At 41.9% G+C, this 144,179-nt stretch overlaps 1 protein-coding gene across 1 annotated transcript; it reads left to right on the plus strand.

Moving 5' to 3' along the window:
* Positions 1-14,576: 14,576 nt before the first annotated feature.
* LOC115624845 (spondin-1) lies at positions 14,577-72,003 on the plus strand. The gene is made up of 7 exons (XM_030519689.1): positions 14,577-14,748; positions 14,799-15,190; positions 36,366-36,578; positions 36,641-36,895; positions 36,959-37,124; positions 37,182-38,162; positions 71,891-72,003. Exons 1-7 carry the CDS (start codon positions 14,577-14,579, stop codon positions 72,001-72,003), a joined length of 2,292 nt encoding a protein of 763 aa, XP_030375549.1.
* The last annotated feature ends 72,176 nt before the right edge of the window (positions 72,004-144,179 follow it).

Below are 144,179 nucleotides of genomic sequence, written 5' to 3' on the forward strand. Positions count from 1 at the left end.
GCGGTTCTGAGAGAGAGAGTGAGTGGTATTCGCGCATGAGTCGTTCACACAGTTGCGCCGTCGGCTTGTGCCAAACATACCGACGCAGCACTTATGTATGTCTTTTGTGCGCTTGAATTATGAATATGCATTGTTGCAATATTGTTGCCATAAAACGTTATCATATGTTTCATGTAGGTACAGTGCGTACTCCATATGCACGCATACCACTCAGGGTATAAAAAGGCAGAGGGGTCTCATAAAAATGCCAAATATTATATATTAAAATGTTACTTAGTTTGGCCATTGGCCTATTTGGACCGAAAAAACAACTTGCGTCTTATATATGTATGTATACCCCATGTCCACTGAATTCTCTTAAAAATAGTGGGGAAATTGTGGAGTTCCACTCTCTTTTAACAGGAATACCACGAATTTTCACCCCAAGCGTATTTGTTGCAGAAATGCAATATAAACTAAAAATTTAAAACATAATAAGTAAATAAAAGAAAGTGTTTTTATACTCTGTACATGAAATGTAGAGAAGTATATTAGGTTTGCGGGAGCTGAAAAATGTAACAGGCAGAAGGAGGCGTGGCAGACCCCACAAAGTATATATATTCTTGATCAGCATGACGAGACGAGTCGATCTAGCCCTGTCTGTCTGTCTGTCCGTCTGTCCGTCCGTATGAACACCTGGATCTCAGAGAATATAAGAGATAGAGACACCAAATTTTCCATAAAGATGCCTTATGTGTGTATTCTATACGAGTTTGTTTTATTTTTTTGATTTCCCCCCCCCCCCCCCCCCCCCCCACTTTCCCCCTATGGGGGTTTCCCGATTTTCCATTCGTATAATCGCCTATATCTCGGAGACTATAAGACCTAGGAACACCAAATTTTAGTCCCAGATGCCTTATGTGAATACGCAGAAAATGTATATTTTGGAATTTCCCTCCCTCCCCCCTCTACCCCTCAAATCGTAACTCCCGTAATTCTTGGAATTTCGAACTAAAATTTGGAAATACCCCAAGTTGGTTATTATGTGTCCGTATGCCAAGTTTCACTATGATAGACCGATTTAACGAGAAGTTATAGCCATAAATATATTTGCTGCTGCAGCGCTGCTCAAGCGCTGCCCACGGCTGTGGTTGATGTTGCTGTTTGGTTGACTGCGAAAATGCTTACACAGACACGAATAGGTGCGCATAGGCATACACTCACACAGACGCAATTGTTATGTAAATTATAAACCCTTTACATGAGTTCGAATACCGAGAGAGGTAAAATCGATCAAAATTTTATTTTTATTTTCTTAACTTTAGCTTTCTTACTTGTTTCTTATTTTCACTTTTCTATTAAACTATTATCTCTACAGGTGTATTGACAATGCTGGGGATTGTTATATCCAATTGATATTATGTTTTTATGTCATTTAGATTTTCTCGCAATTTACTTAAGATTTTGGTTACCTGAGTCAAGTGATTGCTTGTTAACTTGCTTCTATACTCATGAACTAGTTGTCGTGTTTCGTTAAAACATTCTACTTGTCTGTTTGCATGTTTATAAACTGTACTAGCTCGGATATGCTGATTTTGGGACAAGCATTTGTATGACTTGTCAAATTTGCTCCTAATATATTTGATTTCTGCATATATCTTATATCTGCCCACTCCATAACAGATAAAGACAGCGAAATTCGTTTTCATCTCAATTCAGTTATTAAAAGTGCATTTAATTATTCATAAAAAAAAGTTATTGGTTACGTTATACTTTTTTGTTATCCTATATCATATTTTGTCCAGGTCATTTGCCTTGCTCATATATTTTTTCTTTAGACATTTGTTATGTGCCATTTTATCAGGCACATGAAGAACATATTAATTAACATAAGTATTACAATAATTATCAAAAGTATAGTTATAATCTTTAGATCTGGCCTGTCTAACTCAATCTTAATTATAACAAAGGCTCCAGCTTGAGGTTACTTCTAAATTATATACCAATTTTTCCTTTTCATCTATTTTTATACCATGTACCCGTAGGGTAAAAAGGGTATATTAGGTTTGTGCAAAGTATGTAACATGCAGAAGGAAGCATCTCCGACCCCATAAAGTATATATATTCTTGATCAGCATGACGAGAGAAATCGATCTAGACATGTCCGTCCGTCTAGAATAACCAAACTTGGTATACAGATTCTCCTGAGACCGAGAAAGGACGAGTTTGTTCATTTTTTCTGATCCACCCCCCCCCCCCCCCCCCCCCCCCCCCCCCCCTCTATTAACGATTTTCTATAACTCCCGTAATTCTTGGAATTTTGAACTAAAATTTGGTAGTCACATTAGGTTAGTAATTATATATCCGTATACCAAGTTTCATTATGATAGAATGATCGAAAAGAAAGTTATAGTAGTTATAGTACAGGGTATTTAAGAGTTGAGCCTGCTCGACTTTAGCATTCCTTTCTTGTTTTTTATTTACATTTATTACTACCTAGTTTTATATATCATTACGAGCCATTTGCAGGGGCAGCTCGTAATTACAATGTTTCTTACAATTTTTCTTATAATAAAGAAGTGTACCTATATATTTGTTAACTAAATTATGCACTACAAATTGTGCATTACAAATTTTTATTTTTTCGGCGGTGCCGGTGCTAGTCATCGCACAAGCTTGGCCATCTTGGAACGGTTGGCGGTGCCGGTGCTGGTCATCGCACAAGCTTGGCCATCTTGGAACGGTTGGCGGTGCCGGTGCTGGTCATCGCACAAGCTTGGCCACCTTGGAACGGTTCGCGGTGCCGGTGCTAGTCATCAATATCTGCTGGAACGGGTTGTAATCACTGCGTGTGCTTGCATGTGCTCTCGCAAGCTGCTGTGAACAGTGGTCTCTCGCAGACCGTTGGGCATAGTTTGTACATTCTGTACGTTTCTGTACATAAAATGTACAAGAGTATATTAGGTTTGCGGGAGCTGAAAAATGTAACAGGCAGAAGGAGGCGTGGCAGACCCCACAAAGTATATATATTCTTGATCAGCATGACAAGCCGAGTCGATATAGCCATGTCCGTCTGTCCGTCTGTCTGTCTGTATGAACGCATCCTCCGAAAGTATAAGAGCTAGAATAACCAAACTTGGTATACAGATTCTCCTGAGCTCGAGAAAGGACGAGTTTGTTCATTTTTCCCGATGCATTCCTTTCTTGTTCATAATATATTTTCACTGGCACATCACTAGCACTCTACTCACTCTGGTTTTTATCCCGTTGCATGTTGTTTCCCAAGCTCCTTTGGTATAATATATACAATATAGGCTATCCAGATCCTTAGTCCAGATCCTTACGTCCGGATCTTTATGTCCAGATCCTTATGTTACGGTCGCCATGTAGTAGGTCCAGTATCCCCACGTAAAACAACCCGCCAGTTGCTATTTTCAATAATATATATTTATAAATCCTCTGTGTAGATTACACGTCAGAGGTCACCTTAAGACTAGCTTAAGCCTAATGACTTAATGTAAAATATAGCCTCGGTCTCCAAAAAGCTCCATGACCTTCAATGACATTATTGACCTGGAGTATTATGCCTTCGATGACTTTGGCTCAGCCTCTCCAGAAAGCTTGGTGGCGTGATCTTTGCTGACGTTGGTAGTATGCATTTACATAGCTTTGGTAGATAACATTATGATAACAAAATGCTATTACATATGCTATTGTTACATTATGTTAAGCTGCTGATTATGTTACTCCGGCAGCGGCGCGATATATTACTTATATATTTACTTATGCACCTAACACTGAGAGCGGTTCTGAGAGAGAGAGTGAGTGGTATTCGCGCATGAGTCGTTCACACAGTTGCGCCGTCGGCTTGTGCCAAACATACCGACGCAGCACTTATGTATGTCTTTTGTGCGCTTGAATTATGAATATGCATTGTTGCAATATTGTTGCCATAAAACGTTATCATATGTTTCATGTAGGTACAGTGCGTACTCCATATGCACGCATACCACTCAGGGTATAAAAAGGCAGAGGGGTCTCATAAAAATGCCAAATATTATATATTAAAATGTTACTTAGTTTGGCCATTGGCCTATTTGGACCGAAAAAACAACTTGCGTCTTATATATGTATGTATACCCCATGTCCACTGAATTCTCTTAAAAATAGTGGGGAAATTGTGGAGTTCCACTCTCTTTTAACAGGAATACCACGAATTTTCACCCCAAGCGTATTTGTTGCAGAAATGCAATATAAACTAAAAATTTAAAACATAATAAGTAAATAAAAGAAAGTGTTTTTATACTCTGTACATGAAATGTAGAGAAGTATATTAGGTTTGCGGGAGCTGAAAAATGTAACAGGCAGAAGGAGGCGTGGCAGACCCCACAAAGTATATATATTCTTGATCAGCATGACGAGACGAGTCGATCTAGCCCTGTCTGTCTGTCTGTCCGTCTGTCCGTCCGTATGAACACCTGGATCTCAGAGAATATAAGAGATAGAGACACCAAATTTTCCATAAAGATGCCTTATGTGTGTATTCTATACGAGTTTGTTTTATTTTTTTGATTCCCCCCCCCCCCCCCACTTTCCCCCTATGGGGGTTTCCCGATTTTCCATTCGTATAATCGCCTATATCTCGGAGACTATAAGACCTAGGAACACCAAATTTTAGTCCCAGATGCCTTATGTGAATACGCAGAAAATGTATATTTTGGAATTTCCCTCCCTCCCCCCTCTACCCCTCAAATCGTAACTCCCGTAATTCTTGGAATTTCGAACTAAAATTTGGAAATACCCCAAGTTGGTTATTATGTGTCCGTATGCCAAGTTTCACTATGATAGACCGATTTAACGGGAAGTTATAGCCATAAATATATTTGCTGCTGCAGCGCTGCTCAAGCGCTGCCCACGGCTGTGGTTGATGTTGCTGTTTGGTTGACTGCGAAAATGCTTACACAGACACGAATAGGTGCGCATAGGCATACACTCACACAGACGCAATTGTTATGTAAATTATAAACCCTTTACATGAGTTCGAATACCGAGAGAGGTAAAATCGATCAAAATTTTATTTTTATTTTCTTAACTTTAGCTTTCTTACTTGTTTCTTATTTTCACTTTTCTATTAAACTATTATCTCTACAGGTGTATTGACAATGCTGGGGATTGTTATATCCAATTGATATTATGTTTTTATGTCATTTAGATTTTCTCGCAATTTACTTAAGATTTTGGTTACCTGAGTCAAGTGATTGCTTGTTAACTTGCTTCTATACTCATGAACTAGTTGTCGTGTTTCGTTAAAACATTCTACTTGTCTGTTTGCATGTTTATAAACTGTACTAGCTCGGATATGCTGATTTTGGGACAAGCATTTGTATGACTTGTCAAATTTGCTCCTAATATATTTGATTTCTGCATATATCTTATATCTGCCCACTCCATAACAGATAAAGACAGCGAAATTCGTTTTCATCTCAATTCAGTTATTAAAAGTGCATTTAATTATTCATAAAAAAAAGTTATTGGTTACGTTATACTTTTTTGTTATCCTATATCATATTTTGTCCAGGTCATTTGCCTTGCTCATATATTTTTTCTTTAGACATTTGTTATGTGCCATTTTATCAGGCACATGAAGAACATATTAATTAACATAAGTATTACAATAATTATCAAAAGTATAGTTATAATCTTTAGATCTGGCCTGTCTAACTCAATCTTAATTATAACAAAGGCTCCAGCTTGAGGTTACTTCTAAATTATATACCAATTTTTCCTTTTCATCTATTTTTATACCATGTACCCGTAGGGTAAAAAGGGTATATTAGGTTTGTGCAAAGTATGTAACATGCAGAAGGAAGCATCTCCGACCCCATAAAGTATATATATTCTTGATCAGCATGACGAGAGAAATCGATCTAGACATGTCCGTCCGTCTAGAATAACCAAACTTGGTATACAGATTCTCCTGAGACCGAGAAAGGACGAGTTTGTTCATTTTTTCTGATCCACCCCCCCCCCCCCCCCCCCCCCCCTCTATTAACGATTTTCTATAACTCCCGTAATTCTTGGAATTTTGAACTAAAATTTGGTAGTCACATTAGGTTAGTAATTATATATCCGTATACCAAGTTTCATTATGATAGAATGATCGAAAAGAAAGTTATAGTAGTTATAGTACAGGGTATTTAAGAGTTGAGCCTGCTCGACTTTAGCATTCCTTTCTTGTTTTTTATTTACATTTATTACTACCTAGTTTTATATATCATTACGAGCCATTTGCAGGGGCAGCTCGTAATTACAATGTTTCTTACAATTTTTCTTATAATAAAGAAGTGTACCTATATATTTGTTAACTAAATTATGCACTACAAATTGTGCATTACAAATTTTTATTTTTTCGGCGGTGCCGGTGCTAGTCATCGCACAAGCTTGGCCATCTTGGAACGGTTGGCGGTGCCGGTGCTGGTCATCGCACAAGCTTGGCCATCTTGGAACGGTTGGCGGTGCCGGTGCTGGTCATCGCACAAGCTTGGCCACCTTGGAACGGTTCGCGGTGCCGGTGCTAGTCATCAATATCTGCTGGAACGGGTTGTAATCACTGCGTGTGCTTGCATGTGCTCTCGCAAGCTGCTGTGAACAGTGGTCTCTCGCAGACCGTTGGGCATAGTTTGTACATTCTGTACGTTTCTGTACATAAAATGTACAAGAGTATATTAGGTTTGCGGGAGCTGAAAAATGTAACAGGCAGAAGGAGGCGTGGCAGACCCCACAAAGTATATATATTCTTGATCAGCATGACAAGCCGAGTCGATATAGCCATGTCCGTCTGTCCGTCTGTCTGTCTGTATGAACGCATCCTCCGAAAGTATAAGAGCTAGAATAACCAAACTTGGTATACAGATTCTCCTGAGCTCGAGAAAGGACGAGTTTGTTCATTTTTCCCGATGCATTCCTTTCTTGTTCATAATATATTTTCACTGGCACATCACTAGCACTCTACTCACTCTGGTTTTTATCCCGTTGCATGTTGTTTCCCAAGCTCCTTTGGTATAATATATACAATATAGGCTATCCAGATCCTTAGTCCAGATCCTTACGTCCGGATCTTTATGTCCAGATCCTTATGTTACGGTCGCCATGTAGTAGGTCCAGTATCCCCACGTAAAACAACCCGCCAGTTGCTATTTTCAATAATATATATTTATAAATCCTCTGTGTAGATTACACGTCAGAGGTCACCTTAAGACTAGCTTAAGCCTAATGACTTAATGTAAAATATAGCCTCGGTCTCCAAAAAGCTCCATGACCTTCAATGACATTATTGACCTGGAGTATTATGCCTTCGATGACTTTGGCTCAGCCTCTCCAGAAAGCTTGGTGGCGTGATCTTTGCTGACGTTGGTAGTATGCATTTACATAGCTTTGGTAGATAACATTATGATAACAAAATGCTATTACATATGCTATTGTTACATTATGTTAAGCTGCTGATTATGTTACTCCGGCAGCGGCGCGATATATTACTTATATATTTACTTATGCACCTAACACTGAGAGCGGTTCTGAGAGAGAGAGTGAGTGGTATTCGCGCATGAGTCGTTCACACAGTTGCGCCGTCGGCTTGTGCCAAACATACCGACGCAGCACTTATGTATGTCTTTTGTGCGCTTGAATTATGAATATGCATTGTTGCAATATTGTTGCCATAAAACGTTATCATATGTTTCATGTAGGTACAGTGCGTACTCCATATGCACGCATACCACTCAGGGTATAAAAAGGCAGAGGGGTCTCATAAAAATGCCAAATATTATATATTAAAATGTTACTTAGTTTGGCCATTGGCCTATTTGGACCGAAAAAACAACTTGCGTCTTATATATGTATGTATACCCCATGTCCACTGAATTCTCTTAAAAATAGTGGGGAAATTGTGGAGTTCCACTCTCTTTTAACAGGAATACCACGAATTTTCACCCCAAGCGTATTTGTTGCAGAAATGCAATATAAACTAAAAATTTAAAACATAATAAGTAAATAAAAGAAAGTGTTTTTATACTCTGTACATGAAATGTAGAGAAGTATATTAGGTTTGCGGGAGCTGAAAAATGTAACAGGCAGAAGGAGGCGTGGCAGACCCCACAAAGTATATATATTCTTGATCAGCATGACGAGACGAGTCGATCTAGCCCTGTCTGTCTGTCTGTCCGTCTGTCCGTCCGTATGAACACCTGGATCTCAGAGAATATAAGAGATAGAGACACCAAATTTTCCATAAAGATGCCTTATGTGTGTATTCTATACGAGTTTGTTTTATTTTTTTGATTCCCCCCCCCCCCCACTTTCCCCCTATGGGGGTTTCCCGATTTTCCATTCGTATAATCGCCTATATCTCGGAGACTATAAGACCTAGGAACACCAAATTTTAGTCCCAGATGCCTTATGTGAATACGCAGAAAATGTATATTTTGGAATTTCCCTCCCTCCCCCCTCTACCCCTCAAATCGTAACTCCCGTAATTCTTGGAATTTCGAACTAAAATTTGGAAATACCCCAAGTTGGTTATTATGTGTCCGTATGCCAAGTTTCACTATGATAGACCGATTTAACGAGAAGTTATAGCCATAAATATATTTGCTGCTGCAGCGCTGCTCAAGCGCTGCCCACGGCTGTGGTTGATGTTGCTGTTTGGTTGACTGCGAAAATGCTTACACAGACACGAATAGGTGCGCATAGGCATACACTCACACAGACGCAATTGTTATGTAAATTATAAACCCTTTACATGAGTTCGAATACCGAGAGAGGTAAAATCGATCAAAATTTTATTTTTATTTTCTTAACTTTAGCTTTCTTACTTGTTTCTTATTTTCACTTTTCTATTAAACTAGCGTCCTGCCCCTGCTTCGCTCTGGTATTTTTCAAAAAAATTATAATTATACATTTTATAATACACACAACACACATATCCCCTTCTTTTTGCTATGAATTACAAAGGAGTAAAATTTATTTTGGATAATATTATTTTAATGATTGGTGGTGGCAAAATAAATTGATTTTCAGGAGCTCCGACCCGTGATAAGGTCCACATACAGTAAAACATTGCTTTTGTATGTCGATCCCTTCGAATTAGTAGAATTCGAAGGGTTGGCCTTGGGACTACCGGAAATTGAAGCCATATAAATGATCAAATGGGATCATCGCTATCCTCGTTATATGAGCCAGTTGCAGGGCCGTTGAAATAGTTGCTACACTTAAATTGTACTGCAATTCCTTAATAAGCAGCCTCACACATGCTTGGAAGGCATTAATTGCTCAGCATTTTACCGTCAATTCATGTGGCGGCAGTCCAGAAGGGTATAGTGAATTTAAATGTCTTCTTTGATTACCCCCCCCCCCCCCCCCCCCCCCCCCCCCCCCCCCCTTTTTTTTTGAATAATATTGCCTTAAGTGACAATGTTTCGAGGATGATTATGAACTAACAGCATACTATTCTGGAGTCTTTTAAGGTACTTTTTTTTTACACCTTTGGACACATTTTTGGCGTTTTAGTAAGGATTCCATTACTTTTTTCAAATATAATATAGCCCATGCTAACCATCGATAATGTAGCTTCCCGAGCCTTTTCAATTCAAACAAACAAACAAACAAACAATCAAACAAACAATCAAATCTTTCCTCTTTATAATATTAGTATATATAAACCAAAAATCAATCAAATCGGAGATTGTGCCAAACGAAGGGATATGTATATATGTACATACTAGCAGGTCTTGCCCATCTTTGCTGGGCTAAGTAAAATGTGCTTATAATTATAAGTTTATTTACTATATGATATTCTTCTTTCGACGCTCTCTAAAGTTTTTTCAAGAATTCATTTCCCAAATAGCAAATATAGTACAATAAGTACTATGTATGGTATACGTACATACATACATATGTACATATCTTCGTTACGCACCGGGCGGACTGCCAGTCCTGACTTAACTGTGTGCTTTCTCAGCATGTTGTACGCACGATCGAGTTATCCCCGAAAAGTCCGACGCTGGACATTTAATTTTGATTTATAAATCGGGACGTCCCGCCAAAATTGGAGAATTCGGCAACGATGATATGTACATACATTTAAATTTTTCATGCAGGCGTTATCCGCCTCTATACATACATCTCTATATATAAATCAGTTTGTCCTGAATGACTGACTGACTGACTGATTGGCAATCAACGCACAGCCCAAACGGTAAGACCTAGGAAGCTGAAATTTGGACACAAGATCCCTCTTATAGTGAAAGTGAGCACTAAGAAAATTTTTGGAAAATTCGAACGCCAAAGGGGGGAAAACGGGCTCCAACGTTTGTATGAAAAATCTACAATTTTCATCCAATTAACTTCAAACTTAGAAAAGAATACAAGAAAAACTGTATACTTGGTTTTTCACCATTTTTCCTGGGGCATGAAAAAGGGGGGGTTTTCCGTGGAAAAATTGAAACACAATAAACACCCCACAGCCCAAACGGTAAAAGATAGGATGCTGAAATTTGGGCTCAAGTATCCTATCATGGTGTAGATGCGCACTAAGCTCCAAAGTTTGTTTGAAAAATCCGCATTTTTTAGCCGATCGACATAAAACTTGGTTTCTGAACTCGGTTTTTTAAATTTTTTGATGGAGCTTGAATTATTGGGGGTTTCTTGGGGCACAAAAGGAAACCACGTCAACAGCCCACAGCCCAAACGGTAAGAGCTAGAAGCTCAAGTATCCTATCATAGTGTACATGTGCATTAAGAAGGGCTTTTGGAAAATTCGAATACAAACAAAACTGCATACTTAGATTTTCGAAATTTGTGTTGGAGCTTGAATTATTGGGGTTTTAATATTTATTCACTATTTCAAATGAAAAGTTTGTGTTATAAATTTAGTCCGATCGATTTAAAATTTGGGTAATGTAATCTACGTAACTAAATCTACAACTTTGATTTCAAGGATTTTCAAAATATGCATTTTACAAAAGCAGGCAGAACAAACAATACAAAATATCAATCAGTTGGGGACAACTAAGTATACATACACACACACACACACGCATTGTGCATGCACCCCGAGACGTTCGCCGCTTTCTTTGGAAATTGCATCAGAGAAGGAATATTCCCAGATTTCTGGAAGGTTCAGAACCTAGTCCTGCTGCCAAAACCTGGCAAGCCATCTGAAGACCCCTCGTCGTATAGGCCGATTTGTCTCCTGGACTCAATCGGTAGGGGCTGGAGAGATTGCTGTGCGTGAGGCTCGAGGCAGCCATCGGCCTATCTCCAAACCAATTCGGGTTCAGGAAATCGAGGTCCACGATTGACGCAATCAGCAAAGTGGTGGACATCGCATCTAAGGCGATATCAGACAACAGGTGGAAAGGTGGATCAAAGGAGTACTGCCTTGTGGTGACCCTCGACGTCAAAAACGAGTTCAACTCGGTAGATTGGGGATGCATCCTCAACGCACTTGCAGCTCAGGGGTTTCCTAAGCAATCGCTTACTTAGATACCATACCTCATCAGGCACCAAAACCGTTAATGTCGTCGCTGGAGTTCCACAGGGGTCGGTCTTAGGGCCGCTGCTTTGGAACGTCATGTACGACGGAATTCTCCGCCTTCAGCTATCGCCTGGCACGGAACTAGTGGGTTACGCAGACGACATAGCGATTGTAGTCGTTGCTAAAGAGATCAGGGCTGAGGAAGATGCATGCGATCGCTGCATCGAAACCATTATGAGTTGGCTGTCCACGGTTGGCCTCGATCTCAATAAATAATTAGATTTTATTATTTAAATATTCTGCTTATTGCATTCAAACTTCGATATTTTGATGGTATCGGTGGCTTCAACTATCGAAAGTTTTACTCTAGCAAATTGAGATGAGAATTGTCCGTGCTTTTTGATCGTGGCTCATCGCTGCACGGCATTGACACGAGTGCCCTGTTTTATATTCCGAGTTTGTGCGTGACCGTATTGACTCAATATGGCACGAAAAGTCTCAAATGTGAATTTAAAATTAGGATATACCCTTATAATTATTCCCCTTTTTTGCACATAGTCTATCTTAAAACGTTGCGTTATCCCTATATATAAAACAGTTTGTCCTAACTAATTGGTGATCAACGCACAGCCCAAACGGTAAAAGATGAAATTGGACTCAAGTATCCTTTCATAGTATCCTTCATAGTGTAGGAGCACACTAAGAAAGACTTTTGGAAAATTCTAGCTCCAAAGGGGGGAAAACGAGCTTTAAAAAATATTAGTTATAGTGGTGTGTTCGTTTAACGAAATAGTTTGGCAAGAACAAAAATGTAACGGACTACTGAAAAATTTTTTGTCAAAAACAGAAAATGTTCATTTAAATACCTTAAATGCCTTCCTACTGGTAACTTATAAGGTGAAAACATATGAGTAGGTTATGCACACACAAAATAAATACAATTGGAAACATTATATTGAGCCGGGCTAAGACGAGCAATACCTACAAGTAGATTATAAAAATCAAATTTAAAGTTGATCGGTTCAGAAATGCAGAATTTTCAAACAAAGTGGAGTGGGCACCTACACTATGAAAGGATACTTAAGTCCAAATTTCAGCTTCCTAGCTTTTACCGTTTGGGCTGTACGTTGATCACCAATCAGTCACTCAGGACAAACTGTTTTATATATATAGAGATGTGTGTATGCTCATTTAAATGTTGTGCAGTTGTATAAGTTGACCAAATAACTTTTCCAAATTGTACAGCTTTTAATTCTAGAAATTACTTGATTTACATAATCTCATAGCTCTCGAATAGTACTAAAAAAAAAATTTTAGATCGTTTTTACCTCTCTCGGTATTCGAACTCACGTAAAGAGCTTATAATTGCACATTTACATAGCAATTGCGTCTGTGTGAGTGTATGTATGCCTATGCGCATCTATGTGTCTGTGTAAACATGAGTGCAGTCAACCAAAGCACCAGCATCAACAACAGCCGTGGGCAGCGCTTGAGCAGCGCTGCAGCAGCAAATATATTTATGGCTATAACTTCCCGTTAAATCGGTCTATCATAGTGAAACTTGGCATACGGACACATAATAACCACCTTGGGGTATTTCCAAATTTTAGTTCGAAATTCCAAGAATTACGGGAGTTACGATTTGAGGGGTAGAGGGGGGAGGGAGGGAAATTCCAAAATATACATTTTCTGCGTATTCACATAAGGCATCTTGGACTAAAATGTGGTGTTCCTAGGTCTTATAGTCTCCGAGATATAGGCGATTATACGAATGGAAAATCGGGAAAACCCCCATAGGGGGGAAGTGGGGGGGAAAATCAAAAAAATAAAACATACTCGTATAGAATACACACATAAGGCATCTTTGTGCAAAATTTGTTGTCTCTATCTCTTATAGTCTCTCAGATCTAGGTGATCATACGGACGGACGGACAGACGGACAGACAGGGCTAAATCGACTCGTCTCGTCTCGTCATGCTGATCAAGAATATATATACTTTGTGGGGTCTGCCACGCCTCCTTCTGCCTGTTACATTTTTCAGCTCGCGCAACCTAATATAAAATCGGGAAAACCCCCATAGGGGGGAAGTGGGGGGGGGGGGAAATAAAAAAAATAAAACAAACTCGTATAGCGTACACACATAAGGCATCTTTGTGCAAAATTTGGTGCCTCTAGCTCTTATAGTCTCTGAGATCCAGGTGTTCATACGAACGGACAGACTGACAGACTGACAGACAGGGCTAGATCGACTTGTCTTGTCACTCTAATCTATAATATATATACTTTGTGGGGTCTGCCACGCCTCCTTCTGCCTGTTACATTTTTCACTTCCCGTAAACCAAATATACTCTTGTACATTTCATGTACAGAGTATAATTATTTCTGTATCAAACGCAAAAATCCAGGGATATATAGCAACTCACTATGATAGACCGATTTAACAGGAAGTTATAGATATAAGTATATTTTCTGCCCAAGCGCTGCCCGCAGCTGTGGTTGATGTTGGTGCTTAAATTGACTGCAAACATGCTCACACAGACACGAATAGACGCACATAGACATTCATACACTCACATAGACGCAATTGCTTTGTATATGTTAAATCATATATACTTTACGTGAGTTCGAATAAAGGTAAAATGGATCAAAATTTTTTTTAATTTTTATATTATTCTAAACATATGTATAGAGTATTTCAAAGTCGGGACACACGACTTTAGCTATTTTACTTATTCTTTTTATGTTTATATGCGTGATGAAGCAACGACAGATGAATTTGTTGACATAAGCACAAGAACACTTTAATTCATATGATGTAAGTATTTAAATTGAATTGTGACTCTTTAAGTGAAAATGCAAAGAACACTCAATTAAAGACTCTTTTTGATGGCGTCGGTGTCATTTGACAGTCTGAGACACAATAAAAGATATCATTCGACATCAATGATTAAATAGAATATAAATCACTCAATTTCGGCAACAAAGCGATACAAATTTCATAGAAAATTTTAATTGTTTTTCGGTCGCTTAAGTGACAAGACGTAGATTACTTATTCTGGAAAAATGTGGCCAATGTTCACAATTATTGTGATTTGCTTGCTACCGAATAACGTGCTAGGTAGTTGCAATCGCATTCCAGTGCATGCCAGCGGTGAGCGCTCTTCGGTAGATGACAACTTTAAAATACTTATAGATGGAAATCCTACAACATACATTCCCGATCATAAATATAATGGTAAGATTGAGCAACATTTTACACCAAAATACACCACCCCTTTTTTTTAGTATCACTCTCCTGTCCACACAACCTTAAATTCATCAGTTTTACCTTAGTTGTGGAGATCGAAGACGATGTATTACACGAAAGTGATTTAGACAGGACAGGACATTTTGAACTCTTTAACGATGCCGATACTAAATTCAGCCTGGGTTGCGACAATATGGTCGAAAATACTAACTCGAATCCAAAGAATCGTATTCAGGTATCCTGGGTGGCACCCAAGTTAACAGAGAGCGGTTGCGTTCTGATCAAGGCTGCCGTATTACAACATCGTGATGTCTGGTTTATTGACGATGGCTTCTTAACAAAGCGAATCTGTCCGGAAGAAATTGACGAGCTAAACTCCTCGACGCCGCCGCTGAAATATTGTTGTGTCTGCGATGAAGCGAAATATGAGGTAAGTAAGTAATGGGCATACCGAAAATCCCAAAATAATTGGCGAACATGTTTCCCCTATTTTTGCTTCGTAGCTCTATAATAGTTTTTTTGTGCTTTACTTCAACTGCTGGTATTCACTTCTGTTACTTCAGTAACATCACTAGTTAAAGTTGGTCCTTTTTACAGTGCCGCCAAAGTTATCAGAGACTATAAGAGCTAAAGATAGATATTGCTAGCAATTTTGCCAACAAATGCCTTTTATATATCCGCTGTGGAGGTATATATTTTTTATACTCATGACATAAAATGAACAAGAGTATATTAGGTTTGCGGGAGCTGAAAAATGTAACAGGCAGAAGGAGGCGTGGCAGACTAGCCCTGTCTGTCTGTCCGCCTGTCAGTCTGTCCGTATGAACACCTGGATCTCCGAGACTATAAGAGGCTAGAGACACCAAATTTTGCACAAAGATGCCTTATGTGTGTACGCTGTGCAAGTTTGTTTTATTTTTTTTTTATTTCCCCCCCCCCCCCCCCCACTTCACCCTATGGGGGTTTTCCCGATTTTCCATTCGCATAATCGCCTATATCTCGGAGACTATAAGACCTACGGAAACCAAATTTATGTCTTATGTAAATACGCAGAAAATGTGTATTTTGGAATTTCCCTCCCACCAAAGTAAAAAGTAAAAAAGCTAAAGTCGGGTGTCCCGCCTTTGAAATAATCTGTACATATGTTTACAATAATTATAGAAAATAAACAAGAAAGGAATGCTAAAGTCGAGCAGGCTCAACTATTAAATAACCTGTACCAAATTAATTAACTAAATTAATTTAATTAATTAACTAAATATTAACTAATTAAATATAAAATATTCCATGCATGAATACATACATTTACATCAGAATCGTCCCTTATGCGTGTTTGTGTACTTGTACATATGTATGTATGTGTGCATTGGGCCTGGTTATATGGCTATAATTTTCTTTCCGATCATTCTATCATAATGAATAATGGTATACGGTTATATAATTACTAACCTAATGTGACTACCAAATTTTAGTGCAAAATTCCAAGAATTACGGGAGTTATAGAAAATCGTTAATAGGGGGGGAGTGGGGGGTGGATCAGAAAAAATGAACAAACTCGTCCTTTCTAGGTCTCAGGAGAATCTGTATACCAAGTTTGGTTATTCTAGCTCTTATACTTTCGGAGGATGCGTTCATACAGACAGACAGACGGACAGACGGACATGGCTGTATCGACTCGGCCTGTCATGCTGATCAAGAATATATATACTTTGTGGGGTCTACCAAGCCTCCTTCTGTGTGTTCCATGTGCACTCGCACAAAACTAATATACCCTTTTACCCTTTGGGTACAGGGTATAAAAAAATTGAGAAAATTAAAAAAAAATTTTTTTATCGATATCGGTATTCGAACTCACGTAAATGGTGTATAATTGCACATATACAAAACACTTGCGTCTATGTGAGTGTATGTATGTATATGCTCGTATATTCGTGTCTGTGTAAGCATGTTCGCAGTCAACCAAAGCACCAGCATCAACAACAGCCGCAGGCAGCGCTGCAGCAGTCAATATTTTTATGGCTTGTTAAATCGGTCTATCATGATGAATCTTGGCATACGGACTCCTAATTACTAACTGGGGGTACTTGCAAAATTGTAGTTCAAAATTCTAAGAATTACGGGAGAGAAAATCGCGATTTGCATGGGAGAGGGGGGTGATAATTCGAATCGAAAATCGGGGGGGGGGGGGGGGGGGGTAAATCAAAAAAAAATAAAACAAACTCGTATAGAATACACACATAAGGCATCTTTGTGCAACATTTGGTGTCTCTATCTCTTATAGTCTCTCAGATCCATGTGTTCATACGGACGGGCAGGGCTAGATCGACTCGTCTCGTCATGCTGATCAAGAATATATATACTTTGTGGGGTCTGCCACGCCTCCACACCCCCCACTCCCCCGTATTTTTTCTTATAACTTCCGTAATTCTCGGAATTTAAAAATCAATTTTGGTAGGTACATCCAGTTAGTACTAATGTGTCAGTGTGCCAAATTTCATCATGATAGGTCAATTCTGAAGAAAGTTATAGCCATAAGTAAAATCGCTGCTCATGCGCTGCCTGCAGCTCTGTCGGCAGCGCTGCCTGCAGCTGTTGTTGTTGTTGCTGCTTTGGTTTAACTTTGTGCTGCATACATACACGCATATAAGCACGCATAGGTACGTGATGTAAATGTATGCTGTTTAAACTGAACATAAACATGTATTCTAATTTAGTTTAATTAATTATTTTAATTAATTAATTCATTCATTTTTTTTAATAATTTAATTTTTTTTTTTTTTTTAATTTTTCCTTTTTGTGGAGAGTACAGGCTATTTTACTGTCGGGCTTGCTCGACTGTAGCGTTCTCTTGTCTTGTTTAAAGCTCGTTTTCCCCCCTTTGGAGCTAGAATTTTCCAAAAGCCATTCTTAGTGTGCTCCTACACTATGAAGGATACTATGAAAGGATACTTGAGTCCAAATTTCATCTTTTACCGTTTGGGCTGTGCGTTGATCACCAATTAGTCAGGACAAGCTGTTTTATATATAGAGATAACGCAACGTTTTAAGATAGACTATGTGCAAAAAAGGGGAATAATTATAAGGGTATATCCTAATTTTAAATTCACATTTGAGACTTTTCGTGCCATATTGAGTCAATACGGTCACGCACAAACTCGGAATATGAAACAGGGCACTCGTGTCAATGCCGTGCAGCGATGAGCCACGATCAAAAAGCACTGACAATTCTCATCTCAATTTGCTAGAGTAAAACTTTCGATAGTTGAAGCCACCGATACCATCAAAATATCGAAGTTTGAATGCAATAAGCAGAATATTTAAATAATAAAATCTAATTATTTATTGAGATCAATAAGAACAAATCATATACATACATACATCTGCCCGCAATGCGAAGCAGAATATGCGTAGCTCCGTTATTCAGTTTCTGCTTTACTATCGCTTACGCAGTCGTTGCCTAGCGACGGTAACTGTAAACTTTTGGCGTTTAGCCTTTGCAATTAACAATAAATGGTCAAAACGAAAGAAGAAGAGCGAGCCAATGACTTGCAGTTGTTGTTGTTTTTAGAGCAATTTTTTTTTTACAATCAAACAACTGTGTTCGATTGCCCAATGTATACATTAATACGAATGTACGTACATGCTATATTCATACACAGGCATACATACATACATATATATGTATGTTTTTCTTTATTTTTTCAACCGTACGTAGAGAACCGCACACATAGACACGAACTGTTGCTTGTTGTGTGTGTGAGTGTGTGTATGTGATGTCCCCAACTATTTGATATTTGTTGTTGCTGCATAAAGTTATTAATGAAAACCCTAATGCCAAATGCACTAAACAAAGAAAAAATTACTTTTAAAAATGTTATTTAATTTTCAATTAATTAACATTTCTTGCTCTGTCAGTGCAAGACGAATGTACATACATACATATGTAGATACATATGTACATACATAGATGTACACATATGTATGGACATTCACACATTAGTGTCTCACATTTTGCTTTGGCTATTTCAATCGTTTGCACGCAACTACACGAACAGCTGTTTGTATGTGTGTGTATGTATACTTAGTTGTCCCCAACTGTTTGATATTTTGTATTGTTTGTTCTGCCTGCTTTTGTAAAATGCATATTTTGAAAATCCTTGAATGCAAAGTTGTAGCTAAATCTACACGTAGATTACATTACCCAAATTTTAAATCGATTGGACTAAATTTATAACACAAACTTTTCATTTAAAATAGTGAATAAATATTAAAACCCCAATAATTCAAGCTTTAACACAAAGCATGCCCAAAATCTAAGTATGCAGTTTTGTTTGTATTCTTTAATTGATTGATTGAAACTAAGTTTTAAGTCGATCGGTTGAAAAATGCGGATTTTTCAAACAAACTTTGGAGCTACTTTTCCTCCCTTTGGAGCTAGAATTTTCCAAAATCCCTTCTTAGTGCGCATCTACACCCTGATAGGATACTTAAGCCCAAATTTCACCTTTCTAGCTTTTACCGTGTGGGCTGTGGGCTGTTGACGCGGTTTCCTTTTGTGCCCCAAGAAAACCCCAATAATTCAAGCTCCAACAAAAAATTTAAAAAACCGAGTATGCAGTTTTGTTTGTATTCTTTAATTGATTTTAGAAACTAAGTTTTAAGTCGATTGGTTGAAAAATGCGGATTTTTCAAACAAACTTTGGAGCTACTTTTCCCCCCTTTGGAGCTCGAATTTTCCAAAATCCCTTCTTTTCAAAAAGAATACAAGAAAAATTGTATACTTGGTTTTTCACCATTTTTCCTGGGGCATGAAAAAGGGGGGGTTTTCCGTGGAAAAATTGAAACACAATCAACACCCCACAGCCCAAACGGTAAAAGCTAAGAAACTGAAATTTGGGCTCAAGTATCCTATCATGGTGTAGATGCGCACTAAGAAGGAATTTTGAAAAATTCGAGCTCCAAAGAGGGGAAAAGTAGCTCCAAAGTTTGTTTGAAAATTCTGCATTTCTGAATCGATCAACTTTAAATTTGGTTTTTATCTATAATAGAATACAAACAAAACTGCATACTCGGTTTTTCAAAATTTGTGTTGGAGCTTGAATTATGGGGTTTTAATATTTATTCATTTTTTCAAATGAAAAGTTTGTGTTATAAATTTTGTCAGATCGATTTCAATTTTGGGTAATATAATCTACGTAACTAAAATTACAACTTTGCATTTAACGATTTTTAAAATATGCATTTTACAAATGCAGGCAGAACAAACAATACAAAATATCAAACAGTTGGGGACAACTAAGTATACATACACACACACAAACATACATACAAGCAGCTGTTCGTGTAGTTGCGTGCAAACGGTTGAAGTAGCCAAAGCAAAATGTGAGACACTAATGTGTGAATGTTAATTTGTACACATGTATGTACATACATACATACATATGTATGTACAAAAGTACATTCGTCTTGCACTGACAGGGCAAGAAATGTTAATTAATTAAAAATTATTAACATTATAACATAAACATTTTTATGTTATTTTTTCTTTGTTTAGTACATTTGGCATAAGGGGTTTTTAGGACAACGGACTACAAGGGCGTACGCAGGTTGGGCAGGGGGGACATTGCTCCCCTTAGAAAGAATTTCGCATTATGAATTACACCAGCACCATATGTATTACATACGTTCATACATATGTACATACGTCTGTATGTATATTATGTACATATGTACATCAATAAGTATGTATGTACATACATTCTTAAATACATATGTATATAGGTTTGTGTGTATGCAGTGGGCCATCGAACACTGTTGTTTAATTGTAATAAATAGTGTTCTATGTTTTCAAATCAAAATTTTTAGAACAACAACAACAACAAGTTATTGGCTCGCAAATCTTCTTTCGTTTTGATCATTTACGGCTGTTAATTGCATACGCAAAATGCCAAAAGTTTACAGTTACCGTACACATACAAATACATTTGTATGTATGTATGTATGTGTACAGTGAACAATCGAATACAGTATTATAATCAATAACTCTCAAACGATGTTTTTCGATGTATTTGTATTCGACATGTATTACGATATATCAACACAAGTATCGATATTTTCGATATATCGCATTTAATTTTATTATTGGGGTTTTTATATTTATTCACTTTTTCAAATGAATAGTTTGTGTTATAAATTTTGTCCGATCGATTTCAAATTTGGGTAATGTAATCAACATAACTATATCAACAAATTGGCATTCAACGATTAAAATATAGCAATATGTTTTTTACTTGCCATATACTTATCAAATATCAAATAGTTGGGGACATCACATACACATACTCACACATACATACAACAAGCAACAGTTCGTGTCTATGTGTGCCCATGCATACATACATATGTACTATACAAGCATATGTATGTATGCCTGTATATGTATGTAGCATGTACATACAAAACAACAACAACAACTGCAAGTCATTGGCTCGCTCTTCTTCTTTCGTTGTGACCATTTAATGTTAATTGCAAAGGCAAAACGCCAAAAGTTAACAGTTACCGTCGCTAGGCAACGACTGCGTAAGCGATAGTAAAGCAGAAACTGAATAACGGAGCTACGCATATTCTGCTTCGCATTGCGGGCAGATGTATGTATGTATATGATTTGTTCTTATTGATGTCAATAAATAATTAGATTTTGTTATTTAAATATTCTGCTTATTGCATTCAAACTTCGATATTTTGATGGTATCGGTGGCTTCAACTATCGAAAGTTTTACTCTAGCAAATTGAGATGAGAATTGTCAGTGCTTTTTGATCGTGGCTCATCGCTGCACGGCATTGACACGAGTGCCGTGTTTCATATTCCGAGTTTGTGCGTGACCGTATTGACTCAATATGGCACGAAAAGGCTCAAATGTGCATTTAAAATTAGGATATACCCTTATAATTATTCTCCCTTTTTCGCAAATCGTCTATCTTAAAACGTTGCGTTATCTCTATATATAAAACAGCTTGTCCTGACTAATTGGTGATCAACGCACAGCCCAAACGGTAAAAGATGAAATTTGGACTCAAGTATCCTTTCATAGTATCCATCATAGTGTAGGAACACACTAAGAAAGGCTTTTGGAAAATTCTAGCTCCAAAGGGGGGAAAACGAGCTTTAAAAAATATTAGTTATAGTGGTCATGTTCGTTTAACGAAATAGTTTGGCAAGAACAAAAATGTAACGGACTACTGAACAATTTTTTGTCAAGAACAGAAAATGTTCATTTAAATACCTTAAATGCCTTCCTACTGGTAACTTATAAGGTGAAAACATATGGGTAGGTTATGCACGAACAAAATAAATACAATTGGAAACATTATATTGAGCCGGGTTAAGACGGGCAATACCTGCTAGTATTCCAATAAAATACAACTTTAATATTACATTTGGGTACTAAACCTATCGGTAATCTTACATTTGCGGGCTCAACCGTTCGAACTCGTGATTGGAAACGCGGAGCACAGTAGACGGGCAGCATAAAGCAGGTCCTAAAATTAAATTAACGGACACAATCGAACGAACTCGTGATTAAAACAGAGCAGTAAAGAGACCTTGAAATATAACGGGTCCAGAAGCAATTAGCAATTAATCAAACGCGCAATAGAAAGAGGCACATTCGTCACGGATCTCTCCACGATTTGTTTAATGTGGCGTGTACCACAACAAAGGGTTTACTACCACAACACTAAAGTCAGACAAGTGTGCATACACACTGCATACACAGTGTGTATGTACACAAGACCGACTATAGTGCACGGGTTTTGGTACGATGCGCCAAACCAGTCGCCCCAGCTAACAACCACCAGCAAATACGGTGGGAGCTTCGCCAGTACCAATTCGGGATGCATGTTTGTCGGACATGTATCCCCCCCTTGGATCAGGAGCGAAGTGTATCTAGGCACCTCTGCTGCTCTCAGGGTCGCAGCGCCCGGTTGGAAAACGCAACTCCACGCAAAATAAAGGCCGAAGCCAATACTCTACCCGCGATGTAGGTGACAACCACAGCCACTACGATCCTGCCACTAGGGCGCCAACCTCAATCCAGTACTCTAAGTACTGGAACCCGTAGTACCGAAACTTAAACCCATACCAAAGTATGAGTAGGACTCGGTAGGCCCTGGCCCTTTTGCCCGACAGCACGGATGGGTTAACCAAAAGTGTCTACGTTAGTCGCCTCATACGACAAGTGTTGACATACTGAGATGGTATTCTAAGCCCCGCCATCACACAGGGGGTAAAACTACCTACGGCTAGGAGCCATTTTGCGCAATGCGTGGTCATTACGCGAAACGGCGCCCCCTAATCAGTTTCTACCTATTGTTCACCCTTTTCAGAAGTGCGCCATAAATGGGGCACTTCTCTGACATCATGTAATGGTCCGATGGGAGCTTCCTAACGCGGCAGTTGCGGCAGTCCGGCAGTGCATTACTGCACTTGGATGCGACGTGTCCTGTTTTGCCTCACTGGCGGCACACCTCCGATTGGAAGCGACATTGCGACACCTTATGGTCGAAACTAACGCACCGATGGCACGCATAGGTGCGTACCAATCGGCGGCATCGGTAATACATCCATTTCACCATTATTCCTCCTTGTCTATCAAAAATGGCAGCAGTTTTCTCATCTACTTCTAGTGTCACATTTATCTTAGGCTTGGTTTGTTGGTGCCACCCAACAGCCTTCGTCACATGTACAGCCCTTGTAAATTCCTCCCATGTCATCTCTTCCTTAAAATTCAGCTCGTACATCTCCTTAAAGAACTCCTCTATTGTAACATATGTGTCTACATCGTAGACAACTACCTCGGGAGCCTCTCTTCTTGTCGACTGGGCCGGATTGACTACTTTTTCGTTCCGCTCGTTCTCTACGACTTTTTCATCTACAGGTGCTACCTTCTTTTTCTTCCTATTGGCAACTTCCTTAAATGGCTCGCTAGTGTCCTCCGCTTTCGTCACCACTTCCGCCCACGACTCAGCTGGAATGCTGGGCCGTGGTGGAGCAGCAGGGGCGGCCTGAGGAGCAACAGGGGTAAGTACTACAGGTGCCTGTACCACAGGGGCCTGTACTATGGGGGCCTGCACCACAGGGGCGGATACAACAGGTTGAATTGGGTGCACCGGTGATGCGCCCAACTCACTCTCAAGCACCGCATTCCTAACTACCAAGTATGCAACTAGTTCATCGTACCTACTTATCGCATCAAATATGCCTACAGAGGCATTAGGCGTCATGCCAGCGCACAAAATAGTCTTCCTAACGGCTGACTGGATGTTCGACAATTCTGCTATTACGGCAGAACTGCCACCAGCCACGATACTCTCAGCGGAGCATCGCGGAACAACTGGGGCAGCAGTAACTTCAACAGAGTCTGGAGCATCAGGAATATTCTCCACTGGATCTACAGAAATGGCATCAGGCATGGCAACCGGATCGGAATCTGGATCGGGATCCAGATCCGAGTCGGTGGCCTGCGCATCTAAAGGGACATCGGTTGAATCAGCGGCATCGTCAGCAGGGGGATCAAAGCCCCACTCCCGACGCAACTCCGCCTTACCCGCATCATCAACTCTTACATACTTTTTTAAACTCCTTGATATTCCATCATCTATTATTTTAGCAACATCCTCCTCGCACACGTCAGATTCCTTGGGTACACGGTACATCTCAGCACCATAAAGGCGGCGCATCACACGCCTATTTTCCTCATCAATGTCTAGATACATCCGAAGGCCATCCCTTATGTACTTCTTCATAAACTCCTCATCACCCATTTCAGTCAACCAAATTTCAACAATATATCAGCAACTGTTTACTCACCGGGCGAGAAACGCCGTCTCTTGTATCGAAACTTCGTTTGGCTTTGTTTTAACAAAGCTTTCGAAGTTCCGAAAAGCGCCACCTAGCGGGTCAAGTGCGCAGCCTGGCTTGGTTTGTGTCACTGCTATGGCATAGACAGTGCTCAAACCTCGCGTAATGACGTCAAAATGACGTCACTGGGCAGCTGCTGGCTTCCTTTTGTGACGTAGTATACGTCCACTTCACCAGTCTATTATTAGGCCACAGTTGTCTCTCACTATTGCTAGCGATCTTATAACCGTCTTTAGCAGCAACTGTTTATTCTCACAGTGGAAAATTCCACTCAGTACACATGCACTCGCACAACGCGTAAACAACTTGTTTACGAGTTGCGGCACCGTTCACCGCTACTTGCTTATCAGCAGTATGACGTCACTTGTTTACAAGTAAACAACTTGTTTACTACTTTTCGGCACCGTTTACTGCTATTCGCTTATCAGCGAATATTTCTAGCGACTATGCGCGCACTCAGTAAGCACAACCTTTCGCGACGACCGTCAAAACGCAACTGAGAAAGAGGCACAGTTGGCAACAAGCAGAAAAGCTATCGAGCGTCTCTCTGGTACGCCACAGATGCATACAAAATTCATGCAGTTAAAAAGAACAACAGCCGGCAGTGAAGAGATCTAAAAGAGAAGCGATAAAAGTTGTAACGGCGAAACCGAACACTCTTGCAGCACTTAAGTTCGACAGATGAATGAAGAGTAACATACACGAAGCCGAACAAGCGATCAAGCAAAGTAACGAGAAGCCGCCACTCGTTTCAGAGTTGCAAAAGGAAATAGATGCTACGTCAACGAGTGTACGAGAAAATCCGAAAAGAAACGAAGAGTGGAATAGCAGATAACAATACAACGTTGCAACAACTCGTGCAGCTGTTGACGCTTAAAATCCAAGTCGATGAGAAAAATCAGAGCGATTGCCGAATTGTTGCCGATAATTTGACTAAAATCATTCCGGATTTTGATGGCGGGAGCATACCTGTGCAGCATTGGTTTGCCAACTTCGAAATGAATGCCGATGCTTACGGCCTTAACGAGAAACAAAAATATGTACAGGCGCGCTCCAAAATGACACGTAGAGCTCAATTTTTTTTTGAATCGGCAACAGTCTGCGACTATAAAGAACTTTATGAATTGTTGGTCGATGAATTTGGAAAACAATATGTGTGCAGTGCCGATATACCCAAGGAGCTCCAAAGTCACTGCATCTTGACTTTGGAGCTCCTTGGGTATATCGGCACTGCACACATATTGTTTTCCAAATTCATCGACCAACAATTCATAAAGTTCTTTATAGTCGCAGACTGGCACACAATGATCGAGAGCTACAAACCAGCCGAACACAATGTGACTGCTACCGATGTCATGCTGAAAATCGTTCCAGATGAAAACATCATGCCGATTCACCACTCCCCAAGTCGTATTGCATTTGCTGAAGCTGAAGCAGTAAAAAACAAATTGATGAGTGGCTCAAGCCAGAAATCATACGCCCTTCTTCTTCCGGGTGGTGCTGAAGGACTGTTTTCCGGTTCCCATCATTGATGACGTTTTGGAAAAGCTGCAGAAGGCTCGGTCCTTCACCACAATGAATTTAGAGAACGATTTCTTCCACGTCTTGGGCGAGGAAAACAGCAAGAAGTATACCGCATTTGTAACTAAGGATGGACTTTATCAATTCAACAGAGCACTTTTAGCTTTTGTAATTCACCAGCTGTTTTTATACGATTTGTACACCACGTATTCCAAGGTTTAACCAAACGAAGATGTGCTGGATTTATATATGGACGACATAATAATACATGCAGAATCGCCGGAGGAGTGTCTCAGCAAGATTCAATGAGTATTTGACAATGCAGCTGCACACGCTCTACAAATAAATTGCAGGCCGTTTTCTGCAAACATCAATTCTCAATTTCTTGGGACACACAGTTGAAGAGGGACGACTTAATCCGGGCAAGGACGAGACAGATGCCGTCAGCAAGTTTCCAGTTCCGAAACATATCAGAGGAGTACAATCATTCCTTGGTCTGACAGGGTTTATTCGTAGATTCATACAGAAGTACTCACAGATAGCAAAGCCGCTCACAGATTTGTTGCGAAAAAATGTATATTTCAAAATGGGACCTGACGAGTTGCTGGCTTTTCGTAACTTAAAGCAGGCGCTCACAGAAGAACCCGTACTGCAACTGTACAACAGAGAGGCAAAAACGGAATTGCATACCGGCGCATCGAAGGACGGTTTTGCAACGGTTTTAATGCAATGGTTTGATGGTCAATTGCACCCTGTTTCGTTCTGGAGTAAGAAGTCATCGGATGCCGAGTCTCGCAAGCATAGCTACTTACAGGAGGCGAAGTAAATATTTCTAGCAGTTAAGAAATATCGCCATTATTTATTTGGCGTGCCTTTAAAGCTGGTTACGGACTGCGCTGCATTTAAGCAGACCCTTAACAAAAATGATGTGCTCAATGGGTCATGTATTTGCACAATTTCCAATGCAACGTAGAACACCATGCAGGATAGCGTCTGAAGCATGTACAGTGTCTTAGCCGCTACCCACTGCAAGTTATGATGGTATCTTCGGAGCTAACAGCCCGCAAAAGGGCTTCCCAACAAAAGGATCCTATGGTCAAGGCGATCTTTGACATTCTCTCCATCTGTCCTTATGAGGACTTCAAAATAAAAGTCAGTTTGTTATTTAAAGTAGCGAATGGAGTAGATTTGCTGGTGGTGCCAAAGCTTATGGAAAAGGAGATTATACTGAACGGGCATAACATTCCCCACCTAGTGAACAAAGTTATGCATGTCATAAATAATTGTGTGCAGTGCATTGTGTACAACAAAAAGGTTGGCAAGAAAGAAGGTTTCCTGCATGTAATCGAAAAAGGCGTACTTCCGGTGCACACACTGCACTTGGATCATCTCGGCCCATTGGACTCCACTGCGAAGCAGTACAAGTATATATTTGCCTAGTGGATGATTTCACCAAATTCGTATGGTTGTACCCGACCAAGTATTTGTAAATCCAATCAGTATTGCCAGTGATTGTAGCACAGCTTTCATAGCAGACGCATTTAAGCAGTATGCTGAGTCAAATAATATCGACCACGTACCACTCCTGTGGTACGAGTTCCCCGCGGAAACGGTTAGATAGAGCGAGTAAGCCGTTCTGTGCTTACATAGTGACAAGCGGAGTCGATATGGTCATGTCCGTCCGTCTGTTCGTCTCACCGTCCGTCTAGACGAGCGCAAGGATCTCAGAAGGTACAAGAGCTAGAATTACCAAACTGGGTATCCAGGTTCCCCTGAGCCCTAGGCGGGTCAAGTTTACTCTTTTATTCTGATGCACCCCCCCACTCCCCCGCAATTCATGTTTTTCATAACTCCCGTAATTCTTGGACTTTTGAACTCCAATTTTGCATAAACATCCAGTTTGTGATTATGTATCCATGCTATCATGATAGGTCAATTCTCAAGAAAGTTATAGCCATATCCATCGCGGATATTCCTATTACCGCTGCCTGTTCTGCGGCGGTTCCCATCGCTGCTGCTCCAAGACGCCCGACTTCATTTTCTGCTCTTCACGATCCTGGTACTACTCGTGCCTTGTATCCCGGCAAAACATGATGTTTCAGAGTTGATGGCATCCTCACTGTACATTTTCCAAAACGTTCCTTCTTACTTAGCTGATGATGTATTGGTTTCGAAATTCATGTTTAAGTATAAGCGTAACATTTCTTCTTTCAAAATTTCTGTTCCTGACAATATATTTAAAATAATCGTTGACCCTGCTTTTTGGCCAAAGCATATGTTTATCACAAATTCACCAAAAACGCAATAATGCAAATACCAACTATTTTTCCACAGCTCCGCCTCCTCCAAAAAACTAAATCGATCCTCTTCCCTGATATTTCATTATCAGAATATGCGGGGATTGCTCACTAAACATCAAAAGCTTTACTCAAACAGTACATCATTCGTAGGAAAAGTTATCATATTTACTGAAAATCCATTTTCAATAGAATTTATATGCGTAAAGCTTGTATTTGCGGGTTGTGCAAAGTATGTAACATGCAGAAGGAAGCATCTCTGACCCAATAAAGTATATATATTCTGAAACTGCAAACTGCAGCAAAAAGTTCGCTCTTCTTTTTTCTCTTTTTGCTGCTGCTATGGGTGCATATAACTCAGTGACGGAAGTTTACCTGGGTACAGGGTAGTACACTGTCGGGCTTGCTCGACTGTAGCGTTCTCTCTTGTTCTATATTTGTCACTTGTTCTTACATTCCACCAGCATTCGATAATAAAACTTACCTTCTTCACTGTTCTGCAATACAACGCATATGCAGTATGCTTAAAGGTAGATTATACTATATATGACCGTTTTTGGTGATTTTGACTTGCCTGACGTATCAGTATTAGATGATGCATATTTCCTAACTCCTTCTTCTGTCTGTCAATTTGTAGATGGCATGCTTTATATACCTCCTTTTCAAGTTAATGCTGTGTTAAGCTCGACAAAGAAACTTCTACACCTTGTGTTCATAAATGATGTGTCAAATATGGGTTTAAACACTGCCGTTATTCCTTCCCGAAGATGTTCATCATCCAACATAGAGTTGGTTGTTAATATTGAAATGTGCTCCACCGTGCCTCGTATCCAAAACACGCGGGTATGATGCTTTAAAAAAGCTAATTTTATGAAATTGAATTATATTTTAGCACTGTTAGACTGGTCTCATTTATATGCGTGTAACGATATGGACGTATTCATTCATACATTTTATGGTGCTCCTAACTGTGCGCTTGACGCTTGCTTTCCTATTTGTACTCTACGGCCATCGCGTAGTGTGCCTATTAAGTCCAGGTTATATAAGCGTTTTAAAAACTTTAGGTCCAACTCCGATTTTTACAAATTCGTTCTCAGTTTCTAATATAAAATAATCAATGTTATGCCAAGTACTTAACACGATGCAGACTTAATTTTACTCAAGACCCAAAGCAATTTTTGTTAACTCTAAAAAAAATGATGACCCCCCAGTTACAACATCATTGCAGGTCCATAATTTCCTCGTTCCAACATGGATTTATGAAACGCCGCTCTACCTCAACGAATCTCCTCGAGTTCTCATCGTTTGTATTGAATGGGTTTTTAGCTAAGTGCCAGACGGATGTTGTCTACATTGACTTTAGCAAAGCTTTTGATTCTGTCAATCATGAGCTATTGATCCACAAGTTGGGGCGTTTGGAATTTCCCAAAAATCTTATTGTATGGACATCTATTTATTTTTTGGCAGAACACAGCGTGTAATTTTTAACCGCGTACTATCAAAAGGTGGTCCCACAGTCATTTAGGTCCTCTGCTGCTTACTCTTTTTATAAATGATCTTCCATCATCCTTAAATCACTCTCGTGTCCTCGTGTTCAGTTTCATGATCATTTACAGTTTGATCTCAATGCCCTCCAATTGTGGTGTTCCCGGAATCTGTTGAACTTTAATTTTGTTAAATGTAAGTTTTAGAATGGATTTACAGTGTTAGCGACTTAGGTGTACTGTTTGATGCTAAACTTTGTTCAAACGATCACATCTCCACCATTGTTAATAAAGCAAAAGTCACTCTAGGCTTGGGCCCGCAATATGCAATTCATAAAGATCGCATTGAATCTGTTCAAAAGAAATTTCTTTTGTTTGCCTTACGTGGTCTTGGATGGAGTAGAACTGACCCTCTACCCCCATTTTCTCACAGGCTACAATTGTTAGGTCTTCCATCGCCGGATCTCATTAGGTGTTGTTTTTATACATACATTAATTTCTGGCGAAGATGAAGTGGTAACATAAAGTGGTGTGCCTAACACATAATTGGAGAACTAGCAGCTTGTCTTTGGAGTGGCAATGAGGAGTCCGTTCTTCGGAATCCGGTCGGCATAAAGAGCTTGAAGTCGCCACCGTATCAAATAATACAGCACTTATAATTAGTCCAGCAGAAGGATTTTCCTAGCACGATGGATTGGCACAACCAAAAGTTCGATTTTAACCAAACTTGATATCCATGTTTTTTTTCTGATGCACCCCCCCCCCCCCCCCCCCAATTCGTGTTTTCCCATAACTCCCCTATTTCTTAGAATTTTGTACTCAAATTTGGCAAATACATCCATATAGTGGTTATGTGTCTGTATGCCATTACGATAGGTCATTTATAAAGAAAGTTATAGCCATTAATACAATCTCTGCCCAAGTTCTGACCAAGCTCTGCATGCAGCAGCTGCTGTTGTTGATGCTTTGGCATATACTGCATACCAGCACGCATAGACGCGATTCTGATGAAAATGGATGCTGTTAAAATTGTACATAAACACTTATGTGTGTTTGCATGTATTGAATATTTCATATTTAATTTTATTAATTAATTAACGATTGTGGTCCTGACGAGTTAAGCTGAAGAACGCTTGTTGTCCTTCTGTTGATCAAGGCGGGATCCCAGTGGTCCGGTTTGATATATGGGTGGACACTCGTGGTCCGTTTCATTAAAGGCACTTGCGGCCCTGCTGCTTCAGTGGACCCTCGTGGTCCAGTAGGTGCGAGTAGCACCGGGTGTTCTGGTTGCGCTTGAGTGAAACGACGCAGGACGTTTGCAGTGACCAAGGATACCGGAAATCCTTGGGAGCATGTAGTTCAACGTGGTGGTCGGCGTGATAAAGATCAGCGGCTCCCGTATTGACCGAAAGTAACAGTATTCTTACAAATCATGGCTTATATAGCCATGCTTAAAACTAGCTTATGATTATGTACATTTACTATTTATATGTGTTGGCGGTTTCACAATCCAAGCATATATTATGAGCTTAAGTATGCTGGTGCCAGCCAAATTTGGCTCATAAGCTATGACTTGATTGTTGGTCTTATGCTATTGCTTATGTTGGCTGGCTAGTGTCAATGCACCTGTAATTCGTGCAGACTATGGTGCCAATATTATCTATCTATATATTATCTTTGAGAACAGTTGCATGTGTCGATTTGTGGCGACCGGTAGTGCCGTTTAAGCAATATTTCTACTGGCCAAGTGCGTTGCTGACCTTCCAATATCACGATAGCAATTAGTATGCATGCGTACATCGCAAGTGCTATCGCTATATGTATGCATTTTGAGAGTGTTGCGTCAGTATTTAGCCGGCGGTTGGTGTTGTGCATTGACTTACCTATTCCAGAAGAAAATTCTTTGAAGCTTGTTCTTCTACTAATTCTTGTGAGTGTTTGGGGAAAGTAAGCTGGTATGTATGTATAGGTGTCATTGTGTTAAATCTTTGATTACTTATATTAATTCCGATAGCTGATGCGGATTGTTTGTTTTCTCGGTCTGGAACGTGATACCGATTTCATGGTTGCGGTGTAGGCCAGATTGGAGGCGGTATTGGTATTGCTCAGTGGCTGATGTCGGAGCCACAACTTGATCGAGATGATCAGGCTTACGTAGGTGCCAATGGTGGCGATGACTGATACTAAGTGGAACTGGCTTTATGTCTTCAAGTAGTGTATTTGCCAGAATGGTGAGTTGTGCTTGCTGCATCAACATGGTAACTTGGTCTGTACTTTGCGTTATTCGTTGTGACTGCTTACTAAACCTCGATTGCCTTTTAGGTTCTTCTTTGTCGATGGATACACAGGTCGGATATGCTTCTAGTACTTGCGACGTAAATGTAGGGTGCTCCGGTAGGAAGTAATGTGAACTGGTTAGTGACAATGCAGGGTCAATGGGGGTGATAGATGTTGTCTTCAAGTTTATGAACTGCCAGTCAAACGCCTTGTAGTCAGCTTCTCCGTTGCTGATTTCATTTACCTGCGTCCGAATTGCTTCTAGCCATGCATTGCTGTCAATTTCGTTCTGTTGTGCAATGTTCAGCGTGCTGTCTTGAATCAAGGCTTGCCTTCAGTCCGCGTCTTTCATGTGATTTTTCTACAGCATAATCTGGATGATGGGCTTAGCCATGGGTACCGTATACATTGTGTCCCGCTCTTCAAATAGCCCGGTGGTAATTTTTCCATCGATCTCTTGTTCGGATCTGCGTTGCCTGCCTCCTTTTATAGGTGCCTTCTTGTGCCGGAGGGCATCCATTTCATGTGGGTGGAGTACGAGAAGCGACTTACATAAGTGGCATTTGTGCGAAGTGTCCTTACATAACCGCTGTAACATTTCAATGCCTTGCATGGCAATCTTCATGTCTTGCCATAACGGTTACAGTTCATAGCAGCTAACGAATTTCCATTGGGACACTGCTGTGGCCGTTCTTGACAATAAAGTCCAGGGGCATTTGGAAGCTGAGTATCGTTGACGCTGGGATGCTTGGCTGACGCAGTAGTATAAAGGCTACCAACAGCATTACGTTGATCCATCTTATGGGTGATAAACTGATTGATGCGGTCAGTCTGACTCTCATGTTGTCATCCTTTGCAGGTTCATTATTGGTCGATTTCGGTCTTGATTTGCGACGGCTCCTGGTAGAGCGATCCACGTTATTTAGGATGCGTGGCTCATAGATTCGGTTAGGGATGGTTAGTGGAGATATCATTCATTCTGTAGTACTGCTCTGAATGTTCTGCTACTGTGACATCCTGTCCTGATTGACCCTTTGTAACAGCCCCAACGCAGACTGTCTTGGATGGTTCCCGCACATTTACTGGTCCCAACACAATCCATCCGAGCGCAATACTTTGTAATATGGGTTGGCCAATTCCTAGTGGTATCTGATGAGGGTGCATCAGACGGTGGTAAAATTCGGCTTCAATCAACAAGTCAATTTCAGTGGACCGGTAGAACTCAGGATCAGCTAACTCTATACCCATCGGAATTTATACTTCATCTCTGGTGATCGTCGTCGACGGTTGGTCTGGCACAATTGTGTTTAGAACCAGAGCTTTTACTTGCATGTCATGCTTGCAGTTTGCCTAAGACACCTGCAGACATACCTGCCCTCTTGTCTGTGTCGGTCGTACCAACCACTCCTGCACCAGGAGCTAAAACGCTCTCAACTTATGTTGAGGTAGCAGAATAATATGTGTCTTATTCTTGCTTATTACTATTGCTTATATTGGCTGGCTAGTGTCAATGCACCTGTAATTCGTGCAGACTATGGTGCCAATATTATCTATGCTAAAACAATATGGGTGTACATGTTTATGTGTACTTATGATATGTGTTGCCAAGCTATTTTATTGAATGCTTGTTTGCGTCGCGCTGATGAGATGTCATATACTCATTCGCGTCGCAACATCAATAACTATCTATATAGTTGTATATAATATATATTTATATCATAAAATGGCAAAATGTTGAAAGCACCGTTAAGTTTTGGTTGGAAGTAAAATCATATATGGACTCAGCAGGCAATTATAAATTTTTATACATAAAATGTACAGAAGTATATTAGGTTTGCGGGAGCTGAAAAATGTAACAGGCAGAAGGAGGCGTGGCAGACCCCACAAAGTATATATATTCTTGATCAGCATGACAAGACGAGTCGATCTAGGCCTGTATGTCTGTCTGTCCGTCTGTCCGTATGAACACCTGGATCTCAGAAACTATAAGAGCTAGAGACACCAAATTTTGCACAAAGATGCATGTACGCGGTTTGTTTTACTTTATTGATTTTCCCCCCCACTTCCCCCCTATGGGAGTTTTCCCGATTTTCTATTCGTATAATCGCCTATATCTAAGAGACTATAAGACCTAGGGACACCAAATTTTAGTTCAAGATGCCTTATGTGAATACGCAGAAAATATGTATTTTGGAATTTTCCTCCCTCCCCCCTCTCCAACGCAAATCGCGTTTGGAAATACCCCCAGTTAGTAATTATGTGTCCGTACGCCAAGTTTCATCATGATAGACCGATTTAACAAGAAATTATAGCCATAAAAATATTTGCTGCTGAAGCGCTGCTCAAGCGCTGCCCAAGCGCTGCCCGCTGCTGTTGTTGATGTTGCTGTTTGGTTGACTGCGAAAATGCTTACACAGACACGAATAGACGCGCATAAACATACATACACTCACATAGCCGCAATTGCTTTGCATATGTGCAATTATACGTTTACGTGAGTTCGAATACCAAAAGAGGTAAAATCGATCAATTTTTTTTTTTATTTCTCTTACTTTTTTAATTTCTATAATTATTCTAAACATATGTACAGAGTATTTCAAAGTCGGGACACCCGACTTTAGCTTTTTTTTTACAAAGAATTGGCATTCTTTGTTGTCATTACCTTGATCAAATGCCGAAGTTAAGCATGTGCTCAGCCAAATGTGGACGTTGAATGCAATCTTGTCCATCAGGTAACATTTAGATATTACTACATACTTGTATAAGTAGATATGTATTTAATTAATTATAACCATTTACTACATTCGGGTTACGTGCATTCAATACGTATAAACTTTCAGAAAAATATCTTAAAATGATAGGCCCAAATGCGTGAAACGACAATGACGCAGACGTCAATAATTGACGAATTAATAATAATAATAATTAATTTCTAATTAATTAATAATTTCTAACGACAAGAAAAGGCAAAATTAATATGAAACAAGGTAGAACGCTACAGTCGAGCAAGCCCGACAGTAAAATACCCTGTACTCTCCATCAAAGCTGCAGGCAGCGCATGAGCAGCGATTTTACTTTCTTCAGAATTGACCTATCATGATTTGGCACATGGACATATAAGCACTAACTGGATGTAACTACCAAAATTGATTTCAAAATTCCAAGAATTACGGAAGTTATAAGAAAAAACACGAATTTCGGGGGAGTGGGGGGGTGTATCAAAATAAAATAAAATAAAAAATAAAATAAAAAAAACAAACTTGACCTGCCTAGGGCTTAGAGGAACCTGGATGCCAAGTTTGGTAATTCTAGCTCTTGTGCCTTCTGAGATCCTTGCGCTCATACAGACGGACGGACGGACAGACGGACGGACGGACATGGCTATATCGACTCGGCTTGTCACCCTGATCAATAATATATATACTTTGTGGGGTCTGCCACGCCTCCTTCTGTGTGTTACATACATGCGCACAAAACTAGTATAGCCTTTCACCCTTTGGGTACAGGCTATAAAAATTAGCTGTCCTGTTTTTCTGTCCTTTTTAAATTTTTCTATCCCTTTTTTCCACTTTTTTATATTTGTCGTTATTTTGTGGTGAGGTGCTGGCCACACTGGAGTGAGTACATGGTATTTCACTGTCGGGCTTGACCGACTGTAGCGTTCTCTCTTGTTTTAATTTAATTTATTTACTTTTAAGACTAACATGGTCACAGTTCCTATGCAAATGTGCAGGTATACACCCTTTAGGTGAGTTTGAATACCAAATAAGGTAAAAATTTGTGTCTTTATTTTTAAAATGTCTATCATTTTTCTACACATATGTATAGAGAATTTCAAATTCGGTACACTTGACTTCAACTTTTCCACTTGTTTATTTTTAAATAAAATTTATTAAATTAAATAGTCATGCGTGCATACATATAACGGATCTGTGTGCCACATTTCGTGTCTTTAGCTCATATCGGAGTCTCGGAGATCTATAAGTATGATGGACCAACGGAAAGTCAGTAATAGCGGTGGAGTAGTAAGGAGAGGGAAAATAATCATCCCCTTACTGTTCTTATAGTTGTTATATGAATGCGCTTCCATTAAATATGTTTTCGCAGATTATACTGGAGCGCAAGTGGGCACGTAACACCCACGCCAAACATTTTCCCGGTGAATCCTTACACGCACGGTTGGGTGTGATGATTGGTGCTTCTCACAGCTTTAATTATCGCTATTGGACGTATGGAGGACGAGCCAGCCAAGGTCTCCGAGCATTAGCCGAGCACGGAGCGACACGTGCCCTTGAGCAAGAAATACGAGCAAAAGCGCAGGTTAATATACATAAATTGCATTATATATAAAATTGGAGTATACATGCTGAAGGTATTTGCAGAATGGTCATGTACGGACCATTATTAAAGCACCAGGAGTCTCGAATCGCTTGAGCACAGGTATAACGCTTGCAAATGCGCGAGTTGACTCCCAGCATCATCAAATATCAGTGGTATCTAAAATTGATCCATCTCCGGATTGGATAATAGGCGTAGCTGGTCTTGAACTATGTCTAAGTAACTGTACCTGGGTGGAACGCAAGGAATTGAACTTATATCCCTGGGATATAGGCACGGATTCGGGTCCTAGCTATGTGGTGTGTAGCAGAGCCTACCCTCTCTTAACCTTGAGTAATAAAAACTTGCACCTTATTTTTTAGTCTGCTGATCAGCCACAGGTACCACCTGATGTCATACGACGCATCACATCATCCCATCCAAATGACTATCGGTCGCCTTTTTTTGACGAAACCGGTGCACCAATGAAACCGCTTGCCAGGCTCTACTTGATTCGTAAAAAGTTGTACACTAAAGAATGCAATTTTGGTAAGTTTTTTCAATGTGTAATAAGACTCACCTTAGAAACTTAGTCCGAATTTTCAGTGTCACCTGGAAAACCATTAGAGTGCGCTACACATCCATGGAGTGCATGGAGTAATTGCAGCATGCTCTGCGGACCAGGTTTCACGAGGCGAGTACGAAGTTACAAGAGCCCTGCACTGGCTGCCAATTACAACTGCACAGATGTTACCTTAGAAGAAGTACATCAGTGCCAAGGCAATAACTGCGGTAAGAAGTTTGAAGATGTGGACTATGATAGAATCGAAGGTGTGGCTGCTGAATGCGAGTTAACAATTTGGAGTAACTGGTCATCCTGCTCCAAGTCATGTGGAAAGGGCTTCACTACGCGCACGCGAGACTTTCGGAATGCACACGCCCGGGCCAATTGTTTGGTGGGTGTGACCCTCCCATTAATGGAAAAAATGGAATGCACCGGTACTAAATGTGGAGGAACTATACCGGGCAACTTCTATGTCCCCGACTATATGAATAACCTCCCTGAGCAACAACTATTTGAAAAGGCTATAGAGGCAGGATATGAGGGCATTGAAAGTACGAATAAATACAATACAAATTTGGAGAGACCGCAATTTGAAACACATAGTAGTTCTCAAGCGAAGCCATTTGCCGGCAATTTACCAAAGCACACAAGTTATAATGATTTTGACCTTGTTGCGCCGAGCCAATATCCGCCGACCAGTACAATACCAGAACTTGTTGATGAGTTTAAAGGACTTACTGTCAGTGGTGTTGATGCCACTCCATACAATATAGTACAAGACTATTGCTTCGCGAAACCATTCGCTGCCACAAGACCCTGTATGGCGGATCCATTGATTGTACGAAACTACTGGTTTTACGATCACGAAGATCATGAATGTAAAATCTTCACAACTGATAATTGCGATGAAAATCAAAATCGTTTTCGAACTGTGGAGGCATGTGAGGGTACATGTCTATACCCACTAACAAACCGGGAACTGGTTGAGGATGCATCCCTGACTGCGAAAGATAGGTTCAACCGCCATTTAATTAAATCAAAATTTAATTAAAAAATATAAAATTCTAAAAATTCTTAATTCTTCTAATTCTAAATAAACTAAAAATTAATATTCTTATAATTTTTAATATTTTTTTATGATTTTTTTCGAGATCAACCGAAAAATGCACATTTTAAATTTGGTCATCAGGTTAGCACACATCATTTGTTTTTAATTTTGATAACCGTTTCTAATAAGAACTTATTTTTAAACTCGTATATGTACCAAGATAATTTAACTATTCAAAAAAACGTCGTTATGAACTGAAATGTATTTAACTCAAAAACTCAATTTTAACATAAGCACCGAATACATTTCTGTTTTGTCTAATAAACTTTGTATAAATGTTTCTCTTCCTCTTATAAATATTTTATTTATTATAGTAATTTAAAACAAGAAAGGAATGCAATAGTCGAGCGGGCTCACTATTAAATACCCTAACATTTTTGTTAAACATCGATTTGTTTTTGGAGAGTAGATTAATCGTATAAAGTTAAATGCATACCTGAATTAATACATTATTACTTGAAACTGTCGCTGATTACGTCTTATTGCAAACGACAAAAAAATGTATTTTTCAGCTGTACGAATAGTTTAGGAGGCCACGCTTTTGGGAGGTTTCTAATCTCATTTGTTTTTTCAGAAGATTTGATTAAAAACACTCACAAAGACATTTTTCCAAATATAAATAATCATTGGAATTTCATTGGAAACCTTATAGTTTTTGTAAACAATCTTCATCAAAAATATTTTGCATATCCTATGTAAATATTAATAAATCAGCAAATTACTAAATGTATACTTAAAACACCACCATTCACACACAGCATCCAAAACAACCCCACCATAGTGATGCCCCATTGGCCCAAATAGAACATTACATTTTTCGAATATCACATTTTGCTGATTTTCTTGTGATTTAAACGAAAGTTAAAAATCTCTATATATATAAAACAGTTTGTCCTGACTGACTGACTGACTGACTGATTGGCAATCAACGCACAGCCCAAACGGTAAGAGCTAGGAAGCTGAAAATTGGACACATGTTGTCTTCAGTGGTGTAGGTGAGCACTAAGAAGCGGTTTTGGAAAATTCGAACGCCAAAGGGGGGAAAACGGGCTCCAACGTTTGTATGAAAAATCTACAATTTTCATCCAATTAACTTCAAACTTAGTTTGTATACTCTCAAAAAGAATACAAGAAAAACTGTATACTTGGGTTTTCACCATTTTTCCTGGGCATGAAAAAAGTGGGGTTTTCCGGGGAAAAATTGAAACACAATCAACACCCCACAGCCCAAACGGTAAAAGCTAGGAAACTGAAATTTGGGCTCAAGTATCCTATTATGGTGTAGATGCGCACTAAGAAGGGATTTTGGAAAATTCGAGCTCCAAAGGGGGGAAAAGTAGCTCCAAAGTTTGTTTGAAAATTTTGAATTTTTGCATTTTTGAATTGATCAACTTTAAATTTAGGTTTTATAATCTATAAAAGAATACAAACAAAACTGCATACTCGGTTTTTCAAAATTTGTGTTGGAGCTTGAATTATTGGGGTTTTAATATTTATTCATTTTTTCAAATGAAAAGTTTGTGTTATAAATTTTGTCAGATCGATTTCAAATTTGGGTAATATAATCTACGTAACTAAAATTACAACTTTGCATTTAACGATTTTTAAAATATGCATTTTACAAATGCAGGTAGAACAAACAATACAAAATATCAAACAGTTGGGGACAACTAAGTATACATACACACACACACACATACATACATACAAGCAGCTGTTCGTGTAGTTACGTGTAAACGGTTGAAGTAGCCAAAGCAAAATGTGAGACACTAATGTGTGAATGTTCATTTGTACACATGTATGTACATACATACATACATATGTATGTACAAAAGTACATTCGTCTTGCACTGACAGGGCAAGAAATGTTAATTAATTAAAAATTATTAACATTATAACATAAACATTTTTATGCTATTTTTTCTTTGTTTAGTACATTTGGCATAAGGGGTTTTTAGGACAATGGACTACAAGGGCGTACGCAGGTTGGGCAGGGGGGACATTTCTCCCCTTAGAAAGAATTTCGCATTATGAATTACGCCAGCACCATATGTATTACATACGTACATACGTCTGTATGTATAGCATGTACATATGTATGTATATACATCAATAAGTATGTATGTACGTTCATACATTCCTATATACATATATAGGTTTGTATGTACAAGTATGCAGTGGGCTATCGAACACTGTTGTTTAATTGTAATAAATAGTTTTCTATGGTTTCAAATCAAAATTTTTAAAACAACAACAACAACTTCAAGTTATTGGCTCGCAAATCTTCTTTCGTTTTGATCATTTACGCCTGTTCATTACATACGCAAAATGCCAAAAGTTTACAGTTACAGTACACATACAAATAAATTTGTATGTATGTATGTGTACAGTGTACATTCGAATACAGTATTATAATCAATAACTCTCAAACGATGTTTTTCGATGTATTTGTATTCGACATGTATTACGATATATCAACACAAGTATCGATATTTTCGATATATCGCATTTAATTTTATTATTGGGGTTTTAATATTTATTCACTTTTTCAAATGAATAGTTTGTGTTATATATTTTGTCCGATCGGTTTCAAATTTGGGTAATGTAATCAACATAACTATATCAACAAATTGGCATTCAACGATTAAAATATAGCAATATGTTTTTTACTTGCCATATATCAAATATCAAATAGTTGGGAACAGTTCGTGTCTATGTGTGCCCATGCATACATACATATGTACAAGCATATGTATCTATGCCTGTATATGTATGAAGCATGTAAATACAAAACAACAACAACAACTTCAAGTTGTTGGCTCGCTCATCTTCTTTCGTTTTGACCATTTAATGTTAATTGCAAAGGCAAAACGTCAAAAGTTTACAGTTACCGTCGCTAAGCAACGACTGCGTATGCGATAGTAAAGCAGAAACCGAATAACGGAGCTACGCATATTCTGCTTCGCATTGCGGGCAGATTTATGTATGTATATGATTTGTTCTTATCGATCTCAATAAATAATTAGATTTTATTATTTAAATATTCTGCTTATTGCATTCAAACTTCGATATTTTGATGGTATCGGTGGCTTCAACTATCGAAAGTTTTACTCTAGCAAATTGAGATGAGAATTGTCAGTGCTTTTTGATCGTGGCTCATCGCTGCACGGCATTGACACGAGTGCCGTGTTTCATATTCCGAGTTTGTGCGTGACCGTATTGACTCAAATGTGAATTTAAAATTAGGATATACCCTTATAATTATTCCCCTTTTTTGCACATAGTCTATCTTAAAACGTTGCGTTATCTCTATATATAAAACAGTTTGTCCTGACTAATTGGTGATCAACGCACAGCCCAAATGGTAAAAGATGAAATTTGGACTCAAGTATCCTTTCATAGTATCCATCATAGTGTAGGAGCACACTAAGAAGGGCTTTTGGAAAATTCTAGCTCCAAAGGGGGGAAAACGAGCTTTAAAAAATATTAGTTATAATGGTCATGTTCGTTTAAAGAAATAGTTTGGCAAGAACAAAAATGTAACGGACTACTGAACAATTTTTTGTCAAGAACAGAAAATGTTCATTTAAATACCTTAAATGCCTTCCTACTGGTAACTTATAAGGTGAAAACATATCGGTAGGTTATGCACACACAAAATAAATACAATTGGAAACATTATATTGAGCCGGGTTAAGACGGGCAATACCTGCTAGTCTATATATATAAAACAGTTTGTCCTGACTGACTGATTGGTGATCAACGCACAGCCCAAACGGTAAAGGCTAGGAAGCTGAAATTTGGACTCAAGTATCCTTTCATAGTCTAGGTTCCCACTAAGAAGGGATTTTGGAAAACTCGAGCTCCAAAGGGGGGAAAACACGCTCCAACGTTTGTATGAAAAATCTACAGTTTTCATCTGATTAACTTCAAACTTAGTTCATATACTCTCAGAACAATTCCAAGAAAAACTGTATACTTGATTTTTGAAATTTTTTTTGGAGCCTGAAATATGGGAGTTTTCCTGTACAAAAAATGGGGCACAAAAGGAAACCGCGTCAACAGCCCTCAGCCCAAACGGTAAGAGCTAGAAAGCTGAAATTTTGGCTCAAGTATCATGGTGTAGATGCGCACTAAGAAGGGATTTTGGAAAATTCGAGCTCCAGAGGGGGGAAAACGAGCTTCAAAGTTTGTTCGAAAAATCCGCATTTTTTAGCCGATCGACATAAAACTTGGTTTCTGAAATCAATAAAAGAATACAAAAAAAAAAAAGTAATTTTTTCTTTGTTTAGTGCATTTGGCATTAGGGTTTTCATTAATAACTTTATGAGGCAACAACAAATATCATTTAGTTGGGGACATCACATACACACACTCACACACACAACAAGCAACAGTTCGTGTCTATACATACATATGTATGTATGTATGTATGCCTGTGTATGAATATAGCATGTATGTACATTCGTATTAATGTATACATTGGGCAATCGAACACAGTTGTTTGATTGTAAAAAAAATAATGCTCTAAAAACAACAACAACTGCAAGTCATTGGCTCGCTCTTCTTCTTTCGTTTTGACCATTTAATGTTAATTGCAAAGGCAAAACGCCAAATGTTTACAGTCGCCGTCGTTACCGTCGCTAGGTAACGACTGCGTAAGCGAGAGTAAAGCAGAAACCGAATAACGGAGCTACGCATATTCTGCTTCGCATTGCGGGCAGATGTATATATGTATATGATTTGTTCTTATTGATCTCAATAAATAATTAGATTTTATTATTTAAATATTCTGCTTATTGCATTCAAACTTCGATATTTTGATGGTATCGGTGGCTTCAACTATCGAAAGTTTTACTCGAGCAAATTGAGATGAGAATTGTCAGTGCTTTTTGATCGTGGCTCATCGCTGCACGGCATTGACACGAGTGCCGTGTTTCATATTCCGAGTTTGTGCGTGACCGTATTGACTGACAATACCTGACAATACCTGCTAGTAAAATATATAATTGACGCAATTCTTGTTTCAAATAAGTACCACATAACTGTGTATTAATTAAACAAACTTGGCGAAAATTGTGTGTCGCTGATTGGGCAAGTCTGCTTGTTAGCGAAAATGTGAATGATTATAAACTGCCATTTGAATATACAATACGGACCAGGGAAACAAAATGTAAGTACACTTTTGTTATTTATGAATTCAATGTCAAATGCTAATTTTTGCAAAACATAGATCGACACAACAGGGCGCAATTTTCGTCACATTTATGGAAATACACCCCGTAATTGCGAAAACATCTAAATTATATTATAGAATATGTAAAATTAATTTAATTTTTAATAAGCAATATTCTTTTGTGGGATCAGATGCGCTTCTTAAACAATTGTGTTGTATTTTTTCAACAATTAATTGGCTTTTCCGCAAATTCTCGCGGGCTAATATTAATGCAAATGGCATATTTGTTTTTTATTTAACTTAGTATGTTACAGAATTTAAGCACAATTAGTCAGTCAAATGTACTCGTCGACAGTCAGCTGTTGCTGACAGCTGAGTGCGTTACAGGATTTTTACAGAATTAGTCAGTCAAATGTGAGCGTCGACAGTCAGCTGTTGCGAAAAGGAGAACACCAAGTTTGCTTACATTTGAGATTGTATTGTTAGGTTCATGCACGCATCGTCATACCACAGCTGATTTTGGTTTACATACATTGAAAGAATTTTATGAAAATTGGAATTTAACCGCCTTATTGTTTGCCATTATTAATTTGTTAAATTGGGTCACACTGAAGTTAAAATATGACCAGCTAGAATTTAAGTTTGTCATTGTCTTTGTAATTGCCGAAACGAACAGACACGAAAGAAATACAAAATTGAAACGACAATAAGAACTCGTCTTATTTTTAATGAAAAGGTTCACTCCCTAAGGCGCGGAGGTTTTAAGCTATTTTTCACAGATGGATCGGTCACCGTAAATCACTCCAGCTCAGCCTTCTTACATGAGGAGTCAGGGCACATTGAAAGTTTTTTCACGGACGAAATCCTGTCGTCACTCTCTGCCGAACTTATAGATATCGATAAGGCACTAGATTACGCTATTTCACTGGGTATACCACGGGTGGCAGTCTTAACAGATAGAGGCAGTGCTCAAATACTGACTAAACCATCGCAGAATACTTACATAGCTCACAATATAAAGAATAAAATTAATAATTCCAGGATAATGGCGGTAGAAGTGCACTACATACCGGGTCACGTAGGGCTAGAACAAAACAGCATAGTGGATTCGGCAGCAAAGAAAGCAGCAAGCAGAAGGTACGTTCATGACGGTGAAATGGAGCCTGAAGGACACGGTGTGTACTATATACAGGAGGATTCATCAGGACTGGGAGAGGGAGTACTCCAGCTTTGCTGCAGAAAAGGACAGAAAATACTGCGCACTTTTCCCGGCAGCCGTGAACAAGCCTTGGTTTCAGAACGAAAATTGCAAATTAAATCCAAATAATATCAAATTAATGAACAGACTTCCATGTAAAAACTCCTTCGACAAAGTCACTCTCTCGAAAATGCACGTTATAAACGATAACTTATGCAACAGCTGTAACGTCCCTGACAGCGCAACACATGTTATTTTCGAATGCACAAAGCATAACACAACACGTCAACGTTACACATCACTAGCAAAATACAACAATGTGCACACTTTTTTCAAGCAAGCGGCCACAGCTGAGTACAATTCACTGGTCAACTTTATAAAATAAATCAATGTAAAATTTTAAAGACAAGCAAACACTACGAAATAACCCGCGTGGCAATTTCCACTTTACCAATAAGTGGGCGGCCAAATAATTCCACAATACCTAAGGGTATAGTGGTAACTTAAAACAAAAAAAAAAACAAAAAAATGAAACGAATTTATAATAGGAAACGAAAAGTGATTTATTGCCGCCGCATTACATTTACAATTGTTTCGTTCTAAATTTTTAATCGCAATCTGTTCGTCGTTTTTATACCCTGTACCCGTAGGGTAAAAAGGGTATATTAGGTTTGTGCAAAGTATGTAACATACAGAAGGAAGCATCTCCGACCCCATAAAGTATATATATTCTTGATCAGCATGACGAGAGAAATCGATCTAGACATGTCCGTCCGTCTGTCCGTCCGTCTGTCCGTCCGTCTGGATGAACGCAAGGATCTCAGAAACTATAAAAGCTAGAAAAACCAAAGTTGGCATCCAGTTTCTCCTTGGTCCGAGTAAGGACGAGTTTATTTTTTTTTTTAATTTTCCCCCCCTTCCCTCGCTACAGAATTTTGTCAATAGCGTCCACATTTCAATTGCTACCTAAACCAAACTTTGCACACATAATTTATAAATAATTATCTGCTGTTGTTTAAAATTTTATTCAATTTGGTCAATTTGGTTCAAAGAAAAGTTGTTAGCGAAACAAATTCTCGCCAGTACAACCCCCACAAACTGCAGCAACAAGTTCGCTCTTCTTCTTCCTCTTTTTGCTGCTGCTATGGGCGCATATAACTCAGTGACGGAAGTTTACCTGGGTACAGGGTATTACACTGTCGGGCTTGCTCGACTGTAGCGTTCTCTCTTGTTAGTTGTGAAATAGTTATGCATATGCATATGTACAGTTTGTAGCCAACTGATGTATGTATGTACATATGTATGTATACAGGAACCGCCTAAAAGTTTGCCATTGAATATAATTGGTAGTCAACCAATATCTACATATATATAACAGTTTGTCCTGCCTGGCTGACTGATTGGTGATCAACGCACAGCCCAAACTGTAAAAGCTAGGAAGCTGAAATCTGGACTCAAGTATCCTTTCATAGTGTAAATTAAATTATTAAAAACAAGATAGAACGCTACAGTCGAGCAAGCCCGACAGTAAAATAGCCTGTACTCTCCACAAAAAAGAAAAATTAAAAAAAAAAAAAATTTTTTTTTTTTAAATTAAATTATTAAAAAAAATGAATGAATTAATTAATTAAAATTAATTAATTTAATTAAATTAGAATACATGTTTATGTTCAGTTTTAACAGCATATATTTACATCACGTACCTATGCGTGTTTATATGCATGTATGTATGCAGCACAAAGTTGAACCAAAACAGCAACAACAACAACAGCTGCGGGCAGCGCTGCCGACAGAGCTGCAGGCAGCGCATGAGCAGCGATTTCTTTCTTCAGAATTGACCTATCATAATGAAATTTGGCACACGGACACATTAGTACTAACAGGATGTACCTACCAAAATTGATTTTAAAATTCCGAGAATTACGGAAAATATAAGAAAAAACACGAATTGCGGGGGAGTGGGGGGGGGGGGGGGGGGGGGGTGCATCGAAAAAAATCTCAAACTCGTACTTTCTCGGTCTTAGGAGAATATGGAAACCAAGATTGGTTATTCTAGCTCTTATACTTTCTGAGATCCTTGCGTTCATACGGACAGACGGACAGGCAGACGGACAGACAGACGGACAGACGGACGGACGGACAAGGCTATATCCACTCGGCTTCTCATCCTGATCAAGAATATATATACTTTGTGGGGTCTGCCACGCCTCCTTCTGTGTGTTACACACATGCGCACAAAACTAGTATAGCCTTTCACCCTTTGGGTACAGGCTATAAAAATGTTGGGGTCACAAAAGGAAACCGCGTCAAAAGCCTACAGCCCAAACGGTAAAAGCTAGGAAGCTGAAATTTGGGTTCAAGTATCTTATTATAGTGGTTATAATGTTGTCCGATCAAATTTGGTATCCGTAATCCACATAACTATGTCTACAAATTGGAACTCAACGATTTTCGAAATATAGAAATATGTTTATAATCTGCACATGAAATGTACAGAAGTATATTAGGTTTGCGGGAGCTGAAAAATGTAACAGGCAGAAGGAGGCGTGGCAGACCCCACAAAGTATATATATTCTTCATCAGCATGACGAGACGAGTCGATCTAGCCCTGTCTGTCTGTCTGTCCGTCCGTCCGTATGATCACCTAGATCTGAGACACTATAAGAGATAGAGACACCAAATTTTGCACAAAGATGCCTTATGTGTGTATTCTATACGAGTTTGTTTTATTTTTTGGATTTTCCCACCCACTTCCCCCCCTATGGGGGTTTTCCCGATTTTCCATTCGTATAATCGCCTATATCTCGGAGACTATAAAACCTAGGAACACCAAATTTTAGTTCCAGATGCCTTATGTGAATACGCAGAAAATGTATATTTTGGAATTTCCCTCCCTCCCCCCTCTCCCCCGCAAATCGCGATTTTCTCTAACTCCCGTAATTCTTGAAATTTCCCAGTTAGTTATTATGTGTCCGTATGCCATATTCACTAGACCGATTTAACAAGAAGTTATACATATATTTGCTGCTGCAGAGCTGTTCAAGGCTGTTGTTGATGTTGCTGTTTGGTTGACTGCTAACATGTTTACACAGACACGAATAGATGCGCATAGGCATACATACACTCACACAGACGCAATTGCTATGTAAATGTGCAATTATACACCCTTTACGTGAGTTCGAATACCGAGAAAGGTAAAATAGAACTAAAATTTTTTTTTTTAATTTATTTATTTTTTTGTTTTCTATAATTATTGTAAACATATGTACAGAGTATTTCAAAGTCAGGACACCCGACTTTAGCTTTTTTACTTTTTACTTTGGTGGGAGGGAAATTCCAAAATACACATTTTCTGCGTATTCACATAAGACATAAATTTGGTTTCCGTAGGGGGGGGATCCAGAGTCTGCAATCCAAAAGGCAGAGTGCTGTGCAGGCAGGTTCTGTTCCGCAATCTCAAATGCCATGGGACTGGCACACCGACCTACTGGCCACCGATCCTGCAAAAATCCCAGATGTTCTGGACATTGCCATCTCCGGTGGCTTGGATTCTGCAAGGATTCTAGCCAAAGAGGTCGAGGATCTCCTTTCGGACCACAGCGCCATAGCTATTTCCGTGTACGCTTCAGCCATGCTGCGAACCGCCCGTAAAAAGCTGATATACAAAACCTCAGACATCAGCAGATAGCATCACTGGCTGAACTCCATGAACCCGAACCCACCACTGGACACTCCCGAAGATATCGAGACTGCCGTCGAGAATCTCACCACGCAAATTAAGGAGGCAGCGGCACGTGCGGCACCAAGGCTCTCAAACCAGCTAAGAGTCACCAGCAGGGACTTTTGGAATCCCCAAGTAATCGAGCTGAAGACCGAGAAACGGCGTCTCCGACGATTATGGTTCCTCTCAAGAAATCCTAGAGACAAGACCGCTCTTAACAGAGCCACAAAGGAGCTTAAGGAGGCTTTGGCAAACCTGAGGAAGGAGGCCCTTGACAGCTTCGTAGGGCAGCTTGCGCCTGGTGACCCTCACCACAATTTGTGGAATGTCACCAAGCACATTAAGCGGCCGCTCAAGAGGATTCCGCCCATTAAGAAACCAGAAGGTGCAGAACAGAGGCGGAGAGGGCCAACGCATTCGCCGAGCACCTGGAGGGAGTCTTCACACCAATTCTTCGATGCTCTCCCTATGACGCAACGGAAACGGCCAGACTCCTGGATGAACCTCTCGCAGACTCTGAGCCGATTCCCCAAGTTACGGAAGAGGAGACTGCCGAGCTAATAGCTGCAAAGCAAAACAACAAGGCCCCAGGCTATGATGGCATCAATGCAATCGCATTAAAACTTCTCCCACCCACAAGCAAGAAACTCATAACGCTCATATTTAACAAATGCTTGCAAATGGGGCACTTTCCATCATCATGGAAACGTGCAGAGATAGTTAAGATACCTAAGCCTAGAAAACCTGAAGCTAATCTTGCCTCCTATCGGCCGATCAGCTTACTGCCAGTACTCTCAAAGACACTCGAAAGAGTATTCTTAAATAGAGTATTGCCGATAATGGACGAGGCTGATCTGATCCCCGATCACCAGTTTGGATTTGGGCGATGCCACGGGACCCCAGAGCAATGCCATCGAGTGGTTCAATATATCTTGGACGCTTTTGAAAACAAGAAATATTGCGTAGCGGTCATGCTGGACGTCAAGCAAGCCTTCGATCGGGTCTGGCACCCTGGACTCCTCCTGAAGATTAAATCCGGCCTGCCCCAGCCCTACTTCAAGTTCCTGAAGTCATTCCTGGAAGGCCGAAGGTTCGCCATCAAATGTGGAGAAGCCCGCTCAGGTCTCAAAGACGGCCGACCTCCCGGTGCTACTGAGCCCCAACATTATGGTAGCCACATATTCCGACGACACGGCCTTCCTCACCGTAGCAGACACCCCAGCCGAGGCCTCCCAGGTAATGCAAGAGCAACTCCATCTGCTTAACTCGTGGCACAAGAAGTGGAATATCTCTGTTAACAGCGATAAGTCCACCCAAACCACCTTCTCCACCCGCTCCGGCAACTGGCCACCAGTTAGCCTCAATGATATTACAATCCCAGAAGAAGACACTCCCAAATATCTTGGCATCACCCTCGACAGGAGGCTAACGTGGAAACCGCACCTGCAGAAGAAGCGCCGCCAGGCAGAAGACCGCATTAAAGCGTTCTACTGGCTGATGGGTAGCAGATCCAAGCTACCGACGTCATCAAAGCTTCTTGTATACAAGGCGATCATCAGGCCAATCTGGACATATGGTATCAAATTGTGGAGCACCGCCTGTAAGACTAATGTCCGAATTATACAGACATTCGAGAAAAAAGCTCTCCGCATCGCCACCAGCGCTCATCCTCTGCACGACAGCGACACCATTCATGAAGTCCTCAGCTTCCCTTGGGTGAAGGACGAAGTTAAGAAAATCAACAAGCGGTACATGCAGAGGCTACATGACCACCCCAAAAACTTGGCGATGAACTTGCTGGACAACAGCGAACGGACCAGGAGGCTGCTCAGGACCCATCCTCTGGACCTCCCCAGGGACTAGCCGGATACTACAACCACATTCTAAATGAAATAATAAACTGTGAAGTTTATCTTTATCCAATTTAATGATTGTCCATGATGGACAGTTTTATTTACAATAATTATAGAAAACAAAAAAATAAGAAAATTTAAAAAAAAAATTGATCGATTTTACCTTTCTCGGTATTCGAACTCACGTAAAGGGTATATAATTTCATATTTACATAGCAATTTCGTCTATGTGAGTGTATGTATTTGTGTCTGTGTAAGCATTTTCGCAGTCAACCAAACAGCAACATTAACAACAGCCGCGGGCAGCGCTTGAGCAGCGCTGCAGCAGCAAATATATTTATGGATATAACTTCTTGTTAAATCGGTCTATCTTAGTGAAACTTGGCATAGTTTGGCATAGTTTGCATGCCCAAACAGTAGTTTTGCTGCAACAAACGCAATTTTACAGAAAACGTGCTAATTGGGACGAAGTTTTTTAGTAATTCCATAATAGACATACATTAGTTAGTATTTCCACATTTATATCTTTTTGCAACTCTTTACCATTCAAAAGTACTATTCCACGGAACAAAGCGCAATTTATAAAGGATAATTTAAAAAAAACACATGAACAACACATGGCACAATTACACGAACACTTCATCGCTTAAAAACAGTTTTGGATTATAATTTTACATACCTTGATTAACGTTTTCCATTATATAACTTCACTTTTGTAGGTTATTTTCTTAATTCTGCAAGCTCTGAAAATTGCTGCCAAAATCACAAATACATGTGTTTCACACAATCAGGTAACTGCGCGCCAAGAAAATGGTGTTGCTATATCAGCAGGAATTAATTTAATTTTCGCTTTATTAAACAATTTATAATAAATTAAAAATAAAATTTTTTATATTTGGAGCAAATTTTTTTTGGACTTTCTGCCAAAAAAACGGGGGAAAAAACCATAGTGCATTGGAAGAAGAAGAAAAAGTGCGGAAAGTGCTCGATGCGGGTGCTGGGGAAAATAACACCAGGTAGAGTGCGTCTGTGAAGTAATAAACTGGAACGGTGCGTCATATCATAACCCAATAACGAGTTGGATGACAAGTTAAGAAGTAAAATAGAAAATATTCATGCATAAGGTATCTGTGTGTCAAATTCTCCTTTTATGGTCTCTAAGGTCTAGGTGTTTATACCGCTTAATGAAATAAGAATGAGCATTGAGCCTGCTCGATTCTCTTAAATAAATTACGGGAGTTATAGAAGGTCACATAAAGCGGAAGAGGACATGGCTATATCGACTCATCTTGTCCTACTGTGTGGTGCTGCCTTGCCTTCCTTCTACCTATTACATTTTTCTCTTTGTACAACCTATGTCATATACTTTTGTACATTTCAGATACAGAGTATAAAAAGACTATGTAGATATCATATACAGTATGTTAAGTAAGTGCGTGTGGTGCGTAATTCGAAAATTCGAAAACGCTTTTTTTTTAATTTTTGTTCACATAATCTTAATAATTGTGCTCAGGAGCAATACGCGTTTGCATTAATATTGATACGTCATCTGCGAGGCATGATTTCCACCAAATTTTCAGCATATTCTATTGGAAGCGACTTAAAATTTGTCGAATTTGGCGCTACAGTTGCTGAAGAGTTAATAGTCGTTTTCCCGGAAGCTTATGTTCTTTTAATGTTTAAAAGTTTTCAATTGCCCATCCGGGACGTTTTTTTTTACGCATTGGTTTTTCATTGTGCCTCGCCATTAAAAGATTCCTGGATAGTAACGTGAGATGCAGTGGTGGAAAAAATAATAGAAACGACATTCCACTTTTCACTAAAAACTCCAGTCCTCAATATCTGGGCAAGTTATATGGGTTTCTTCTACTAAGCACAATAATTGCTTAAAGGTACTTCATTGTGATTTCGTGTTAATACGTATTCTGGCAGAAATATTTGCTGTGTGCTCTGATTTGTTAGGGGACTACGTTTTTGGGTTGGAAAAAAAAATATAAACGCATTTACTTTTTGAAATAATATTGCATTGTACAGCGCCCATTACACTTATTTCGGTAATATTTTGAAATTATGAGTAATGCGTAAGTTCAAAATAACAATTGTTGTAAAATTTTCCTCTTAATAGTGGTATAAAGATAAGAATAGCACGGGGAAATCATTTCACAGCTACGAAAAAGGATATCATAATTAAGCTTAACAAGTAAAAAAGCTAAAGTCGGGTGTCCCGACTTTGAAATACTCTGTACATATGTTTACAACAATTATAGAAATTTAAAAAAATAAGAGAATTACAAAAAAAAATTATTGATCGATTTTACGTCTTTTGGTATTCGAACGCACGTAAAGGGTGTATAATTGCACATATACAAAGCAATTGCGTCTATGTGAGTGTATGTATGTTTATGCGCGTCTATTCGTGTCTGGGTAAGCATGTTCGCAGTCAACCAAAACACCAGCATCAACAACAGATGCGGGCAGCGCTTGAGCAGCGCTGCAGCAGCAAATATATTTATGGCTATAATTTCTTGTTAAATCGGTCTATCATGATGAATCTTGGCATACGGACATATAATTACTAACTGGGGGTATTTGCAAAAATTTTGCATGGGAAAGGGAGGGAAATTCCAAAACACAAATTTTCTGCATATTCACAAAAGGCATCTGGGACTAAAATTTGGTGTCCCTAGGTCTTATAGTCTCTGAGATATAGACGATTATACGAATGGAAAATCGGGAAAACCCCCATAGTGGTGAAGTGGGGGGGGAAGGGGGGGAAATCAAAAAAATAAAACAAACTTGCACAGCGTACATACATAACGCATCTTTGTGCAAAGTTTGGTGTCTCTACCTCTTATAGTCTCTGAGATCCAGGTGTTCATACGGACGAACAGACGGACAGACAGACAGACTAGATCGACTCGTCTCGTCATGCTGATCAAGAATATATATACTTTGTGGGGTCTGCCACGCCTACTTCTGCCTGTTACATTTCAGCTCCCGCAAACCTAATATACTCTTGTACATTTTATGTACAGAATATAAACATCAAATATCTTTTACAGAGATCCTCTGACCAAATAGGGAATAATAAACAAGAAAAGAATCCTAAAGTCGAGCGAGCTCACCTCTTAAATACCCTGTACCTCCCACCAAAAAGGAAAAAATTAAATAAAAATGTTTCAATTAATTTAAAACAAGATATAACGCTACAGTCGAGCAAGCCCGACTGGAAAATACCCTGTCCTCTCCACAAAAAAAGGAAAAATAAAAAAAATGATTTAAAAAGTTAATACATTTAATTAATTAATTAAATTATATATAAAATATTCCACATATAGTAAATTTACATCAGAATCGTGTCTCTGTGTGTTTATATGCATGTGAGTATGCAGCACAAAGTTGAATCGAAGCAGCAACAACAACAGCTGCGGCAGAGCATGGGCAGCGATTTTATTTATGGCTATAACTTTCTTCATGATTGACCTATCGTGATGATGGTATACGAATATATAATCACTAACTGGGTGTGACTACCAAATTTTAGGTCAAAATTCCAAGAATTACGGGAGTTATTATTAGTTAGTTAGAATAGGGGGGAGCGAGGAGGTGCATCAGAAAAAACGAACAAACTTGTCCTTTCTTTGGCTTAGGAGAATATGGATACCAAGTTTGGTAATTCTACCTCTTATACTTTCTGAGATCATTGTGTTCATACAGACAGACACACGGATATGAACTAAAATTTGGTAGTCACATCCAATGTAAATGATGTAAATGTAAATGTATGTATGAAATATTTTTTATTTAATTTAATTAATTCATTAAATTATTAAATCAAATTTTTTTAATAAATCTTTTTTTGTGGTGGTACAGGGTATTTAAGAATTGAGCCTGCTCTGTCCGCAGCTTTTGTTGTTGTTGCTGCTTATAAACGCACGCATATAAACACGCAGAGACACGATTCTGATGTAAATATATGCTGTTGAAACTGTACATGAGCATTTAATTAAATAAAATAATTAATATAATTTATTTTAATTAATTAAAATTTTTTTCTTATAATTTTTCCTTTTTGGTGGGAGGTGCAGGGTATTTAAGAATTGAGCTCGCTCGACTTTAACATTCTTTTCTTGTTTTTAGTAACTCATAGCAAAAAGAAGGGTGTATGTGTGTTTAGTGTTTTTTTTGGAAATTTTTGGAAAAGCACCCGTGTGAAGCAGGGACAGGACTAGTAACATATATGTATGTACATACATACATACATAAACATGTATCTACATAAAATACATACTAGCTAGTAGTTTCTAGAATTAAGCACTGTTTAATTTAACAACGACATACATACAGTCCTTATTTATAAGTGCAACTCGTTCGAAATTCCTCAGCACGGGATAGCGCCTGGACATTTAATTTTGATTTAAAAATCGGTACGTCTGGCAACGCAGATATGCACATATTTTTTGATGCAGACGCTATCTATCCTCATATGCATGTACATACATATATATACATATAAGTGTATGTATTCAATTGTGTTTGCAAATTCTATAAACGAAACGAAAAAAAAATGCAGCTATCCGTTTTACATTAAACCACTCATTTGTACAGTGGCGCAAGATATGACAACATTGACTTCTATTACAAACTTAAGCTTAAATGAAAAATTCAATTTTACTTCTATTAACTTAATGACAACAAACAATTCAATCTTAAATGACTAACAATTCAATTTCAACCACTTCATAAATGACAACTTAAATATAAAACAAGTAAAAAAGCTAAAGTCGGGTGTCCCGACTTTGAAATACTCTGTACATATGTTTACAATAATTATAGAAAATAAAAAAAAAATAAATAAAAAAAAAATTGGATCGATTTTACCTCTCTCGGTATTCGAACTCACGTAAAGGGTATATAATTGCACATTTACATAGCAATTGCGTCTGTGTGAGTGTATGTATGCCTATGCGCATCTATTCGTGTCTGTGTAAGCATTTTCGCAGTCAACCAAACAGCAGCATCAACAACAGCCGCGGGCAGCGCTTGAGCAGCGCTTGAGCAGCGCTGCAGCAGCGCTGCAGCAGCAAATATATTTATGGCTATAACTTCTTGGTAAATTGGTCTATCATAGTGAAACTTGGCATACGGACACATAATTACTAACTGGGGGTATTTGCAAAATTTTAGTTCGAAATTCCAAGAATTACGGGAGTTAGAGAAAATCGCATTTGCGGGGGAGAGGGGGGAGGGAGGGAAATTCCAAAATATACATTTTCTGCGAATTCACACAAGGCATCTTGGACTAAAATTTGGTGTGCCTAGGTCTTATAGTCTCCGAGATATAGGCGATTATACGAATGGAAAATCGGGAAAACCCTCATAGGGGGGAAGTGAGGGGGAAAATCAAAAAAATAAAACAAACTCGTATAGAATACACACATAACGCATCTTCGTGCAAAATTTGGTGTCTCTATCTCTTATAGTCTCTGAGATCCAGGTGTTCATACGGACGGACAGACAGACAGACAGGGCTAGATCGACTCGTCTTGTCACGCTGATCAATAATATATATACTTTGTGGGGTCTGCCACGCCTCCTTCTGCCTGTTACATTTTTCAGCTCCCGCAAACCTAATATACTCTTGTACATTTCATGTACAGAGTATAAATACAAAATATAATAATGTAAATCAACATGCCGGAAGGGCCATGCATTGGACCTTCAAAATATAGGAAGAATGGCTAGCTTGTGGATGGGCCGTTTAAGTTCGCCCATGGCCGTTTTTACGGTTGCTACCCGCACTTGGCCGTCTGCTCCTGTTGCAGCGCTAGTTATCCGTTATACGATCCAACGCTGCGGTGGTGTGTTGACCTCGTGGACGATTACCAGGGCGCCGATATCTACATTGGGTTGAGGACTCTGCGACTTGGTGCACAGCTGAAGGCTGTGTACGTAGTCCTTAGACCACACTTGCCAGAACCGCTGTCAGTGATAGCAGCTGCCACCTGCGCGTATATGTTAGCGGTCTGTCTGTCTTGTCCGGCTCGAATCCTTGCGGCAGCGAACGAAGCGGCTAACCGATCAGCAGATGACCCAGTGTAAGGGCGCCACCGTCGTTGGAATCTGCACTTAACGTAGTTAACTGTCGCGAGTTCAAAATTGTCTTTACGTCCGCCAAGTGGCCTCTGACCTCGCTCTCCACCAACGACGCGTTTGCGATTTGTCGTATGAGGAGGTGCTTTGCCGACTTGACTGCCGCTTCCCAAAGGCCTCAGAAGTGAGGCGCTCGAGGTTGAATGAAGCACTACTCCATCCCTTGTTCGGCTGCAAACAACTGCAGACTGCATTGTTGCTTACTGAACTCCGCCTGAAGCTCCTTCAGCAGGTTATTGGTTCCCGCGAAGTTGGTCGCGTTGTCCGAGTATAGGCGTTGAGGAAAGCCACGTCTCGCGATGAAGCTTTTAAGGGTTGAAATAAATGAATTAGTCGATAGGTCAGCTACGAGTTCAAGATGAACGGCTTTTGAAGCAAATCACACAAACACTGCTATATACATTTTAACTTGAGGTCGTCCTCTTATGCGGAGGGATACATTAATGGGACCTCACAAGTCAACGCCGCAAACAAAGAATGGTCAGGCGGTCAGATAGAAGGTTTCCCATAATCTGGCTCAAAAGTTTAGGCTTATAACGATAGCAGTGAATGCACGTTCGAACAATTTGCGTGCATTCTTTTCGGGCATTAATAACTCAGATTTGTTGTCGCAATAGAGCTATCAAGGTTTTAACGCCAGCGTGGCGGTTTTTTATATGTAGCTCTCGCAAGTACATTGCGACAAACGCTGAGGACTTTCGCATCAATATGGGGTGCTTTGTTTCATAGTCAAGAGGGGCGATTAGCAGCCTACCTCCGACCCGAATAAGCGAAAAATTTCTAGCAGAGTCTGAATACTGCTGGATAAATGGAGTCAGCGCTTGCAAGCCTGACTGAAGAATGTGCCCTTCTGAAAATTCAGAGCGCTGCACCAGTTCGAATAATTTAAGAGTTGCGAAATTTATCTCCTTAACACTCAAGTGATGCATTTTTCAGCAGATCGAAATATAAACCTATATACATAAGCGAACACTCTGACAAGTTTGCTATGCGAGGAAAAACGATTAAGTACATACGAAAAGTCATCCTGGCGTGAAGTTAAGAAGACTTGAGCAGAATTTTTCGTCTGGCTATTTTTAATTTCCTGAGATAATGAAAAATGAGCATTTTGAGGCCAAGCTTACTCATCGTCATACAAATACTTGGGCCCTTCAAGCCAAATTGAATTAACCGAAAGAGAAGGCAGATGACGCCATAGAACATTTTCAGACGTTTCTTGAATTCCAGCTACACGATTTGCCACAAACGTTGTAAGCGTGGAAGGAGAAGAATTTATCCAATGTAGTGTGATTTCAGTGTCTGTCCAAAAATGTACACTCTCGATTCTGCATTTGGCAAGCATTTCTTTAACTTGAGACCATAGTTGGGTCAGTAAGTATGCTGCGCACAATTCGAGCCTGGGTATAGATTTTGTTTGTAACGGTGCAACCTTTGCCTTTGCTGTAAGCAAACGCCAGGAAATGTCGTCATTGTGGTTGGCACGAATATAGAGGCAATATCCATATGCGTGACTAGACGCATCAGCGAACTCATGCACTTGTATGTTTGAGCTGCAACAGGCAAAAGAATATCGGGGGATGGAGACCTCATTCAGTAGCAAAAAATTTTGCTGAAACGCTTCCCATTTGGTAGCCAATTCCATTGGAACTGCCTCATCCAAATCAAGCTTATTGCGCCAAAGCTCTTGCAGAATAATTTTCGCCTTTATGTTTATTGGACATAAAAGGCCAAGGGAATCAAACATACGTGCTGTCACTGACAAAATGTTGCGTTTTGTAGGACTTAGATCAGCGAAACTGTCATCCAAATGGCATCGAAACCAATCTGTATTTGGCGTCCACCTCATACCCAAAGTCTTAGTTGAATCGGAATCGTTGAAGCTGAGCGACTTTTCAGATTCGTTAGCATCTGTAATATTTGGATGGTTTGTGTACCATTTTGCTAACTGAAAACAGCCTAATTCTAAAATTTGAGACACCTGACAAGTCGTCTTTACCGTGTCTGAATCGTCGGCTCCAGTGAGCATGTCGTCGACATAAAAGTCGATGCAAACAACTTTGACACCTATTGGGAGAACGTCCTTATGACGAACTCCTAGCTCCTGCAAGCACCGAATTGCAAGAAATGGTGCAGAAGCTGTGCCGTAGGTGACCGTGTTCAACCGAAAAGCTTGAAGCTCATCAGATCGGTTTTCACGCCACAATAAGTTGGAACCAACGGTCTTTTTCGAATATACTCACTTGCCTATACATTTTGGTTATATCTGCCGTAATGGCAAAGCGATTTAAACGAAATCGAATGAGCGACAAAAATAATTCCCTCTGTATAGTCGGTCCCACCATAAGAATATCATTTAATGAACTGCCAGAAGTTGTTTTGCACGACGCGTCAAAAACAACTCTCAGTTTGGTAGAACTACTATCAGGCCGCAGGACACACTGATGCGGTATGAAATAGTGTGGTCCCGGTGGAATTTTTGTTCCTATGGCAGTCATATGGCCAAGCTCGATGTATTCGTTCATAAAATCGACATACATCTTTTAGAGTGAGGGGGATTTTATAACTCTGCGTTCTAGCGATCGAAATCGTCGTTCGGCAATATCAAATGATGAGCCTAAGACCTGAGGATTGGTCTTAAATGGCAAACTGACTTCCAAAGGACCTGATGGCAACGTGGGTACACGCTTGACGAAATCTTCCTCACTTGCAATTTGCTCAGAAGAGAATTTTTCGGATTTTCGAATGTTGAGAATTTCTTCTAGTTCCCAGAAACGTTCCACTAGAGCCTCAGGCTTAGTGTCTTCAACATAATATAAACTGCACAACAAGACGGACTTCGCGTATTGAAGTTCTTGCATCGCCCAGATACTACCCAGTAAGACACTTCTTTTGTCTGGAAATACGCAGAGATTGGGCAAAGTCTTCTGTCATGAAATTCACCTGTGAGCCTGAGTCTAACAAAGCGGTCACGGATATGCACTAGTGTTGTTGCAAGAATGACGTGTTCGATTTCCGACGAAGCGTGATTAACATGTGCAGGATGCGATGAAGCGCAAACAACGGACAAGTTATTGCGAGTTGACTGCTGCTCTCGATTAGAAGCAGCATTATGCATTTGAGCAGGGTCTGAATAAATATGAAGCAAAGTGTTATACAGACGAGAGCAAACCCTATACTTTGATGATGTACAGGCAGACACCCTATGCCCTGGCATCAAGCAGTTAATGCATAATTGGCTGCTTTTTACAAAAGCAAACCTCTCTAAAACAGGAGTCGCACTGAAACCTCGACATAAAATAACACAAAAATAACATTTTTGTTCGCTTTTGGAGAATGAAAACGACGATTTAATAGCATTTTTCGACGGAAACTCAAACCTTGGCTTGCCTTTTGACTTTGAGGATTCTTCAGTAGACAAGTGTTGGTATCGCCTGTTGAGTATGTACAGTGACACACTCCAACCACAGTGGTAAACTATCATAGTCGAGCTGCTCTTCGTATCTAGCCTTTGTGTAACTGTCTACTGTCTACTGTCTTTAACTGTCCCTAAGGCTTCGTCGGACAGACACGAGAGAAGATGGTTAAACTTCTCAATATTTGATAGTGAGCGGTCAGAATCTACCAAACTTTTAAAAAGGCTTATAAACTGTTTATAGTCTGCATGTTTGCCACTAAATCTTCATTTTGGTAAATGAGAATTTTGCGCAGCAGGAGGCAATGTGTCAACTGCCGACTGTGCACTTAATGCAGATAGATATAGCGCTTTGGCACTAATACAAGTTTCCTCCAATGAAGCTCGATTTGTAGTATCCGGGTCAATGGAGTCAATATCTGACTGAAGATCCATGGCCCTTGATATATACGAATTTAGGATTTCCAATCGACACTGTATTTCGATCGGATTTGGTGGAGTAGTTTTTTTCACCAAAGCTTCTTTTAAATGACGAATATCCTCTTCTACCTTCTCTAATTTCGAGAACAACTTGATAAGTTGGTCACTAAGGCAGCCAGAAGTTGACAAAGTGTCGTCTACTTTGTTGGTCGACATATTTGCGAAGTAATTATTTAAAGTTTAATTAATTATGTTACGAGTTTTCTAGTGGCACAGCCCACTGTGCATATATAAAAGCACATGAAGATAAAACGACAAGAGGGCAAAGGGCACGAAATGAGCGGTCTAAGTGTGTACTGGCGCGCACCCACGCATAAGCCGTTGCTGTAAGCGTAGGCTGTACGAACGAAATCGAAAGGGGAATGTAGGAGCACGCACAGCACTAACTTGACACCGCGGTCAATAAAGAATCATGAGCATAAACTGGTCGGTCAACGAACTTGGGAACGAACAATTTTCAATTTCCGATTTTTAATCACAATTAATAATTGCTTCAAATTGCCGTTTTAAACTTGACACAAGCCAGATGCATGCGCCACTATATGCGAAAATTTATTGTTTGTGCTGAGAACTGAATGTATGTAATTAGCAGCAGCTTAATGTGCATACATATGTGTATCTTGAGCAGTTCTAAAAATGCACATATATGTACGTATGCATAGGCTCTGACACGGTTACCTGGTCATCAGATGAAGATTCATCAACTTTCCTTATATCCATTCCAGATCCAGCGGCGTTCACAAGCAAATAACCAGCAGCCAACTAATTGCCGCGAAAATATGTTTAAATTGTATCAAAATATTGTATTTAAACCGAAACCTAACTTTCCCGAAGTCCCTGCTCGGGCGCCATGTAAAATTTATAAACAAAACGAAATAAATGCAGCTATCAATTTACGTTAAATAACTTGCATACAAATGGAACTGCGGAAAAGTAGACCAAAGTAGTTGGCCGTTGCTCTTGGTGAAGAAAAAAACGTCCGCTGTGTTCGGTGGTCACAAGAGAAGAGAGAATGTTTATTTTCGGCAACATAAAGGCGCGATTGCTTAGTTTGATAGCTGGATTAATCCCGTTTTACATTAAACCACTCATTTGTACAGTGGCGCAAGCTATGATAACATTGACTTCAATTACTTAAGCTTAAATTAACAATTTAATTTAACATCTATTAACTTAAATAACTAATAATTCAATTTCAACAATTCATATATGACAACTTAAATATGAAAATACAAAATATAATAATATAAACCAACAGGGACGGATGGAGAGAATCTCAGAGATCGCCTTGACCATAGGATCCTTTTGATGTGACGCCCTTATGAGTGCTGTTAACTTCGAAGATACCATCATGACTTGCAGTGGGTAGTGGCTAAGATACTGTACATGCTTCAGTCGCTCTCCTGCACGGTGTTCTACGTTGAATTGGAAATCGTGCAAATACATGACCCATTGAGCACATAATTTTTGTTAAGGGTCTGCTTAAATGCGGCGCAGTCCGTAACCAGCTTTAAAGGCACGCCAAATAAATAATGGCGATATTTCTTAACTGCTAGAAATATTGCCTTCGCCTCCTGTAAGTAGCTATGCTTGCGATACTCGGCATCCGATGACTTCTTACTCCAGAACGAAACAGGGTGCAATTGACCATCAAACCATTGCATTAAAGCCGCTGCAAAACCGTCCTTCCATGCGTCGGTATGCAATTCCGTTTTTGCCTCTCTGTTGAACAGTCGCAGTACTGGCTCTTCTATGAGCGCCTACTTTAAGTAACAAAAAGCCAGCAACTCGTCAAGTCCCATTTTGAAATGTACATTTTTTCGCAACAAATCTTTGAGTACTTCTGTATAAATCTGCGAAAAAATCCTGTCACACCGAGGAATGATTGTACTCCTCTGATATTTTTCGGAACTGGAAACTTGCTGATGGCATCTATCTGTACAACGGCACTTCGACTTCTCACGACTGACTACTGATCAACTGCTCACGACTGCTGACTAATGACTGCTTATGACGGCTGACGACCGACTCCTTTTGACGACGGCTGATGACTGACTATTGATGTCGATCTTCCTCTTCTACTACGCCATTCTCCTGCTTGCGCCTTGCAATTATCACATCTGCCCATCTGGCTATCTTACACTCGGCCAACCTGTACTAGCCATCGGTCCCCAATGACCATGGGTCCTCGTTGTTAACCGCATACCTCCAAAGCTTCATGTTACAGAGCTTGTGGTCGTGTGACTTATGAGTCCTTCAACATTTGCTGCTTTTCGCACCTCGTAGCGCCTGTTTCTCTTAACTTTTGTCACCTCGTATGGGCCAAGGTACTCGCTCGCCACCTTCCTGCCACAAATTGCGTACGACGGATTGCCACCATATCGCCGATATGGAATCCGTATTCGCTTTTACGCTTCTTATCGTACTGTTTTTTATAATCAGCTTGGGTACTTTCAATTAGAGTTTTCGCAGCTTGTCGTAATAATTGCCTTTCGCTGTCAAAATTAGCAACCATTTTTTCTTCGAGCATTTCCACAATGCGGTTATCTCCAGAGTTGTGCATCTTTACGCCAAACATTATCTCAAAAGGTGATCTTTTAGTAGCAACGTGGACTGTGGAGTCTATGCTTTTTGAACTATAGGCACGTATTTGAACGACTTGGCTGGTTGCTCCGAGGACAACTTTGATATATTCGCTAGCACGGAACGGTTTAATCGTTCTATCTGACCGTTCCGCGGGGAACTCCTGTGGTACTCCAAACGTGTTCGATATTATTTGAATCAGCATACTGCTTAAATGCGTCTGCTATGAAAGCTGTGCCACGATAACTGACAATACGAATTGGATTTCCGAATACTGCGGCCCATTCTTAACCACTTCTTCGGTTGTTGTTGTTTTGGTCGGGTATAACCATACAAATGGGGTAAACCCATCCACCATGGCAAATATATACTTGTACTGCTTCGCAGTGGAGTCCATTGGGCCAAGATGAACCACGTGCAGTGTGTGTAACGGGAGTACGCCTTTTTCGATTACATGCGGGAAACCTTCTTTCTTGCCAACCTTTTTGTTGTGCACAATCCACTGTACGCAATTATTTATAACATGTGCAACTTTGTTCTCCAGGTGAGGAATCCAGTAAGTCTGCAGGATTGTATGCATTGTCTTTTGTGCATCAAAATGTCCAATATTATGCGCGTTCAGTATAATCTCCTTTTCCATAAGCTTTGGCACAACCAGTAAATCAACTCCATTCGCTACTTTAAATAACAAACTGCCTCATTGGAACGGATGAAGAGAATCTCAGAGATCGCCTTGACCATAGGATCCTTTTGCTGTGACGCCCTTATGCGTGCTGACTTGCAGTGGGTAGTGGCTAAGACACTGTACATGCTTCAGGCGCTCTCCTGCACGGTGTTCTACGTTGAATTGAAAATCTTGCAAATACATGACCCATTGAGCAACGTCTCGAGGTACATCCTTTTTGTTAAGGGTCTGCTTAAATGCGGCGCAGTCCGTAACCAGCTTGAAAGGCACGCCAAATATATAATGACGATACTTCTTAACTGCTAGAAATATTGCCTTTGCCTCCTGTATGTAGCTATGCTTTTATTACATCGGAAGCATTTAAGATCGGCCCGGCAATCTTTGCGTAAATGCTCTATTGATCCGCAATTAAAACAATGCTGCTTCTTCTCTGGCCTATTCTGCATAGATTTTTTGTTGTTTTCAACGGCTTTTTAAACTTTAATGCTTCCTGTTCTGGTTCTGTAATGCTTTCATAAACATCGTACTTTTCTTTCAACTCCTTTAGTGTTTTGCAGCTATATAGGTTTAACTTGTAGTCGCTTCTCATATTTAAGCCATTCACAACGTAGTGTATAACAGAGTCAGTGTTCACAATGCCGCGTGCAGCAATGCGTTCCATGTGCAGCAGATATTCTTGAAAATGTTCGCCTTTCGATTTCACGCGACTTTGGAGCTCCTTGGGTATATCGGCACTGCACACATATTGTTTTCCAAATTCATCGACCAACAATTCATAAAGTTCTTTAAAGTCGCAGACTGTTGCCGATTAAAAAAAAAATTGAGCTCTACGTGTCATTTTGGAGCGCGCCTGTACATATTTCTCGTTAAGCAACGGCATTCATTTCGAAGTTGGCAAACCACTGTTGCACTGGTATGCTTTCGCCAACAAAATCTGATTTTTCTCATCGACTTGGATTTTAAGCGTCAATAGCTGCACGAGTTGTTGCAACGTTTTATTGTTGTCTGCTATCCCACTTGTGTTCTCTTCGTTTATTCTCGGATTTTCTTGTGAACTCGTTGACGTAACAGCTATATACTTTTCCAACACTGAAACGAGTGGCGGCTTCTCGTTACTTTGCACGATCGCTTGTTCGGCTTTACCGATTGTCCAGTGAGAGTTTCATGACATTTAATCGATTGCAAGTGAAGTTATTGCGTTTTAAGTGTCAGTATGCTTGTGTTATCGGTGCAAAAATGAGCTTCAAACAAAGAGCCAACATCAAATTTTGTTTTAAAATTGGTAAAACTTTTACCGAAACGTTTCAATTGATGGAACAAGTTTATGGCGATGATTGCCTATCCCGTAGCAGAGTGCACGAGTGGTTTCAACGTTTTCAAAGTGGTCGTGAGGACATAAATGACGATCAACATGTGGGCCAATCAAAATTCGTGATCACCAAAAATTCCATCGAAACTGTGCGTGAATTCATCAAAAATCAGCCGAAATCATCATTGAAATTGATGGAAATGGAATTGAACATCTACAAAACATCGATTTATCGCATTTTCACCGAACATTTGGGCTTACGAAAGGTGTGTGCACGGTTTGTTCCGCACAAATTGACTAACGACCAAAAATTGCTCAGAATCGATCGACGCTTGTGACCGATTCTTTGACCAAAAATCACATTTTAACCATTAACCCCGCCGTATTCACCTGATATGGCACCGTGCGACTTCTACCTTTTCGGAAAAATGCATTTGCCCATGAAAGGAAAGCGTTATGCAGACGTAGAGGCCATTCAAAAGGCTTGCACCGGCATACTGGCGGATATACCGGCCAACGAGCTAAAACACTCGTTCGACATGCTTTTGGATCGTGCAAAAAGCTGTATTGAACCAGAAGGAGACTATTTTGAATAAAATAAATTGATTTTGCCGAAAAAACCATTTGTTCTGTTTTTTTTTTTTTAATCTGTTTACTTTGGAACACACCCTGTATACTATTTAAATTTATCGCTTCTTTTTTAGCTCTTTTTACTGCCGGCTTTTGTTCTTTTATAAACGGCATGAGTTTTGCATGTATTTGTGGCGTACCAGATAGACGCTTGATAGTTTTTCTGCTTGTTACCAACTGTGCCTCTTTATACTCTGTACATGAAATGTACAGAAGTATATTAGGTTTGCGGGAGCTGAAAAATGTAACAGGCAGAAGGAGGCATGGCAGACCCCACAAAGTATATATATTATTGATTAGCGTGACAAGACTAGTCGATCTAGCCCTGTCTGTCTGTCTGTCCGTCTGTCTGTCCGTATGAACACCTGGATCTCAGAGAATATAAGAGATAGAGATACCAAATTTTCCACAAAGATGCCTTATGTGTGTATTCTATACGAGTTTGTTTTATTTTTTTGATTTTCCCCCCCCCCACTTCCCCCCTATGGGGGTTTTCACGATTTTCCATTTGTATAATCGCCTATATCTCGGAGACTATAAGACCTAGGAGCACCAAATTTTAGTCCCAGATGCCTTATGTGAATACGCAGAAAATGTATATTTTGGAATTTCCTTCCCTCCCTCTCTACCCCTCAAATCGTAACTCCCGTAATTCTTGGAATTTCGAACTAAAATTTTGGAAATACCCCCAGTTGGTTATTATGTGTCCGTATGCCAAGTTTCACTATGATAGACCGATTTAACGAGAAGTTATAGCCATAAATATATTTGCTACTGCAGCGCTGCCCGCTGCTGTTGTGAGTTCGAATACCGAGAGAGGAAAAATCGACCAATTTTTTATTTTATTTTCTTAATTTTTTTTTTTTTATAATTATTGTAAACATATGTACAGAGTATTTCAAAGTCGGGACACCCGACTTTAGCTTTTTTACTTGTTTTATATTCCAATTTCGTGTGTGTTTGACTCAATAAAGCACGAAAAGACGCGAACGTGAAAATACGATGGAAACAAAAACAACACGACCAAAATGTAATTTAAAGTTAGAAAAATACACTAAAATTTATTCCAGTTTTTTCACAAAGTCTATCTTAAACAAGTAAAAAAGCTAAAGTCGGGTGTACCGACTTTGAAACACTCTGGACATATGTTTAGAAAGTTATTCTATATCTATAATTATAGATATTAAAAAAAGTAAGAGAAGTGGGAGAAAATCAAAAAAATAAAACAAACTTATATAGCGTACACACATAACGCATCTTTGTGCAATGTTTGGTGTCTCTACCTTTTATAGTCTATGATATCCAGGTGTTCATACGGATAGACGGACAGATCGACTCGTCTCGTCATGCTGATCAAGAATATATATACTTTGCCATTAAATTAATTAATTAAATTAATTAAAATTAATTAATTAAATTAAATTAGAATACATGTTTATGTTCAGTTTAAACAGCATACATTTACATCACGTACCTATGCGTGTTTATATGCGTGTATGTATGCAGCACAAAGTTGAACCAAAGCAGCAACAACAACAACAGATGCGGGCAGAGGTGCAGGTAGGGCATGGGCAGCGATTTTATGTATGGCTATAACTTTCTTCAGAATTTACCTATCATGATGGAATTTGGCACACGGACACATTAGTACTAACTGGATGTACCTATCAAAATTGATTCTAAGAATTACGGAAGTTATAAGAAAAAACACGAATTGTGGGGGAGTGGGGGGTGTATCAGAAAAAATAAACAAACTCGATCCTAGCTCTTGTACTTACTGAGATCCTTGCGCTCATACAGACAGACAGATGGACATGGCTATATCGACTCGTCTTCTCATCCTGATCAAGAATATATATACCTTGTGGGGTCTGCCACGCCTCCTTCTGTGTGTTACATACATTCGCACAAAACTAATATAGCCTTTTACCCATTGGGTACAGGCTATAAAAAGGGTGTTCAGGAAAATTAGCTAGGAATAAAATAGAGGGAAATGCGGAGCATCCGAATTTTCCATAATATATGGATTGGAATGCTATATGCAAGAAGGTAAATGAGCTGAAGGCTGAGTTCGATAAATCGTACAAAAGCCTCACTCAAAATAGGCCAATACAGATAGGCACATTAAATAGGCACACAATTAAATTGGTGCAATATTATAACGAGATTCGAGAGATATTCCTAGAAAGCAAATCTAGGCTCACGAGTCTCCATTGGACTCAGGCTTCAGATGTTGTTGTAAGAGAACAGCTGCTCCTTGTCAGAGCAAGACATGGCTTGGATATACACTTGCCAAATGTCATAAGTAGTGCGGCGACATACATATATAGCCGTGGACGAGAATGAAGTTATGTCAATAAGTCCCAGGTCAAAATCGTCGAATACGGCATACATAATTTCGGAAGAAGATTCCAAAAGTGGACTTCCTCCCAATAACAGCCCCGCAAGAAGCGAAGCGGCTGATAGGTTTAATACAATAGAAAACAGCCCGAAATTGCGAAAGTGTCGCAGGCGCAGTTACAATTCTTAAAGACGGCGTCATCTCTGATACCAGAGTTTGATGGCAAAGCCCAAAATTTGAGAAGCTTCTTGGACGCATTGCAGTTGGTGGGCTCAATTAAAGAGCCACACGAGTCAACGGCAGTTCAATTAATAAAAACAAAGCTCAAAGGCAACGCACGTAATTTAATTAGCAGTGAAAACTCAATTGCTGATATTGTTTGCAAACTTTTTGCCACTGTAAAAGGTGACTCAGTTGAGGTTATTACAGCCAAACTGCTGTACCTTCAACAGAAGAGCAAGACGGCAAATCAGTATACCCAAGAGGTAGAGAAACTGACAAAGTCTCTAGAGAGTGCATTCATAAACGATGGACTTTCATTGGAGATAGCCACTAAATACAGCACGCAACATGCTGTAAAATCAATGATAAAGAATTGTCCCATTGACAGGGTAAAGCTGGTAATGGAGGCTGGCCAATTCAACTATATGAATGAGGCCATTCATACCAAATCAGGAAATTCAAAATGGAGTATACATTGTAAACTTTATTGCAGACTCTAAAAATATTTTTGTTTGAATTTTGAATACCACAGATAAAAATGAAATCATTCAATTAAACTTAGTAAATTTTGAAACATTGAATGATTATGAAATAATAGAAGCAAACACGAACAGCTATCACGTTGAGGTCTTGAACTCGCCCTTACGGAGCATGCAGCAAAATATTGACGTATTTGGAATAGAAACCGAATCGATATCAACCAATAATTTCTATAAGCAGAAGATAAGAATGAAAGACGATGAACCTGTTTATGTTAAGAACTATAGAATTCCACATAGCCAAAAAGAAGAGGTAAAAAAACAAGTCAAGAAACTAATAAAAGACAAAATAGTAGAACCGTCAGTCTCAGACTACAATAGTCCATTATTAATAGTCCCAAAGAAATCATTGCCGGGTTCGGATAGTAAAAGATGGCGTTTAGTGATTGACTACCGCCAGATTAATAAAAAAATCTTGTCCGATAAATTTCCATTGCCCAAAATTGATGATATTCTCGATCAGTTGGGTAGAGCTAAGAACTTCTCATGTTTGGATCTGATGTCGGGATTTCATCAGATTAATTATATAAATTAAAAAAAATTAAGAGAATTAAACAAAAACTGTTGTTCGATTTTACCTCTCTCGGTAAAAGGTTCATAATTGTCTATTATTATGTCTATGCTCATATATTCGTGTCTGTGTGAGCATGTTTGCAGTCAACCAAAGCATGAGCATCAACAACAGCTGCGAGCAGCGCTTGAGCAGCAAATATATTTATGGCTACCATACGATATATCATAGTGAAACTTGGCATACGGACACATAATCACTAACTGGGTGTATATGAAAAATTTGACTTCGAAATTCCATGAATTACGGGAGGTAGAGAAAATCGCGATTTGCGGTGGAGAAGGGGGAGAGGGAAATTCCGGAGAGCGGGGGCTAATTCAGTAAAAAAAAAAAAATGATGCACTTCCCACAAAAAAGAAAAAATGGGAAAATAATTTTTTCATTAATTTTAAATAATTATATTAATTAAATTAAATACAAATTATTCAATACATATATACAAAAGTGGTGACATGATCACCACAGCATACATTTTCAACAGCATACAATTACATCAGAATCGTGTCTCTGCGTGTTTATATGCAGCACATGTATGCATGCTGCACAAAGTTGAACCAAAGCAGCAACAACAACAACAGCTGCGGGCAGCGCTACGGGCAGAGCTACAAACAGAGCATGGGCAGCAATTTTATTTATGGCTATAAGGACTTAGGAGAATCTGAATACCAAATTTGGTTGTTCTAACTCTATTACTTTTTGAGATCCTTGCGTTCATACAGACGGACGGACAGACAGACCGACATACAAGTAGCTATATCGACTCGGCTTGTCATCGTGATCAATAATATATATACTTTGTGGGGTCTGCCACGCCTCCTTTTACCTGTTACATAGATTCGCACAAAACACCAAGTATATATCATAAATCAAATGTTAAGTGAAAAGCATTGTTGCCCTGTGCAAGATGTTCACAAAAGTGAACAAGGGCTCATAAATTAGCATAGAAAATGCAATGCAGTAGGTAGGCTAGTCAAAAATCTCAACAGACCAACGCAAGCAATGCATATGTACAATTATGTATAGTACGCAACTATTTACACTATACTGGTGTTTATTTTTATACCCTTTACCCAAAGGCTGAAAGGGTATACTAGTGTATTATTTCTTTAAGTATACAAACCAAGTTTGAACGTCAGCCGTGAAAATAGATTTTTTATACAAACGTTATAAAACGTCCCGTCACTCCCGGGGGTTCAATTTTTCCAACTTCCTAGCTATTACCGGTTGGGCCCTGCGTTGATGCACAATCAGTCAGTTAGGACAAATTATTTATACTCTGTACATGAAATTTACGTATATGTATGTAGAAGAATAACACTTCAATAAAGAAATGTGTTCGCGTAAGAGGAGAGCGTACTGTCCGTCGGTCGTCGGCTGCCGACCGTGAACTCACCACACCGGCGGCCGCCTAGCATAGGCTTAGAATAAGCTTAGACTAGGCTTAGAATAAGCTTAGACTAGGCTTAGTTTTTAGGTCTTAATATTGTATTGGCAATATAAGGTCTGCGCATGTGCGCCCCCATCCAAGTGAAGTACTTATTTGAAATCAAACAATTAAAGTGAAGGTACAACCACTCATATCGTCTACATCATTTGGTATGAACGACGTCCACCCCACTACATTTTAATTGGTCCTTCGAGTCGGATTTCATCTGCTGCACCTCCAAACATCATCCTCGTTTTGTGCGGCTTTGAATTCCCCCCCAGCAAGCATCGGTGGATTAAAAGCTGAGTACCCAATTGCGTTTTTTTATTGCTTCAATATTAGTGCCGCACACCTCAAGTGCGATTCGGAAAAAACTAAATTAGAAGTGCAAGTGTCAGCGCAATCAAAAGAAAGGAAAAAATTGTAGCGGCTTATTTGTAGCTTATGTACATATTGTACTCAAGTATACATATGTACAAATAGACTCCCGCGAACTTCGAATTTCCAATTCAAACTCGGCCGTGTTGTAAGTTGCAAAGGTCTTAAGTGTGAAATGTGTATATGCGAACATATTGTGTTGTCAAACCTAACTGTGCCAACATATGAGTGTTAATAAGTGCGTAAATCACATAGGCATTTATTAACATTCAATTCCACATAATTTGCCTATATACGCTTAAGTTAAGACACTACACACGGAGCGCCTATTCTTATTTATATTTCTCTCATTCATTTATCCAACCCTCGCACTGCACTGGTACAATTTCCGCAAATTAAACAACTTATTTATTTGCCTCCGCATTACTATATTGCATATAAGTTTTTCCCAAATCTTTAGCAATATTATTATTCACACAGCCGAGACAGCTGCATATATGTACATATTTTTTGGGCTTCTGTCGTTTGTGTTGTTTGCTAAACTTTCCAGCGCTTAAGATAAGCCGGCTCCTCGGCTCATCAATATTCTCTCCACGCCTTCGTTCTTCGGCCGTTATTAGCGCTCTCTGGCGCTCACACCCACACACATACACACACAAAAATGTCTCGCTGCAGCAGTGCATTGGCAGCGTCAGTTTGAGCGCAGCTGAAACAATAAGCGTTTATTTTGGATCCAGTACCAACCTCGGCGTTGATTAAAAAATATTTTCCTTGTTTTTGTCTGCGCACAATATTTATATATTTTTCTATTAGCAATCCAAAAAAAATATGGGAAGGTTATAAATATTTTTTCATTTTTCTAAAAAAAAAAAATAATTAAGAAAGCAATCCTAGGCTTTCCGTTCGTATTGCCGCCCAATATAGTCAGTCCAAGTCCGTTTTTTCAAGGTTTACTATGCTAGCAGGGAATCAGGCTAAGGCTTCAGAGCAACAGGACATAGCTGATCCACCTTCAAAGCCAGCGCTAGCTCCACTAAACCTAACATCCGCCTCAACGTCAAGGGTCAGTCCCACCTAGCCGCTCACACCAAGCGCGAGTTCCAAGGCTCCGAATCCAAGACTGCTCCTACTGAGAAAAAAAGGACTAGGTCCGTATCTCAGGAGTCCCGATCGACCAGCCAAATGTCGCTCAATACCTTTCTCCTCGTGAGCGACAGATTAAGCGCTTTCGAAGCTACTATGTCCGCCTCCTCAATATCCGAGTCATTCCTGTATATACTCAATACCCGACGAGACCAAGTCAAGGCGTTATGGGCCCAAGTCGAGCAGGTGTGTGATCAATGCACAAGATCACTAAGTGCGTTGGCCACTGAGGAGAGCAGGCATGATATTGCAGTCGTCCTCAAAAAGTACGAGCACTGCTACTTGATTTATGAAAAGTGTGCAGCCAAGCTCAGCGAGAGCATTGACAAGCTTTCCGCTGCCAGTAAGCTACCGAGCCAGCCGTTGCCGTCAAGTCATCCTTCGACATGCAGAGACTGCTTCCTCCCTCCGGTTGATACTGAAGTTTTCAGTGGCGATCCTCTACGGTGGCCTACCTTCCGTGATCTATTAACTGCGGTTTATATTAATAATCCGAGGCTCAATCCCATTGAGAAACTTTTCCATCTCAATGCCAAGACGACTGGAGAAGCAAGGTCCATTGTCCAAAATCCAAAGTCTCCGCTCATCCATGACAGCTTTGAGTCCGCTTGGGCGAATTTAAAGGAGCAATTTGAGAACAAAAGATTGCTGGTTAATAGCCATCTAAATCTTCTGTTCGGCCTTTCCACAATCGGCCAAGAGTCTAGCGCAGCTGTCAAAGGCCTTCAAAGCACCATTCAAGGGTCACAGAAAACTGGGACCCCATTTTGTGCTTTTTCTGTGAGCGCATGCTTCCCAAGGTCACCCGAGGTCTGTGGGAGCAGTCCTTAAAAAGTAAAACAGAAATTCCAAAATGGGCGGATGTCAACACGTTTTTGGTTGAACGCTACCGTACCCTTGAGGCAATGGACGACGAGAGGTCGGCGTCCAGTTTTCAGGAGCAAAGCCATTCCAAGCCTCAGAGAAGGGACGGGCCGCCTAAGAAACTCAATTCATTCTAGGCAAAGATTAGCGTGAAACCACCTCCATCCAACAAGGCCAAGCCACAGGCCTGCAAAATATGTTCCAAAGAGAACCATGCCATCCGGTTATGCCCTCGTTTTCTGGCAATGTCCATCACAGACCGAATCACCTACATCAAGCAGAACAAACTGTGTCTAAATTGTTTTGCGAGAGGACATCAACTACGGCAATGTAGGAGTGTGCACACCTGTTTTACGTGTTACCGTGTGCTGCAGCAGCCAGTGTTATTCTGGCTGCTCAGTCTTCCACTCCACAAATACAGTCCACATCCGATAGCCAGGCAAGTATTCATAATTATTTTGTCGCCAATTCCCAGAATGTCCTGCTGGGCACCGCCTTAGTTGACATTGGTCATTTGGGTACAAATTATACAGCGCGAGCTCTGATCGATTCCGGATCAGAGGCTACATTTATTTCCGAGCGATTTTTTAATCGGCTACAGCTTCCATTCCAATCGGTGCAGGCCCAAGAATCGGGACACACCGAAGCTGTATCCGCCCAAGCCCGCAAGCTCTGCCATTTTACGCTCGCATCGCCGACTAAACCAAGGTTGCACGTCGAGACCTCAGCATGTGTAATTCCACAATTGGCAGGAAATCTTCCCTCGTATACTATTCCTCAAGATCGCTTTAGGGACCTGCCAAATGTTCAGCTAGCTGACCCCATGTTCCACAGAAGCTCGCAGATTGACGTGCTGATTGGCGCTGATATCCTCCCATCCATTCTTATGGGCGGCTTCCAGAAGAATTTTTGTGGCACTCTCCTTGGGCAGGAATCGATTTTCGGCTGAATCCTAAGTGGTGCAGTGACCCGCTTCGTTTTCCACTCACGTCTCGGTGAGCCAGGACGTCACGTTAGAAAATCTTCTCACCAAATTTTGGGAGGTGGAGGATCTTCCAGGCAGAGTGATGAAAGAATCCGACGCCGTATGCGAACAAAATTTTGTGCATACTACGCGAAGAGAAGAGAGCGGCAGGTATGTGGTCACCTTACCATTCAAGGATCCTGATCACATTGACCTGGGCATTCCAGATCCATTGCTCTCAATTCCTGAAAAATGAGTTTCGGCTGAAGAAGAATATCAGAAAGAGCAGTATGACTCAGTGGTCCAAGAGTACCTTGATCTGGGTCATATGCGGCAAGTTGCTCCCGATAGCGCATCCGCCAATTTCTATCTGCCTCGCCATGCCGTGATCAACCCTGACAGTACCACTACCAAGGTTTGGGTAGTTTTCAACTGCTCAAATCGTTCTTCCAACAGTAAGAGCCTAAATGATGTTCTCCACTCATGTCCGGTTTTACAATCCGATCTCACGATGCAAATTTTAAAATGTCGTTTTTTCAAGTATGTGTTTAGCTCCGACATCACGAAGATGTATCGCCAGATTCTTGTAGATTCTAAACACACGCCGTTCCAAAGAATTCTCTTCCGCAACCAAGATGGTGATCTTTGTGACTACGAATTGAGCACAGTCACCTTTGGTATAAATTGCGCCCCCTTTTTGGCCATTCGAGTCTTACAGCAACTTGCCAAAGACATGACACATAATAGCGAGCCAAGTGATCTCCAACTTTATGTACGTGGATGACATACTAGCGGGGGCCCATACAATCCACAGCGCGGTTTCGACCGTTAATGAGCTGCGGGAAGCTCTTCTTCCTTTAAGAAAGTGGACGTCTAACAATCGGGAGTTGCTACGAGAAGTGCCTCGTGAGCACATGCTGTGCGTTGATTTTCTGGATCTCGAAGACGCCAGTACAGCAAAAACCTTAGGAGTCCGTTGGAAAGCCAAGGTTGAACTACAATCCTCCTATACACAGCGCGAGGTCCTTTCTCATGTCGCTAAGTTATTCGATCCAGCGAGCTGGCTAGCTCCTTTTATCTTGCGCTCGAAAATGTTCATGCAAGAGCTTTGGCTGAGCGAGATCGGGTGGGATGACCCGTTGCCTCCTCAGTTGCATCGTCAATGGATCGAGCTCCTGCAAGAATACCCTCAAATTAACCACATCCGGACGAGAGCGTACTGTCCGTCGGTCGTCGGCTGCCGACCGTGAACTCACCACACCGGCGGCCGCCTAGCATAGGCTTAGAATAAGCTTAGACTAGGCTTAGTTTTTAGTTCTTAATATTGTATTGGCAATATAAAGTCTGCGCATGTGCGCCCCCGTCTAAGTGAAGTACTTATTTGAAATTAAAAAACTAAAGTGAAGGTACAACCACTCATCTCGTCTACATAATTTGGTACGAACAACGTCCACCCCACTACATTTTCAAAATGTAAATCATTAAATGTCTGTAAAACAAATACAAAGAGAATGTGTCGTGAGATCTAACGGATTGCACACTATGATGCACTATGAGCAAGGCTTAAGTGCAAGTATTGCATTAGCGACTATGACTATGCGGGACCATTTGAAGCAGCAATAGTACTGGTAGTTACAGTCTGTAACTTACATGCGGGTTCTCTAAGTGGCTAGAGGTATTGGTCACAAAAACAACTGCAGCATCCGCAACTATCGCATTGCTGGACGACTTGTTTACAAGACATAGTGTTCCGTTGGTTGTGGTTTCGGATAATGGAACCAACTTTACTTCAGCTGAGTTTAATCAATATTTATCGTCTGTCAGCGTTATATACCATAAACTAACGGCGCCTTCAATCCCGCATTTAATGGATAAGTAGAACGTTATGTGCAAACGGTTAAAAATGGCCTTACAGCAATGAGAACCACCCCCGGCAATCTAAATAGCAACATAAACGAATTTTTGCGACAGTACAGAAACGCGACACACTGCACAACAGGCGAATCCCCTGCAAAACTATTCCTGGGCCAAAATCTGCGCACGCGATTGGAGTTGATTAGACCGGAGTGCGGAAGCTTAACATTATATTTTCACCATCTTCTTAGAAGGGGAAGAAATGTTATGTTATTTAATGAACTATCATCCCTAATATCAAGTTTAAGTATCCTCCCTAGCGTGAGTTGTACTTTTGTTTGTATGAAATAAAGAGCACTTAATAATGTATTATTTCGTAAATACGGAAATAATTGATACTGTCGCTAATTTTTCGGTTAGACCATCCACTTAGTTTGCTGTGGCCCACTACGCGAACGAAAATTTTAATGCAAGAACTATGGCTCACAAAATTGTTCTTGGGACGACCAAATACCCAGTCATCAATTAAAAGACTTGTATTATATAACTAGTTATTTGAGTAAGTGATGTAAATATGCATCGATACATCGATGTATCGATTTTTACGTAAGCGATTGTTTTCGGTTTTAACTTGATTTTTTTAGATTCGATTTTACGATCGATTTTTATAAAAATATCGATGTTACTTAGGAATGTAGCAGAGAAATCACGGCAAATACACAAAAGGAACTTTGATATAACTGTGATATGGCTTGTATTAAAAAAAGTGTTAAGAAACCATACCAAATCAAGTTATTATTCCCATTTCAATCGTAAACTCAGGGCCTGCTATTTGTTACTGAGTATGGATTTGGTTCGAATCACGCCGCAACCTTCAATGTTGAAGACTGATTGAAAATTCAAAGTTATCGTAAAATTTAATAACTGTCCAGCCCAGGACAGATATTAAATAAAGATTAAAAGTGAAAACGTAAATAGCGAATTTATACAAACGAATTTATGCAAAGTGTGCATTGGTAAAACTTACGGTAATTAAAATTTAGTTACGTATTTTACATGATGTGAATCCATGTTGGGATTAACAACTTACTTTGGAATGGGGTCTTAGCAGTTCTTTAGCAATATGCATTTTAAATATTAGACTTATTAATATAACACATATTGAATTAAAAATTTTAAAACTTATGCAAAATAATGGATGGCTGGTTCGCAAAGATTACGAATCTGACAGACAGTATTCTCCCAAAAAGGAATTAAATGAAGGCATTAAAAGTGCTTGGTCAGCCATTTCTTTAAGTTATATTGGAAAGTTGTACGAATTGCTACCAAATTGAATATATGAGATCATTCTCAACAAGGAAGGATCGCCTCATTTTTAAAATTATAAAGAAATGTTTAATTTAGTTACTGTATAAGCTTAAAATTGAGTTCTTATTAGAATCGTTTTTAAAAATTTCAAAACAAATTATGTGTGCTAACCTGATGACCAAATTTAAAATGTGAATTTTTTGGTTGACTTCGAAGAAAAATCATAAAATATTGAAAAATATAGGAACATTGATTATTATTTTATTTAGTTAAAAATGAAGTGGTTTATGATCGCTAGAATTTTCAGAATTTTATATTTTTTAGTTTTAATAGAAATGAGCGAAAACTATTAAAATCAGAGGTGTGCGAACGTGATGACGCGCAGACGTTTCCCCCACTTCCCTCCCATGAGGGCTTTCCCGATTTTCCATTAGTGAATTTGTGTCCGTATGCCAAGTTTCGTATGATAGACCGATTGAACAAGATTACGATTACGTAAGTTCATAAATAGTGAAACTTTTAAATTTTTTATTTTTCAATGTTGTATGTGTATTATGTATTTAGTTAAATCATTTAAAATTAACAAGTATAGAAGCTAAAGTCGGGTGGCCCGACTTGGAAATACTCTGTAAATATGTGTAGAATAATTATGCGTGTATGTGTGTATTTGTGTGTGTGTGTCTGTGTATGTCTCGTGTGCCTGAGCAAAGCAGTAACAACAACAACAGCAGCGGGCACTGCTTGGTCATACATACATATATGGCTATAGCTTCCTGTTAAATCGGCCTATCATTATGAAACTTAGCATACAGACTCATAATCACTAACTGGTATTTTCTAGTGATGTAAGTCCGAAATGAACGTCGATGTTATACAAGTACATCGGAAATGAAAATCGCCATGACAAACATCGATGCAGCGATGTATCCAAAAACATAACATCGATGCATCGATTTTTAATAAAAATGCTTAATTTAAAACAACAAGCTCAACTTTTAATTTAAGAGTCTTAAGGACCCTTAAATATTTATTTGGATTGCTGATCTGGAAATATGCGGTTACCCCGTTCATTTAAAATACATCTTGTCGCTGAAAGATGTCTTTCGGCTTGCACAGAAGTCCCAAGTACAAAAAGATACTTCTCGGCCATATGATGCGAATTTGAAGTCTGCAAAGGGCAAACTTTGTGATCTGTCAGCGACATTTTTAAATAATCGCTGTGTTTTTAGCCTCAAATAGCTTTGATTGTGCCGTTCCCAGAAGGTTATGGTTTTTTCTGGTAGTACTTTTGACTGCAGAATTAGTTTTATTTTCATAATGGCGGAATCTCTCATGCACATGTTTATATAGTGTACTAGCAGGTATTGCCCGTCTTAACCCGGCTCAATATAATGTTTCCAATTGTATTTATTTTGTGTGTGCATAACCTACCCATATGTTTTCACCTTATAAGTTACCAGTAGGAAGGCATTTAAGGTATTTAAATGAACATTTTCTGTTCTTGACAAAAAATTGTTCAGTAGTCCGTTACATTTTTGTTCTTGCCAAACTATTTCGTTCAACGAACATGACCACTATAACTAATATTTTTTAAAGCTCGTTTTCCCCCCGTTGGAGCTAGAATTTTCCAAAAGCCTTTCTTAGTGTGCTCCTACACTATGATGGATACTGTGAAAAGATACTTGAGTCCAAATTTCATCTTTTACCGTTTGGGCTGTGCGTTGATCACCAATTAGTCAGGACAAACTGTTTTATATATAGAGATAACGCAACGTTTTAAGATAGACTATGTGCAAAAAAGGGGAATAATTATAAGGGTATATCCTAATTTTAAATTCACATTTGAGTCAATACGGTCACGCACAAACTCGGAATATGAAACACGGCACTCGTGTCAATGCCGTGCAGCGATGAGCCACGATCAAAAAGCACTGACAATTCTCATCTCAATTTGCTAGAGTAAAACTTTCGATAGTTGAAGCCACCGATACCATCAAAATATCGAAGTTTGAATGCAATAAGCAGAATATTTAAATAATAAAATCTAATTATTTATTGAGATCGATAAGAACAAATCATATACATACATAAATCTGCCCGCAATGCGAAGCAGAATATGCGTAGCTCCGTTATTCGGTTTCTGCTTTACTATCGCATACGCAGTCGTTGCTTAGCGACGGTAACTGTAAACTTTTGACGTTTTGCCTTTGCAATTAACATTAAATGGTCACAACGAAAGAAGAAGAGCGAGCCAATGACTTGCAGTTGTTGTTGTTGTTTTGTATGTACATGCTACATACATATACAGGCATACATGCATATGCATGTACATATGTATGTATGCATGGGCACACATAGACACGAACTGTTCCCAACTATTTGATATTTGATATATGGCAAGTAAAAAACATATTGCTATATTTTAATCGTTGAATGCCAATTTGTTGATATAGTTATGTTGATTACATTACCCAAATTTGAAACCGATCGGACAAAATTTATAACACAAACTATTCATTTGAAAAAGTGAATAAATATTAAAACCCCAATAATAAAATTAAATGCGATATATCGAAAATATCGATACTTGTGTTGATATATCGTAATACATGTCGAATACAAATACATCGAAAAACATCGTTTGAGAGTTATTGATTATAATACTGTATTCGAATGTACACTGTACACATACATACATACAAATTTATTTGTATGTGTACTGTAACTGTAAACTTTTGGCATTTTGCGTATGTAATGAACAGGCGTAAATGATCAAAACGAAAGAAGATTTGCGAGCCAATAACTTGAAGTTGTTGTTGTTGTTTTAAAAATTTTGATTTGAAACCATAGAAAACTATTTATTACAATTAAACAACAGTGTTCGATAGCCCACTGCATACTTGTACATACAAACCTATATATGTATATAGGAATGTATGAACGTACATACATACTTATTGATGTACATACATACATATGTACATGCTATACATACAGACGTATGTACGTATGTAATACATATGGTGCTGGCGTAATTCATAATGCGAAATTCTTTCTAAGGGGAGAAATGTCCCCCGTGCCCAACCTGCGTACGCCCTTGTAGTCCGTTGTCCTAAAAACCCCTTATGCCAAATGTACTAAACAAAGAAAAAATAGCATAAAAATGTTTATGTTATAATGTTAATAATTTTTAATTAATTAACATTTCTTGCCCTGTCAGTGCAAGACGAATGTACTTTTGTACATACATATGTATGTATGTATGTACATACATGTGTACAAATGAACATTCACACATTAGTGTCTCACATTTTGCTTTGGCTACTTCAACCGTTTACACGTAACTACACGAACAGCTGCTTGTATGTATGTATGTGTGTGTGTGTGTATGTATACTTAGTTGTCCCCAACTGTTTGATATTTTGTATTGTTTGTTCTACCTGCATTTGTAAAATGCATATTTTAAAAATCGTTAAATGCAAAGTTGTAATTTTAGTTACGTAGATTATATTACCCAAATTTGAAATCGATCGGACAAAATTTATAACACAAACTTTTCATTTGAAAAAATGAATAAATATTAAAACCCCAATAACTCAAGCTCCAACACAAATTTCGAAAAACCGAGTATGCAGTTTTGTTTGTATTCTTTTATAAATTATAAAAACCAAATTTAAAGTTGATCGATTCAGAAATGCAGAATTTTCAAACAAACTTTGGAGCTACTTTTCCCCCCTTTGGAGCTCGAATTTTCCAAAATCCCTTCTTAGTGCGCATCTACACCATGATAGGATACTTGAGCCCAGTTTTCAGTTTCCTAGCTTTTACCGTTTGGGCTGTGGGGTGTTGATTGTGTTTCAATTTTTCCACGGAAAACCCCCCCTTTTTCATGCCCCAGGAAAAATGGTGAAAAACCAAGTATACAGTTTTTCTTGTATTCTTTTTGAGAGTATACAAACTAAGTTTGAAGTTAATTGGATGAAAATTGTAGATTTTTCATACAAACGTTGGAGCCCGTTTTCCCCCCTTTGGCGTTCGAATTTTCCAAAACCGCTTCTTAGTGCTCACCTACACCACTGAAGACAACATGTGTCCAATTTTCAGCCTCCTAGCTCTAACCGTTTGGGCTGTGCGTTGATTGCACATAGCTTTTTGTTTACCGAATTTTCCACCGGAAAATCATTATTATTCAGGCCGCAGGAAAAATATTGAAAATCCAAGTATACAGTTTTTTTTTATTCTTTGTGAGAAAATACAAACTAAGTTTGAAGTTAATCGGATAAAAATTGTAGATTTTTCATACAAACGTTGGAGCTCGTTTCCCCCCCTTTGGAGCTCGAATTTTCCGAAACCCCTTATTAGTGCTCACTTTCACTATAAGAGGGATCTTGTGTCCAAATTTCAGCTTCCTAGCTCTTACCGTTTGGGCTGTGCGTTGATTGCCAATCAGTCAGTCAGTCAGTCAGGACAAACTGTTTTATATATATAGAGATGTGCGTGTATGCTCATATTCACAGATGTAAAATACGTACATTTGTTATATATGTACATACATTTAACATAGGCACATGTTAGTTTCCGTTACTTTTAGCAATGCACAATCTGCATAAATTCGGTTGCATAAATTCTTTTGCTAAATTCGTAATTTTCGATTGAAATGGGAATTACAACTTAGTAGGACTTTTTCTACTCCGTACATGAAATGTACAAGAGTATATTAGGATTGCGGGAGGTGAAAATGTAACAGGCAGAAGGGGGCGTGGCAGACCCCACAAAGTATTTATATTCTTGACCAGCATGACGACACGAGTCGATCTAGCCCTGTCTGTCTGCCCGTATGTGTGTGTACTCTGTTTGTTTTATCTTTTTCATTATGGGGGTTTTTCCGATTTCCCATTCGTATAATCGCCTATATCTCGGAGACTATAAGACCTAGGAGCACCAAATTTTAGTACTAGATTCCTTTTGTGAATACGCAAAAAATGTGTATTTTGGAATTTCTACAATCACTTATTTTCCATAACTCCCGTACTTCTTGGAATTTTTGAATTGAAATTAGGGAAATAGCTCGAGTTAGTTATTATGAGTATATGTGCTAAGTTTCATAATTAACGCCGATTCAACAGGAAGTTATAGCCATATATGTATGTATGACCAATCAGCTGTTGTTGTTACTGCTGTGCACAGGCACACCAGACATACACACAGGCACACAAACACACATAAGTAGTCTTTTCTGGTGTATGTGAGCACTACGAAGCGATTTTGGAAAATATATATATATAATGCCAAAGGGGGGAAAACGATTGATTGGCTTCAAACGTGGTTTGTGTAATCTATAAAAGAATTCAAAAACACTGCATTCCTGATTTTTCACCATTTTTCCTGAGGCATGAAAGAGGGGGGTTTTCCAGTGGAAAAATTTTAACACAAGCAACACCCCACAGCCAAACGGTAAAAGCTAGGAAGCTGAAATTTGGAGAAGGGGATTTGAAACATTCGAGCTCCAAAGGGGAGAAAACAGGCTCCATCGTTTGTATGAAACATCTACAATTTTCATATGATTAACTTCATACTTAGTTTGGCCTAAAATATGGGAGTTTTTCTGCAAAAAAAATGTTGGGGCAGAAACGGAAACCGCGTCAACAGCCCAAACGGTAAAAGCTGCAATTTGGGGTCAAGTATCCTATCGTAGTGTAGGTGCGCACTAAGAAGGGATTTTTGTCAATTCGAGCTCCAAAGGGGGGAATACGAACTCCAAAGTTTGTATGAAAAATGTTCAGTTTTTCAGTGATTAACTTCAAATTTGGTTTTTGCGATCTATTAAATAATACAAAAAAAAAAAAAACGGGTACAGGGTATTACACTGTCGGGCATGCTCGACTGTAGCATTCTCTCTTGTTTTTACTTGCCATTTGCAGCAACAATAACTAACTAAGAACGCGCAATATCAAAGAGTTGGGACATCACATAAACACACTTACACAGTGACACACTCACAGACACAAACAGAGATGGGCAAATTCGGTGCTTCTTATTGTTCGTGGTACATCGCTGCACTTCCTGGACACGAGTGCCGTGTTTCATATTCCAATTTCGTGCAACAATAATAATGTTAGCCACATTTGCATAAAATAAATTAATATTTTACGAAAAAGAAGGTTTATGTACATATATCGGTTCTTAAAATTTGACTACCATATATGCATATATGCATGTATGCAATCATAAATTACCCTTCCGTGCGGCTTGTGGTAATTGTCCGCTTTGGGCTACCCATAGACCGGTTCTAAACTCAACCAGTGTCAATAGCAGTCCCTTCAAGAAGGCAGCGCCATACCGTAGGAAATCCACACAAAACAGAATTACGAAAAAATATTGCCTCGTCTTTCGTTGGCCAAACGAAAGGCAGTGCGAAAGTGCTAAAAGAAACGATTTGACGCTCGTGCGCTGTGTTCGTCATCAAGTAACAATAACAAATATTAGGCAAGTCTCGTTACTTTGTGCACTCGACTAATTACACCAGCAAATATCAGGCAAACGACGTTGCTTTTTAAGTTACTTTTCTATTCCTTTTAGTTTCCCCTCTGACATTTAGTTTGCAAAGTGTTGCCTGTGACATGTGTGTTAATTACGCAGTGGAAAACGAATAGTTTTGAAAAGTGCAACATATAAAAAGGTAACAATGAAGTATTTATAATAAATTTACAATTGCATAGTATTGCATATAAATTTATTGTGAAGACTCCGCTGAAGTGAAGTTGCCCAGTGCTCTGCAGCTGTTCAAGAAGTGGACATAAGGACAGGAATAAAATTAATAATACATAGTTAATATATATAATATAATAAATATATGTACACATTAATTAAATGTATTAAGTAATTATTATGTTGTTCACAAAAGTGAACAAGTGCTCAGGAGCTAGCATAGGGAACTCATGTAGTAGGTAGGCTAAGCTAAATCTCGGTTTAAAAATAGTCGCATGCAGCAGCGCTACAAGCCATCGCATTGTAGATAGCAAGGTATGCATATGCAAATGGAGCGACAGCGGTTAAGGGTGGGTGCGCAATGCACCACATAAGAAAGGCTTCAAGTACATATGGAGGGAAAAAACACTTGACACGATTAGGATAGAATAAGACAAAAAATGTAAAATTAGAGGAAGTACAAAGATTAGAGAATAAGACAGAGCCAAATATTAAATTATTAGTACATAAGAAAAAACTAGTACATAAGTCAAAAATTTTATAAATAGTGAAGCACTTTCATAAAATAAACCAGAATGAATTTGGAAATTGAAGCAGTAATTTGTTTCCTTTTTGTTCTCCCAGAGCGGTCTGCAACCAAAATAAAGTCGGCAACCTCTGGCCGTAAATAGGTCGCGCGTTGTATAGTGTGCACCTTTTACATATGTAGCCAATAAACAGAATTATAATGAATTAATTTTCATTTGTGTATTGATTTTTCTATCTGGCAGAGGGATAGTCACGGACCGGTCCATTAACTAGTCCAAAACGGACCAGTCCATTGAGTAGCTTACTCGTTAAATGGACCGGTTCATTTACCAGTCCGATGTTGGCGAGACGGTGACAATTGTCCGCTTCACAGAGAGCACGAATGCAACAGCTCCCAGTCGGCTCAGCCAAAGTGCGACAGCTCTCAGTGGGCTCATAGCCAAACAGCTATGGGAGCTGTCGCTCACAATTTTGATGGCACGTTATCGTTGTATGAAATGACGCATCTAAATGTTGTATGGTTAGTGGTATAGTTGATTGCTCGTAGCATATGGTTGAAAAAAGCAGGGGATTTAGGTAGAAAGCGCATATCTACAAAACAAAATGTTAATGTTAGCCGTATATGCATAAAATGAATTAATTTTTTTTGCGAGAAAATAAAATATAAATATATTATGTATATGGGTCCCTAAAATTTGACAACCATATCCATATTCTGCTAATGATGAGGTATGTAAAACAAGTTGTATGCCAGGGCGACACGCGATAGAAGTGAAACTTCGTGGTTCGAAATAGATTTAATCGATGTTTAACATTTTTGTTAAAGTAGATCTGTCCGGTAAGGCTGCTTTATGGCTTTGCGATTCTAGGATGCTAGCATTTGCAGAAACTAAAGCTGGAAACTGCTTTGTGGGAGCGAAAGTTGCTGTCCTGTGGGTCTACAGCTGCTACCTCCCACCCAGTCTACCTTTGTCGGAGTTCGTCACTGTGTTAGACGCTCAGGTGAACGATGCCAGGGAGCGCAGTCGCGTCATAATAGGCGGTGATTTTAACGCATGGTCAGTCGAATGGGGCAGCTGGTGGATGCGATGCCCCCTAGATGCCGAGAACCTCTCTCGGATTGTAGCGACACTATTCCCTACGAGAGCGCAGACGCCTGCGATGATCCCCACTGCAGAAGCAGCCTTCGACGATGTCAGCACAGAGGAAGTGCTCCTAGCTGCTCGCAGTCTTAAGACAAACACAGCGCCGGGCCTGGATGCAATACCAAACCGCGCTTTGGCTTTGTGTATGCACCTTGAGGCGTTCGCTTTCCTCTTTGGGATGTGCATCGAGGAAGTCATATTCCCAGACTGCTGGAAGATACAAAACCAGGTCCGGAGTTACCTTGGTTTGGTGTTATCTCAGTAACCGTATACTCAGGTACCCTACAACATCGGGTACTAAAACTCACAATGTCGTCGCTGGTGTTCCCCAAGGGTAGGTCCACGGGCCGCTGCTGTGGAATGTCATGTATGACGGAGTCCTCCGCCTCCAACTCTCACCGGGCACGAAGCTAGTTGGGTATACCGATGATGTAGCGATCGCTGCCGTCGCAAAAGAAGTCAGAGCCGTGAAGGATGCGTGCAATCGCTGCATTGTGCTAATCAGCAGCCGCAAGGCAGTAGAACAGGCGCACATTCGCATCGGCGGTCTGTTAGTGCCTTCCATTACCTACCTGCACTTGGAGCACACCAACAAGAAAGCTGCCGAGGCGACACGGGCATTGGCACGAATAATGGCCAATACGCGGGGTCCCAAGCAAGGACGGAGGCTGCTGCTAAGGAGCGTAACTAAATCTATTATACTATATGCAACACCGATATGGGCGTCCGCGGTGAAAAAGAAAAGCTACATCAGGGACCTCACGGCCATGATCGCGGGGATGGTTCATATCGGCCTCCTCGTCACAGATGAGAGCAATCTTCCCGGCAGTGCAGCTGGGGAGCTTCGCAGAATTGCGCGGGCAAGAACGCTGGAATGCCTTGCCCAAGGACCGTTGGACCAACAGGCGGATCCCTAACATTGCATCGTGGACTGGAAGATCGCATGGGAAGATGGACTTTTATCTGACGCAACTGTTAAGTGGCCACGGTTGCTTCAGAAGCTATCTGCACCGATTTGGTCACGACTCAACTGCGGAATGCCCTAACTGTAATTAAATTACCGACAGGGCCAAAATAAAGAGCCCGTAGGTTCATAGTGGGTAGCCACATACTGCATCGGCTACTGGAAGCGCTTGGGCAGGAACACGAACGCCTACATCAAACTGCCGGAGGAGTCACTTAGCGTAGAATTTTATATTTTGTCTATTTATTTATGTTGTTAATATTGAGGAGTGTTTTGCTGTAACCGAGTAATCGGCTATTGCACGGACATTAGGATGGACTCACACCCTGATGGAGTATCGAAGAGCGAGCCGGCGTTGTCACGAAGCGTTGTCGTTACAATATGGCGCCCCATGTTAAGGATTTCGAAATGGATGCCTAACTTGCCGAGGGCTGACCGTTGGGTAGCTCCTCGACCGAAAACATGGCCACTTAGGTTTTTAAGCCCAGGTGGTTGGTGGGGAAATAGGCTCTGTACCAGATTTTGGTTGGGGAGAGTTATATGTAGTCACCGTACGCAAGGCGTCGTCAAAACTTAATAGTTTCGAAAAAGAAAATATTTATAGTAAAAATGGAAAGAAAAATTCGGATAGGAGCGCCTCGGGAATGGCTAAGTCGCAACGGTTCGACGAAGCCGCTCGCTTGCGACGTATTCATTGCCAGGTGGTGGAAGGCGTAAGCTCCGAACGTATTGGAGGGAATGAGCCCATTTTTATTTATAGTTATTTACTTGTTGGTTTAATGTTTTTATACTCTGTACATGAAATGCACAGAAGTATATTAGGTTTGCGGGAGCTGAAAAATGTAACAGGCAGAAGGAGGCGTGGCAGACCCCGCAAAGTATATATATATTCTTGATCAGCATGACGAGACGAGTCGATCTAGCCCTGTCTGTCTGTCTGTCCGTCTGTCAGTCTGTCCGTCTGTCTGTCTGTCCGTACGTATGAACACCTGGATCTAGAGACACCAAATTTTGCACAAAGATGCGTTATGTGTGTATTCTATACGAGTTTGTTTTATTTTTTTGATTTTCCCCCCCACTTCCCCCCTATGGGGGTTTTCCCGATTTTCCATTCGTATAATCGCCTATATCTCGGAGACTATAAGACCTAGGCACACCAAATTTTAGTCCAAGATGCCTTGTGTGAATACGCAGAAAATGTATATTTTGGAATTTCCCTCCCTCCCCCCTCTCCCCCGCAAATGCGATTTTCTCTAACTCCCGTAATTCTTGGAATTTCGAACTAAAATTTTGGAAATACCCCCCGTTGGTATCCGTCCTTGCTTGGGACCCCGCGTATTGGCCATTATTCGTGCCAATGCCCGTGTCGCCTCGGAAGCTTTCTTGTTGGTGTGCTCCAAGTGCAGGTAGGTAATGGAAGGCACTAACAGACCGCCGATGCGAATGTGCGCCTGTTCTACTGCCTTGCGGCTGCTGATTAGCACAATGCAGCGATTGCACGCCAAGTTTCACTATGATAGACCGATTTAACAAGAAATTATAGCCATAAATATATTTGCTGCCCAAGCGCTGCCCACAACTGTTGTTGATGTTGCTGTTTAGTTGACTGTGAAAATGCTTACACAGACACAAATAAACGCACATAAACATACATACACTCACACAACCGCAATTGCTATGTAAATGTGCAATTATATACCCTTTACGTGAGTTCGAATACCGAGAGAGGTAAAATCGATCAAATTTTTTTTTTATTTTCTTAATTTTTTTTATTTTCTATAATTATTGTAAACATATGTACAGAGTATTTCAAAGTCGGGACACCCGGCTTTAGCTTTTTTACTTGTTTTAAAAACTTCCAGCCCTGCCTCAATAGAAGTCGTAAACCCTTGTGCATTTGGTTAGATTTGTTGGACTTGTTGTACTCTAGATTGGTTACAGCCCAAAAATCATTATATAACCGATGACATTTTTCCCAGTGTTTCTTATAATTCTGTTAAAGTATTGCTGGATATAGGTTCTATGTGGATTCAATCTACGGCCTACCGTAGAACATTAGTTACACCCTACGCTGTGTATTGGATCAGTGATACTTTCAACATAAGTTCATTGCCGGCACAACTCTTACCCCTTGTCCTATTTACCATTGTCTTTTGTATTATGTGCGAGCTACATTATTTGAGCAGTGCTGGATATACTGCAAAAATTTCTTTTGGGCCGTACCGCGCTAGTCAAATGTAATTTAGAATACATAATAGTTTAGGATAATGGCAGTTCTTTCAACTGTCAACTTTCTTTTCTTTGTTCGGCTGAAGCTGCTGGTTCTAGTATTCGAGAATTATGACCGGAATGGGTAATGCTGGTGCCCTGAGTTAATTATCTTATTCCTTGGATTAATAAGCGCTCTATAGAATACTACTTCTCTATTGGAAGCATAGGTATTCCTGGATATCAGTTGCGTTGCCGTTTGCTGTATACTGTCCGTGGTACTTGTGCCAGTTTTCTGGTTTCTCTTTCACTTGCTACATTACATTGCTCAGGAAAGCGTTTCATGATTTCCGGATGTTTTAGTTTTGATTTTAAATTGTATTTAGTGCTATCTTATCTTGCCTTATTATAGAATAGTGGTAGATTTAAAGTTTATTCGCTACAAAGGAATATTTTTATTCTTTTTCTTTGATATTTTTGGGTGTACAAACCAACTGTTTGTACTGTTTGGCCAATCTGAGAGTTGGCGGAAATGTCTTTGAATCGCGTCGGCGACGAATCAAACGAGACTTTGAGCGATATTGACTGCTTTATTTGCCTCCGATCAGTGCAATTTGAGGCTCAGTTGATAGCTAATAGTTGTGGTCACACTTTTAATAAAGTTTGTGTAAACACCAGAGTAGGCTCGAAGAAAGTTTGTCCTGTTTGCCAAACCCCCTTGCATGGTTCTACTTTGATTCTAGTTTAGGTCAGTTATCTCCGTCTATACAGATTAAACAAGAAATAATGCCTGCACAAACGAGAAGTGAACACTCGAATGTGCGATCTACTGTTCCTCAATTGCCACTAGATGCAGCCACTACAACTTCTACGGCTCCCTCACCGAATATGAGTGAATTACAGGCAATGGCAAACGGAGATACTGTCAGAAGCTACATTACGACAAACAAATATGTTGAGAGAGGCTATAGCCGAGGGTTTTCATACAATCCGAAATGACAGAATATCCTCGCACCTCTCCAAGTGCTGATATACGTCCAGATGGAGTCAGCCAGATCATTCTTAATTGGAAGTTACGATTTTCTGGACGATCATGTTTGTCCGTTGATGATTTTATTTACCGCGTAGAGGCCCTAACTATTCAAACACTAGATGCAAATTTTGACCTGTTAGCACGTCACGTTAGTAACTTATTTGATGGCAGTGCTAGTGACTGGTTTTGGCGCTATCATAAAAGCGTTAAATCTATCCGCTGGGAGGATTTGTGTACTCAGTTGCGAATACAATTTAAAGATGAACGAACTGATAGCAATATTCGAGCTGTCATGAGTCGACGAACGCAACAACCAAATGAGTCGTATGACCAATTTTATGAGTCGGTGGTTCTTTTAGCTGACCAATTATCTAATTCCTTGCCAGAGACAGCCTTGTTAGAGACACTGCAAGCTAACTTATTGCCAGAACAACATGAGCTTCTGTATGAACGCATATTTAGCGTAGCCCAGCTTCGACACCTAGTAAGGAAGCGTGAGTCGTTTTTGCAGTATATATATATATATACAATACATATATATAATACAAAAAATATACAATTGAACTTTGAGATGTGCATTTTCGAGTGTCTCGAAAACTAAACGCAAGTTCCTGAATTGTACCTCTTTTTTTTCCAAATATAACGACATCGTCTATGTAAACATAGCATCGTTTACCTATGTGCCCCCAATATGTCGTCTAGTGTTCTCTGGAAAATCGCTGGGACATTTCTCAGCCCGAACGGGAGACATAGAAACTAGAATTTTCCGTTATTTATTGAAAAGGCTGTCTTTTCAATATCAGAATCTTTTAGCGCTATTTGATGGAACCCACTTATTATACTCATGTCCGTCTTTTTGGTGTGTCTAGACTATAAGAGCTAGACACACCAAATTATGCACAAAGATGCGTTATGTGTGTACGCTGTGCAAGTTAGCTTTATTTTTTTGATTTTCCTCCCCACTTCCCCCCTATGGGGGTTTTTCCGATTTTCCATTCGTACAATCGCCTATATCTCGGAGACTATAAGACCTACGGACACCAAATATTATGCCTTATGTGGGTACGCTGAAATTGTGTTTTTTGGAATTTCCCCATCACAAATCACAAATCCTAACTCCCGTAATTCTTGGAATTTCGAAAAAATTTGGTAGACACATCCAGTTAGTAATTATGTGTCTGTATGCCAAGTTTCATCATGTTTTATCAAGTTTCATCATCATAGACCTATTTAACAAGAAGTTATAGCTATAACTATATTTGCTGCAGCAGCGCTGCTCAAGCGCTGCCCAAGCGCTGCCCGCGGCTGTTGTTGATGCTGGTGCTTTGGTTGACTGCGAACATGCTTATACAGACACGAATATACGAACATATACATGCGTACACTCACATAGATGCAACTGGTTTGTATATGTGCAATTATATACCCTTTACGTGAATTCAAATACCAAAAGAGGTAAAATCGATCAAAATTTTTTTTTTAATTCTCTGACTTTTTTTAATTTCTATAATTATTGTAAACATATGTACAGAGTATTTCAAAGTCGGGACACCCGACTTTAGCTTTTTTTTCTTGTTTTTTGTTTTTGTTTTCTTGAAGTATAAAATGTTTTGTGGAATAATTACTTGCAGTACTTCTGAGGGTGCCGCTTGGCTTATTTGTCTTTGTCCGCGTTGGCATTGTGGTCCATGTACCCAGTGGGGTTTCAGTTGTGTCAGTGTCCCAGGTGACAGAAGTTGTCACCTGCGATGCACTGGCACTCGCACGGATGATAATGGTTGGAGCGGATTAGTATAAATTTGTATTTAAAGAGGCATAGGGAAAGGTGAGAGCTCTTCACTGTCATCCATCCAGATGAGTTTTTTTTTTTTAAAGCTTCCTTTATTTATCGGATCTTCTCTCTAGGAGACTTACGATAAGTAGTAAAATCTTAATCTAATACAGTTATTTAATTAATTACAATTAAATATTTTTTTTTACGGCCCTAACTGTTATTGCTGGGTGGGGAGGTCTCTTCGCCGGAGTCGTGTATGGCTAGCCTGACAAGTTAAATTCTGTGCAAGTCTGTTCGGATGGTTCCGAAGCTTAAGCTGCTACTTTGCTTTTCACCTTGGTGATTTCATCTTTAACAGATCCCACATTTAAATCTTCGCGGATATTATCACTTCTTATGTACCTGCGTGCCCCAGTGATGGTTCTCAGTATCCTCAATTGAGCTCTCTCGATTAACTCTAAATTACTCATGGAAGCGTTTCCCCATAATTCAGAGCCATATGTCCAAATTGGTTTGAGAACAGCATTGTACAAGAGTACTTTGTACTCCAGTTTTAGTCGTGAACGGACGTTTATCAGCCAATGTAGATTAATAGCTTTTAGTTTTAGTTGATCTCTCTTCTTTTTGATGTGCTCACGCCAAGTAAGCCGTCTATCCAAATGGACACTAAGGTATGATACTCCGGTTTCTTGTGGAATATTGATGTTGTTTAGCGACAATGGAGGACAGGTTTGTTTGTTTAGGGTAAAGGTGACATGTTTGCACTTTTGCTCGTTTACATGTATGCGCCAGTCTGCTAGCCATTCTTGTATTGCCACGAGGTGAGATGATAAAAGTTCTGTAGCTCTTTTTGGGCACTTGGAGCGACTTAGGATGACAGTATCATCAGCAAATGTCGAAATTGTTGTACGACTGTTTGTCGGTATATCTGCTGTGTATATAATATACAGTGTTGGTCCAAGCACGCTCCCTTGGGGTACGCCAGCTTCAATTGGATGGTATTCGGAGAGGAAATCTTTGCATCTAACTGCGAAACTTCTTTGCTGTAGGTATGACTCCAGTATTTTGTGGATGTTCTGTGGAAGTAATATTTTGATTTTGTGAATTAAGTCATCCAGCCAAATGCGGTCAAAGGCTTGGGCGAAATCCAGAAAAACAGCGGAGCAATACTCTCGTTTTTCAAATGCATTTCGAATCTCAGAGGTTATTCGGTTGACTTGTTCAACGGTGTAGGTGCTGTTTGATGCGATTCAGGATCAGTTTTTCGAATATCTTTGATAGACACGGCAGGAGACTGATAGGTCTATATGATGATGGCTGAGACTTGTCCTTTCCAGCTTTATGGGTCATTTTGATGACCGATTTTCTCCATTGTTGAGGAAAATAGCCCCATTTCATCATGCTGTTGAAAATAATGGTGAGAAGATATACTGCACAGTTCGGCAATTCGATGATCATTTTGGGGGAAATTAAATCGTGGCCCGGCGTTTTTTTTTTTTTTTGCTTTGAAACTTGGTCCTTAATGACACTTGTAACTTCTCCAACTTGAAATACGATAGGCGTGGTAGCTTCAAGATAATTGGTTGGTGGGAGCACAAAGCTATTTGTTGCTGGATGTGGTTTGAAGACTTTTTCTAAATGGGCGGCAAAAGGATTTGCCTTCTCTTCGTTGCTGCGAGCCCACTTTCCTCTTTGTGTACGTAATGGTGATTCACTGTCGATTGGTGGACATACGCCTGATTTAGCTTTCCACAATGGGAATTGTTTGCTGTTTGGGGAGAGTTGCTCCATATAATCCATTTGAGCTCGGTGTTTTTCATCTTCTAGGGCTTTGCGTAGTAGATGGTTGGCTATTTTTAACCGCTCCTTCGATTCAGGTGATCTGTGGGCTTGCCACTCCCGCCAAAGTTTTCTCTTATTGCGAAGCAGCTCTTCAACGTGCCTGGGGACACGGCTGCATTTGTGAAGTTTATTAGCTGTAGTTATTGGAGTCGAATGTTTTGCCGCCAGTGACATTACAGACACTAATGCTTCAACTGAGGTATCTATGTCATTTTTGCAATAAATGCTAGGGCAGTCATCAATATGGGAACTTACGTACTTCCTGTATTTAAGCCAATCTGTTTTTCTAGAAGTTAGAAAATGTGGGCGTTCCAATAACTGTAGATGGTCACAAAGGTGCAGAAGGATCGGCGAGTGATCCGATGATAGGTCTGATAAGTGCTCCACACGAATCTGAGCCTGTGGCCCTCTTCTTGTAACAGCAAAATCTATCAAGTCGGGTTGATTCTTTGGATCTGTGGGCCAATATGTAGGCCAGCCTGGAGAACTAAAATCAAGCTTGTTTCTTGGTGTTATTATGGCGTTATATAGTTGTTTTCCTTTCGGGGTGATGAGTCGGGATCCCCAATGGGTGTGTTTGGCATTGTAGTCACCAGCTGTTATAAACCGGTCACCTAACAGATCGAAGAATTTTACAAATTCTGCTTCAGAAACAGAGAAGCGCGATGGGCAGTATACTGCGGATATGCTTAAGTATCCGCTTTGAGTTTCGATTTGAATTGTTGTGGCCTGTAAATAAGTTGTAGCAAATGATGGCAGCGGATAGTGTCTGATGCGATGCTTTATAAGAATGCCAGTACCTCCATGAGCCTTACCATCGGGGTGGTTTGTCGCTTAGAAGTTGAAGCCATTGAGATGAAAATAATTTTTGTTCGTTAGGTGAGTCTCTGATATCCGTCTCTGATGGCGTCAATATCATGTTGATTGTGAAACTGCAAGAGCTCGCATTTGTGCTGTGAAATGCCATTCGCATTCCAGAAACCTATTTTTATAGAGAACATTTAATTAGATTTCTGTTTGATAAGTAATTCCAGGAGGAGATTTTGATTGCGCATAATTTCCTGCATCGTTTGTTGTATTGCTACCATTGTATTGGTGAGAGTTGCTAGAATTGATTCAATTCCACTAGGCAATTGGGATGGATTCGCATTGGGCTGCTGAGCAGTCATTTCTGGCCTCTGTTGCGGTACCTGATGGTGCATTGTTCCTGCAGTGGTTTGTTGAAGTTTCGGCTTAGAAACTGAGGCATACGACTCGTTAGTGCTACTTAACGCCTGAGCAAGTTTTGTCGGATGACAGGGTTTCGAGCTGCGGTTTTTTGTTGGCTTATGCGACTTTTTAACTCTTTGTACACAAGGCAACCTCTATAGTTGGCAGTATGGTTTCCCCCACAATTGCTACATTTCTTCGCAGATGGGTCCTCCTTATTTACGGGGCAGAGCTCAGAGGGGTGTACATTCCCGCAGGCAACGCAGACTGCACGTAGGGTACAATAGGTTTTTGTATGCCCATATTCCTGGCAGTTTGTGCATTGGACAGGTCCATTTCGCTTATGCGGTTCCTCAACTGTAATTCTACGGTGCAGTAGATATTGCAGCTTATAAATTTGGTGAACTTCGTTTTTACCTGTAGGCATGGAGTCAGGTGTCAATTCTACCTTGAACATTGGTTGGGGAATTTTATTTTTGTTTATTATGTTCATGGCCATTTTGACTTCAAAGCCCTTATCTTTTAGTGCATCTTTTATCTCTTCGACTGGAACGGTTGGCTCTATTCCTTTGATAACCACTTGTAGTCCCTTGCTACTTTTAAGTTGGTACGTGTAGTAACTCATTTTTTCATCGTTGAGGTATTTGGCCACTGATCCATAGTTTTTTTCGTCGTTGACTTGTATTTTAATTTCATTGATGTTACCTCTTCTTATCGACGTAACATAGAATTTGTTTTCGCCAATTTTATTTGTGTTTTTTAACCAAATCTGTACAATTTGCTTGACGCACATAAATAGGTGGCGGCTTTAGTTGCTTGGCCTTTGGTGTTTCAACGCTATTTTCTTCGGCTTCGCTGAGAATCGCGAATCTATTGTTTTTCAGCGCTTCATTTGGCACAGTGTTTTCCGATGTTTTTGTTATTTTAGGTCCGTTGGTTTTTTTAGTTGATTGTGGGCTTAACCTTCTTTTAATTTGGACATAGCGATCGAGCCCGGCCTGTATTAGCGTTCTGCTTGCGCTCTTTGTACTTTTCGGCTTAGAGAGGGGGAGCTAGTCGCACTGAGTTGACAATACGGGGCGCTAAGAGACTGCCGTTGTTGTTGTTGTAGTTGTCGTTGTTACAGCCGAAGACACAGTTGTAAGCGAAGGCAATGTACTGGTCGTTGTTGTTATCAGAAGCTCGTTGGTAAGGCTGCAGGGGTCTGGGGACGGGCACTCCATGACTCACTTTGCAATGTGCTGACTGAGCATATTATAGCGGGCGAGAGAGCGTGCTCTCTCCGTGTCAACTTGCAGTGATGCAGTTGTTTCAGGTGCCGTTACCTCTGGTGAGCGTATGGTGAAGTATGCGTTGTTGGTACGAACAGCCGAAAGTCTGTAACGACGCGTTGCGCAGCAACCAGCTGTGCGTCATTACGATGCCAAGTAGTAAGTTAATAAGTAAGTTAATAAGTAATTGTAAGAATAGTAAGCCATGAAGGCGGGTAATTTTAAGTTCGTTTTAGTTAGTTCTTCTTTTGGTCCCGCCCAACACGCACTGAAGCACGGGCTGCATTTTGGATTATTTGTAATAAAACACGTGGAGGAATTTTGGCATACCGCCCTCTTTTATTTCGTTGGACACCTCGGCACTTTGGGGTGCCTAATTTACTAATTTAGTACAGCATACTCTGGCCGGCGAGCATACCCGCGGCAGAGTAACAACGTTACAAGTCGACGGTCGTCTTGTTGTTGTTGAGGCACGAGTTTTGCTCATTTTTTCTTTGGTAAGCAAGCTTGTGCTCAACAGCATTGCTTTATTTTAAGCAATATTCCACCCTTTAACAGATAATTTATATGGGTAACACGAGCACAGGTGCTCATGCGTACCTTAAGCGTCTTTTCGCGAATTAAATTGGTGTTAATTGCACTTTAAATTTGTTACACGCCGGAGCGATAAAAGAACACGTCCGACGTCGTTCAACATTCGAATGAACCGGAAGAGATGATAAAGAATAAGAATCTGGCAGAGTTTGTAAAGCGCAGAAAGGAGCAGCTGGTGGTTCCGGTCGGATAAATGATGGATTTCCTCCCCTCATTGAGTTAGTAAAACATGACATTTTGTTTTTATTGTTTATTGTTTATTTATTGTTAAATACTTCCTAGTCGCTAAGCAGAGTTTTACATATGTATTATATTGGTTAGTTTTTAATGCCATTAAAGAAAAATAAATTATTCTAATAATAAATAATAAAAGTCTAAAATCAATCAAATTTCTGATTTTCCTAAAACTAAATTACATTATAACAAGAGAGAACGCTACAGTCGAGCAAGCCCGACAGTGTAATACCCTGTACCCAGGTAAACTTCCGTCACTGAGTTATATGCGCCCAACGCAGCAGCAAAAAGAGGAAGAAGAAGAGCGAACTTGTTGCTGCAGTTTGTGGGGGTTGTACTGGCGAGAATTTGTTTCGCTAACAACTTTTCTTAGAATTGACCAAATTTAAACAACAGCAGATAATTATTTATAAATTATGTGTGCAAAGTTTGGTTTAGGTAGCAATTGAAATGTGGACGCTATTGACGAAATTCTGCAGCGGGGGAAGGGGGGGAAAATTCCAAAAAATAAATTAAACTCGTCCTTACTCGGATCTAGGAGAATCTGGATGCCAACTTTGGTTATTCTAGCTTTTATAGTTTCTGAGATCCTCGCGTTCATCCAGACGGACGGACAGACGGACAGACGGACGGACAGACGGACGGACGGACATGTCTAGATTTCTCTCGTCATGCTGATCAAGAATATATATACTTTATGGGGTCGGAGATGCTTCCTTCTGTATGTTACATACTTTGCACAAACCTAATATACCCTTTTTACCCTACGGGTACAGGGTATAAAAATTGTATATGCCATGCTTGTCATCGTGCCAGTTTAGTAATACTAATTATACCCTGTACCCGTAGGGTAAAAAGGGTATATTAGGTTTGTGCAAAGTATGTAACATACAGAAGGAAGCATCTCCGACCCCATAAAGTATATATATTCTTGATCAGCATGACGAGAGAAATCGATCTAGACATGTCCGTCCGTCTGGATGAACGCGAGGATCTCAGAAACTATAAAAGCTAGAATAACCAAAGTTGGCATCCAGATTCTCCTAGGTCCGAGTAAGGACGAGTTTATTTTTTTTTTTTAATTTTCCCCCCCTCCCCCCGCTACAGAATTTCGTCAATAGCGTCCACATTTCAAATGCTACCTAAACCAATCTTTGCACACATAATTAATATATAATTGTCTACTGTTGTATAAAATTTTATTCAATTCGGTCAATTCTAAGAAAAGTTATTAGCAAAACAAATCCTCGTCAGTACAACCCCCCCAAACTGCAGCAACAAGTTCGCTCTTCTTCTTCCTCTTTTTGCTGCTGCTATGGGCGTATATAACTCAGTGACGGAAGTTTACCTGGGTACAGGGTATTACACTGTCGGGCTTGCTCGACTATAGCGTTCTCTCTTGTTTTGTAGATATTTTTATAGATTACATCGAAATTGTGTAGCGTTTCTGATATTTTTTATATGTTTGGTAGTTCATTCCAAATTACCCATATTTAGTAACAGAACGATTAACATACATTTGCACATCATCAACATACAAGTGGACTTTACTTTTAGACATGACATAAGGGAGGTCAATCACATACAGAGTGAACAATAATGGGCCAACAACGGATCCCTGAGGAACACTACGACTAACAGGTAACAACGAAGAATGATCGGACAATATTACAACAGCTTGACGCCTATTCGACAAATAAGAATGCATGAAAGTAGCCGTTTTCGAGAAGTGGTACATTCTGTTAAGTTTAGTACACATTATTTCATGATTAACAAAATCAAATGCCTTACTGAAGTCGAGTAAGTTTAAAAAAGTCGCACAGCCAGTGTCCATTTGACTGCGAATGTCCTCAACCACATTTAAGACTGCTGTGGTACAACTTCTACGCTTTCTGAAACCGGCTTGGACATCACTTAAAAGAAGGTTTTTGTTTAGAACGTCGCTGATCTGGTTTGCTATTAGAATCTCAAATACTTTTGAGAGAAAAGGAAGAATAGCAATACGTCGGCATTCATTGTTAGTCTTGGGAATAGGACATATTTTTGATATTTTCACTTATCAGGAAAGCAGGAGGTCATAATTGATGTAATACAAATGTGTGTAATATGCGCTAAAACTTTAGGGAAAATTATTTTAATGAATTTTGGGCTTATTTCATCAAATTCGACCGCATTCGACTTATTTTTGAGAACAGATTCTAGGACATCACATTGACTGACACAACGAACACTTGCAACACTTTATATTTATATACTGTAAATATTTGTATGTTTACGGATATATATAATCGAAACGATAATTTGACCGCGGTAATGAGAACAGTTGGGTTGCTGGAGAAAACGAACGAAAATTGTTACAGCAAAAGAAGTTCGTGAGCCGTGCTTCAATGCTTTTTTACTTGTGCTAGTTATTTTAAAATTATGCTTAGGCCTAGAACAATGCGAGCTTTTCTTACATTCCAACAGCGCGCCTTAACGTTACAATGTTAACCTAAGCTTATACATATTTCCTTCACTACACTGCTAAAAGTTCATTGGCTTACAAATTAAGTTTACAATAAGTTTAACTACAATCTAAGAATTCAATAATAATCAAACTTATGACTTACTCCTGCTTCAACATTCCGGCCCCGTTAAAGCGATAGGCTTTAACTTAATGTTGACGAGTCCTCGTAGAAGGCAATTCTTGGCGGCCTTGACTGCTGCTTCCCACAGTCCTCCGAAGTGGGGTGCTAGCGGCGGGATGAACACTCAGTCGATCCCTCGCTGTGCTACGTACGACACCATCCTGTCCTTCTGGTCGCCGAATGCTGCCTGAAGGTCCTTCAGAGCGTTGCTCACACGAAAATTGTCGCGCTCCGGAAGACCTCGTCTGCCGATGAACCTTTTGAAAGAATTTAAAAAGCAATAAGTTGACAGGTCTTTAACAGGTTCGAGGTGGCATGCCTTTGACATAACACACACAAATACTTTACAGGGGATCTTCCACGAATTCTAAGACTGACGTGGAAAAGACCAAAGTAATCTACGCCAAAAACCGCGAAGGCGTGATCAGGATTCACGCGATCGGCTGGCAGGTTGCCCATTATTTGACTCAGCAACTTTGGTTTGTAGCGGAAGCAATGCACGCAGATTTTACTGTCTTTGTGCATGCCTCTCGTGCATTGATAAGCAATATTTTTTGCCTAAGAAGAGCAACCATGACATTGGCACCTGCGAAATGCAAGGCGCGAACGAAAAGATTTACAAGACGCGAATTTCGTGGCATTAGCAAAGGAAATTTCGCGTCGTACGGCAGAGAATAGTTAATTAGTCGTCCACCTACTCGCACAAATAGCAAGTTAAATCCGTTTTGCTCGTACTGGTGCAAGAACGGATTCAGACGCTGATATTTTGGTTGAAGCAACTTGGATGCCTTTAAATTTTCAAGCTGGTGAAATTCTAGTGATTGAACCGTTTCTATTAGCTTAAGGAAAGCCAATTTTAGCTCACTAGCAGTCAGCAAGTCTCTGCTTTTTCATTTCAATTTTAGACAGAACCGATTCACGTATGCCACTTTACGAACCAGCCCAAGCAGGTCAAATAAACGGGAAGCGACCGACAGAATGTTGCGTTTAGTGGGCATCAGAGACTCAAAAGTACTGTCCAAATAATAATAAAAAGTATCACGCTGTGGTGTCCATCTCATACCTAATGCCTTTACCGATTCCGACATATCGAACAGCAACGGCTTTTCGTCGCCACTATTGGCAAACAAGTCAGCGCAACTTGATGCCCATTTCTCTAACTTGAAACCACCACATTCCAATATTTCTAATACATGTTTGCAGATGACTTTTAGGTCTACCAAAGTGTCAACTCCTGTGAGCATGTCATCGACGTAAAAGTCATTTTTTATGACAATTGGGTGCGAGCTGCTGTACCGATCACTCAGTTTGAAAAGGCACCGAATCGCCTCAAACGGCGCCAAAGCAGTTCCATAAGTGATCGTGTTCAAAAGGTACGTTTTCAGATCTTCAGAAGCATTCTGTCGCCAGAGAACCAGCTGAAAGTTGCGATCTGATTCAGCCACCTCTACTTGCCGGTACATTTTAGAAATGTCGGCACTTACTGCGTATCTATGCAGCCGAAAACTAATAAGAGTGGCATATAAGTCCATCTGAGTCGTAGCACCTACCATTAACGTATCGTTCAGCGACAATAGCGAAGAGGTTTTGCTACACGCGTCGAAAACTACGCGCAGCTTAGTGGTGCTATTTTCAGGCCGCAGAACACACTGATGAGAAATATAGCAGTGTGGTTCTGGAGGAGTACCATAAAACTCTGACATGTGACCGAGATCTTAATATTCTTTCATGAACTTATTGTACATGTCATGTGAGCTTAACCTTTAAGCAGCCTCCGCTCTAACGATAAGAAACGCCTTTTTGCTGTCTCAAAGGAATGACCAAGCAAGTTAGGGTTTCGTTTGAAGGGAAGTTTTAATTCGAAACGGCCTGAAGGTAGCCTGAGGACTGTTTGAAGAAAGCTTTGCTCACACACTAACTGTTCAGCTGAGTAAAAACTAATCTTCGATTTCTCTGGGACTTTCCCTAACCCTCAAAACTTTCAACCAGAGAATCGAGAGAACATTTACTGTCTTGGATGGCAAGCGTGGGAGTTTTATTTGGCAAACGCATAGATACTCAAAATATGTTTCAGCTCCCAGCAGCACGTCTATTTTAGCTGGTCTGAAAAACTCAGGATCAGTCAGTTCGACATTTGGTGGTACCTTCCACTGGTCAAGACGCACGGCATCGCTAGGCTGACAAGCAGATATTGAGCTTAGCACCCAAAAATCTGCCTTGTAACTGTATGCCGTGGTGCGTGACTGAACACAAGTGTTGACTTTATGCCGAACCGAAGTGTTCGACTGGCCAACTATTAGAATATTTAGAGCACCGTTTTCTCGGCGTAGGCGTAAGCGTTGAGCCAGCGACTCCGACATGAAGTTGGGACCCAGAGTCCAAGAACAACCTAGTAACCTGAAATTAGCCAGTTCTGTTCTTAACTTTTACAAGTGCTGTATCAAGGATTACCTGATCCTCGCTTCGGACATGGCTAACATTATTGCTGCCGCATTATTGGTACCTTGCCATTCATACCGATGAAGCAACGTATGATGAGCCTTTGAACAGACTCGACACTTGGAAGCCTTGCACTTCAGCACACCATGACCTATTTTTAGGCAATTTATACACAACTTTTGAGATTTGATGAAAGTGAAACGCTCAGCAACAGGAATTGCTGCGAAAGGTTGACAATCAGCTATGTCGTGGTCTGCTGAGTTGCAGTAGTGCACTTGCGCGCAGGTCTTGTTTCACTTTTTGCACAAGAAAATGCCGATTTGGCTTGGCCCTTGGCTAATTCTGGCTTTGGCTTGCCTTTGCTCTTAGTTTATTTTTCTGCAGATAAATACTGATAGCATCTGTTCAGTTGTGCCGCGCAGTCAGCCCAAGATGGCAGCTTATCATAATCGAGCTACTCCTCAAACTGTGATTTGGTGGTATGGTTTACATTAGACATAAAAAAATGGATTAAGACTGCGTTTAGAATTTCTTTATCGTCACCAATTGACAATAAAAACGCATATACAGCTGATACTGTGTTATTTGTCGATATTGTGTCTTAATCCAGACGCCGATGGTTTGGCCATTGCAGAAATTTCGAAAAGCATTTAAGACATGCAAGAGCCTTTTCATAATTGCAGTCTGCTATTGGGAATGCCTTTATTTTACCAAACGCATCATCGGTCAGACACGAAACCAAGGGGTTGAATTTTTCAACATTTGTCAACGTCGGATCGCTATGCACGAGATCTTCATATAAATTTATGAAGCTTTTGAAGTCCGCGTGCTTGCTGCTAAACTTAGGCAAGCGCATCTTTGGCAGCTGAGAATGGTGGCCATGGGAAATGCTTGCCGAACAATTGTGTTCGATGCGTGGCTCATCCTGCTGCACTGCCAAAAGAAACAATGCTTTCGTAGTCACGCAAATATCCTCAAGCGCACACCTCCTGTCATTGGCGGGAGCTAGTTAATCTATATCTGCCTCAATTGCCATTGCCTTATCAATGTAATCAGTCAGAATTTACAAACGACATTTTTATTGGACCTTATCAAATGAAATGGTCTTCTGTTCAATGGTCTACTGCTAAAGTTGGTTTGGCACTTAACTTTGACGGAACCATACTGAACGCCTTATATTGCTTTCACTGTACCGGTAACCAACACAAAGAAAAGAGTGAGTTAACAGTGCAAGAATAATTACGCGCCTATGCGTTAATTTAAGCGCAAGGGAAAATACAATTATGTATGTTTAGGCACGTATCTAGTTTGCAGCTTCCGAAGTTCAATCTAATGCAGCACGCTAGCAGCCAAAGAGAATTGCAATTGCAAAGGAAAGAGAGCGCTTGATCGATCTCTTAAGCTACCCACAACGACGTAAGAGAGAAATGCAAGCAATGTATAAATTCAACTAGAACTACCAACGATTAGCGCCAACAGCCAAACGTACGGTACTCGCGCAAAGATAAAGTGATGACAACGACGGCAAGTACAGCTGTAAGGGCAATGTACTTAGCGGCCGTCCGACAATTATGCGTGCATATAACGATGCAAGGCAAAGAGGGCGAAGGGGTTAGCAGTTTAAGTGTGCCAACGTCAGGCTTAACCCTCTTTTCAATGTACGATATTATTTTGTTTCTACAAGGTGTGTTCCAAAGTAAACAGGACTATTTAAAAAAAAAAAACAGAACAAATGGTTTTTTCGGCAAAATCAATTTATTTTATTCAAAATAGTCTCCTTCTGCTTCAATACAGCTTTTTGCACAATCCAAAAGCATGTCGAACGAGTGTTTTAGCTCGTTGGCCGGTATGGCGCCAGTATGCCGGTGCAAGCCTTTTGAATGGCCTCTACGTCTGCATAACGCTTTCCTTTCATGGGCAAATGCATTTTTCCGAAAAGGTAGAAGTCGCACGGTGCCATATCAGGTGAATGCGGCGAGTGGTTAATGGTTAAAATGTGATTTTTGGTCAAATTATCGGTCACAAGCGTCGATCAATTCTGAGCAATTTTTGGTCGTTAGTCAATTTGTGCGGAACAAACCGTGCACACACCTTTCGTAAGCCCAAATGTTCGGTGAAAATGCGATAAATCGATGTTTTGTAGATGTTCAATTCCATTTCCATCAATTTCAATGATGATTTCGGCTGATTTTTGATGAATTCACGCACAGTTTCGATGGAATTTTCGGTGATCACGAATTTTGATTGACCCACATGTTGACCTCATTTATGTCCTCACGACCACTTTGAAAACGTTGATACCACTCGTGCAGTATGCTACGGGATAGACAATCTTCGCCATAAACTTGTTCCATCAATTGGAACGTTTCGGTAAAAGTTTTACCCATTTCAAAACAAAATTTAATGTTGGCTCTTTGTTCGAAGCTCATTTTTGCACAGATAACACAAACATACTGACACTTAAAACGCAATAACTTCACTTCCAATCGATGAAATGTCATGAAATTCTCAAAGGACAACTGATAAAGATAGCAGATTCTAACGCACCAATCGACATATAGATAGCGCCACCAGGGAGCGCTAGATTAAAAAAGTCCTGTTTACTTTGGAAAACTCCTTGTATACCTAAATTCTTCTATTTTTTTTTCGTTGGGCTTTGCGCATTGATATGACAAATATGTAAGCCAGGCTTTTGGTTGCACAGAGCGTTTAGCATTATATGGCTGCTCGCCCTTAAGCTACCTTTACTAATTTGCATATTTAAATATTTGAAGTCGTTTCAGAAACGCTGTCGAAGTATACGATTTAAAATATAAAAAGAGAGAAAAGATTATTTTAAAACAAGCGTGACAAATACGTAAGCCAGGCTTTTGGTTGAACAGAACGCTTAGCATTGTATGGCTGCTCGCATTTAAGTTACTTTTGCTGATTTGCATATTTAAATATTTGAAGTCGTTCCAGAAACGCACTCGAAGTATACGATGTAAAATATAAAAAAGAGAAAAGATTATTTTAAAACAAGCATGACTAATAACTATGTTAAAATTAAAGCATACCAGAAGTTTCTTAAGTACGTAAGTTACTAAAGCTCCAGCACCGTCCGTCTCAGCCGATGGCTCGGCAAGGGGGGTAACAGCTTTTATGCAGTTATTCTGCAGTGCTAAGAGCGCTTGCATGCTCTCAACACGAACAACTGTATCGCTTGTAGGTGTTTTAACATGCACTAATGCACGGCGAGTAAATACTGATTCTGTCTCTTCATCTTCATTCCCTTTGCTTAGTTGCTCATTTATGTAAATTGGGGTAGCGAGTCAAAATCTAAGAGCAGCAACTTTAGTTGTCGTTTAGTTTCTTGCCAGTATGTGCCAATTTCTCGCAATAGTGAAATTTTTTCGCGCACGTGTTCAAATCTAATTATTATCACTGGATCAACGATTCAATTATTGGTTGACCCGATATATTTCTCTCAACTTGGCTGCCGGAGTTACTCCCAAGGCGAAGCAGAGAGAGTTGAAAATCGCCCTAAGATTTTCATTTTTTAAATACGGGACACCGTGGAAACGCAAGTTATTCGCTATATCTGCGTTTTCCTGCTTAGCAAACTGTTGTTCTAATTTGGATTTCAGGTCGTCCACCAGTACACGCAAGTCCCAAGTGGCATTGGTGGCATTGAGCTGTGCAGCGAGCTTCGTCTTCTTCACACCCACCCGCTCCCTTAACGAGGACAGCTCTTTAACCTCGCGTTCTATGTTGCTCATACGCTCATGTAGCTGCTTCAATTCATCAGCCATGCGAGTGGTGATGAGTGGTGATGAGGCTGGCCTCCTCCTCAAAACGCAGATTCATCATTGCCATTATCTTCGATGAAACAGCTTCTGACTGGCGGCCATCCTTAAGGTGGTTTTTTCACGTTTTTTCACGGTGCCATGTTGTTTAGTGTAATTGAAGATTGTATTTTCCGTTTGTGTTTTATTGAGTAATTTGTTGAGTGATTTTTGGGACCTTCGTTAAACGCTGACGCGAGAATGTTTGTGAGAATTTTACTCAGTGTTTCAGTGTTGGTATTGTTCTATGTGTTTGTATAATTTTACGCGCTTGAAAAATACTTTCATGTGATTAGTCTTATTATTAAAAATTCCTTTAATTAAATTCGACTCGAGCAGTTTTAACGCAACTATACTTTCACTGTACCTTCACAGAGGGCGTACAATTTTTATTAAACTTTATAGCTTAAAGATTTAAACGGAGCGATAGAAAACACGTCTGTTTGCAAGCACAGCTTTTTACTTTTTTTGAGTATCGTGTTTTTTTTTTGTGGTAACTGGATATTAAGAAAGGGAAATAGAAGGTTTTTTTTGTGTTGTGTACATATTATTGTCTTATTGAAATATAATATATCTTAATTAAATATTTACACCGCATACAGCATATAGACATATATTTTCTTCCTCATAATTAGTTTCGTTGGTCGTTGTGTACCAGTAGATACAAATATTATTTTCTTTTTTTTTTGGAAGGCGTATATGCTGTACCTAAATTCATTGATTGGTACATGATTTTGTCTTTGGCGGCTGTCGTAAAATAAATACCAACAATAAATATAGATATTAATTACAATTAAATATTTAAATTACGGCCCTAATTGTTATTGCTGGGTGGGGAGGTCTCTTCGCCGGAGTCGTGCATGACTAGCCTGCCAAGTTAAATTCTGCGCAAGTCTATTTGGATGGTTCCGAAGCTTAAGCTGGTACTTTGCTTTCACCTTGGCGATTTCATCTTTAACAGATCCCACATTTAAATCTTTCCGGATATTTTCACTCCGTATGTACCTGGGTGCCCCAGTGATGGTTCTCAGTATCTTCGATTAAGATCTCTCGATTAACACTAAATTACTAAGGGAAGTGTTTCCCCATAATTCAGAGCCATATGTCCAAATTGGTTTGAGAACTGCATTGTACAAGAGTACTTTGTACTTCAGTTTTAGTGGTGAACGGACGTTTGTAAGCCAATGTAGATTAATAGCTTTTAGTTTCAGTTGATCTATCTTCGCTTCGATGTGTTTATCTATCCAAATGGACACCAAGGTAAGTTATATAGTTTTTTTTTTGTTTTTTTTGTGGAATATTGATGTTGTTTAGCGACAATGGAGGACAGGTTTGTTTGTTTAGGGTAAAGGTGACATGTTTGCACTTTTGCTCTTTTACATGTATGCGCCAGTCTGCTAGCCATTCTTGTATGGCCACGAGGTGAGATGATAAAAGTTCTGTAGCTCTTTTTGGGCACTTGGAGCGACTTAGGATGACAGTATCATCAGCAAATGTCGAAATTGTTGTACGACTGTTTGTCGGTATATCTGCTGTGTATATAATATACAGTGTCGGTCCAAGCACGCTCCCTTGGGGTATACCTGCTTCGATTGGATGGTATTCGCAGAGAAAATCTTTGCATCTAACTGCGAAACTTCTTTGCTGTATTTATGACCCCATTTCGTATCTCAGAGGAAATCTTTGCATCTAACTGCGAAACTTCTTTGCTGTATTTATGACCCCATTTCGTATCTCAGAGGTTGCCTTGTTCAATGGTTCCATGTTTTTCGCGAAAACCAAATTGGTGCAATGGGATTGCACTGTTGGTATGTAGGTGCTGCTTGATGCGATTTAGGAGTAGTTTTTCGAATATCTTCGATAGGCACGGCAGGAGACTGATAGGTCTATATGATGATGGCTGAGACTTGTCCTTTCCGGCTTTATGGATCATTTTGATGACAAATTTTCTCCATTGTTGAGGATAATAGCCCCATTTCATCATGCTGTTGAAAATGATGGTGAGAAAATATACTGCATAGCTCGGCAATTCAACGATCATTTTAGGAGAAATTAAATCGTGGCCCGGCGTTTTTTTTTTTTTTGCTTTGAAACTTGGTCCTTAATGACACTTGTAATTCTCCAACTTGAAATACGATAAGCGTGGTAGCTTCAAGATGATTGATTTGTGGGAGCACAAAGCTATTTGTTGCTAGATGTGGTTTGAAGACTTTTTCTAAATGGGCGGCAAAAGGATTTGCCTTCTCTTCGTTGCTGCGAGCCCACTTTCCTCTTTGTGTACGTAATGGTGATTCACTTTCGATTGGTGGACATACGCCTGATTTAGCTTTCCACAATGGGAATCGTTTGCTGTTTGGGGAGAGTTGCTCCATATAATCCATTTGAGCTCGGTGTTTTTCATCTTCTAGGGCTTTGCGTAGTAGATGGTTGGCTATTTTTAACCGCTCCTTCGATTCAGGTGATCTGTGGGCTTGCCACTCCCGCCGAAGTTTTCTCTTATTGCGAAGCAGCTCTTCAACGTGCCTGGGGACACGGCTGCATCTGTGAAGTTTATTAGCTGTAGTTATTGGAGTCGAATGTTTTGCCGCCAGTGACATTACAGACACTAATGCTTCAACTGAGGTATCTATGTCATATTTGCAGTTAATGTTTGGGCTGCCATCAATTTGGGAACTTACGTACTTCCTGTATTTAAGCCAGTCTGTTTTTCTAGAAGTTAAAAAGTGTGGGCGCTCCGAGTACTGTGGGTGGTCATAAAGGTGAAGAAGGATTGGCGAGTGATCCGATGATAGGTCTGTTAAGTGCTCCACACAAATCTGAGCCTGTGGCACTCTTCTTGTAATAGCAAAATCAATCAAGTCTGGTTGCTTCTTTGGATCTGTGGGCCAATATGTAGGCCAGCCCGGTGAAATAAAGTCAAGCTTGTTTCGTGGTGTTATTATAGCGTTATATAGTTGTCTTCCTTTCGGGTTGATGAGTCGGACTCCCCAATGTGTGTGTTTGGCATTGTAGTCACCAGCTGCTGTGAAGAAATGTACAAATTCTGCCTCAGAAACGGAGAAGCGCGGTGGGCAGTATAAATTGTTGTGGCCTGTAGATAAGTTGTAGAAAATGATGGTAACGGATAGTGCCTCATGGGATGCTTTATTAGGATGCCAGTACTTCCATGAGCCTTACCTTGGGGATGATTGGTCGCATAGATGTTGTAGCCATTGAGATGAAAAGATTTTTTGTTTGTTAGGTGAGTCTCTGATATCCGTCTCTGATGGCGTCAATATCATGTTGATTGTGAAACTGCAAGAGCTCGCATTTGTGCTGTGAAATGCCATTCGCATTCCAGAAACATATTTTTAGTGTTGCTATTTAAGTAGATTTCTGTTTGATTAGTAATTCCAGAAGGAGATTTTGATTGCGCATAATTTCCTGCATCGTTTGTTGTATTGCTACCATTGTATTTGTTAGAGTTGCCAGAATTGATTTAATTCCACTAGGCAATTGGGATGGATTTGCAATGTTATGTTGGGTTGTAGTTTCTGGCCCCTGTTGCGATGTCTGAATATGTATTATTCCTGCAGTGGTTTGTTTAGAGTCTGAGGCGTACGACTCGTTGATGTAACTTAACGCCTTAGCATAAAATACTCCTGGAATCGTAGTTGATGGTATGTATGGCAAGTTTTGTCGGATGACTGGATTTCGAGCTGCGGATTTTTGTTGACTTATGGGACTCTAACTCTTTGTATACAGGACAGCCTCTATAGTTGGCAGTGTGGTTTCCCCCAGTAGCTACATTTTTTAGCAGATGGGTCCTCTTTATTTAATTCATTTTTAGTTATAGGCATACAGTCAGGTAGAACTGACACATTGAACATTGGTTGGGGAATTTTATTTCTATTTATTATGCCCATGGCCATTTTGACTTCAAAGCCTTTATCCGTAAGTCCATTTTTTATCTCGCTGACTGAAACCGTTGGCTCGATTCCTTTGATACTTGTAATCCTTTGCTACTTATAAGTTGGTAGGTGTAGTAGTTCATCTTTTCATCGTCGAGGTATTTGGCCACTGATCGTTAGTTATTTTCGTCATGGACTTGTATTTTAGTTTCATTTATGCTACCCCTTTTTATAGACGTAAAATAGAACTTGTTTTCGCCAATTTTAGTAGGGCAATTTTTATAATCTGTACATTAAATGTACAAGAGTATATTAGGTTTGCGGGAGCTGAAAAATGTAACAGGCAGAAGGAGGCGTGGCAGACCCCACAAAGTATATATATTCTTGATCAGCATGACGAGACGAGTCGATCTAGCCCTGTCTGTCTGTCTGTCCGTCTGTCCGTCCGTATGAACACCTGGATCTCAGAGACTATAAGAGATAGAGACACCAAATTTTGCACAAAGATGTGTGTATGTGTATGTGTGTATTCTATACGAGTTTGTTTTATTTTTTTGATTTTCCTCCCCACTTCCCCCCTATGGGGGTTTTCCCGATTTTCCATTCGTATAATCGCCAATATCTCGGAGACTATAAGACCTAGGAACACCAAATTTTAGTCCCAGATGCCTTATGTGAATACGCAGAAAATGTATATTTTGGAATTCCCCTCCCTCCCCCCTCTACCCCGCAAATTCGATTTTCTCTAACTCCCGAAATTCTTGGAATTTCGAACTAAAATTTTGGAAATACCCCCAGTTGGTTATTATGTGTCCGTATGCCAAATTTCATTATGATAGACCGATTTAACAAGAAGTTATAGCCATAAATATATTTGCTAATGCAGCGCTGCTGCAGCGCTGCTCAAGCGCTGCTCAAGCGCTGCCCGCGGCTGTTGTTGATGTTGCTGTTTGGTTGATTGCGAAAATGCTTACACAGACACGAATAGATGCGCATAGGCATACATACACTCACACAGACGCAATTGCTATGTAAATGTGCAATTATACACCCTTTACGTGAGTTCAAATACCGAGAGAGGTAAAATCGATCAAATTTTTTTTTTTATTTTCTTAATTTTTTTTATTTTCTATAATTATTGTAAACATATGTACAGAGTATTTTAAAGTCGGGACACCCGACTTTAGCTTTTTTACTTGTTAACTAATTCTGTACAATTTGCCTGACGCACATAAATAGGTGGCGGCTTTGGTTGCTTAGCTGTTTCGGCGTTATCTTCTTTAGGTAAACTGAGAATCGCGAATCGATTGTTTTTCAGTGCCTCAGTTGGCTTAGTGTTTTTAGCTGTTTTTGTTATTTTGGATGCGTTGTTTTTCCTAGTCGCTTGTGGGTTTAGTTTTCATTTAATTTGCCCATAGCGATCGAGCTATGTATTAATGCTCCGTTAGCGCTTTGCGTTGTCGAAGTCGAAGAATGAGTTATAAGCGAGGGCATTGTACTGGTCGTTGTTGTTATCAGAAATTCATTGGTATGAAGGTATGGGTCTGGAGACGGGTACTGGGCACTCCATGACCCACTTTGCAAAGTACTGGGTGAGCATATTATCGCAGGGGAAAGAGAGCGTTTCGTTCAGAATTAGCTTGTAGTAATACAGTTGTTGTTGGTACCGTTACATCGGGTGTTCGTATAGAAAAGTACGCGGTTTTACGAAGTAACGTAAACCAAACCTATCGGCATGCGCAGGTGGACGAAGTCAGCCAGGTGTTGCAGGAAGAGATTCGGAAAGGCTTCCTAGAATAAATGCGAACTGTTAACGAGGCATTGCTACCGGTCTGAAGAGCGTTGACTACGTACCTGAATTGCGCGCCGAGAAGCAGGTGTCTGACCATGGCAGCAGAGGAGCCGTCCCGAAAAAGCCTGACCAGAGGCAGGGCGCAAGCCGGGCCCGAATGGACGACGCCTCGAGTCGAGAATACAGGCGGCTAAGCGACAACACGTCGAGCAGTATTGACGGTAGGAGCGAACCGGCTGCGAGGAACTGGCGAAATCCGCGGAGCGCTCAGCGGCCACGGCGGGTAGATATCCGGGGCCATGATGATGTGCGACAGGCTGATCCACCCCCACCATACGTTCAAGGGAACGAAGGGTCGTCTTGGGGTTGAATGAAAAAATGGGGCCTATCGTTTGATGGCGACAGGCATAAAATGGTTGTGGAGGATTTGGTGTTCCGTGTGGAATCTTAGCAGCGGCAGTGCAGATGTTCCTGGGCTGAAGTCTTGAATCCATCTTCCATCTATTGGTGAGCGGAAACTCGAGAAAGTGGTACTGGCAGTATGAGCGTGACCACAGGGCCGATAGCTGTCAGGAGTTAAGGCACAGCTTGATCGCCCTACTTAGAGGCGAAGCTGATAAGTTCCAACGGATACAATAGCTGTTTAAGAGGTGACAAAAGGCCACGGAAAGCATGAATGGCCTGAAGGTCGAAGTGGCGCGGTATATTTACGCCCTTCGTATATATAGCGTGGACCATCTGCGCGACAAGTGCGTGGAAGTGGATGCAACGATGACGCGGCAGGAGGGAACGTCTGCATATTACAGTGGCTTTAGGGCTCATCCGTAGACGAGGTGGAGGCAGATTTTGGAGGCTCTGATGCAGCAGACGACGTAGCCGTGGAATAGGCACGAGTCACTAGGCATGTACAGCTACAGCTAAATTGCTGGAACTGTGCCAGGATGGGCATGGTTTCCGCGATATATGACATCTCATCAACGAGGCGCAAATAGGCATTCAATAAAAAAGTTTGGCAACACATAACATACATATAAGTACACATAAACCTATACACCCATATTGTTTTAGCATAGATAAGATGGGCACCAAAGTCTGCACGCGCACACTAATTATAGGTGCATTGACACTGGCCAGCCAACATAAGCAATAATAAAAAGCAAGAATAAGGCACATATTATAAGTTATAGTTCCGTGCACAGAACATATTATATTATGATTATAGCCCAAACTGAGCTGACATCAGCATACTTAAGCTTACGATCAATGCTTGCACATCATTTTCGCGAAACCGCCAGCAGATTAGCTTACGTAGCTAGGCGGGGGAAACCTACATTCGATTAAGAGGTATTGGGCAATGACCAATGCATAGGAACGGCAAATGTAAATAGTCATAAGCTAGCATGGCTATATATGCTATGAATTGTAAGAATAAAGTCAGTATGCAAGTTATCAACGAACGACCTGTTACTTTGGGTCAATACGGGAACCGCTGATGTTTTATCACGTCAACTACCTCGTTGAACTACATGCTCCCAAGGGTTGCCAGCCGGTATCCTTGGTATCCTTGGCACTCACCATCCGGTTCAGGATTCTGGTGCAGCTCGCTATTAAGTACAAAACTAAACTAAACGTCCTACGACGTTTCACTCAAGCACAACCAGGACAACCGATGTTATTCTCACCTACTGGACTACGAGGGTCCACTGAAGCAGCAGGGCCACAATTGCCTTTATTAAACGGACCACGAGTGTCCACCCAAATAACAAACCGGACCACTGGGATCCCACCTTGATCAACAGAAAGACAACTAGCGTCCTTTAGCTTAACTTGCCGATTCGCAGAAAGACAACTAGCGTCCTTTAGCTTAACTTGCTGATTCGCACTACCGCACGCCTGCGAATAAACATTGGTGACCCCGACGTGATCCTTGATACAGGATCACAATCACTGAGCACGTAACTCAGAGAAAACGTTAACAAGATGTCGAAAACTGACAAGTATGAAGCTGTACGAACACAACGAGGCAGAGTCGAGGAGATTGAGGGGCTCATAGCTAACTATAAGAAGGATGACTGGGTGCGCAAGTCTAAGCCTGAGTACTACCCAAACCTGGCCCGACGGCTACAAGGTTTGGCACAGGAGTTGGGAGAGGGTCACAGCGCCCTGATAGCCACAGAAGAGCTCCCAACCGAGCATGAGTACCTCTTGCTAAACGAGCATACGCGGAAGCAGGCCCAGAGATACTTGGAGTTGTTCCAGCAGCTGCCGTCCAGAGGGTATAGTCGCAGAGACATTAGTGCAACGCTATCAAAACCCAAGTCGCTTATTCACAGACTAATACTTGCAAGGCATTGAATACAATAATCTACCAGCATCGAAACAAGTCTACAGTTATAATCGGTAAACAACAAGCATAACATGCAAGTAAAAGCTCTGGTTATGATCACAATTGTGCCCGACCAACCCTCGGCGATGATCACCAGAGATGAAATTCTAATGGGGATGGAGTAGATGATCCTCAGTTCTACCGGTCTACCAAAATTGACTTGTTGATTGGAGCCGAATTTTATCATCATCTGATGCACCCTCATGAGCTACCACTAGGAATTGGACAACCCATATTACAAAGTGCTGCACTCTGATGATTTGTGTCGGGACCAGTAAATGTGCGGGAACCATCCAAGACAGTCTGCGTTGGGGCTGTTACAAAGGGTCAATCAGGGCAGGCTGTCACAGTAGCAGAACATTCAGAGCAGAACAGAATGCCTAAACGGATATCTACACTGACCATCCCTAACCGAATCTATGAGCCACGCATCCTAAATAACGTGGATCGCTCTACCAGAAGCCGTCGATCGGTCATCAGAACCGACAAATCAAGACCAAAATCAACCAATAATGAACTTGCAAAGGATGACAACATGAGAGTCAGACTGACCGCATCAATCAGTTTATCACCCATAAGATGGATCAACGTAATGCTGTTGGTAGCCTTTATACTACTGCGTCAGCCGAGCATCCCAGCGTCAACGATACTCAGCTTCCAAATGCCCTACTATGAACTGTAACCGTTATGGCAAGACATGAAGATTGCCATGCAAGGCATTGAAATGTTACAGCGGTTATGTAAGGACACTTCGCACAAATGCCACTTATGTAAGTCGCTTCTCGTACTCCACCCACATGAAATGGATGCCCTCCGGCACACGAAGGCACCTATAAAAGGAGGCAGGCAACGCAGATCCGAACAAGAGATCGATGGCTATTTGAAGAGCGGGACTCAAGGTATACGGTACCCATGGCTAAGCCCATCATCCAGATTATGGTGCAGAAAAATCACATGAAAGTTGCGGCCCGAAGGCAAGCCTTGATTCAAGACGTGCTGTCTTGCACAATGCTGTGCAATGGCTAGAAGCAATTCGGACGTAGGTTAATGAAATCAGCAACGGAGAAGCTGACTATAAGGCGTTTGACTGGCAGCTCATAAACTTGAAGACAACATCTATCACCCCCATTGACCCTGCATTGTCACTAACCAGTTCACATTACTTCCTACCGGAGCACCCTACATTTACGTCGCAAGTACTAGAAGCGTATCCGACCTGTGTATCCATCGACAAAGAAGAACCTAAAAGGCAATCGAGATTTAGTAAGCAGTCACAACGAATACCGCTAAGTACAGACCAAGTTACCACGTTCATGCAGCAAGCACAACTCACCATTCTGGCAAATACACTACTTGAAGACATAAAGCCAGTTCCACTTAATATCAGTCATCTCCACCATTGGCACCTACGTAACCCTGATCATCTCGATCAAGTTGTGGCTCCGACGACAGCCACTGAGCAATACCAATACCGCCTCCAATCTGGCCTACACCGCAACCATGAAATCGGTATCACGTTCCAGACCGGGACAACAAACAACCCGCATCAGCTATCGGTGTAGCTGCAGAATCCAGCAAAATTAGTTGCCCTCCCAAGTAGCTGCCCACGTTCCACCTGTGCCATGTACAACGTGCCCAAATAAATACACTTTATTGGGTTTTGTAAAACGTTATAATAAACTTCACTGCATTTAATTCAATTACGTTATCGAGTCGAGACTGGGCTCGACCATTACAGAAGCGAGTCAAAACTGGACTAGAACTAGTGCAGACATGACAAAGCCTACAGCGAAGGAGATGCATAAACAATTAAGATAACTGGCGTTGCCAGACACAATTCAGTTATAAATTTCGTTAATTCAGCTTAAATTCAAATTCAACTTATAAATATATGATAGTAAATAATATCTCCTCAAACATCCTCCCCACGTTGAAAGGCTCGACTTTAAAAATTCATCCAGAGGGAGAGGCGCAAGTTTGTGGAGCGGACGTCTTAGTGTACCTCTTCTTGTGGCAATATAAGTTACTCTAACCTTGCCGTCTTTTCCAGGAATGACTGCAGTCACCCTGGCCAATGACCATTGTTGTGGCGGCAAGTTGTCCTCATGTACGATTACAACTTGTCCCACCCAACAAAATTTGTTGCGTTGTCGCAGTAGAGCCTTGCCACGGCGCGCAACAAATCGGCGGATGCATAGTAAAAATGCATTTGTAGACAGCTCAGTCACAAGTTCAATGTGAACTGCCTTTGAAGCAAGACAAACGAAGATTGCTGCGTATGTTTTGTACGGAGTTTTGCTTCTTCCATAAACGGTCGCTCGGCTCGAAGGCGGTCCGCCGGTAGATTCCCCATAATCTGTTGTATGAGGCGAGATTTGTAATGGAAGCAGTTTGTACATTCGCGCACCACTTTTCTGATCAATTCTCTTGCGTTGATTACCCAGAGTTTTTCACGAAGTTTAGAAATCAGAACTCTCGGTCCTGCGTGCATGTTGGTTCTGTGTATAAATTCGATGTAAAGACGAGTGAACGGATGGTTTCTAGGTATTAAAGCATGATGCTTGGCGTCGAATGGCATGTCGCAGTTTGCCAATCTACCTCCTACTCTCATCACACCCACTGCTGAATCGCTACAGTCCATTTGGTGTAGAAACGGTGCTAGACATTGCAAGCTGGATTGCAAACGCTTTCCTTTTTGAAGTAAGGATATCTCGTTTGCATATGACGATTGTTGAATGTGCGCGATTACCTTCCAAAATATTGCGTTAATTTCAGATGCAGGGATATGTACCACATCTGGTGGCTTCAACTCGCAATTTGGATTTATGCGATTAAAACATCTGTAAGATTCGCATTACTCGCATGTAGGAGAAACATATCCGTATGACTTCTTCCACTGCTGAGTTCACGTTATTGTTGTTACAGATAAGTACAGCTTTGGCGCGTACTTCGAGTGTCATAGGTAAAATTTCGGTTAGTTGCGGCCACTTCTCAGCGGAAGAACATAAAAAGCTTGGCCCAATCAGCCATATAGATTATCCAAGTTCTTCTGGCCGGGATTCTCGAGATACTATGTTCGCAGGGCTCGACGCTGACGGTACATGCCTCCAGGTAACGTTACCACTGTGTTCTTGCAATTCCGAAATCATGTTTCCAACGAAGCAATGCAGTTGCGAAGCGTGCATTCTCATCCATTGTAGAACGATCCTTGAGTCAGTCCAAAACGTTACGCTGCTCGTATATGAATGCAGTTTGGACGCAAATTTGCGCCACTTGCGGCACAGAAGAAGGGCGGCACATAGTTCCAATCTTGGCAGTGATTGTACTCGTATCGGTGCAACCTTCGATTTTGCAATTTATCTCATCTGACAGCTGAGCACGAACATAGATGCAGCATCCATCCCGCTCAGATGCGTCCGCGAAACCGTGAATTTCGCAGCGCTCGGTTGGCGATGTGAAAACGAAGCTTGGAAACTGAAGTGTGGTTATGTTTCGAAGATCTTCCAGCATCTCTATCCATTTCTTTCGAGAGACGTCATCGACTGGCGTGTATCAATCTAGACCCTTTAAGGCTAGATCCTGTATAAAGATTTTACAACGGATAAGTATTGGGCTGATAAGACCCAGCAAGTCAAATATGCGCGGTACCACTGACAAAACGGATCGTCTTGTTACCTGATCAGGTGGTTCAAATTCGTTGCGAAATACAATCTTGTCTATATTGGGCTGCCATGCGAGCCCCAACGCTTTCATAAATTCATTATCCTCGAGTTTGATTGAAACTTCATTGGATGAGGTTGCAGCAATGTCACTAGAGTTGCTGCTGAACTTGGTTAACTGAAAGCCTGCTTTCAAAAGTAGCGCTACAACATCATTCTTTTTGTGTTGAAGGTCTGTTATGGTGTCTGCTCCTGTGAGTAGGTCGTCTACACACAGATCATTGCGCAGGACGGCGGCTCCTACAACAAATTCTGATTCGTGCAGTTCGGCTATGTGATAAAGTCCTCGAACAGCAAGAAATGGCGCAGCTGACACCCCATATGTAACAGTGTGTAGCTCATATGCTTTCACATCGTCGCGTAGATCAGGTCTCCATAGTATTAATTAAAATCACCTGTCTCTTTCGTCGATAACAAATTGCCTATACATTTTCGCAATGTCTCCAGTGAGGACAAATCTATATAAACGAAATGAAAGAAGCGTTGTAATGAGGTCTTGCTGCCTAATCATTTGCAGATCGTTTAATGAGAGGCCAGAGGTCAATTTGGCTGATGCGTCAAAGACGACTCGCAGCTTTGTCGTAAGGCTCTGAGGGCGCAACACGCAATGGTGCGGTATATAGAAGTGTGGTTGTGTGTGGTCCACGTTGGACGCAAGGGACATATGCCCGAGATTTATATACTCGTCTATAAATCCAGCATATTCCTTCTTCAGTGGCTGTCCTTTCCATTCAATTTCAACCGTGTTAACGAAATTGTGTTGAATATTTATTAATAGGCTTGAAGTGCAGTGACATTGTGAAGTTTTTGTTTCACTTAACAACAACAAATTATAGTACTTCTCTTGACTGATTTTTCGTCAAGATCTTGAACACAAAATTTCACTTTTAGTGTCAAAGTGCCAATAATATAAAAAGGTATCAAAATAAACTGACTTGCTCAACACACCAAGCGCACTCGTTTTTCACTCAATAAAAATAAATAAATAAAAACACTCAATGGCACCAGCGCCTAAACGCCAGCGGGAACAAACTTCCACGGATCTGAAAATCACCCGATCATCGGATGCCCCTTCGCCCCTCCTAGTCCAGCTCATTGACCAGAAAATGGGCGAGCAGGCGAAGCACATCACGGACAGAATTCGTCAATCTGAGGAGCGCATACTGCATGACCTCCAGGATAGGCTGAATGTGATGTCTGCGGAGTTACAAAAACTTACCCTACGTGTGCAGCATCTGGAGTCAGAAGTTGGTGAGCTGCATAAACTCAAGGATCGTGTTATGGAGCTTGAAACTGAGGCCGGTGTAGTGCACACTCTGCGTGGTCAGGTGGGTGAGATGGCATTGAAACTTGCTGCGCAAGCAAATCAAGGCATTGCTTGCGATCTGCGGGTTCACGGTGTCCCACTTGACCATGATGAAAACCGCGAGTAAAAGAAATTTTCCGGATCAAGTCTAACAATAAAAACGCTGCTCTTGACCCAATAATTATAATAAAACTTGAACATGTGCGAGATAAAGCTGCACTGCTGCGTGTAGTTGGTAAATATCGACGGGAGCTTAAACAACCGCTAACTCTGCAGCTTTTGGGCATCAACTCTGAAGCGGCCTTCTATATCAATGAGCAGCTCTCGAGAGAGAATTATCTTTAAAGAGGCGATGCGGTCTAAAAAAACGCAAGTGCCTCTTTTCTGTTTTCACACGACGCGGTGTTGTGCATGTGACTCAAACTGCGGGAGCGGAGGCACTTGTAATTTACGATAAACAAGATTTACACTCATTTAATGTACTTCCTCCCTTAACTACATCTGATAGTGAGCACAGTGAAGAGATTAGGAATAATATTTGTATTGATAGCTTTCGTTAGATTTATGCTCTCATCTACTCTTTCATATACGATCTTATTTGTTAGTTCTGTTAGAAATACATGTCGTGAAATTAATGTTAGGTTACTAAATTTATTTATAATTTGTAAATTGCGTGTGCTATTAATAGGTAAAAGATTCTTACTATGCACACTAATATAAGCAGATCCACAGCGAATAGTAAAACTCTTATCAAGGTTCTTGCAAAGCAAAAAAACGGTTTACAAATATGCCATATAAATGCACAAAGTCTTTGCAACAAAATTGAAGAGTTTAGGTATTTGTTTGTAAAGTCCAATGTTGATGTTATATGTGTGTCGGAAACGTGGTTTGTCTCTCAACTGAGTGATGTCTTAGTTACATGTGATGGCTATGATCTTTATCGATCCGATCGAGAAGGCCATGCAGGAGGGGTTGCTATATATATTGCCAAAAAACTAAAATCAAAAGTAATAAGCAAACAACCCATTGGGAGTACGATGAGTACCTGTTCCTCGAAGTCTATGGTAATGGAAGCTCAACAGGTATGCTAATTGGCTGTCTTTATAGACCTAATCGTTCCATAGATTACTCAGAAGACATTGACACGATTACGACACTGTCGTTAAGATATGAAGACATAGTCATAACTGGAGACCTTAATATCAATATGCTAACTGAGCGGCACCTCGCCTATGAAATGTCTTCACTGGGCTTAAATCTTGTCAATTCATCTATGCCAACCCATTTCTCCAACACGAATAATACGTTACTTGATGTTTTTTTTGTTAGTGATACTAATAAGATCCTCCTATATGACCAAATTGACGTACCAGCATTTTCTAAGCATTATTTAATTTACTTGACGTATGAATTTAACTCACATCTGACTGACCAAATCGTATACTTAAGGGACTTAAGGAGCATTAATCTTGGACTACTGTGTAGCGAAATTGACCTATGTAATTGGAACTCAATATATTTACTGACCGACGTAAACTCTCAATTAAGACAACTGTCCATTTACATTGACGCATTATATGATAGGCATGTACCCTTAAAAAAGAAAATTTTTAAAGCTAGTCATAAACCATGGTTTAATCATGGTATTGCTACAATAATTAGGGAACGCGATACTGCGTACTCTAGGTGGAAGCGATACAAAACTCCAGAACTCTACCAGCAATTTAAGATTTTAAGACGGTCAGTAAATAAAATGATTTCTAGGGAAAAGTGTCACTATTACTCTGTCAAATTCAAAAACGCAATATCAGCTAAGCAGAGATGGGGTGAGCTCAAAAAGTTTGGTATAGGAAAACGAAAAGTTTCCCCAAAAATTACAGCTGATGTCAATGACCTGAACAGAAAATTTCTGCAATCGACTGTACCAGATATCTTGATTAACCCTTACATTGACGCCATAGTAAATACTGTCTGTACTAATAGCTTTAGTTTTATGTGTGTAACTCCCTGTGATGTCCTGAGCTCTGTTCTTAGAATTAAGTCGAACGCCATTGGTATGGATAATATGCATCCAAAATTTCTTAAATTAATTCTGCCCAAAATAATTAATCACATAACGCACATATGTAACACTGCGCTTATGACTTCGTGCTTTCCCGATACTTGGAAATTAGCCAAAGTAATTCCCGTTCACAAGGGTAAGGATGAATACAGACCAATATCCATTCTGCCATTTCTATCCAAGGTTTTCGAAAATATTATGGCTAATCAAATCAATAAATACCTAGCACAACATTCATTACTGTGCAATAAACAATCTGGTTTTCGCAAATTTAGAAGTTGTACTACTGCCATACTAGACGTTACAGAAAATATTAGAGAGCAACTTGACGATAGTAATGTTACATTTTTGATGCTTCTAGACTTTAGCAAAGCATTTGACACGGTAGATCATAATATCTTATGTACTAAGTTACACAAATTCTTTAATTTTACAAGCAGTGCTGTAAAATTAATATCGTCCTATTTACATGGACGAAGCCAAGCTGTGACAACCGATAGTGCTATATCAACATTTCTACCTGTAAAACGTGGAGTACCCCAAGGTTCAATTCTTGGTCCACTCCTCTTCTCGTTATATGTTAATGATCTCCCAGCCTCGTTGTCCAATTGCAGTGTTCATATGTACGCTGATGATGTCCAAATGTATGTTAGTTGTCCGTTGTCCGTTAAATGAGTGTGTGAACTTATGCAATGATGAACTGTCAAATGTTAGTAAATGGGCTAAGTGCAATGGCTTGTCACTAAATCCTGGTAAATCGAAATGCATTATAATATATAAAAAGTTACTTAGTACGGAAAATTTACCTAAGTTATCACTCAATAACGCACAAATTGAATACGTGGATCATATTGTAAATCTTGGTATCACCTTCAACCGTTCTTTGTCCTGGAGTGATCACATATCCAAGGCTGCAGGAAAAACTTATGGCTTACTCAGACAACTTTCGTTGACTCAGCAATTCTTGCCCATAGATATCAGACTATTAATCGCTAAAACCTATCTGATACCCACGCTCTGCTATGGTATCGAAATTTTTAGTAACTGCGATAGTGCCTCTCAGCACAAACTAAATGTAGCATATAATAATATAGCCCGATATGTTTATAATGTGAAGAGGGGAGAGCACATATCCAGTTTGGCACACAGCATTTGCCATATGAAGTTTAGAACATGGGTAGATTCTAGAAACTTAATTATGATGCATAAAATTATATATACCAGAAAACCGTGCTATTTATTTGAAAAACTACGTTTTAGTGCATCCTCAAGAACCAATAATATAAACAGTATACGATACAATCTTGGCTGTTCTGAACGGCAGTTCTTTATTCATGCTATTCGCCTGTGGAATCAGCAACCTCAATATTTAAAGAAAATTAGTAGTGCATCGCAATTTAGGGAAAAATTAAATTTGTTCTTAAAAATAAGTAACTAACAACATAAAATATCTACAACATAATATAGTCTATTATATTTAACTTCAATTTTATAAAATAGGTTAAGCAGGTTAATCAAACCGTCTTACATTTGTTTAATGAAAATTGTATGTTTCTAGTGACTAGTGTATTAATTTATAAGAATTTATTTCTTGTTGCACTAGGAAATAATAATAAAATAAAATAAAAAATAAAAAAATAAAATAAAAATTTAGCATCGGGTTGCTTTCAAGCCTGCGTTCGAGCAGCGTGAACCTATGTAGTGCGTTTTTGTAAGATTCACCAAGATCGGATGGTGATCTTTTAAACGGCAGTCGGACTTGCATCCGACCCTACGCGCGAAGAGAAACTGTATGGCGAAAATGCTGCTCACAGCGTTGCTCTTCCTCTGTAAATTCGGATGGTTTTGTTGTACAATTATCTATTTCCCAAAATTTCTGAACTAGCCTCTCGATTGAAACTGATTGTTGAGAAAGGTTGCAGTGTTGCAGTTGTCCATCGGCGTTGTGATCGAGGACACCGCCAATTATCCATCCATACGCTGTATTGATAAGGCACGGCATTCCTTGCCTTCTCTGAGGGCTTCAAAGAAACCTTCAGTGTTGATCAAAATATCGATTTTTGTTGATACAAAGAACTTTGGATCTGCTAGAACAATGTTCGGTGGTATACTCCAGTTTGATGTCTTTAATGTTTGCGGTGACTGATTTACACAAATCTGCTTGACGACAGAAAATGTGGAAGGCCAACTGAACTCAGTGTCTTCAGAGTCTTCAGCTTAGCATAAACTTGATTTTTTGCCTAACAGCCGAAATACCGCTGACCTCCTGATGAATGCGATGTTTGTCAAGTCGCAGCCTTTTTGTAGTTTCCTGTTATAAACGAAACTTCTGATCCAGAATCTAGAAGCGCTCGGACCAAATGTAGCTGACCACATTTGTCGCTTATGTATACAACGGCTGTCGGAAGAATGCCTCTTTTGATTGGAGTAATCCGAATGCTGCTGGCATTCGACGAATGTAGAGTTGAGTTTTCAACTTTAATGTTAACTGGACCTGCGTTATCTGGAAGTGAAGTAACCTGCATGCTTTGAATAGTTGCGACTGTAAAACTGTGTAATAAATTATGATGACTTGCTTGACAAGTTTTACATCTGGACGTGGATGAGCAATCTTTCCCCCTGTGGCCTTTACGCAGACAGTTGAAACATATGCCAGCCTTCCTTACTGCATCTCTGCGCTGTTCCAGTGACAAATCAGCCAAATCCTTGCATGAGCTAATGTAGTGTGCAGTTGCCTTGCAGTACACACATTGGCATTGTGTAACTACAAAGGCCCTTGTTGTAGAAGAATGTTTCGTTTCATGTTTAATGTTACGCCGTTCCGATTGGCGAATACTTCCTCGTAGACTTTCGAGAAACTGGCACCGACGACTTAGAATGTTGCAACATTCATCCCAAGACGGCAGTTTCTCTAGATTTTGTTTTTCGTTGTAGTTGGTTTTGCTTTCGGCATCCACCTTCGTTAGAACAATATGGCATAAGACGCTATCCATAATTTCCTGAGCAGATCCGAGATCCGCGTATTGCAGAGGCATTATCGACGAGCCTTTGAAGAGCTGTCGCCTCAGGTTGTACCATCGTAGGTAGCTCAAATAAGCTAGATATACAATCTTGAAAAATGAGAACATTATTGTCATACCTTGCTTCCGATCTTGCCCAAGCTTTGCGGTAATTCTCTTCAGTTATTTGGAAGGACTGCACCACTTTAAGTGCTGGCCCTATTAGACAATTTAATAGATAATTAAATTTGTCTACCGTTACGATATGCGGATCCTCGTGGATCAGATTCTTGAATGAACTTTTTAACCGTCTGAAGGTCGCATATTTGCCATCGAAGCTCGAAAGTTTGAGCTTAGGCAATCTATTGTTGAAAAATCGCCAGCTTTTTAGCGATTGACAAACGAAGTTAATTAATTAACAGAATGAGACGCGAAAATCTTTCGATTATAAGTAGCGAGCGAGGTTCACAGTGCCGATATTACAAAACAAGTGATTTTGCTGCTGCCGTTACAAGTCAGCGGACCAGCACAAGAAAAACGTACAAAGAGAGCGCCACAGAGAGCGCAGTAAAGGGCGCAATAGAGAGCGCTAAAGAAAGGCTTAGAAGCTAAGTATGGTGCTCCAACAATTGTGATGTATAACTCCATTGCCCACAGTGACGTTCATGAAGCTGGTTTCTGTAATGATTGACTTGTTGCCATGTATATCCTTGTCATGCAAAAGAGTCCTAATTTTAGCCTTTGCAGCAATGTATGTTTCCTCTAGTACGGCGCGTGCATCATCAGTGCAATACAGCGACTCGATTTGAGATTGCACGTTGCACAGCTGACGATAATGTGACTCCAACAGCTGCAGTCTGCACTCAAGCACATGAAGATCTTCACCTTCTCCAGATTCGATTACCTTATTGTGAAGGTTTTCATTATGCCGTAGATATGATGTGTGGTGATTCCTTAAGTTTATCAACTTTGCCTCAGCTTTCGCACATTCGCCTTCCGCCTTTCCACTGTTCATTGTGAATTATGAGTGGGAAGATGAGTGGTGCGGAATCAAAAAAATACTCAGGTTTCACTCAACGTGAGTGAAGCGAAAATTGAATGCACGCTGCTAAAAGGCAGCCAAATGAAATTAAAGCAACGAGTGATAAGTACACACTATGTATGTATGTATATTTCGCAATTCTATGTATATACGTATGTATTAATACGTGTAGGTATACTTGCGATTAAACAATTGCGGTACTTCTTGCGGGTTGTCGATCATGCGATGCAGTTTGTGGAGAGATTGTCGGTGGTGAAGGGTCCTGTCACGGTCGCCAAAATGTAGCTGCAGAATCCAGCAAAACTAGTTATTCGCCTTGCACTCCCAAGTAGCTCCCCACGTTCCACCTGTGCCATGTACAACGTGCCCAAATAAATACACTTTATTGGGTTTTGTAAAACGTTATAATAAACTTCACTGCATTTAATCCAATTACGTTATCGAGTCGAGACTGGGCTCGACCATTACAGAAGCGAGTCGAAACTGGACTAATGATAAAGAACTAGTGCAGACATGACTAAGCCTACAGCGAAGGAGATGCATAAACAATTAAGATAACTGGCGTTGCCAGACACAATTCAGTTATACATTTCGTTAATTCAGTTTAAATTCAAATTCAACTTATAAATATATGATAGTAAATAATATCTCCTCAAACAATCGGAATTAATATAAGTAAGCAAAGATTTAACACAATGACACCTATACTATACATACATACCAGCTTACTTTCCACAAACACTCACCTTAAGAAAGGTCAGCAAGTATTCAGAAGCAAACTACATTAAGAATTAGTAGAAGAAGAAGCTTCAAAGAGTTTTCTTCTGGAATAGGTAATTATACCAATGCACAACACCAACCGCCGGCTAAATGCTGACGCAACACTCTCAAAATGCATACATATAGCGATAGCATTTGCGATGTACGCATGCATACTAATTGCTACCGTGATATTGGAAGGTCAGCAACGCACTTGGCCAGTAGCAATATTGCTTAAACGGCACTACCGGTCGCCACAAATCCACACATGCAACTGTTCTCAAAATAATTCACAAACGCCAATATCACACAATATCACGCGTTTGTGAAATTTGATCCTGACATCACCTCAAAGGCCGGTCATAGTGACCAACTAACTGCATTAAACGAAATATTCAATGCAGTGTCACAGAAAATTGTGATGCGCAAGTTTTTAGAATCAAATGAAATTGACAAACAATGTCTATATATGCCTCATGCATAGCCAACAGAGATTACGCAAATTGCGCAAGAACGCGAATGAGTATATGACATCTCAACAACGCGACGCAAACAAGCATTCAATAAAATAGCTTGGCAACACATGTCATAAGTACACATAATCCTGTACACCCATATTGTTTTAGCATAGATAATATCTGCACAAATTACAGGTGCATTGACACTGGCCAGCCACGTAAGCAATAGTAATAAGCAAGAATAAGACACATATTATACTGCTACAAGATCAACAATCAAGTCATAGTTTATGAGCCAAATTGGGCTGACACCAGCATACTTAAGCTCATAATATATGCTTGGGCATCATTATTGTGAAACGGCCAACACATATAAATAGTAAATGTACATAGTCATAAGCTAGTTTTAAGCATGGCTATATAAGCCATGATTTGTAAGAATACTGTTACTTTCGGTCAATACGGGAGCCGCTGATTTTTATCACGCCGACCACCACGTTGAACTACATGCTCCCAAGGATTGCCATCCGGAATCCTTGGTCACTGCAAACGTCCTGCGTCGTTTCACTCAAGCGCAACCAGGACATCCGGTGCTACTCGCACCTACTGGACCACGAGGGTCTCTTGAAGCAGCAGGGCCACAAGTGCCTTTAATGAAACGGACCACGAGTGTCCACCCATATATCAAACCGGACCACTGGGATCCCGCCTTGACCAACAGGAAGACAACAAGCGTCCTTTAGCTTAACTTGTCAGGACTACAATCATCCTGCCGATTCGCACTACCGCACGTGTGTGAAAAATCAGTGGTGACCCCGACGTGATCCTTGATACACAGGATCACATTCACTGAGTACGTAACTCACTTCAAGTTGAATAAACTCAACGCCCAACACGTCGAGAATTGACAATAAACAAGCTGTACAATCACAGCAAGAAGAAACTACAAAACCTAAATCACCTGAGGTAAACTTATTCAACTATGAGTTGAAAGCGTTTGAGCTCCTGGTGCAGGAATGGTTGGTACGACCGACACAGGCAAGAGGGCAGGAGATCGTATTAGCAGCATGAAACCAAATCCAGGATATGCTCAACTTCGACTGGGAAAACCCAGAGTACCAAGGCTTCGATTCCGTACGCTTCTTCGAGGCCCAAAGTCTACTGAATGAATTTCTTTGCAAAAATGAGCCACAAGAACGAAGCCAACCTGCGGACATCGCCGTGCGGCTACCATAAATTACAATTACACCGTTCGACGAACTCTATGTAAACTGGCCCACCTTCAACGACCTGTTCCAGGAACTAATCCACAGGACCAGTCTACCGGACGTACAAAAGATGTGCTATCTAAAATCCTGCGTAACGGGAGAGGCAGCTGAACTCATCGACCATTTAAGCAGAACAGCTTCAAACTATTTAGTGCCCTGGGAGACATTAGTGCAACGCTATCAAAATCCTACGGCTATCACCACTGCCGTATTGGAAAGGTGAATGGAGCAGCCCTCAGCAACAAACGATAGCAAGGCCATGCGGCTGCTCCACGACACCACCGATAAAACGCTTAGCGCTTTGAAGCAAGTGGGCCTGGATCCAGTCGAACTCAAATGGGACAGCATGCTGTTGTACATTCTAAGGAAAAGTTGGATAAATTCAATTTAGCCGTACTAACTATCATTTTCGAGCCCTGGAGGTAACAAGGAATAGCAACCGACCAGCCAAAGCCACCACCGGAGCGGCACTGACCAGAGAGCTAAGGTCTAAATGAGTCTGCTGCTACTGCATGCTGGGCACACAGTATACAAATGCGTGACGTTAAAGGCTACGCACGTGGACCTACGATGCGCCTGGATTAAAGAAACTAACCGATACCCAAAATGTATCATCGCCACGCACAGCTCTCGGGAGTGTTCAAGCAGAAAGTGCTTCCGATGCCAATAGCCGCATCATACATTGCTACACAAGGACAGCGGAATAACGGCGGCAGCAACCGTCATCCAACCAGCAATTTCCAGAACTAAGAAACAATACGTGTTATTGGCCATGGCACAGGTGAAAGTAGTAGCCCACAACGGTGAGCACAAAATCGTGCGAGCATTACTGGAATCTGGATACCAATTTTGCCAATTTTGTATCCAGTCGCTTATTGACAGGCTTGAAAATCAGGCCGTAACGAACAGCTACCTCTTTGCAGGGCATTGGATACAATAATCTACCAGCATTGAAACAAGTCTACAGTTATAATCGGTAAACAAGCATAACATGCAAGTAAAAGCTCTGGTTATGAGTACAATTGTGCCCGACCAACAAGTACAAATTTTAATGGGGATGGAGTTAGATGATCCTCAGTTCCACCGGTCTACCGAAATTTATTTGTTGATTGGAGCCGAATTTTATCAACATCTGATGCAGCCTCATGAGCTACCACTAGGAATTGGCCAACCCATATTAAAAAGTACTGCACTCGGATTGATTGTGTCGGGACCAATAAATGTTCGCGAAACATCCAAAACAGTCTGCGTTGGGGCTGTTACAAAGGGTCAACCAGAGCAGGCTGTAGCAGAACATTTAGGGCCAGACCTTTCAAATAACTGTTAACCGTTTTTACCTTTTTCGTTCTGAGCAGAACACTTCGTTTGACTTCGTTTTTGTTTTCAGTTGAGTGTTTTGCGTCGAGCTGTTTGTTTAATGCTCGTTTAATGACAACTTACAGGAGAGCCCTAAAGCAATTTTTTAAGGACTGCAAGCGTAGTTGCTTTCTCGAGCTCTATGACACAGCCGAGCATGACCCTCGGTGTTGAGCGTATCAGCTCGTAGTCAAACGGATGCTCCGACCGTAACACGTATAGTAGAAGTGAGGTTTCCTCTCAGGCAAAATGCTACTTCCAGTGCGACCGAGTATGGATTTGGTAGCCCATCCTTCTCAGTAGAAATGGCAACATCCGACGAAGTGCTAGCGATCGCACGCAGCCTTAAACCATTTAAAGCGCCAGGTCCGGACTCGATACCGAACAGAGCAGTAAGACTAGCCATGACACTCCCCCCATCTGCTTTCGTGGAACTGTACAACCAGTGTCTCAGGGGAGGAGTGTTTCCAGATAAGTGGAAACGGCAGAGGCTTATCCTATTGCCAAAACCTGGTAAGCCTCCTGAAGATGCGCAATCATACAGACCAATCTGCCTATTGGACTTGCTTGGTGAAAATTATAAGCTGCAGGCTGAGCGTTGCCCTGGAGAATGCAGGCGGTCTATCTCCTAACCAATTTGGGTTCCGCAAGGCGAAGTCAACAATAGACGCCATCAACAAGGTGGTAAACATCGCTTCTGAAGCCATCGCGGAATCACGCTGGAGGGGTGACTCAAATAAATATTGCCTAGTGTCAACGTTGGACATCCGCAACGCGTTCAACACTGCAGACTGTAACCGCATTCTAATGCTAATATTAATATATATGTAATGTTAATGTTGTATAGTAGCTAATAAATGGTGCTTCTCAGGGTGTTTTCTAGGGTGTTTCTAGCTCTACCCGAGTGCGCCCGAATCTGGGGCAGCTGACCAAAATGTGTTCAGCGTCCTTTATTGCGCCGTTACCACACCAGGAGCACTCCGCCGTCTTATTATATATATATATATAAGGCGAAAATTAACCGGCAGGCGAATCAGGAGAGCGCAAGTATGAGCGTGCCACAGAGAACGCCGAAACCCAAACCCCATAGGAAGAAAGCGGACCGACCGAGTCAAGAAAGGCACCGACACAAGGAGAAAACGGCCAGGATTATAAGTGTCCAAAAAGCGAAGAAGGCCTGATGTCGTAATTATCAAACCTACGGAGAAAATGTCATTTGCCGATCTACTAAGGAAGGTTAAAAGAGCCCCTTAACTGAAGACAGTCGGCGAAGAGGTACAGACCGTCTGGAAGACGCATAAAGGAGAGATACTACTTGATTTCAAGAGAGCCACTGATGTAACCACAGGACAACAACAGGCTCACATCAAAACCATACTGCAACATTCGTCCACGGAGGACGAAATACTTATCACATGGAGGAGTCAAATAGGTGACATACATAACACGGCCATCAAAACAATAAGAGACGCTTCTGGTGGGACTAGTACAGCCATAATTGTCATTCCGGAGAAATAGGCAAAAAAAAAAAGCCGATGAGGTAGGGAAACTACGAGTTCTAATGCTTGGAACATTATGTATGACGGCATGCTTAGGTTAGAGTTACCCAACAGGGCAAAAAACACTGGGTTCGCAGACGATATAGCAATAGTAGTGACGGGAAAACACATTGACATACTGACAAGACTGTGTAACGAGACTGTAGCAATAGTCAGGAGCTGGATTGCAAGCATAGGACTTCAACTAGCAGACCACAAGACGGAGGTACTACTTGTAAGCAGTAGGAAGAAAATGGAGTTTATGACAGTAAAGATAGGAAACGAACTGATCGCCTCCAAATTAATCAGGTACCTTGGAGTAATGATTGACAACAGACTCAACTTCAAGGAACACCTCAAATACGTTGGAGGAAGGTGTGCTGAAGTGAGTAATGTCCTAGCACGAATTATGCCCAACCATGGTGGGCCGCGAGAAGACAGAAGGCTGCTATTGATGAACGTTGTCAAATAGCTCTGTACGCAGCGCCCATCTGGTCTGAAGCGATAAGCAAAAATTCCTACTAGAAGCACGCGTACCGTAGGTATGTCCTTAGGATAGCATCATCGTTCCGTACAGTATCAACGGACGCAGCCATAGTTATTTCAGGAATGCCACCAATAGAGCTGCTGGCAGAGGCAGAAAAGGAGAGGTATCTCGCTAGAAGAGCTGGAGAGTCGCGGCAGATAAGCGATGAGGCAATGGCCAGATGGCAACACCAGTGGGACACATCTACAAACGGAAGATGGACACATAAACTATTCGGAAATATAAAGGAGTGGACCCAAAGCAGACATGGGCAGGTGTATTACTTCTTGACCCAGCTTCTAACAGGGATGCTTTAGAGCATACTTGTACAAATATAAGCACGACAACAACAACACCTGCCCGCAATGCACAAGCATTATAGAAGATGCAGAGCAGCTGTTCTTTCACTGTCCCCGATATAACCACCGGCGGAATAGCCTAGAAAGAGCAGTCCGAGCACAGGTTACACCCAGCACCTTAGGAAACCTGATGTTGTCACCCATTGAAAACTGGATCCATTTCGGTGATTTCGCCAGAGAAGTGATAGAGCGACAAAGGACGGCATAAAAAGAGAGATTAGCAGAATCAGCAGAATACTTGTACAGGACAGCACTCGCAGAATCACCACCCCCTGAAGTCATGCTTGATGGCGGTACCGGGGGCACATGGTTTGGAGGACACGGATAAGGATGGGGGTTTAGTACGTAGGCGCGAGCAAGCCAAAGAGTAAGTGTTGTCTCACATGCGAATCGTGCATATTGGTAGCTCGGGCTACCAATATCTTTCGAAGATTACCCAGCCTTTAGCTCGTATAGCTATAAAACACACACACACACATTCCCTGCGAAAGCCGAGATGCCGGTTTTGATCCCAACCACGGTAGCACTATCAGAGACCGCCGACGAAGTCTCCATAGAGGAGGTTATACTCGCCGCACACGGCATTAAGCCCACCAAACCACCGGGTCCGGATGCCGTGCCAAATCGCACCTTTAAGATTGCACTATGCATGCATCCTGAAGTGTTTGCTGCGCTCTTCAGGAAATGCATTAGAGAGGGCATTTTTACAGACTGTTGGAAGGTGCAGAACCTGGTCCTATTTCCCAAACCAGGTAAACCACCCGAAGACCCTTCGTCGTACAGGCCGATCTGTCTCTTGGACTCAATCGGGAAGGTTCTGGAGAAGTTGCTGTGCACGAGATTAGAGGCAGTAATTGGGCTGTCACACAATCAATTTGGTTTCAGGAAGGCGAAATCCACCCTGGACGCAATTGAAAATGTCGTGAGCATCGCATCAAATTCTATTGCAGTCACCAGATGGAGACGTGGTGTAACGACGCACAGCTGCCAGCTACGCACCGCGTCGTCACGATGCCGATGAGTAGTTTTAAGTAGGTGTAAGTAGTTGTAAGTTAAAGAGAGTTTTTGGAGTGAGTGCTGTTGGAGAGGCAAACGAACGCGCATTGAAGAGCACCCTGCTATTTGGACATTTTAGAAAATAAAGCGAAAAGCATCACATTTGAGTGGTAACTGCGGGCTCGCTTTATTTCTGGGGGACCAAACCAAGAATTTTGCAGCGACTCTGGCCGACGAGTATACCCGGGCCAGAGCAACGTTACAAGTGGCGCCCGAGCAGGGACCCCAAAATAAAGTGAGGTTAAACACGACCGCGACCACGCGGCGAGTTGGAAAACGTAAGGCGAGAATTGTTGACTCGTGATGGTGCGAACGAGCTGGGTGCGAGTGCTGAGGAAGGAGGAGCTGATCGAGCTGCTGCAGGAGTTTGGGATCGACGACGCGGGCACCGTGGAAACGCTGAGAACACGCTTCGCCACGTTTGTGAAAGCGGCGGGGCCGGAACACCAGTCACGCCTAGAACTGCTAGCGGCCCGCTATGAGAGCCTACAGTCACGTCCGGTGAGTCCTGTACCGGCGAAGGCACAACTGGAGGTCCCCAAGCCCGGCATGCACCTGCCTCCTACGGAAGATGCGGCATCGCCAAGAACACCGACCGAGCATCCCGAGACACCATCAACGGGGCCATTAGCGGCAACAGCACCAGCTGGGGCTGCACCAGTGACCGTGACCGCCACCACCACCTATACGACAGAAGCGCCAGCGGCGCCATGCGTGACCACGAACCAGATCGTGGCCACGACGGTGGTAACGACCCTCGCCACACCGTCGATGGTCTCGACGGCAGGGCCGGCCGTGTCAACCGCATCCGCGGCTGGTTCGGCCCACTCGACAATGTCACGAGCGGAGCGGAGAGCCCTGAGCACGGAGGTGGCACAGTGGGGAGTGCATTTCGACGGCAGCGGGGACCCACGAGCATTCTTGCGCAGGCTAGAAGAAAAAGCGGAAGTGAGTGGGGAGCCGGTAGATAATTTGGTGCCGATGTTACCAAACATTCTGGAGGGCGCGGCACTGACGTGGTACCGCACAAGGCGAAATTCGACCCAGTCGTGGGCAGAGTTCCGCGCGGAACTGCTAGAAGCGTACCCGGCCGCTCCTCACATTGAGCGGTGGCGACAGAATGCGCAACGACGCTTTCAGGGCGAGTCGGAGTCCACTGCGACCTACGTCCACGCGATGCTGGAATTGATGCTCGATGCAGACATGCCCGGAGAGGAGCAGCTGAGGCTCATCTACCGCAACAGCCGACCAGCGATCAACATCAGGATACGACATCAGGATGTCCATACTGTGGCAGAATTCAAACGGCAAGCAGCAGAGCTGGAGGAGTTGGGCCTGGTTCCGGCCTGTACCATTGGGGCAGGGCCATCCCAGCCAGCGTTTATGGGCCCACGGGGGTTTCCGATCCGACGTCCGGAGCCAACGGATACGCAGCCCACATCTGGTGGTGAGTTAAACAGGCGAGACTTTGTCCCTTTACAGACTACACCCGCGCGAACAACAGCAACCGGGCCCGAGATGCAGAGCTCGTCGGTACACCAGGGGCGGTCTTGCAAACGTTGTGGTATGGCAGGGCACGACAACGAATGCTGCCCAAACCAACAACAACTATACTGCTGGGATTGCGGTAGGCTGGGCGTACGAGCGAACGAATGCTGTCGCCGCAGAGCGGGAAACGCCAGGGGGGCTCGCCACATACAGCCAATAGTCGAGCCCACGCAGGAAAACTAGTGGCAGAACGCTCGCGAGTGATGGTGTTGAGGGTGGATTGCGGTGGTCTCGCCCTCGACGCGGTGGTGGATACGGGAGCCACTCGCAGCTTCGTGAGCCCGGCGCTGGCACGACGCTTGAGAAAGCCATGTGGGGAGAATGTACGGAGTGTAGAGGTGTCGATGTCAATGGCCAACGGCTCGCGACAAACTGTTTGCGAGGAGACGATGACGGCGATAAAAGTGGACGACAAATGCATCTCGATACCACTGTTGACACTGCCAGGCTGCGAGGACGAGCTCTCACTAGGGCTGGATTTCATCAGCAAGGCCTATGGTACGCTCACCGCCGGCAGCCACAAGCTGGAGATGCGAGATGTGCGTGAGCGACGACGGCGGAGAAGGCGTCAGGCGCGCCGCAGAGTACGATGTGCGGCATTGGTGACCACAGAGCCAATTGCTCCATCGGCGGCTACGCTGACAGATGAACAGGCTGCTCAGGCTGCCACGTTCCTTCAGGAGGAATTACCACGCTTTGAGAACATTGTGGGCGTATCGTCGGTGGCGACACACACGATCCGCGTGAAAGACGACAGGCCCATTAAACAGCGCTACTATCCGAGGAATCCGGCGATGCAAGCGGTAATTGACAACGAGGTTGACGAGTTGCTGGCGAAGGGCTGCATTGAGCGGTCCGATAGCGCGTACAGCGCGCCCATAGTCCTGGTACGCAAGAAGAATGGGGCGTGGCGAATGTGCATCGACTACCGCCAGCTGAACGAGCGCTCGGAGCCAGACGCATACCCCATTCCGAGGATCCAACATATTCTCGAACAGTTACGACAGGCAAAGTACATCAGCAGCATCGACTTGCGAAACGGTTATTGGCAGATCCCCATGGAGCCCGACAGCCGTAAATACACCGCCTTCGCAGTGCCCGGACGGGGCCTTTTCCAATGGCGAGTTATGCCATTTGGCCTGCACTCCGCCCCAGCCACCTTCCAGCGGGCGCTAGATAGCGTCATCGGCCAGGATATGGCTCCACACGCGATTGCCTATCTGGACGACATAGTTGTGGTTGGGAAGACATTCGAAGAACACCTATGTAACCTGAGGGAGGTGTTTCGAAGACTGACAGCGGCAAACCTACGGGTAAATCAAGATAAGTGTGAGTTTTTTCGCAGGTCCATACGCTACCTGGGGCACCTGGTGACAGAAGACAGGATACAGACGGATCCAGAAAAGGTGGCAGCCATACGTGAACTGAAGCCCCCGGCCAACCTAAAACAGCTGCGGCAGTACATCGGGATGGCATCGTGGTACCGCCGCTTTGTACCCAATTTCGCCACAAGGGTAGGCCCACTCACCGAGCTGTTAAAGAAAGGCCACAAGTGGAGTTGGGGAACACCGCAGCAGGAGACATTTGATTGTATCTAAAGACAGCTCATGGAAGTGCCGGTGTTAGCGTGCCCCGATTTCACACAACGCTTCTGCCTACAGACTGACGCCAGCGAGTATGGGCTGGGCGCGGTTTTGACACAGAACGTAGACGGCCAGGAGCACGTGATTTCCTACGCCAGTAGGAAACTGCAGAAAGCCGAGGTCAACTACAGCGCCACGGAGAAGGAGTGCCTGGCCATTGTTTGGGGAATCCGAAGGCTGCGGCACTATCTGGAGGGCTATCACTTTACCGTCGTGACCGACCACTTGGCGTTGTGATGGCTCAACTCAATCGAGAGTCCCACTGGTCGCATTGCACGCTGGGCCTTGGAGCTGCAACAGTATACATTCGATGTCCAGTACCGAAAAGGAGCCCTGAACGTGGTGGCCGACGCGCTGTCACGGCAGCCGCGCGAGGTGGCCGGCCACGCACACGTGGAGCCAGAGGCAGCGCCAACTTGTAAATGGCTTCAACAGCTGACGGCAGCGGTGTTGGAGAGCCCCGGCAAATACCCAGATTACGCGATACAGAACGACAGGCTGTACCGCCGCATCGCCAATGTGCTGGGAGAAGATGAGGTGTCACCATGGAGGCTATGCGTGGCCGCGCCTTTACGACAGGAGGTGTTGAGAGAATGCCACGATGACGTAACGGCGGGCCATATGGGAGTACGCCGAACATGTGCGCGCGTCGCAGACCGATACCACTGGCCTGGTCTGTATCGCGACGCGCGAAGTATGTGCACTAGTGCCTGTTGTGCCAACGCTATAAAGCCCAGCAACAGCTGACAGCAGGCAAGATGCATTTCAAACCAGCGAAGGCAGCGTGGGACGTCGTATGCGCCGATTTCGTAGGGCCGATGCAGACATGCCCGGAGAGGAGCAGCTGAGGCTCATCTACCGCAACAGCCGACCAGCGATCAACATCAGGATACGACATCAGGATGTCCATACTGTGGCAGAATTCAAACGGCAAGCAGCAGAGCTGGAGGAGTTGGGCCTGGTTCCGGCCTGTACCATTGGGGCAGGGCCATCCCAGCCAGCGTTTATGGGCCCACGGGGGTTTCCGATCCGACGTCCGGAGCCAACGGATACGCAGCCCACATCTGGTGGTGAGTTAAACAGGCGAGACTTTGTCCCTTTACAGACTACACCCGCGCGAACAACAGCAACCGGGCCCGAGATGCAGAGCTCGTCGGTACACCAGAGGCGGTCTTGCAAACGTTGTGGTATGGCAGGGCACGACAACGAATGCTGCCCAAACCAACAACAACTATACTGCTGGGATTGCGGTAGGCTGGGCGTACGAGCGAACGAATGCTGTCGCCGCAGAGCGGGAAACGCCAGGGGGGCTCGCCACATACAGCCAATAGTCGAGCCCACGCAGGAAAACTAGTGGCAGAACGCTCGCGAGTGATGGTGTTGAGGGTGGATTGCGGTGGTCTCGCCCTCGACGCGGTGGTGGATACGGGAGCCACTCGCAGCTTCGTGAGCCCGGCGCTGGCACGACGCTTGAGAAAGCCATGTGGGGAGAATGTACGGAGTGTAGAGGTGTCGATGTCAATGGCCAACGGCTCGCGACAAACTGTTTGCGAGGAGACGATGACGGCGATAAAAGTGGACGACAAATGCATCTCGATACCACTGTTGACACTGCCAGGCTGCGAGGACGAGCTCTCACTAGGGCTGGATTTCATCAGCAAGGCCTATGGTACGCTCACCGCCGGCAGCCACAAGCTGGAGATGCGAGATGTGCGTGAGCGACGACGGCGGAGAAGGCGTCAGGCGCGCCGCAGAGTACGATGTGCGGCATTGGTGACCACAGAGCCAATTGCTCCATCGGCGGCTACGCTGACAGATGAACAGGCTGCTCAGGCTGCCACGTTCCTTCAGGAGGAATTACCACGCTTTGAGAACATTGTGGGCGTATCGTCGGTGGCGACACACACGATCCGCGTGAAAGACGACAGGCCCATTAAACAGCGCTACTATCCGAGGAATCCGGCGATGCAAGCGGTAATTGACAACGAGGTTGACGAGTTGCTGGCGAAGGGCTGCATTGAGCGGTCCGATAGCGCGTACAGCGCGCCCATAGTCCTGGTACGCAAGAAGAATGGGGCGTGGCGAATGTGCATCGACTACCGCCAGCTGAACGAGCGCTCGGAGCCAGACGCATACCCCATTCCGAGGATCCAACATATTCTCGAACAGTTACGACAGGCAAAGTACATCAGCAGCATCGACTTGCGAAACGGTTATTGGCAGATCCCCATGGAGCCCGACAGCCGTAAATACACCGCCTTCGCAGTGCCCGGACGGGGCCTTTTCCAATGGCGAGTTATGCCATTTGGCCTGCACTCCGCCCCAGCCACCTTCCAGCGGGCGCTAGATAGCGTCATCGGCCAGGATATGGCTCCACACGCGATTGCCTATCTGGACGACATAGTTGTGGTTGGGAAGACATTCGAAGAACACCTATGTAACCTGAGGGAGGTGTTTCGAAGACTGACAGCGGCAAACCTACGGGTAAATCAAGATAAGTGTGAGTTTTTTCGCAGGTCCATACGCTACCTGGGGCACCTGGTGACAGAAGACAGGATACAGACGGATCCAGAAAAGGTGGCAGCCATACGTGAACTGAAGCCCCCGGCCAACCTAAAACAGCTGCGGCAGTACATCGGGATGGCCTCGTGGTACCGCCGCTTTGTACCCAATTTCGCCACAAGGGTAGGCCCACTCACCGAGCTGTTAAAGAAAGGCCACAAGTGGAGTTGGGGAACACCGCAGCAGGAGACATTTGATTGTATCTAAAGACAGCTCATGGAAGTGCCGGTGTTAGCGTGCCCCGATTTCACACAACGCTTCTGCCTACAGACTGACGCCAGCGAGTATGGGCTGGGCGCGGTTTTGACACAGAACGTAGACGGCCAGGAGCACGTGATTTCCTACGCCAGTAGGAAACTGCAGAAAGCCGAGGTCAACTACAGCGCCACGGAGAAGGAGTGCCTGGCCATTGTTTGGGGAATCCGAAGGCTGCGGCACTATCTGGAGGGCTATCACTTTACCGTCGTGACCGACCACTTGGCGTTGTGATGGCTCAACTCAATCGAGAGTCCCACTGGTCGCATTGCACGCTGGGCCTTGGAGCTGCAACAGTATACATTCGATGTCCAGTACCGAAAAGGAGCCCTGAACGTGGTGGCCGACGCGCTGTCACGGCAGCCGCGCGAGGTGGCCGGCCACGCACACGTGGAGCCAGAGGCAGCGCCAACTTGTAAATGGCTTCAACAGCTGACGGCAGCGGTGTTGGAGAGCCCCGGCAAATACCCAGATTACGCGATACAGAACGACAGGCTGTACCGCCGCATCGCCAATGTGCTGGGAGAAGATGAGGTGTCACCATGGAGGCTATGCGTGGCCGCGCCTTTACGACAGGAGGTGTTGAGAGAATGCCACGATGACGTAACGGCGGGCCATATGGGAGTACGCCGAACATGTGCGCGCGTCGCAGACCGATACCACTGGCCTGGTCTGTATCGCGACGCGCGAAGTATGTGCACTAGTGCCTGTTGTGCCAACGCTATAAAGCCCAGCAACAGCTGACAGCAGGCAAGATGCATTTCAAACCAGCGAAGGCAGCGTGGGACGTCGTATGCGCCGATTTCGTAGGGCCGCTGCCGCGATCCAAACGGGGCAACTCGTACCTACTGGTCCTTGTGGATAAGTTCAGCAAGTGGGCAGAACTGGTTCCCATCCGCAAGGCAACAGCGGCAGCAGTGAAGCTGGCCCTACGAGAGCGGATCCTGGCGCGGTTTGGGACGCCGCGAAAACTCATCACAGACAATGGAGCCCAGTTTACAAGTCGCGCGCTGAAACAGTTCCTCGCTGAGGCAGGCATACAGCAACAACTGACGGCACCATATACACCTCAGGAGAATCCCACGGAGCGGACCAATAGAACGGTCAAAACATTGATTGCTCAGCTGGCGGACGGGCAGCACAACACGTGGGACGAACAACTGCCGGAAGCACAATTGGCTATTAATACAGCACTTTCAGACGCAACGGGCTACTCACCGGCTTTCATCCTATTTGGGAGAGAACCAAGGCATCCACGCACACTGTACGGCAGGGATCCAGACGCCCCTGAGGCAGTACCAGGTAGCCCACAAACACACGCGACACTGGTACAGTTCATTGCACCAAGTGGTGGCCAGTGAGGATCAGGCGCGTCAGTATAATCTGCGAGGGCGCGAGTGGCGACCCCAACAAGGCGACGAGGTTCTCGTGCGACAGCATCACCTGTCCAACGCCGCAGAGCAGTTTGCAGCCAAGCTGGCGCCTCGTTTCGATGGGCCATTCACAGTGCGTGCATTTATATCCCCAGTCATAGTGCGCTTACGACCAGTAGCGGGCGGCAGAGGTAGAGCAGCACATGTACGAGATCTGAAGGCGCTGAATGCAGACGTCAACGTCGCCGACGAGTGCAGCGACAGCGGCAGTTGCGCTGGTATGGGGACCATGCCACTGACAATCTCTCAACAGCCACAACAGCAGCCATCACAACAGCCACGACAACCGCCGCAACAGCGTAAGCGGCAGCGACACGATAGTAGCGGCCGCAGCATCGGCAGCGGTAGCGACGACAACAGCGGAGGCAGCGGCACCCATGGCGGCGACGCCAACACAGCCAGGCCAGCGGGCAAGCGTCGGGGCAACCAAAGCAGGCGCTCCTAGCTAAAGAATAACGTCCACGTAATCCTGCAGACATAATCGAATTTTATTACGTTTCAGCCACATATAGCACAAATGATACCTCAACGGCACCGATGGGAGGCCCGGTGCAGTGGTTGCAGTCGACGCAGTATAAGATGTACACCGTGTTGTAACAGCACGTGAATGCCGCTGGCACATAATTAGCCGTTGCGTGCTACAGGTAGTCCATCAGCGGCAGGCCATGCAGGCTGGAAAGTATAGTCAGTACTTTTGCGATATGCAGCTCGTTGCCCAGCAATCACCAACAGATTCCGCACCCCAGAATTTGAAATTCAAACACGTGGCGGAAATGGAGAGCGAAGACAACGATGCGACAGAATGACAGCGCGAGCAGCTGACTGTGAAGTTACAGGTGGCGTCGACAGATGGTCAAACGCGAGGGGTGGCAGCGCTGCCACCCAGCTGCTACACATCTGCCTTTCGATTATGGCGCGATGCTAACAAAATTTGAAAAACACCACCGATCGGGCCGTTCGACCCTTTGGGGAAAGGGGGAGGTGTAACGACGCACAGCTGCCAATAGGCACAGTAGGTGTGAGTAGTTGTAAGTTAAAGAGAGTTTTTGGAGTGAGTGCTGTTGGAGAGGCAAACGAACGCGCATTGAAGCGCATCCTGCTATTTGGACATTTTAGAAAATAAAGCGAAAAGCATCACATTTGAGTGGTAACTGCGGGCTCGCTTTATTTCTGGGGGACCAAACCAAGAATTTTGCAGCGACTCTGGCCGACGAGTATACCCGGGCCAGAGCAACGTTACAAGTGGCTCGTGATGGTGCCAACGAGCTGGGTGCGAGTGCTGAGGAAGGAGGAGCTGATCGAGCTGCTGCAGGAGTTTGGGATCGACGACGCGGGCACCGTGGAAACGCTGAGAACACGCTTCGCCACGTTTGTGAAAGCGGCGGGGCCGGAACACCAGTCACGCCTAGAACTGCTAGCGGCCCGCTATGAGAGCCTACAGTCACGTCCGGTGAGTCCTGTACCGGCGAAGGCACAACTGGAGGTCCCCAAGCGAGAGGAAGGTTCGCCCGGCATGCACCTGCCTCCTACGGAAGATGCGGCATCGCCAAGAACACCGACCGAGCATCCCGAGACACCATCAACGGGGCCATTAGCGGCAACAGCACCAGCTGGGGCTGCACCAGTGACCGTGACCGCCACCACCACCTATACGACAGAAGCGCCAGCGGCGCCATGCGTGACCACGAACCAGATCGTGGCCACGACGGTGGTAACGACCCTCGCCACACCGTCGATGGTCTCGACGGCAGGGCCGGCCGTGTCAACCGCATCCGCGGCTGGTTCGGCCCACTCGACAATGTCACGAGCGGAGCGGAGAGCCCTGAGCACGGAGGTGGCACAGTGGGGAGTGCATTTCGACGGCAGCGGGGACCCACGAGCGTTCTTGCGCAGGCTAGAAGAAAAAGCGGAAGTGAGTGGGGAGCCGGTAGATAATTTGGTGCCGATGTTACCAAACATTCTGGAGGGCGCGGCACTGACGTGGTACCGCACAAGGCGAAATTCGACCCAGTCGTGGGCAGAGTTCCGCGCGGAACTGCTAGAAGCGTACCCGGCCGCTCCTCACATTGAGCGGTGGCGACAGAATGCGCAACGACGCTTTCAGGGCGAGTCGGAGTCCACTGCGACCTACGTCCACGCGATGCTGGAATTGATGCTCGATGCAGACATGCCCGGAGAGGAGCAGCTGAGGCTCATCTACCGCAACAGCCGACCAGCGATCAACATCAGGATACGACATCAGGATGTCCATACTGTGGCAGAATTCAAACGGCAAGCAGCAGAGCTGGAGGAGTTGGGCCTGGTTCCGGCCTGTACCATTGGGGCAGGGCCATCCCAGCCAGCGTTTATGGGCCCACGGGGGTTTCCGATCCGACGTCCGGAGCCAACGGATACGCAGCCCACATCTGGTGGTGAGTTAAACAGGCGAGACTTTGTCCCTTTACAGACTACACCCGCGCGAACAACAGCAACCGGGCCCGAGATGCAGAGCTCGTCGGTACACCAGGGGCGGTCTTGCAAACGTTGTGGTATGGCAGGGCACGACAACGAATGCTGCCCAAACCAACAACAACTATACTGCTGGGATTGCGGTAGGCTGGGCGTACGAGCGAACGAATGCTGTCGCCGCAGAGCGGGAAACGCCAGGGGGGCTCGCCACATACAGCCAATAGTCGAGCCCACGCAGGAAAACTAGTGGCAGAACGCTCGCGAGTGATGGTGTTGAGGGTGGATTGCGGTGGTCTCGCCCTCGACGCGGTGGTGGATACGGGAGCCACTCGCAGCTTCGTGAGCCCGGCGCTGGCACGACGCTTGAGAAAGCCATGTGGGGAGAATGTACGGAGTGTAGAGGTGTCGATGTCAATGGCCAACGGCTCGCGACAAACTGTTTGCGAGGAGACGATGACGGCGATAAAAGTGGACGACAAATGCATCTCGATACCACTGTTGACACTGCCAGGCTGCGAGGACGAGCTCTCACTAGGGCTGGATTTCATCAGCAAGGCCTATGGTACGCTCACCGCCGGCAGCCACAAGCTGGAGATGCGAGATGTGCGTGAGCGACGACGGCGGAGAAGGCGTCAGGCGCGCCGCAGAGTACGATGTGCGGCATTGGTGACCACAGAGCCAATTGCTCCATCGGCGGCTACGCTGACAGATGAACAGGCTGCTCAGGCTGCCACGTTCCTTCAGGAGGAATTACCACGCTTTGAGAACATTGTGGGCGTATCGTCGGTGGCGACACACACGATCCGCGTGAAAGACGACAGGCCCATTAAACAGCGCTACTATCCGAGGAATCCGGCGATGCAAGCGGTAATTGACAACGAGGTTGACGAGTTGCTGGCGAAGGGCTGCATTGAGCGGTCCGATAGCGCGTACAGCGCGCCCATAGTCCTGGTACGCAAGAAGAATGGGGCGTGGCGAATGTGCATCGACTACCGCCAGCTGAACGAGCGCTCGGAGCCAGACGCATACCCCATTCCGAGGATCCAACATATTCTCGAACAGTTACGACAGGCAAAGTACATCAGCAGCATCGACTTGCGAAACGGTTATTGGCAGATCCCCATGGAGCCCGACAGCCGTAAATACACCGCCTTCGCAGTGCCCGGACGGGGCCTTTTCCAATGGCGAGTTATGCCATTTGGCCTGCACTCCGCCCCAGCCACCTTCCAGCGGGCGCTAGATAGCGTCATCGGCCAGGATATGGCTCCACACGCGATTGCCTATCTGGACGACATAGTTGTGGTTGGGAAGACATTCGAAGAACACCTATGTAACCTGAGGGAGGTGTTTCGAAGACTGACAGCGGCAAACCTACGGGTAAATCAAGATAAGTGTGAGTTTTTTCGCAGGTCCATACGCTACCTGGGGCACCTGGTGACAGAAGACAGGATACAGACGGATCCAGAAAAGGTGGCAGCCATACGTGAACTGAAGCCCCCGGCCAACCTAAAACAGCTGCGGCAGTACATCGGGATGGCCTCGTGGTACCGCCGCTTTGTACCCAATTTCGCCACAAGGGTAGGCCCACTCACCGAGCTGTTAAAGAAAGGCCACAAGTGGAGTTGGGGAACACCGCAGCAGGAGACATTTGATTGTATCTAAAGACAGCTCATGGAAGTGCCGGTGTTAGCGTGCCCCGATTTCACACAACGCTTCTGCCTACAGACTGACGCCAGCGAGTATGGGCTGGGCGCGGTTTTGACACAGAACGTAGACGGCCAGGAGCACGTGATTTCCTACGCCAGTAGGAAACTGCAGAAAGCCGAGGTCAACTACAGCGCCACGGAGAAGGAGTGCCTGGCCATTGTTTGGGGAATCCGAAGGCTGCGGCACTATCTGGAGGGCTATCACTTTACCGTCGTGACCGACCACTTGGCGTTGTGATGGCTCAACTCAATCGAGAGTCCCACTGGTCGCATTGCACGCTGGGCCTTGGAGCTGCAACAGTATACATTCGATGTCCAGTACCGAAAAGGAGCCCTGAACGTGGTGGCCGACGCGCTGTCACGGCAGCCGCGCGAGGTGGCCGGCCGCGCACACGTGGAGCCAGAGGCAGCGCCAACTTGTAAATGGCTTCAACAGCTGACGGCAGCGGTGTAGGAGAGCCCCGGCAAATACCCAGATTACGCGATACAGAACGACAGGCTGTACCGCCGCATCGCCAATGTGCTGGGAGAAGATGAGGTGTCACCATGGAGGCTATGCGTGGCCGCGCCTTTACGACAGGAGGTGTTGAGAGAATGCCACGATGACGTA

Source organism: Scaptodrosophila lebanonensis, unplaced genomic scaffold, assembly GCF_003285725.1.
Source record: "Scaptodrosophila lebanonensis strain 11010-0011.00,11010-0021.00 unplaced genomic scaffold, SlebRS2 tig00000061-arrow-pilon, whole genome shotgun sequence".
Classification (NCBI taxonomy): domain Eukaryota; kingdom Metazoa; phylum Arthropoda; class Insecta; order Diptera; family Drosophilidae; genus Scaptodrosophila; species Scaptodrosophila lebanonensis.

Coding starts and splice junctions, on each gene's coding strand:
- LOC115624845 (XM_030519689.1), top strand. CDS start 14,577: ATGTGGCCAATGTTCACAATTATTGTGATTTGCTTGCTACCGAATAAC. Junction 15,191..36,365: donor GCGATGAAGCGAAATATGAG/GTAAGTAAGTAA, acceptor ATGTTTTCGCAG/ATTATACTGGAGCGCAAGTG. Junction 38,163..71,890: donor TGCGAAAGATAGGTTCAACC/GCCATTTAATTA, acceptor CTATGCTAGCAG/GGAATCAGGCTAAGGCTTCA.